We start from the raw sequence: 140,734 nt of genomic DNA, 5'->3' as shown, positions 1-140,734 counted from the left end.
ACTGTATAGTGTGTATACTTACAGTAGCAATGAACCGATTAATTGATTTGCTGATTAGTCGAAAAATGATCTGAAAAAATAATATAAATGATTTAGTATTTTTTCAAACAAAAATGGCAAATATTTCCATGTTCCCGCTGACTAAATGTGAAGATTTGCTGTTGTTTTGGGGTTTTGGCCTTTTGGTTAAACAAAACTATTTGAAGACGTCACCTTGGGCTTTAGGAAACTGTTTTCACTATTTTCTGACTTTTTATAGACTAAACGATGAATCAATTAATTTAGGAAATAATCACCAGATTCATGGAGAAACTAAGAAATATTCCTGATGAAATCTTAGAAATTAAATATTAATAACGCTTATTATGCCTTTTTATGACCAAAAACATTTTGACTAAGTACAGTCAGATGATAGATAGGCCATCTTGGGTGATTACTGATCAGGTAGGAATTATTGTTCAACCTAAAACACAATCAAATAATAAATAAAGGTATGTGTATATATATATACATATATGTCATTTAGGTTTTGTATACGCTTACAATCCTTAAATGGCGATTCAGTTTATTGTGATGGCATTATGGAATCTGCATACAGTCCTGTATACAGCTGCAATAACTGACCCAGTCCTCATTTTAACAGCTTCATTCATAATAACTGCACAGCGAAGCACATGACTAATCCTCCATATTTGCATACTTAAGATTGATGCATACTAATAGGTAGAACGACAAGCATGGCACTAGAACAAAGCCCATAGCTCAGGTAAATGTAATTCTATAATGTGTCTGCACAGACTGAGATTGATGAGTTCTGACAAATAAACAACGCAGTACCCTTTCAGTCTGATTTCCCCCCCAACTCCTTTTTTTCCATGGTTGCATGTTAAAGTTAAGCAATATCCATTTTCCAATTTCATAACCTGTCTTGGTCCTTTTTTCCACTTCTTTGTAAATCTGAGGCCAGGAAAGCACCTGATATCACTTCATTAAAACTTTTTTTTGCCACCTTGGTGTTCCTCCCTCCTTCTCCATTTCCACAAGTTGTTATACCTGTCCGTCTCCTTGTATGAGGGAGTCTGGGCTTCTCTTCCCCCCCAACCCCCCCACCCTCCTATTTTGGCATGTCTGTGCCAGGTATTTGTGCAAATTCCTCACACCCCGTGGGGATAGGTATGTCCCCCCCTTTCCACTCGTCCCCTCTCGTCTTTACTGCCTGTCTCTGTCTATCTTATGTACGCCAGCACATGTATGAAGCAGCCAATGTGGACTCCCCACCACCAACATGAGGCGTATAGCACACACATTTTACTGGCTAGTCACAACTAAATCATTTCCAAGTTGTTCAGCCTCTTGAAGCTGACAAACCACAGCTGTGGGTTCTACATCTGCTGGGCCAAAAACAACTCGGTGGATAACAGGCAACTGTAAGTTGCTTTTGATAACTACTGAAAGACCCGTTTATTCTATGATGTTGTCAGAGCTTAAAGTCAAGCCACTTATTAGATCTACCATTTAAACTTTTCTCTTGACATGGAAAAATGTTGATATAGGCGACTGTAAGGGATAATTAATTTCCTCTATAATTTAAACACCAAATCATCATATAAATCCTTTGCGGGGGTGTGAGACGCCTTGTGTTTGAACACGAGTCAATGCGGTATTGACATTGGGTCAGAGTTGAAGTGCATTAGTTATGGCGGTGCGTCATAAAATGACAGCAAATACCAATAATACGCTGGTTCAGTACGTTTGTCCGTCTGCCCTTCCCACAGAGAGTCCAAACACTGCAGAGTCATTTTCATCCTTACTGGAAAAAAGCTGTTCTACATTTACTGTATGCTTACATATTTTTTGGTTTCAAGCAGAAAACGAGATTGGCCCATGAAGACAGCTGTGTCAGAAACAATTTGACATAGCTGTTGATGGACTTTTCCTCAGTCTATTCTCTGTTATTATCAAGATTATCAAGATTAATGTAAGTGAGTATAGATTAAAGGATAAGTTCACATTTTTTCAAGTCTGTCTTAAAACAATAGTCAGGTGCCCAAATGGTCTTTTTAGTACAAATTTACCTTTTTTGTCTCAACGGACAGTGTTTTCCTGTTAAGCTGCAGTGGAAGAAACAAAAAAAGAGACTTTGGCACTAAGAACACAGCAACTTTGAAGGGTATTGATTTGATTAAGGAGGAGCACTGTGGATTTTGTTCCCACTTACATTGAAAGTACATCATGAATGGATCTTAATGGCCAGTATGAACAGGAAGAATGATTACAGCAAGAAAAACATTTTTCAATGTTGATTTGGGCACATGGCTGTTGTTTTAAGACAGACTTGAGAAATTGTGAACGTGTCCTTTAACAAATTATTATTGCTTAGTCATTTTCCATTGATGTTCTCATTGGTAATGCTCAGCCACTGTTCAGTATCACATTTTGTATCTGAATGTGTGAACAATACAAACACTATTTTGTTTTTAGTGGCTTTGATTGTGTAATAAAAATATTTCTAACTATAACTAACTGAAGTCAGTCATAATATAGGAAATCAAGACCCTCCTATAGTAAGTTTATCTTCTTCATCACATGCTTTTTTTATCCAGTAAGTCATCACATGAAAATGCACTGGCAGCAAAAGTAAAACCCATTCCTCTCTTTATGTTTTAAAACACCCAGATTTCATAAATCCATCGCAACAAATTGGTAGCTTTCAGACCTTAATGTAATGGCCATATCTTGTACAGCACCTGATTATTTGCCAAAATGTGATGTTACGATACCATCTATGGTCAGATTCTTGACTTTTATGGAAAGAAAGTCTATGCCGTGAGTTCACAATGAGATTTATGCCTGGCTCAAAGGTATTGAAACCATTAGAGAGTCATTGAACCATGATCAGACTTACTGTAAATCCCCCAAAACATGTGGCTCCAAAACATGCATTTAAAGCACACACTAATATTAACTTTATCTGTGTTTTAAATTCTAATACCATTACTCATCACCGCTGTGGGCCACATTATACTCAGAATGCTTTTTCAGTCATAATTCAAGCAACTAAAATGGTCTTACTGCAATTATCATGAAGTGAGTGTTTTTAGGATGAAACTTGTTCATGGATTCTCAAAGGTTTTGATGCCAAAATTGAACCAATTTCAACCACATATCTCATTTGTTGAGGCCAAAATAGACTGTTATAAATAACTTTCCTGTCATTATTTTTTGATGTAGGGTGAAATCTATGATGCTATATATTGTGTTATTGTTCTGCTTCCAATGAATAAAAAAAGATAAAACTTGAGTTCACTCAGTTGAGGTTCCCTGAACCCCAGTTCAGGGCAACACAACGTAATATTCATATTCAACAGTGTGCAGGATAAGCCCCCCTCACTCAGCATCCCACCCCCTTTCCACTCACTCACTCACACACACTCCTCTCCCGTTGACTCAGACACATCAAAGCTGGAGCTGAGGAGACACAGAGCAGAACCGGACGGGACATGAGAGTTCAGATCACAAAGTTTGCCGGTAGATTTTCACCATATACACTCTTGGCCACCAGTTCCTCCTGCTCAAGATAAAAAAACATCCTTATTTTGTGATTGAAGAGTTCAAAGGGATTCAAGATTTCAAGATGAGAAAAGGAGGGAGATTTCAAAATGGAAACTGAACTTCTTCACAAAAGAAATCCATGGAATATTATTTTTACAGCATCTTTTATAAGGTAAGATTAATAATTTTAAATATGGTTGATAAATGGCTGATAAATATTTTCAACGAGGCCTATGTGAATACTGTGTGGACAGGCCTACATATTAATTTGTGAATGGCCTCTTTATAGCATTGATTATGGCCCGAAAATAGGCTATTACACAATGAACTTTTTCCATTATCTGTGACCTTCCAATATCTTATCAAAATGATGAATTATGTTCATTATGGAATATTTAGCTTCTGTGTTTTATGCCTATTGAGAAAAATATGTAATTATTCATCTACTTTAAACTGCACAGACTACAAGCATTTGTATGAAAGGTTACAACTTAAAAGAAAATGATCCGAGTAGATCTAAATAATGTTCAATCTTGACCTGCAAGGATTTCAAGGTCCTGTCATGAATAGCTATGACGCAACTGTTATTTAAAGGGAGCCGGTAAACTCATGGAGGCGCGCAGCACTGCAGGGGTTTGGCTGCTCCTCCACAGTTCAACAGTAGCTCTTAACCCCGGTGCCACCTGGGTCACCATGTGTCATACAGGCCGTTCCTGTCAGGCACCCCGCGTCTGCTTTGATGTCGCTGCAGATTACATTTCTGCAGAAAATCATCAGTCTTTAGAGAAAGTATCACAACTGACAAAATGTAAAAAAAATGCTAATGTAAAATATCTATCTCCATCTCTGGAGGAGCAAACTGTGACTTGAGTTTCAGTTTATCTTTTAAAAATTAAAAACTTTAAGTCACGCATACATCAAAAACACACAACATAAACCCAGAAATATAAACTAAAACTTATATATAAGAATTTGTTTTTGCATGAACCAACTTCTAAGACATCTTGTAGGTCTTTGAGTGTCTCCCACTTAACCTAATTGTTGCCCAACTGTTGACCTACAGGCTTTCAAAGGTTTCAGTCCAGATTTACAACCTCAATTGGAGCCCTCCTACTCTGAAAATCCAATTATTTTACTAAAACCATGGCTGTCCCGCCTGGCTCCCCATGAAACTATAAAACTGTGAAGACTGAGCCAACCAGAACAGATTTCTGCTAAAACATAAACCATCATGGTTTTGCTGACATGTTCATTTCAACTACATGTTTATATGACTTTATTTATTTTAGGTGTCACTATTCAAAATATACATAAAATCACTTTGCAGAGACACAAATCAGTTTTGTTGTTCTTAACCCCTGAATGAAACAAATAAAATCACCAGAAACCAGAGAAATATAACAAATATAACATCACTGACAAATATCCTTTTGTTCTCCTCTCCATCTTTTTCTTCCTCCGCCTCCTTTTAATCTGTCTCATTTTACTTTGCATCTGTTTACTAAAACAGTTTGACATTTCAATACTAACAATCAAACCTTTTCTAAATTCTCATTATGGACCTCTCAGGTTCTTTGCCTCCTCCTTCCCAATACACCTCCTCTATTATCCCCAATTTCTCTGTGCCCTCCTCCTCTCCCTCCATTTCTCCATCACCCAGCCTGGCCTCCACAGCTCTGTTCTGCTCGCTCCTCTCTCTCCTCTCCTTGCTGGGCATCACTGGGAACCTGTACACTCTGGTCCTCCTCCTGAGGCGCAGGAGAAGTAGGAGAAGACATGGAGCGGGACTGACCTGCTGCCTAATGAGAGTACCTGTACCATCCTGCCTTGCCAACTCCTCCTCCCCTTCTTCCTCTCCCATCACCTCTTCCTCCTCTTCCTCCTCTCTTCACCTGCAGGTGCTGAGCCTCGCTCTTGCTGATCTGCTCTACCTTTTCACCGCTCCCTTCATTGTGTATGACAGTCTGGCGTCCGACTGGGCCTTTGGTGAGCTGGGCTGCCGCCTCCTCCTGAGCCTGGACCTCCTCACCATGCACGCCTCCATCTTCACTCTCACCGCCATGAGTCTGGACCGCTACCGGGCTGTGGCCCATCCCCTCCGCACCTCCTCCTCCAACTCCTCTGGCCTGCTGCGCGTGGGCCTGGCCTGGGGGCTGGCTGTGGCTCTTAGCCTGCCCATGATGATCACTCTCCACCTGGAGGACGGGGAGAACCAGGAGGGCCAGCTGTGTGTGCCTGCATGGGATGAGCAGAGCTCCAAGGCCTATCTGAGCGTGCTGTTCTGCACCAGCATTCTTGGTCCTGGGCTGGCCATTGGAGCTCTTTATGCTACTTTAGGCCGGCTTTACTGGGTTTCTCAGACTCAGTCTGCCTGGGCCACTGGGAGCAGTACTGCTTGCCCTCCTCGTGCTCCCAAACCTAAAGTCCTGCTGCTCATCCTGGGCATTGTCCTGGCCTTTTGGGCCTGCTTCCTCCCTTTCTGGATCTGGCAGCTGCTGCCTCTGTACCAGCCCGACATGCTGCGGACAGTACCAGTGGGGACACAGGTGACAGTGAACCGTATCCTCACGGGGCTGACATATGGAAACTCATGTGTGAATCCGTTCTTCTACACACTATTGACTGGGAAACATAGACGCAATCGGCAGACGCTGACATCAGCAAATCAGCTCTGCCGCAAGAGCAGTCCACTGCAGTAAAGTGGGTGTCTCTCTAACAGTTGAGACGATAATGTGAGTCTGTACATGTATGTTTTCTGGTATACACACATATGTGTGAAAAGTACTGTAAATGAATGCTTTATGATTTCCACAATAGGCACCAAAGACCATTGATGAAATGATAGCACTTTGTATAAAAGCTTGGTCAAAGGATAATATTTCCTATTAGGAGATTAAATAATAATATCTGGGTTTTAACTGAGTGCAAACTGACAATCTCTGTTAGATGTATTACTGAAATAATGCTTTATTTGCTAAATCTGTCCAACCATCATATAAAATAATATGTCTTTAATTGCTGTAGTAAGCAAGTTCTCACAAAATGATCTTTTTGTTTTAAATGTTTTCCTGATACTACATTAATGGCTCTGGTAAAGTAAAACATTTTTAAACAAGTGGTTACTAAAGTGATTACTTGTGTGATGCCATTAAACCCAAAACAACAGAGAGAGCCGGTTTATTTAGTAAAGTGAATTTTTGTCTCTAATAAATCCTGTACTATATAATATTAGGAAAGATGAGTTAATGCCATATGTTGTGCATGTACAAGCATTTCCAATAAAACCTTGATGCACTTCTGCTTGTTTTCAGAGAACAATCAAAGAAAATGTTTGTTTTTGAACAACTGGTTGTAACTGGTCTGGACCTCGTTGGGACATTTTTCTGAGACATTGTTTGTTGACATAATGAATTATGTTTGACTGGGTCAACAGTCTTTTGTTTGCTTCCCTTGAACCCTGACTTTTTTATAATCATAACCTGCATGTTGGGTTTGAAAATGTACTTATTATTACAGATCATGCAATGCTTTGCATGGCCTCAACTTGTGTTGACTGTAACTGATGTTTACAATAATGAATAATATGTAGCCTTAAATAAAGACTATGATTTCTGTTATTCACTGAGTCATTTTTATCTTTACCTTGAGAAAAATATGAGCATGTGTCTATTTTGGAACAGATTGCATGTTATGAAGAAGAAAAACCTGAGAAACAATAGTGGTGAAGTGGTGGAAAAGGCTGGAAAGCGGCAGGTAATAGGTGTGCTATGCAGAAAAAGAGACAATAATCCAAAACCTCGAAGTGGAGAGAAATCCTCATACTTTTGTTTGTGTGTCTGTGTCAGCACGTCTGCGACTCTCGAAGGTCTTTCCCGCTCTTGTGTGTACTCGCTGCCTGGTGTTTCTGTGTCTCCCTGTAGCAACTGCCCGTCTCTGTCTGTCTGACTCAAAGGCTGCACTGTACTGTATCGCAAACCCTGCTGCTCTTTGACGCAGATGAGCAAATATTGTTGTTTGACAGAAAGGAGAGGAGTAAGGATGGGCATGGGATGATGGGACAAAAGAGGCCGGAGAGGGACGGGGGAAGTATTGCATGAGTATGGTCAGAGACACGGTGAGTTATTTTTGGGGCGAGGCCTAGAGGTTTAAGATGCTGACCATGTGATAGGAACGTCTCTGGTTCAAGTCCAGCTGGGGCATTTTGATGCATGACATCTCCCATATCTCTCACCATAGTTCCTGTCCGCTCTATACTGTATACTATCTAAAAAAGACAAAAAGGGTGTAAGAAATATATATTTAAAAAGAAAAAGACACATAGTGGGGACATAAAGAGGACAGCACAAGGTTTGGAAAAACCAGAGAACATACAGGAAGTTAACCAAAATACAGTTGCAAGCCAAAAGCAAAAATCTGAATCACTGGATTTGTGTAATTGTTACAATAAGCATAATATTAAGTTACTTGAATTTCAAAATAGCTATTTACATTAGCTTATAAAATACCTGCATGTGTGCTGATGGATGTGACTTTCCCTTATAGTGTATCTGTATAGTGTATACTCCCTTAATTATATAAATAAAATTCACTCTGATGAATGTAGATTTATCAAATTTATCAAAAAGCATCTTTTATGTACATTTTCAGTTTAATGCACAGTGTAAACCTGAGAAAACTTTACACCTGCACAAAATGAATCAAATAGTTTATGTCACTGATGCAAAGAACTAGAGAAACTAAAGAAATGCCCAATGTTTTAATTTCCATTAAGGCAAAAATGACATTTAAATCTACAAGTTACAAACAATGATACTGTATTTGAGTGACACAGATCTCTATGAGATTTTGACAGGGAGCAGATAATGAAGTAGAAGCTTTAATCCTTTAAGTTTTTTATTTTATTTTGCTGTATGCTGAATGTCAAGAGCTTGTCAAGACATATCTGGGTAATGGTGTTTTTCTTTATCCACCCAAATCACACAGGACTATTAAGGTCTATTAACTGTGGTTAACTGTATTTGACTTGACATTCAATAACTTCTGTGAATGGAGTACATAATCCCCACGTAATTTCTTATTGGAGCAATTTCATGTTAAATGTTATTTTAAGTTTGGGTTTGGTTATTTGCACATAGAGTGCATTCAGTAAGAAATCCTGAGGGCTGCAGGAGAAGTCATGAAACTCTGCAGGGCTTTGCTGCATTGGTAATACCAACAGGTTGAAGAGACACATACCAAAAGCATTTGTCAAGGGAGCTCGTGAGTTTTCTCTGCACTGTGATGCCATTATTTCTAGGGCTGTAGGGCCCTTCTGTAGCCCATGCTGCCTACCATGTGTTTTCATTTACCTGGCCTGGCTACCTCTGAGCATAACGTTCCCACTGCAGTTATTATCTGTAGCCCTGTGCGGTCACACCGCAGGAGGCGCTTCTGTTGTGAAGTTAATGCAATATCCATTCACCTTTCGCAGACAACTGAGGCCCTCTCAGCACATTTGTCCATTTAAATGGAATCTTTTGCAGACAAAGAGCCAGCTGCTTATACATTTGAAATCATGAGCCCTCATATGAGACCTGGTGATTTTTGGACCCCTGGGTCATACCAAAATGACAGAAGACGGAGGGTGTAGCTTGTGTAAAGATGAAACTTATCCAAAAAAGACACTTATCAGCGGTATGCATATTAAAGCACAGAGAGCTTGTTGTTCAATTTTCTGAGTCTACAGAGTGGTCAGGTTTTGGGTGTCTGTGTATTCTAAAACTCAATATATCAGATGATTAAGTCCTCCCTCAAGTCTGTGGGGATGACTGAGTGTTTGATAAACTTCAAATACACAGTGTTTGGTCAACCCAACCAAATAGATGGAAAATATTGTCTCAGTTGGCAGGCTGGTCAATCTATAAACTTTGTGTTGTATGTGTTGGTAGTTGCCAGCCGACTCGCTCCAAACATAACTTTTGTCCTCCTGCGCAACAGAAGCTTTTGATTTCATCATGAGATAGCAGGCAATGTCCTAATCTTCTCTAGTCTGCTGGGAAAACAGAAGGATAAATATTTTCTTTTGCAAGAGCCATTCTGTTCTACCTGAGGATTTCATAAATCCAGCACATGTCCGTTTCCTGGAACCGCCAAGCATCTTTCCATCCCAGCACCCCTGGCCCCGCCTGTCAGACCCTCCTCTTGACCAGTGTTTGAGGCTGGTGCAGGTGCCCCTCCCCTGGGCAGCCCGCTCAGGAAAGCACCCCGCTGTGTAGACGAGACGAGGCCGCAGCCCGGGCCAAATTCACGCTGTGAGGCGTATAAGAGGCTCCCATTCTCTCCAGACATACACAAAAAAGATTCCCTTAGCAGTCCTCCTCCGCCTGCTCTCCTCTAAAATTCAATCTTCCCATCTGTTTTCCCTCTCTCAATCACTTTCTGTCCCCTGTACACTTTCTGCCTCGCCAACACTCTTGCTACTCTGCATGCTTATACCTTATAGAACGTTGATGTTTAGAGGTTTCACTGTACGTTTTTGCATTATAAATAACAAAAACTTTAAACTGTACTGAAATTATCATTAACTTATCATTAAATTAATAGCTTTCAACATCTGTGAGATCACAGCAGCTTATATCAAACAAATAAACTCAAGTTCACGATACCTGCACATGTAGTCAACACAGTATTTAAAAAACAACGGCTTGTAATTGCTGGTTTGACAGCAAACACTGAAATCTAGGCAGTCACAGTGTTTCTTTGTTTTACCTATGGTAACCCCACAGTGAGCGCCCTCCTCCCCATCACATCCCCTGACTTCACACCTCCCTGTCAGCCGCCAGGATCAGGCCAGATCCAGGCTTGTGTGCCTTGAAGGCCGGAGGTTATATCAACCGACATACGCATTACGGTTCGCACTTGGGTTCTTACTAGGAAAGACAGTAAATATGGCATGTCTGCCGCTTTCGCCTCTTCTCCCTCTCCCTGTGTTTCACCGATTCTCTGTTCTCTCTTCACCTCCTCCTCTTGCAGCACACTTCCCACAAACAGTCATCCCTGTCAACTCAGGCGTCAAAGCTCCCCTGACCTCTGACCCTCTGACACTACATTCATCTGAACCCCATGGTTCAGCACGCAGGGAGCTCATGGCCCTTCTCTGAGGAAGGACATTATGCATTTCCATGATACTGTTCAGTAACAGAACATAAGTCTGTAAAGGTATATAAATATTAATACTCTATTTTTTAATTATGATGGCTTCTCAAAGGACTTTTTGCTTGCTGTTTCAAAGTTGCATTTCAGACAAAGGTACAGAAGCTATGAGTGATTTCATCCAGTAGTGTCAGAATAAAAAGTTGAGTTTCAGGTATACTTAAGTTTTTAATAGCATTAAGTATAAACTGGGTAAGCCCAGCAGGTAAAAAAAAAAATAGCAGTAACTTCACTATCACTTATTTGAGAGTGAAGGTTGAAGAGCAAACACTTTGAAGTGTAACTCACAGTTAGAGTGCTGGAGTGCCATCTGCAGGTGAAATGGAAGAACAGCAACTATATATCATCATATTTGCAACCACACAATTACTTGCCCCTATAAGTAGATTACAGTTCAGGCATATTTGCCATCCATTTGTGTATCACATTCTTCCCTTTTTATTCCTCACAGCTGCTACACAGACAATAAAGGATAATGAGCTTATGTTTAAAAAATAATTAGTTTTCAATTCAATATGTAGCAAACATCCATTGTATTTATTAAAATTGCCAAACAGACCAACAACAAAGCAAGGGATGTTACCTGTATAGTCCAAATGATGATATTTATATGGATGTTTGGAGTTTAAAAATATGATTAATACAGTATATTAATTGTGACCAAGATATATGCAGAGCCAGGGACACTTTACAGTACTAAAATCAACTCATCAAAGGTCTCTGGTGGGCAAACTATGTAATGGTAACAACTCAAACGTACATTGGCATTTCTTCACTGCAATTTCTTGTTACTTATCAGCCAACTAGAGCTGCTCTCGATTAATTTGGTCTATAAATCATTATAAAACAATTCAAAATAACAATCACAATATCCTAGAGCACAAAGTAACATCATCCAATGTCTTGTTTTGTGCATAAAACTGTCTAAAACCCCAAATTATATATTCAAATATTGGGGAATTTTTGCTTGAAAAATTAATCGTTGCAGCTCTACAGCCGACATGTTTACCAGCTGCTCAGGCTGATAATTATATTCTGGCAGCCATATGTGTTCCTGTGTGGCAGCAGTGACTCTCGGCTATTCTCTTTCCCCTCACAGAAAGACAGAGTTGATAAACAACATCACAAATGCAAAAAGCTGTGTTCCACAAACTGAACATGGGAAGCTGAGACTGAGTACCTGTAGCCTCTTTCTTATGTAAACTAGTCATTTTTCTCTGCAGTGGCATTCATTTTGACTGTCCAAGCTTTCACAGAGTTTCCTGTGTGTGTGCTCTTCAAGGAAACTCTATTCCCTATATCTATTTACTTTATCATGTCTGTACAAAGTCAGTCTTTTGGGTCACTATTGTTCAACATGTACAAACATAAAGATTTTATCAGTTCACTTGAAGATTTTGTCAGCAGCAGCTAGTCACAGCTGTAAAATGGCTGCACTTGCTCCACGTGTCTCTGTTACGCAACACATGTTCTTCCTCTTGTCTTTCTTTGCAGCAGTTGAACGTCCAGCTTGGGTGGCTCAGTAACTGACCCATCCCAGTAACAGTGTCCCCAGAGGAGAGCACACCTCCTGAGGGCTCAGTACTATTGGACAAACTCTGTTGACCCAGTCAAGTCTTGTTTTGTACTGACAACCCAAAGATATTCAGTTTATTATTATAGAGGACTAAAGAAGCCAGAAAGTATTCACATTTGAAAAGCTGGAATCAGAGAATTTTGACTTCTTTCTTAAAAATTGACTCAAAATTATGACTCTATTATCAAAATAGTAAAAACAAAAATAGTAAAAATAGCCAATTAATTTATAGTTGTCAACTAATCGATGAATCGACTAATCATTGCAGCTCTAATCATGATATCTACTTTCAGAAAAAGTAAATTTGTTGCTCAGTGACAATGAAACGTGCAAAAGGTTCTGAGTAGCTTTTTGAAAAAGGGGAACTAATGGCAAAATGTGATCTTTACAACTTCAAAATGAGAGGAGAAAGTTTAAACTAGATTATTTTTAAAGGTGAAAAATGCAAAACTACAAAAAAACGGAAAAAAGTGAAGTTGATTGCAACTCTACTATCTGACTGTTCACTTCAAATAGCCCTGCAGTTCTCAAATCATATTACACAAATACTGAAAAGCACAGTTGAGCTTAATTAGAGTAACAGGATGAAATATAATTCATTACTTTCACATGTGAATTGGAAAGCAAAGTAAAAAATAACCAGTCTGATAAACAAAGCCAGTGTTGTGATTTGTGAAACTAACACCAAACCTTTAAATGCCAGCCAAATCCTCTTACGTCCCCATGACACGCCTCGATCCTAATCAAACTCAAGAAAGCAGAGTTTTGCGGCCTGTTTTCAACACCCAGGAACACCGCACAAAAGAAATTCAACTAGGGCGGCCGGTTGTTCAATCTGTTGATCCATGTCGCCCCCACACAGCGTTCTCACCTTCCACAGTAACCTGCACCTCCAGTCCATGTCTCTAAGTTCCCGGGTGGTCAGTAACTGAACACCTGTACCTGCTACAGTGACTCTCAGTAACCTTGTACATAAGAACAAACTGGGAGGAAGCCGGTATGATGCTCTGGTGTTTCTTCTTGTATAGGATGGAGGTTAGTCTCATCATCCTCCACTGACAACAAAGCCTGTATTAGACTTTAGGACCAAACAGAGTCGTTGGCACAGACCTTCATCACAATGAATACTGAAAACCTGAACCTCTGACAAACAACCAGGTTAAGACTGAAAGACTTAGGGGACTATTTAGTTTTTAATCCACTTGCAAAAGAAAAACAGGTTAAAAAAACAATTATAACCAGTATATATATATATATATATATATATATATATATATATATATATATATATATATAGTCAGTATAGCCAAATTTATCATTCTGGGACTTCATGTGATATGTTTGAAAGCTTCACAACAGCTGCTAAATGGACCTTGATGTGAGATTGTTTTATCAACCGATTTAGGTAGCACATCATGCATTCAAACATGAGAGACAGCTCAACTAAATCTCAGCTTGCATTAGTAATTTTTAACAGTGACACAAATGGAAAATCATTTTGTAAAGCACAAATCAAGGTACAAACAAAATCCTGAAACATGATTTAAACAGGTAAGAGAGGGACTTGTAATACAAGTATTTAGAAATACATTTTAAAAAGTAGAGATGTTCAAACCTACCTTGACTACTCTGAGAAGTCCTGGACTTTCTTTCACATGTCTCTTTGGTTAATGAAGCTAGACGTGCTGCAGCTCCAGGCTGGAAACTCTTGTGCCTCCTCAGGAGAAACTCACCTGGACAGGTGACAGGTGAGGCAGCAGCTCCACACCTGCACTTCTTTGAAACTTTACAGAAATCATGAGCTGGTATCTGACGCCCTCTAGTGGCTGTATTAACAACAAACAAAATTATTATTATTATTAACCGGAGGCAGAAACAGTTAACTACATAGAGTGAAGTTAATGCTGGCATACTGGGTTAATCTCCAGGCACAATGTGATGCACAACCTGGCAAGAGGGTTTTAACAGACTGCCGGGAACATAATGAGACATATTTCACAAGTTTTGGGTGGATTGGTGATGCAAAGGCAGAAAACATAGGATTAAGTTAATTTACAGTACAGCCCCACAATTTAAATTTCTTCCATTCCTCCCTCGTTATTCCCAATTTTAAAGTATAGAGCTCAATATACAGCAGGAATTGAAGGACAAGTCAGAGCAACTCCAGTATGATAGTCCAGAACTATTTTGATCAGCATTCTTTAGACTCAGTGTTTATATTCACAGATGTCTCCAAAGATCCTGATACAAGGTGTGCAGGTGCAGCAGTATATATCCAAGTGAGTGAGTCATATATTAAGAAAAGGGTATCAGACCATTTGTCAGTATATACAACAGAGCCACTGGCAATATTATTAGTCCTGCAGTGAACAGAGGAGAAGGAAATCAATAACACTGACAGCTTTTCAGCACTAACAAGCATAAGATCTGGCAGACTGTCATTTAGAAAAGATATTATCAATGAAATATTCATTATAATGTACAGGATGGAAATTAAGGGTATATCTATGTGCTTCCTTTGGGTTCCTGCTCATGCTGGCATGGAGGGAAATGAGCAGGTGGATATTCTGGCCAAACAAACGCCCAGAATTAAGCATGTAGACCTACAGGTTCCATTAAGCAAAGCTGAAGCTAAGACATTCATTAGGACATATGTACAATCAGTATGGCAGGAGTATTGGGATGATAATGAAACTGGAAGATATCAATATAAAATACAAAGATATGTTGGTGCTCGGAGGATGGTGGGCTGGAAACTAAGGGAAGAAAATGTCATCACTCAACTATACATTATATAATATAGACAAACATCCAACCGGAAAAACTCTAGATAAACCAGAAATTGTAGAAAATACAATATCAAGAGAAATCACCTTCCTCAGTCACTAAGGAAGGCAAAACACCGTGACGTTTCATTGTCAGGTCTCTTGGGGAAAACAGCCGGCAAGATATGCTGTGACATTATAAAGTTTTTGAAAGACACTGATTTAGCGAAAAGAATCTAGAGGTTTTTGTTTGTTTGTTTGTTTGTTTTAAATTGATGGCAGTAATGCACCTCTAAGCTTGTTTGCCAACTGCCAATAAACACTAAAGAAGAAGAAGAAGCGGAAGTGGTAAGCTACAGAGCTGTGGCTAACAGTACAACCTACTCAATAAGCTGGGTGCTAAACACTAGTGGAGGTTTCTCACGTTTGTTTTCGCATTGAGTGAAACGCCAGTTTGACAGGATATTGATGTCATATTGTGGAAGCCAAAACGGCGGGTAAGTGTTTCAAAACGGAAGGTTTATTTTTATATTTCCGTGGTGTTTGTAGATGCTTCCAGTTAGCTGGCTAACCTAGCTGCCGCTGCCAGTCGGCTCTTGCTAGTTAGCTCGTAGTTACATGTTATATAAGTTATAAAATACTGTTTGCTTATCACAAAGAATCCATATTGGTTTACAATGCACCTGTATTTGTATACATATGAATTATCACAGTATGCCAGAATATTTGGAGGAGCTAAGAAGTAGGACTTGTCAATAATATCCAACATCAACAACAGTGTAAATGGATGTCAACGTTACATTATCTGGTTAACGCCGGGTGTTTTTTTAGGGGTAACTTAGTAAAATTAACAAAATCAAATGTTAATTCACCCCCTTCCTTTTCCCAATTCAGCAGACTAAATCACGTCATTGTTGTCATGTGTTTTTTTTTTTTGTCGTCCAGCCGCCGCAGCAAATGGGACCAGCCGGGCCCGTGCTCCGGTGGGATGGGGGAGGCTGAAGCTGCACCCACCGGGGCTCTAGATGCTGCAGCTGCTGTGGCTGCCAAGATAAATGCCATGCTAGTGGCCAAGGGCAAGCTCAAACCCTCACAGATAGGCACCCCGGGACCCCCCGAGAAGGTAATGAGCAGCATTACAGAGCAATGTTACAGGCTGTTGTCTCTTATGAATTAATCTTTTAAAACCTAGACAGCTGTAAAGCGGGATAATCATACTATGTTATTAGAGGTGGGAAATGTGATGATAAGCACTGTGACACAATGTCAACTTGTTAACCCTCAGAGATTTGTCTGTACCGTTTATCAGAGCTGAAATGAGTGGTCAAGTAATTTTAAAGTTGATCAACAGAAAGATAATCAGCAACAATCTTATAAGCAATTTATTGTTTCTGTCATTTTTTGAGCGAAATAGAGGAAAAAGTGGCAAACATTTCCTCTCGCGTGTCAGCCTCTCAAATGTGAGGATTTGCTGTTTTTCTTTGTAATATATCATTTTGAACTGAATATATTTGGGTTTTGGACTGTTGAAGACATCATCTCATGCGCTGGGAAGTTGTAATGGGCATATTTTTCTATTTTATGACATTGCATACACTTAACAAAGTCAGCGTAAACAATAATGAATGTAATCATGAGTTGCAGCCCTTCCATTTATGTTATATTTATACTGTGGTAGCCATCTGTGTATTACAGTATATCTGGTTGTATTAGGGCTTTGTGGGCAATACTAATCAAAGAACAGACCTTAACAGGATTTATGTGCTATTGTGATGAAATATCACAATATATGCTGATATTGTTAAAGAAAATTACATGTACTGTGACAGAATATTGTAACATTGCCCATCCTTACTATACAGTATGAGAGTGCTAGATTTTACCTTGGGGCAGAGCTCCACAAATCATGTTACAACATCTGTTTAGTTGTAGAAAACTGTCTAGTTGGTATTTCTTTCTTTGGTTTACATTATAATGGGGTGTCAAACTGTCATTTTCAGTTGGTGTTAAACATTTCAGATAACAGTCTGGGACTATAGCTTTGTAGCAGTACGCAGAAAACATATTTCCACTTTTGTGTCATAGCGTTATGTCAAAGAGTTATAAGTTATGTTCCTCACTCTGTTCATGGCATACCTCTTTCTTTTGAGAATAACAAATTGTATGTTGTGGTGTTGATAAGTACTCATCTTGTCATCATTCTCATATGAGCAAGTATTGAGTACATTATACCATGATTGAAGTTGCTTCGTCCACAAGTTTTCCTCAAAAATTTCTTCAAAAATATTGTGAAAAAATTCTTCAAAGTGTGCCATCTGAAACAAACACATATACTATCTCTTGACTCTCTTTCCTCACTCAGCCTGTGAGTGTTGGGAAGCCTCCAGTGCCAACAAAGGCCAAAGATGACCTGGTGGTAGCCGAGGTTGAGATCAATGATGTCCCGATCACCTGTCGGAATCTCCTCACACGCGGACAAACGCAGGATGAGGTCAGCAGCAATATGGATAATCAGTTCTTACAGAATGAAGTTCATGAATCAGCTTGTGGATTAGTTATTGATGTGTACTGCACCTCTCTTGGTTTGTCTGCAGATCAGTAAAGTGAGCGGTGCTGCTGTTTCAACCAGAGGACGTTACATGACAGCAGAGGAGAAGGGCAAAGCGCTCCCAGGGTGACTCCTCTAACCTCTCATTTTCAATAGCTGATCATGAAAACCAGTGGACCTGCTGTTTAATAATATTTTGTTAACACAGTCTTTCTGCTCTTTCCACACAGGGATCGACCTCTGTATCTGCATGTACAAGGACAGACTCGAGAGCTTGTTGACAGTCAGTGCTTCCTCACACTTATCTTCAATTATTCATGAATTCATGTTCTCTCACAGATGATGACAGATGATGATTACAGACTGATGATTTTACTCCCTCGTTCTCCAGGAGCAGTCAACAGAATCAAGGAGATCATCACAAATGGTGTTGTGAAAGCTGCAACTGCCTCATCAACATCTTCATCCTTCTCCCCCAGTGGGGCTTCAGTCACAGTTTACCAGCAACACAACCCACCTCCACCCTCGCTGCCCCCCATGACCCACCACAAACCACACTTTCAGTCAGGGGTAAGACAGATCCCTTTTTGTCGTTTTACTTCTCACGAACTAAGATGATGCCAGTAAATAAAGCTGAGTATAGTTGGTGTAGGTAACTAATGTTTTTAACGTACCAAATATTTTAACGCTGACTGGCTGTCAGACTGTTAAGCCAGTCAAATACATTTTTAGATTAAGGGAAACTGAGGGTTGTTTTTCTACATAAGTGGCTGACAGAGCAGAAAAACGTAAAAGTCCCAGTCATTTACCAGTGAATATAACATTTTTGTACAACTAAGTATTACTTCTGCATAATAACAGTCTTAAGCACTTACTGTCAGAAAGTCAGAGTTGAGTGATAAATACTAAAAAAGTTGGATACCTTTTTAAAAGGATAATGAATAAGTTTCAGTTTGTGAACTGAATGTGATGGCTCTGATGTTGAAGCTATAGAACAAAACAACCTGGAAGATCTGCTTTTGATTGCATTACTGAGCAAGTGTAACTAGAACAAAATAAAGACAGTTTGATGTGATAGATAACTTAGTTTTAAGTTTCTGTAAGTTAGGAAAAGCACATCTATAAGTCAAAAAATCAATGCTACTACACTGCTACTGTAAAACAGATGTGATTTGTAGTAAATTGGCTAAAATATGCCCCCCCCCACAGGATTGGATATAGTTGTACTTATGCCCATATGTTGTCTTTCTGTCTCAGATGCACTATGTTCAAGATAAACTCTTTGTGGGCCTGGAGCACGCTATCCCGGGGTTTGTGGTCAAAGAGCGGGTTGAGGGCCCGGGCTGCTCGTACCTGCAGCACATCCAGGCTGAGACTGGGGCCAAAGTCTTCCTCAGAGGAAAAGGATCGGGCTGTTTGGAGCCCGCCTCTGGACGAGAGGCCTTTGAACCCATGTACATCTACATCAGGTGGGTGTTGCCCTATGAATTAAGAAAGACTTAGAACCTTTGCTAGGTAGGGATTACTCCCGTTAATGCAGTAATAGAGTCAGCCACAGTTAGTCTACAGTTATTTGCAGCCATGTGGACGCAATAGAACTAAATTTAGTCTTTTTCCTTTCCAGTCATCCTAAACCAGAAGGACTTGCAGCAGCAAAAACATTGTGTGAGAACCTTCTTCAGACAGTGAGTAATTTCCTGTTACTGTGAAATGATTTACCATAATACTTTGTCCAGGTCTGTACTTTTCCATTCCAACTACAATTGACATTCCTAAAGTACCTGGAGACATAATAAACTAGTGGCCACTGGAGATACAATTTACTTAAAAGCGATAGGGGATGACTAATCAGTTAAGTGTCACAAGCCTATACGCTTCAAAATGCACACTTTATCACTGTTGCTCACAGTGCGCGGCACCATTATTCCAACCTTACAAGAATTTGGCACAAGTCCAGTCGCTGAAAACAGCAGCACAGATGTAACTACTGTCGCATAAGCATGCCAACTTGACAATTGTAAGTTAATGTTATTTGTCATTTATTGATCAATTTTTAATCATTAATATCCCTAATGGCCACTACTGACATGTCCACATTCTCCAGTCCAAAACAAAAATTACTGTTATTGCGTCCAACTCCAAAGTCAGTGTCCAAACCAAAAAGAACAAAACATGCACCTCCTTGTGGTATGAATTGGATAATTGATTTTACAGATGTGCCATTGAGATAACACACATTAGTAGAGCTGCAACAATTACTAGTGGATTAATTGATGAGTTGTCAACTATTTTGATAATCGATTAATTGTTTTGAGTAATTTTTTAAGAAGCAAAAAGTCCAAATTCTCTGATTCCAGATTCTCAAATGTGAATATTGTTTGGTTTCTTTTGTCCTCTATGACAGTAAACTTAATATCTTTGGGATGTGGATTGTTGGTCGGGACAAAACAAGACTCTGAGAAACAGTGATCGACATTTTTCACCATTTTCTGATATTTTATGGACATTGAAACAACTAATTGATTTATTGAGAAAATAATCGACAGATTAATCAATGATGAAAATAATCGTTAGTTGCAGCCCTGCATATTAGCACATATCAGTTACAAAGCTGTGGATAGTTGTGCAAGTATTCCGTGTATTCTATACCACAATTTTACACAAGTTTGGGTGAAGAAAAAGGTTGCAGCTCCAAAGGAGTTTGTGCTTCTAATGGGGGGTGTTGAGGCATAAAATCATTTGTATTAGAACGTAAGTAAGTATACTTATGTTTATACAACATTTTTTCCATAATACTGACGTATGTTACAGTTTTGTTTCAGCTCTTATCTTAATATGACACACAGAGTTATTGTACACACAATATTACACAGTTCTCTGTTTTTGGTTTTGTTTTTGGTTCCTTGAACCACTATGACATCTTGTTTACGTGGTTCTCTTTCTCTAGGTACATGCAGAGTATTCTCGCTTCCTCAATCAAATGAGCACCATGATGCCAACGCAACAAGGTCCACTACAACTGGTTGACTTTATGTGGTTTCAATTTCTCACTTGATTGTTATAACATACTACTACTTTGCCTCAGCTAACAGTTATAATATTTCATGTCAAATATACCTGTTTCTAGAAATCACTGAGTGAGCCTGACGTGACGTGTCTCCCTCCTCTTCCTCCTCCAGGCTTTGCGCAACCTCCAGTGGTGAATGGGATGCCGCCGCAGCCTCCTTACTACCCCCCTGCTGGATACCAGCCAAGCTACCCCATGCCTGTACCCCCACCTCAGCCTCAGCCTGTACCTCCACCTTACACTGTCCCCCCTCCCATACCTCCTGCAGCACCCACAGGGGTTCTCCCTCAGTACCCACTCCCCCTGGCCCCTGCTCCGGCCCCCACCCCCAGTCCAGCTCCTGCACCTGTCCCTGCTCCTGCTCCTGCTCCTGTGCCACAGGTAGGGCTGAAATCTTCCATTTTGTATAATAAAGTATTTATTTGATAAGAAAATTAGATGTATAAAAAGTATTTGAATAATGCTTTAAAAAGTGAAACATTACAAAGGTAGGCCATATGGGTTCCTTATATTCATTAATATTCTTTTTTTATTGTTTCGGGGATGAAATCAGTACATTGGCAACTGTTAAAAAATGAATACCATATAGCACAAATTTCCCAAATTAATTATGAAACCTGACACATGCATATATATATATATGTCACGCAGACATGCAAAGCAGTTGATTCTTACTTTTTTTTTTTCTCTCTGCAGACTCTTCCTCCTGTGCCCTTTCCTCCATCAGCTGCAGTGCCGCCCAAAGCTCCACCACCTGCTGCCCCGGGCAACCCACCACAGAAAAGACGCTTCACAGAGGAGGTACCAGACGAGAGGGACAGCGGCCTACTTGGATACCAGGTGATCAACAACTTCTCCAGCTTTCTTTGTACAACCCTTTGTCATTTTCTACTGCTTTTGCATGTTTTTTTTTCTTTTCTCCACCTTACGTGTATTGTGTGTGTTTTGTGTTTTTTGTGCCTTGTATCTACGATTTTTCATCAGTGCAGTTTGTCAAGTCAGTCCAATCATAAGTAGTTTCTGTCTTTAGCTTCTCCTCTGCTTCACTTGCTGATTGATATACTAAAACCATTATATCCTTCCTTTCTTAAAATGTTTTATGTACATTTGTTGAGACAGCATGAACTGTTGTTTCCTGTTGTTAACTTATGTGCTTCTAGTGGTAATATGGAGTTTCAGAAAAAGGTATTTTTTTTTACGATAAGCTTAAAGTATCTTACATGGTGGCTGCGAAAAATTGTGGACATAGTCACAGATTTGTGGTAAGCTATAACTTAGAGTGACATATATATATATATATTTTTTTTTTAGTTAGTAATTAGTCATATAAAAGTGTCAGGACAGGGTTTAGTAGAGGATGTCTGCTAATCGCGCCTGTGTGTTTTTCTGCTCATAGCATGGACCCATTCATATGACTAATTTAGGTGCAGGCTTCCCTGTGGGCAGCCCCGAGACTACAGGACCCCCACCACCGAGTTCCTCTGGCCCGGCGAGTGAGAGGGACAGGTATAGAGAGTTGTTTGTTTAGTTTTTGTCTTATTAATCAGATAAACAATACTGTTCAATGGTCTATATGCATGTAAAAACTCAAACCATTTCTCTTTCTGTTTCTCCAGTCGGCAGCTAATGCCTCCACCCCTGTTGCCTGTGAATGGAGTGAGACCCAAGATGGAGGAGAGAAGGGCACCGCAAGGCCCCGTGGGTAAGGGCATTATCCTATGGATTGACAAATCCCTGCCCAAATCCAAATCCACAGTTCCTGACTGTGGACTGTGCCCCTGTAAGCTTAGCCTGGATCTATTCAGAGCCTTAATGTAGCACTGCAAAGAGTAAGATGTAAATCCTCTCTTGGGCCACTGGACTGTTTCTAAATTTTAGTCGTTTTACTCAAGACTTTTGATGAAGCCACTGTGTATGTTTTAAGGCAAGTAGTTGTCCCAAAATCTTATATTTTTTTAGGATTTTTTTAATCTGGCAGATTGGATAAAAGCAGCACCGCACACACTCAGCCTCACACCGGCCCTGATGCTTTTTATGATTCTTCCAGGATTCTGCTGCTGTGACTAGAAATCTCCAGATAGTGAGGTGGAGATATGACCCGACGTTTGTTCAGTCCTTTGACAAGTCGTCTAACCACCTTACCTTCCCGTTCTGATGACATCATCAGTCTGGACTGTCCTGTTTGTTTGCTTTCCTCACTAACGAGAATCTCTCCTGTTTTTGTGTTTTCTCTTTTTCTCTGTGTTTTTCTTCTCTTCCATGTATCTCTGGGGTGATGCCGGATACTGATTGGGGGTGGGGCACGACTCGTCCTGTGACGCTGTCCTGCCGCTCGATTGGACGGCCCTAATGCTGTCGCTCCCCACCAACCAATGGCTGCTTTCGAATGGCTGCCCCTCCTCTACTCTGCTGACATAAACCATAATTTAAATCTATTAACTATTTGTTTCTCCCAAAATGTGTTTGGATATAATTAACTTGCACCGTCTTATTTAAAACATGTTGCTGCTGTTGTTTTTTTTGTGTGTTTTTTCTCTCCCCGTCTTTCTCTCCCACGTTTCCAAATGTGCTACCTATCCGTTCTTTTTTTTTTTTTGGTTTGCTTCCCCCTCTTCCTGTTTCAGAGTCTACAGCGAAAAGAATGAAAACAGGTTTGGTGGCATACACCGGCGACTCCTCGGATGAAGAGGAAGACCACTCAACCTCCAAAGCCTCAGGGCCAGGTAACCCTGGGGCAGTTCCCCCCACATCCACCTCCTCAGGCTGGACACAAGGGTATCGCTGTCCACCTCCACCACCCCCTCGTGCTAAAACACAGCCACAGCAGAAGTCTATGCCTTTCTGGATGGCACCCTAAAACAGGAAAAATCTAAACTCCCTTAGTGCTTTGTGCCCAGTCTTACAGGACGTTCTCCCAAACTGAGCCTGTCTTTTTGTAGTACTCATCACATGGATCCTAACAGCACTGTGTTGTTCTCAGCATTATTTTAGTACTTGGGTCCGAATGGACTTACTAATGCTTTGGAAAACTCCTGTTTGTTTGTTTTTCTGTGCACACATTTATAGTTTGAAGATGAACATTAAAAAGACTGATACTTCAAACAACTCTGTGGATGTATAGCTGGTCAGATGAACGATAATCTGCCTCCTGTTTTATTTGGAATGAAATGAAAAACCCGCACCAGGAGAAGTGTTTGAATATAGTGTCTTTGTAAAAACAATATCACATGGCAATGATGTTGTACATCACCAATCAATTTTCATTTCCAAAATTTCCTACCTTCTCATCCCCTTTTCCTTTCCCTGTCCAAGTCAAACAAATCATCCTTTGCTATTCTGGTCTTTTTGTACAGATCATATTGGACTAATATGTAGTAAACCTATTAAATTTATTTCTTGCTTTTATGAAATAAATAAACTTAATTTATTGCACTGTGTGAGTTTCAAATTCATTGCATTATGTCTTTTCCTTATTAAGGTCTCTGCAAAAGGACCAAGACTGCCACTTAGCTGTTGACAGTTCTGTCCTCCAGAATAAACAGTAGATTAACTTGATCTCACTATATCTGCTGACTGTAGGTTTTGCAATAATAAAACTGGAAGAAACTTAAGTTTATGCAATACAACTTGAACTGTGCATTCTTAACAACAGAAATATTTTCACATTTAAAAACTATATTAAAAATAGTGTATAGCATGATGAGCTATAATAACACTGCTGTGACGCAACAAATCCTGAAATGGATTCTGTTTGGTGTCAGATCATCTCAAGCTCCGGCTCTCTTGGAGGGTTTTTCTGGTTATACTGAGAGATGCGGCCCTCCATGACTGGCCGGAAGTGGCGGATCAGCCCCTGTGGAAGAACAACAGTACTTGTTAAAATGTAAATTAGTACTTGTTTGAACTTTTTGATTCATTCAGTGTTTGATGTTACAGCTTTATGTGATGGTACGGGTCAGTAAGTCACCTGCACAGGCCAGGCAGCTCCGTCCCCGAGGGCACAAATAGTGTGTCCCTCTATCTGCTTGCTCAGCTCCCAGATCATGTCAATCTCTGAAACTGCTGCTTCTCCTCGAACAAATCTCCACATCATATTATCCATCCAGTCCACTCCTGAGGGAGTGAAAGAGAGAAGGGAAACAGAAAAGTACAAATACAGTATTACTTCTGCAGTTGCACAAAGAAGCAAAGGGTGAGGCGATGTGTTATTGAACACAATGTGACTTCATGTTTTACTCTGTGAAATATATTCTGCAGTTCCTTACCCTCTCTGCAGGGGGTGCACTGGCCACAGCTCTCATGTTTGTAAAACTCAACCAAACGAGCAATGGCTCGGATCACATCAGTCTGGAGGAAAAATACATTTCACTGAGTGTCTGTGAGGACTGAAGGTGAGGTGTATTTTGTAATTTACATTGTGAAGGGAATTGTTTACCGATTTATCCATGACTATGATGGCAGCTGTGCCCAAAGCAGTCTCTGCACGGACCAGGTCATCGAAATCCATCAAAACATCATCACACACGTGCCGCGGGATGATGGGAGTAGAGGACCCCCCTGGGATCACTCCTAATAGATTGTCCCAGCCGCCCCTCACTCCTCCTGCACCAATCACACGAGAGGGGAGAGGAAGTCATGTCAACATCTCGCAAAGTAAACCAACATCAACACAGAGGTGGACTGTAAACACACACACACCTGCGTGCCTCTCTATTAGCTCTCTCAGAGGGATTGACATCTCTTCCTCCACTGTGCACGGTGTGTTCACATGACCGGAGATGTTAAACAGCTTGGTTCCAGAGTTCCTCTCCCTCCCAAAGCCGGCGAACCAAGCTCCGCCTCGGCGACAGATCGCAGGCGCCACAGCAACAGTTTCCACATTGGAAACAGTCGTCGGGCATCCAAACACCCCTTAAAAGGAGAGGGATGCAAAGCACTGAATATAACAAGCTAAAAGACTGTAATTACAATACAACTCTAGTTTTTCAATTTCTTAAACCATAATTAATCCCTGTAGGAAACCGGATGCAGGAGATTGTGGAGCTTCTACCTCACCTATGTCTGCAGGGAATGGCGGCTTGAGTCGCGGTTTCCCTTGTTTGCCCTCAAGAGACTCGATAAGGGCCGTCTCTTCTCCGCAGATATAAGCTCCAGCTCCTCGCATCACAAACACATCAAAGTCGTATCCTGAGCCACAGGCGTTCTTCCCTATCAGCCCTGCTTTGTAGGCCTCGTTAATGGCCACCTGTTTGAAGAGAAGAAAAACAACTCACACACTGTCCCATAAAACACACTCTATCTACAGACAGGCAAGCTACTAATCTGTACATTTGTGTACCTGCAGATTTGATGACTCATTGTAAAACTCTCCTCTGATGTAGATGTATGCAGCACGGGCGCCCATGGCTCTTCCAGCCACCAGACAGCCCTCTATCAGCTTATGGGGGTCATGACGCATTATCTCTCTGTCTTTACACGTCCCCGGCTCCCCTTCATCAGCATTCACCACCAGGTACTTAGGCCTAAGACACAGGAGAGAAGGAGACACACAGTGCAGAGACACGTCAACAGAGAGTCATTACTGATGCGGACGTAGCTTAAATGTCTCTTGACAAATCAGACCTTGACAGTTTCTTTTCCTACCTGCCATCACTGGGTTTGTTCATGAAGCTCCACTTCATGCCGGTGGGGAAGCCTGCGCCCCCTCTGCCCCGGAGCCCTGAGATTTTCACCTCATTCAGGATCCAGTCTTGTCCCTTCAGTATAATCTCCTTAGTCTTATACCAGTCACCTCGTTTGACTGCTCCTTTGAGTCTTGAAGAGAGAGAGAGAGAAGAGAAGTATTTCTACAAAGATTCAGGTTATTAGAGACGGGTTAAACTTGTGCTATGTATGTTTTCACCTCCAGTCATGCCGGCCGTATAAGTTGGTGAATATCCGATCTTGGTCACTCAAAGGACCAAATGTGGTTTTTTTGAGCTTCTCCTGGTCACAGACAGGAAAAGAAAAAGACAGATGTGATTGATACAACAGATATGTGAGATAATATTACTACTAATGGAAGTATATGCATTAGAACTGCCATATCTATAGATTTTATTATTGATTCTTATTTATAATAATTATATGACATTTGAAAATTTAATCTCATATATAAATGTACATTTTAAAGAACTCTGCATATATTTAATGTTACATGTCATGCAAACTATCTGAATATTAGGGAACAAAATTTGTATAAAATACTTTGAATGTGTTTATATTTAGTTATATCAAATTTGGGTTTTCAAAGTTTTAAAATCAAATCACACTGACAAAGAACAGTGGATTTCAGTCAAAAAGAAATGAAAAAAAAACACAAAACAAAAAACAAAATTCAGCTTCCAAACACGACATTTGGCGAGTGGCAAAACTCATACAATTTATATACAACATATTTGGTAAAAACTTTAACAATATAGAATGAGTATGAATTGTAATAAATGGATTCTGCTATCAAAATGCAGTCAATTTGACAATACAATTCAAAGATCTAACTGTTAAAAATTTAGATAGATACTTAGAAAACTGCCTTCCTTGCTCTAAAAAATGGCTAATTGACATGGTTTCTTTTCCATACCTGGAAGAAATTCAGTATACTCTGTAAGTTTCTCCAGCTCAGGGGACCCTTTATTGAACATATTAGGAGGGAGAAGTGTCAACCTAGAACTAATTGTATCAGACTGTATTGTACTGTACTTTATTGTGCTTTGATTCACCCGGCTTTCATCTTGGGCCTTCCTTGACCTCACTTGGTCTTGACTCCATGGACTCTATTTCTGACCCTCAGTCCATTTGTGGACATTTCAGTCATCGTACAGATTGATGTGCATGTGTGTCGGGTGAATTGCCCTAATGAGGAACACTGAGCCTCAGTGGGTTTGGGTCTTTTTCAAACAAATGAAAGTCAATAAAACAACGGGTTAATAAAAGCCATGTGATCAAAATAACATGACTTCTCAAATCATCCTTCACCCACTGGAGCTGAGGCGTCCCACATTACAAAGTGTCCCACATTACAGCAATTCATCCTACTTTTTTGTGAGCTGGCAGTTTGTTTGATTTCGTTTTACTTTGACATATCTGTTTGTTCGTTTTTGTTGATTGTGGTGTAAAAAGGAAATTTTTCTCTTTTTTAATTAGTCATATAATATGCTGAAAAAAATAAAAGATCTATGCTGAATTGTCTCAAATAGCTAATCAAATAATGTCACCACAATAGAGATAATTGGCTGGTATTTTGTGTTAATTATCTCTATTGGATGGAAAACCCTGTAAAACCCTATAGCTGTTTGTAAAAATGCCTCTTGCATGCCTGTAGCAACACAGAAATGGACACGTAGGACACTATACAGAGATGCGTACTGCAGTTTGGATGCATTGTGGTTGCAGGCCTACCTGTGGCTGAGCTGCAGTGCTGTAGGTCAGACGTGGAGCGACCTGACGCGCCACAGCGGCCCGCAGCACCCGCAGAGGCAGCATCCTGCCGGAGGCCGAGGACGGACAGCAGCTACTCACTTCAAACTCTTCAAAGCTTTGTTCTCCAGAGTCTCCGTTTGACTTCTCATTCAATCAAACCAACTTCTCAAACCTCTGCTGTTAGAGGAGCTGCTGCGTCAGGCCTGCTGGTTAGGCCTAATTAAACTAAGAGGATTAACGAAATACGTCATATCCTATCCCAGCTGCCCGTGCGGCACTACAGGTACCCAACACACACGCACACGCACGCACACACGCACACACACCCAATTAAGGGGTCAGTATCATTGCAAAAAAGCACTTTAATTAAGGGACTTTGTGCATAATTTACAGGGTTATTGATGTAACAAGAGCCATTCATTTTGTCCAGAGTCCATTAAATGACCCTTGACTGATGTGCTCAATTTCACAATTTGTGTTTTTACTCATTAATTTTTTCCACAAGCCTTTTATCATACTCTTAAACTGAGAGAAATGCTTTAAATTAGGGACATTTTCATGGCAACCTCCTGTCTTCTAGAGATACATTAGAAAGTACCAGTGGTGGAAGAAGTACTCAGATCCTTTATTGAAGTAAAGGTACTAATACAGCAATGTAAAAATACTTCATTACAAGTAAAAGTCCTGCATTAAAAATCCTACTTAAGTAAAGGTACATAAGTATGAGCAGCAAAATGTAGTTGAAGTATTGCAGTAAAAGTAGTGGTTTGGTTCCTCTGACTGATATTATTATATATGACATCATTAGATTATTAATACTGAAGCATCAGTGTTAGAGCAGCATGTTACTGTTGTAGCTGCTGGAGGTGGAGCTAGTTTCAACTACTTTATATACAGTTAGCTAGTTTAGTCTAGTGGTTCCCAACCTAGGGGTCAGGCCCCTCCAAAGTTTTTGGACTTTTTCTCAAATGATTTTTGCTAAAATATTGGATCATTAGAACATTTATAGAAATGAAACCATGTGAGAAGTTTAGACGGGAAAATCTTTGGTGGAGCTGTTAACAACTCATAGACCTCTGAAATGTGACTCCGCCTACACACTGCCTTTTGTAAGACGTCAAAAGCCAAAAAGGTTGGAAACCACAGGTTTCATCTTTAACAATGTGTTGTATTTTAAAAGCAGGTTATATTATCCATTGTTTCAAATCTTCATCTGGAAAGTAACTAAAGCTGTCAAATAAATGTAGTGGAGTAGAAAGTACAATATTTCCCTCTGAAATGTAGTGGAGTGGAAGTATAAAGTAGCATCAAATGGAAATACTCAAGTAAAGTACAAGTACCCAAAAATTGTACTTGAGTACAGAATTTCCCACCACTGGAAATAATGTAGTCCATAAAACTAAAAAAACAATTAATCTCCTCCAAGAGAAATGTTTCACTCAGAACATATATTGTTCATAACTCTAATTACCAAATTTAGGAGTTATTTATTAATATTGTCTGTTGAAGCTATGCATTCATGTTCCAAAAAATGAATATCTGCTGATAGATCATCAAATTTTTCACCACTTAAATATGGATATTGGCATCAGCCTAAAAAATCCAGTATTGGTCGGGTTCTAGTTCAAGTCTTTAAATAGCTGTTTTTGTAAAATAAAATAAAATAAAATAAAATAAACCAATGACAGAAACACAGCAAACAGCAAGCTTAGATATCTTTATTTATTTTCTTTACATTAACTGAAACAAATGATGGGAAATGAATTCATATCTCTGAGAAGGTCCACTAAAAACTGAAAGACAAAAATGTATCCCTGATAGCGGGGTCTCTGCTCAGACCAGACCCCATGTCCCTTTACCGAAGCCAAGAAAACAAACAGCTCACATAGAAACGCACACTTCACAGCTGGCATTAGTTAACCCTCATTTATTCACAAAGCTCTGACTGGGAGCACCAACACCCTCCACATACAGGACCAACTGTCATACTGATATTCCAGTAGGACTGGTTCCTGTAAGACCAGTAGTTTACAATCATTGCTGTTATGTATATGCCTATTTTTACCCTCACGACAGGTTTCAATTTGATTTTCAAATGTAAAACGATATAATACAAAATCTCTTTAATATTTAAACTACTGGTCTTACATTAGCATGAAGAGTGTCAATCACCCTACAGCACCAAACAATTTCTTCCCATTTTATATTTTGTTTAATCACTTAGTGCATTGCTCAAGATTTCCTGAGAATAGTTGCAGCACAAAAAAAAATCTAAGGCAACTTCATCCCAATATATATTATATTTGAATATAACTGTACTAATATGCAAGAAGAAAATGAGTATTCATTGTATTCGGGTTTCAAAGAAGTATCGTCTATTTCAATCACAATCTTAAATGGTACCAAGTGAGTTAATGTACTAGATATTGAAGGTCAGACAAAAGGCTTGAAGCTCTCAAATCTCATAGTGCAAATAAACTGGGAATAAAAACTTTTTTTTTTTTAACTACACAACAAAGAGCGGATAGTGCACACAAGGCCAGACCGGCACGAATGCTACAGCAGGTTCTGACTCAAGAAAATTGGAAATTAAAAAGGAAAACTGCTGTCATTTAAAGCCATTCATGATTGCATTACAACCTGCCACAGGCCTTAATGTACTGGTCTCCTGGCTGAACAAGAAAAAGCCCGAAGAAACTTAAAAAGTATTTTGGTCGAAGATAGAAGACGATAAACTCAAAAGTTAATGGCCCCTTTAGACACAGTGGTGGCCGATCTATAAGAACTGCCATGCAATAACATGTGATACAGTACTATACATGTTGAATTAACATCCGAGAAGCATGCTGAAAGTCATTTTGCGTTCCAGCTACATCTGAGGTTTTAAACCCCTGACTTCTTCTTTGCTCTGTTCCCTTCTCTCTACCCCGGAGGGTGGAATGTGCCTGTGTTACTGCAGTACCTGACGGGGGGGTTAAATGTGCAAAGAATGCATTTGAGGAAGAATCGCCAAAAAGAAGACACGCAGCCCATAAAGGGTGTTTAGGTATATGGAGATGTTGAGCCACAATCTTATAAGACTTCTGAGGAACTGATAAAAACAAAACAAAAAAAAAAAAGTGATCTGTGTCCCACTCTGGATTTGATCTCGCAAAGAGTTTCAGCAGAAGAGCCATAATAAATAACAATAAATAAATAAATACAGAAAAAAAGGGGACAAGTCATCTCAATCATCTCCTCATCTTGCCCCCTTTCTAATTTTTTTTTTTTTAAACAAGGAATCCAAATGAGTGCATTGGAAGACTGAAATCCACAGTCTCTGGGAGAAAAAAAAAAAATTGTCTTCAACATAACAAACATCAACTCATTGATCCAGACTTTGTCTCTTTTGGTCAGGCGTTTAACACAGAGCTCTACGGCTCCGAAACACTCAAATATGGAAGCAGATTCTTTCTCATGGCTATCAAAACAGTTGGGAAGAAGCTTGGAAAGTTCTTCAAACCCAACATTGGCTACAATTCAGCTCTCTCCTCCCCGGTTAACTTAAGATTAAAAAAAAAAAAAAAAAGTTAAATTTAAATCTTTGGTATAAGCACCAAATCAAAGCGAAGACTCTATCTCTAACAAGAAAAGACACAAAGAACATTATTGCTTTCAATGCACAGAACCAGTTTGATTAATTAGATTGCATAACTGCATTTCCACTGATAACCACCAGAGGACAGTGGGCACACAAACTCGTTCTTGTGATCAAGGTGATATGACTTCTGAATTGCACCTGAATACATTATGTTATAACTAAAATATACCTCTCCAAATATTCCTGCATTTTGCAGCTCTGGATTTTTAGTTTGCATAGTGAAAAGCATCCAAGTAACCACAAACTCAAAACACGCATGTCCAGCTAGAAAAATAACATGAAATCAGAAGAAACAGCTCCAACCTAAAATACATAAAATGAAACAGCAAACGAGAAACAAAATTTAAAAGACAAATAAAATCAAATGCCAGAAGACAAACATTTAAAATATCTCAGAAAACCCGTTTTTTTCTTTTAATATCATTTAGTTGTTTTTTTTTTTAAGCGCTCTCTACATGGGAGCAGCAGGTCATTAGTCCAGCCACCTGAGTGAGATTTTTTTTTACTGTGGATGCTTTACCACACAGACACACACGCATACACACACGCTCTCTTTTCACTACTCCTCCTCCTCTGCCTCCTCTTCTCCGATTTCCTCTTCCACTTCGTCTACCCATCTGTCATGCCGCGCCGCCGGCGAGTGGGTTCCTCCGGGATCCTCTCCTTCCGTCTCTCTTCCCCCTCGCAGCTCCGGACCTCGTAGAAAGAGCCCAGGGTAGTTAGCCAACCTGGTGGAGCTGAATTGAGCCAGAGCCTGAAGGGCGAGAGACCGCTCCCTCTCGCTGTCCCCTTGAAACATCAGGTGGCTGGCGACGGACCCACTTCCACCATCCAGCACCGTGCGGGGGAGGAACGCTGAGGAGTGGGCCTGTACGGACAGAGACTCCAGAGGGTTGGACTGCTTGCTGCCGCCTCCATCGCCTCTCCCCTCATCTCCGAGCTCAGGCCCACGTCTGGGGCGGCGTGTGCGCAGCTCCAGGCAACTGTGTCCCTTGCGGTGACGCTGGAGATGGTCTTCTCGGGCGAAGGCCTTGTGGCAGAGTGGACACTCGAAGGGCCGTGCCCCACTGTGGAGGGACAGGTGGTTTTTGAGGTCGTATGAGTGGAGAAACCGGGCGGGACAGTGGGGGCAGGGGTAGGGGCGCTCGCCTGTGTGTTTCCTCATATGGATCTTCAACTTATCATTCCTAATAAAAAGAGAAGAGAAGATAAAAGATGAAGAGGCGGGGGGGGGAAGTAGGATAGGAGCAAAATATGATTAAAAGATTCAAGCAGGCTACAACACTATAAACCATTTTGTTGTGTAGATATTCTATGTAAGAAGTTTCTGTACCGTGTGAAACGAACTCCGCAAGCAGAGCACTGGAAGGGCTTCTCTCCAGTATGCGTCCTCATGTGTCGAGGCAGTTTTCCTGCTCCGTGGATGATCTTCTGACACACAGGGCACTGCTGGGGCGTCTGAGACTTCCTTTTCCTCCCACCTCCCGCTGCTGATGCTGCCGCTCCTCGCTCAGCTACAGAAGTAGGTACGGAGGTACTTTCCATCAGCATACCATCATCAAAGACCTCCATCTCATCGTCATCTGACAGCTTGTCATTGGAGGACGGGACAGGAGGTGGGTGGGCTATATGGGGGCGCTGATGCAGAAAATGTAGGAGCCCTCCGTTTAGTGTGGCCCCTCTTCCTGGCTCTCGGATCGCCCTGGGATCCCCGTTCTGCCCAGATTTGAGGCAGTGCTCCTCCTGCTCAGGGCTGGGAGGCTGGGTGGACGGCAGGGAGCGGAGGCTGTCAGAGGCAGGTGAAGGGTATGAGGCGGGGGAAGCGGGTGACGGGTTCAAAACCAAGGAGTTGATGTGATGTGACCCGCCTTTTTTCACCTTCTTTCTGTCCGTTTTTCTTCGAGATCCTTTCTCTACTCCCCTCTCTCCCTCCGCCATCCTCTCTGTCGCTGTGTGTTGGGCTCTCTGCTCCTCTGCTGTGTCCCCCTCTGCCTCCGCCGTCTCCCCAAGGATGTCTCTGCACGCGTCAGCCACACACTGGATGCCCAGAAGCTGAGCCCCTCGCAGCACATCTCTCATTCCAGAGCTGGGGATGGTCAGGGTGGCGGTGTAGGCGAACTCCAGCAGGGCGTCCAGGGCATCAGGTGCCACGCAGTCCAGCTGACACACGCTGAAACCTCCTCCGCCCTCGCCGCCCCCTTCCTCTGTCCCGAACAGCCGGCGGAAGTAGAGACTGACGGCAGCCATGACGGAGCGGTGAGTCGGGTAGTGTGCCCCGCGGGAGGTCAGAGTGAGGTCACACAGGAGCCCTGTCCTCCTCTGGTCATTGAGGTGGGACAAAAGCTCATTGCTGTGCTCCGGGAAGGGGATCCCAATCAGACCGTCCTCTCCTGGAGACATTGCCACCTGCATGACAGAGGGGGAAGATTAGATAAGTGGAGTTTACAGTATGGTACCTGAATTATGAAAAGTAATAATCCACTTGAGCTCTAAAAAAACATTAACCTCAAGATTTTATCTTTGCAGTTTCTAAGAACAAACGATAAACCTTCAGGTCTTCCAGAGTGTATATATATTTAAACGTCCCAAAAGTAAAGCTTCAGTAGCGTGACTTAGAGAAGGAGTTTTACTTCACGTGAGGGACAGTCTAAATCGGGCTTAGCAACCACTCTCCCCTCCCAACCCCCCCCAGTGCTTTCTCTCCAGATTACTAAATCAGGAGGTGGCGATTTTGTCCATTGAGACGGCGGCTGGGGCATCAGAGAAAGAATGCGATGGGCATGACAGAGGCAGCGGGAGAGGCAAAATATAAAAAGCAAGAAGAAGTAGAAATAATCATCACAGCAGGCGAGATTTAAAACGAAGTGATCAATAATGATGCGGAAAGGACGCAGGATTATGTAATGTAGGTGCTGTACCCAGCGGGCAGTAGGTTAATTCCCTTTATAGCATTAGCTGTTTGATTAAAATACCTGGAGAAGAAAGAGAGGGACTAGTGGAGGAGAAAGAAAGAAAAGCAAACGAGGAAGGAAGTGACAGACTAGAGTGGGTGAAAGGGGGGAGTACCAGTGAAAGAATGAGGAAGGAAAAAACAGCAAGAAAAAAATTAAAACCTTTATGAGGGTGGGAATAAATCTATATTACTCACAATTGTCCAGAAAACATTTACAGTACAGTCAGTTATTCGATTTTGTCTTTTTTGTTAACCAATGAAGCAAGTTTATTGACACAAAGTAACATGTCGTAATACAAGTCACATAAGGACAATAACTTTCTTTATTTCCCTTTGTGAGACGTAACGAGGCCTGTTGGTAATAAGACCCAACAACTCCCTTCTTTGGCTCCCTAAGCTCACACCTCACCTTGTCCACACTATACCAGCTCAACAATATCGCTCAAACACCTGAGCAGACCAGATTTTCCACAAACAACTCAACCTCCAGATTCCCCCTCCCTGCCCTTCATCTCCCTCCCATAGCAACTGGCAGCCCCCTGGCCATCCAATAACAGTGTTCACCCAGCCCAGAGGGCTCTGCACAACGACGGTACATCCACCTGACTAACCTGCTCCAAAACACACCCTATTAAACACACATGCACAGGCACAAGAGCACACACACACACACACATTATGTGCCAATCTGTGGCTCCCCCCACCCACCATTGTTAGATTTAACTTGTTACGTTATGATTTGAACGTCAGCCTGTTTTAAAACACATGCATGGAAAGATGAACTCCACCTACCATGAAAAACAGTAAAAGTAAAGCTAATTAAATAAATACTTTTAAAGAACTTGCCAACACCTTTGTGCAACTTGAACTTTTAGATCCTTCCAATCCGTCAAACCAATACCAAACCTCCCAAATGTTCCTTTTCTCATCCAAGCACAATCTCAGTCTATGATCCTACCTTCCCCGTCTTCATTGGCATGGGCACAGTCAGCTGGAGACGAGGCGGCATGTGTCTCACGGCATCCATCTTTTTGCTCTTTACAAATCTTCCCTCGCTTTCTTCCTCTCTCTTTGAAAACCACTTTCTTTTTTTTTCTTCTACCCTTAGATGTGCAACTTGAAGGTCTGATCTCTTTTGTCAGAAGTCGGGGTTAAGCGTTCATCCTTGGGGATGTCTACCTCTTACGCACATTCTGTCACTCACTCGCCTTCCTGTTGTATCAAAAGAGGGTGCATGGTGACGAAGACAGATTTAGAGATACCCCTCCCCCCCGGTCGCCTACGCGCCCCCTCTCTCCAAAACCCAACGGCCCATTTTCCGAACACTTTCCGATAAACACGACGTCTTCGTCGACCTCTCCCTGTTGAAACGGAGGCCGACAGGTAGACAGGTTGTAGTGTATCTAAGGTCATGGCAGGTCTGTGGATGTAGAATAAATAACCTCAAGGCTTCAGACCACACACATTAGTTGAACTGGTTTGGCAGGAAGGAAACCAGCTCATGCGACCAAAACACACCAGAAGTACCAATACTCAACGATTTCTTTAGTAACCTCAAAGAGTATCAAAGTTGAACAACCATGTAAGAACCAAAATCATATTGACATTGTGAGTCATATTATACCAAAGAACAAACATTCAGGTAGGTGCAATATGAGTTAAACCATATTACATTGTACCACAGAGACAAGCTGGTGCAAACAACTCTTCCTTTGAGACCTACTCAACCTCTCTGAGTGCTTGTGATAAAATAACTTCAACAACACTTATTTACTCTGATTTCTTTGAGCCAAAGCACTTTCATGTGAATTATCTCTTCGCTTGAGGCGGCAAAGACGGCGTGGTCTCGGGCGCATGCTGACACAGAAGAGGGAGGAAGTTAAGGAGCTTTAAGGAGATTTTTGCTTTGTCTTTGTCTCAGACATATTTTTTAATTGATAGTAAACTATTCTGATAGTGGATTAAACTTTTAAGTCATTTTTTAAGTAAAGATACCAAACATTCTCTGGTTGCAGCTTCACCAAAGTGAAGATTGGCTACTTTTCTTTTTAATATATCAATGTAAAGTAAATATCTTTGGGTTTCTAAGCATTGGTCAAACAAAATAAGACATGTGAAGACGTCTACTTGAGCTTTTAGAAAGTTGTGATGTTCTGACATTTTATAGCCAAATGATTAATTGAGAAAATAATCACTAGATTGTCAGTTACAGCCCTAAATCATACACAGATTTATACTAACGTGGGTTTATCATGGACGGGGGAAAAAAATCCCATTGGCAACCAACTTAGCCTTTGTAGGACAAAGTGTAAATGCATCTCTTGACCTTGTATGTGTGCAGTATGTCTCATTGTAAGTAAACATGATAACAGACCTGTGTGACATATTTAAGTATCACCATCCATGGTAGTCACTGTTTAAATGCATCCACAGGAAAAAACTGGATTGTTGCTAATAATTACTATGTGTATAAATACACAACATATGATGTTTTACTCAATTTCTGAAATCCCCCCCCAATAAGCGAAAAGTCATTACAACACAAAAACCAGACATCTCAAGAGTAAGGCAGCGCAGAATAGCGAGACACAAAGGGGTTTAAGGAGGAGCGCACATGAACTCACACTAAATTTCCGGCGCGGAGGAGAAAAAAAAAAAACATCATGGGTGGTTGGTGGTTCGAGCTTGTTATTTTAGGCATATTCCTTAGAACAGACACGTTCGGAAAATAATAAGATTGCAAAGAAGTTTCAATGATTCCCATCAATTTTCTGTCTGTCTGTCTGTGAGTCACTTAATACTGACACATCATGTCATCCACAACACCACACACACACACACAGAGTTCATATCCCCCCTTCTCCTTCCTTGTCACTTTGTTTCTCTTTTTTTTTTATTTTGCTGCCAGTCAAGGACGTGTCTGCATAAGTTGCTGAATCTTGCATCACATTGTAACTAATGGTAAAACAGCCCACAGTCAGATACCACAAACACATCTTGTCCTGCACACAAAATAATTCACAAGCTCATATTTAACTATTATCATAAAACATAATTACTGTCTGAAAGCATGTCATTCTAAGTTTATTCATGTTAATTGAGGCTAATTACCTTAAAGTCAAATAACTGATATGACTGTTTGCCTTTAGGTGTGTCATATAATGTCTTTCTTATTCTTGCCAAAACATTTAACCACAAAAAAAATGCTAACTCTCTAAAATCTGCCACCTTCTCACTTTTTAACGCATTGAATGCTACAGATGTTAAGATGTTATCCTTCCAACAATTGTCTCTTTCTCTTTTTTTCTTCTCACCTCCCACTCCTTGTGTCGACGGTGGACGTATTCACCTCCTCTGCAACTCTACGGTTTCCTCATCCCTTACTTTCATTATGTGCACTCTCTTCCTCTCTCTTAAAAATGAGGATTTATTCGTTACTTAAAAAAACACCCATAACATTTGGACATTTTAATCGTTTTGTTTTCATCTGTCACGGCCAACTATTAAAAACCTAGAGCTTCTTTGTACTTAAAGAAGTTTTGCAACCAGACCGACAAATAAACCAGCACAAGTCAAATGGGCTTTATTCTTAATGTTTTGAGTCGAATCCACCGTGGATTCGTTTTTACTGAAGAGGAAATGGAAACTTAAATTCACTGTCCACCAGCACGACTTAGTGCAACTCCTAAAAATGAGACGAGTTTGAGCAGAGGCCAGGAAAATGACAGCTGCAGGACTGACCAAACCTGCACACAAAGATTTATTCTTCAGTATAAAAGGTTATAGTATCCACCATCTATATCATGAAATCCTACGGCAAACGCTGTGTGTGTGTGTGTGTTAGTGTGTGCGTGTGTGTGTGATGACTGGAACTAGAACTGTTAGTATTATTTTTATGGCTCTTATTTTCCGTTAAAGTCTGTAAGTTTTCCCAGTCCACCTCAATTATATCAGGCTCCAGTGCTAAGGGGGAAAATATGACTTTATACTATTCACAGAAAACTGCGGCCGAGAGGGAGAAGGAGAAATGCTTTTATGAATTCTGATGTCAGATGTTTTCCAAAGTGCCTGTACGTGTGTGTGTTTGTGACTCTGTGTGTGTGTGTGTGTGTGTGTGTGTGTGTGTGTGTGTGTGTGTGTGTGTGTTGGTTAATGTGAGCAAGTATGCGTATGTTGTGACGGCACGTTTTCTCAGTATATGAGTAACAAGTAAGTGCTAGAATATTGATCATGCTTAGAGCTTAACAATACAAAGTTTACAATTAAAATAAAAAGTGAAAGGTAAAATTTATAAAGTAGACTTAAAATTTAGCAAAAGTTTCATATTTTAAATGTGTTTTCAGGCTCAAAATGTAATCAAATGCCTATTGTTTTTCTTATTTTCAAACATGATAGCAGCTCAGATAAATTAGAAAATATACTTACAGTAAAATGCTCACAAACAATGAATAGTCGAAACACACTCTCACATCGAAACAGACACACACACCCACCTACAAGTGCTTTCATTCAGATAAAACCCCTGTGCTTCAGAAGTTATTCCTAACCACACCATAACAAATCATGATGCTAAACAACCACTGCACCAAATAAAACAAACAACAAAACGGCCAAACAGATGGAAAGTAAGATTCAAGCTCATACCGTTTCTCCTCCACTCACTCGTCTTCCTCTCACCACTTTTCTTCTCTGTGTGATAAAGATTTTAAGGGTTAAAGAAAGACACTCTTTTTCACCCTCTTTACACTTCACTTATTTTGGGGGTAGTGAGTGGAGTGTGGTGCTGGGACACCTTCTCTGAGGAAGAGTAGGGGAGGAGGAAATGGGGGGGAAGAAAAGAGATGAGAGTATACACACACACACACACACATACACACACGTCTGCCAAACCAAAAGCTGCTTTCAGACTAGCAGAACACTCTCACAGGAGTATCTGACTGCAAAACCTTCACATTTAAGCAACGATTATTTTCCAAAATAACACATAAATACTGGCTACACACAAACTGACACATCCAGGTCTTCTAATAATACAGCATGTCTCTGCTGGATGGTTAAAACACAAGCTCCGCCTGCTCCGAGTCCCAACAGTTCCCCTCTGGACTGAACATTTGCATCCCACCAGGAGATATAAAAACAGACGCTGCCAGGTAGAATTTGAATCAGAATTTGAATTTGTCAAAGACAAGACTTGAGACAACACCATGATAATTAGAACGATTGCACCTTGCCGTGACTGGACTGAAGGAGATGGAAAAAAAAAAAAAAAGAAAAGTCCAATGAGCTAATGTTACTCAGCAAGAAGTTTATTCTGTCTTTTATTCGAGAAAGCCCCTGCGACCAAGCCCTCCTCTGTCCTTAATGTAACTGGGGCATTATGGTGTGTGTGCGTGTGTGAACGCATGCGCACAGTGTGGTCTTAGTTCCAAGAACACATTACATTATTCATTTGGTTGGCAGAGCGGAGGCCCTTATCCCCTCGCCCTCCCACACCACAACACTCCACAGTGAGCTACAACAGCAGCCAGTTTGCATGCCAGTCCTGAACACCAATGTGGATCTGCTGGAGGATTATCAGCTTATCAACACATGGGGCAAGACATTTGGGTGCACATACTGTATACCCTCTGTCCCGTAATATCCACTAACTACTGCTCTGAGCCGAATGTAAATAAAACTGTAGTATCTACATGTAGGAACACGGAAACACTGACAACAGCAGACATCACGGTATTTAAAAATTAACACGTTATTTAAATAATATTTTGTGGGCAAATATTAGGGGTTTCACATCCCTGCACACAAGAACATTTTAATATATTAGAAGTCACTTTACTCCACCAGAACAGTCAAATTATTGCAGAATAACATATTATTTTATTGTACTTAAGCATTTTACGACCAGGGTATGACAATTTAAAGTCCTACATGAAATCTAGTGTCATATACTAATCCAGTAGATTAATTATATTGTTAAATTACTGTGGTTTGTGTGGAACCCAACACACAGTCATTGTATAATTTTTGGGGGCTTTTATTTAACTTTTTTATTAGGTTGCATCCTGTCAACTTTGCTCACAAGGCTTCATGTTTGAAGTTTAACATTTTTTTGTATAGTCTTAAACTATTTCTTCTTTTATAGCCTTTTGATTCGTAAGAGTCATTATGTAAACACTCTGAAAGTGATGAGTCAATATAATACTAAAATTATTTCCCTAAGGGATGAAAAAATATACAAACGAGTGACAAATTAAAGGAAAAACCAACATAAAGTGTCTTAGTAAGGTGTTGAACCACCATGTGACGCCAGCACAGCTTCAGTGTGCCTTGGCATTGATTCTACAAGTCTCTGAACTCTTCTGGAGGGATGAACGCCATTGTTCCAAAAGATATTCCCTCATTTGGTGTTTTAATGATGGTGGTGGAGGGCACTGTCCAACATGTTGGTCCAAAATCTCCATTAGGAGTTGATATCTGGTGACTGCGGAGGCCATATGATGTGTGTCACATTTTCATACTCATCAAACCATTCAGTGACCCCTCATGCCCTGTGAATGGGGGCACTGTCATCCTGGAAGAGACCATTACCGTCAGGGTTGAAATGTTTCATCAAAGGAATAAAAGTGATCACTCAGAACAACTTTGTATTGATTTACAGTGACCCTTCCCTCTAAGAGGACAAGTGGACCCAAACCATGCCAGCAAAATGCCCCCCGAAGCATAAAAGAGCCGCCGGATCCCCTCACTGTAAGGGTCGAACATTCAGGCCTGTACCATTTTCTTGGTGAACGCCACACATGCACTCGCCCACTTGTCGAGAATGTGGTGGTGATGACTCATCTGACAATATCACTTTTTTCCACATCTCGGTACACCAGTGCCTATGTTTTTGCACCACTGAACTCTCAAATGTGCATTCATCTTTGTAATGAGGGGTTTATGCACTGCCACCCTACTATAATATCCCTTTCTGTGTAATTGTCAACGGACTGTTCTTGCTGACACAGTCTGATTACGTCCTGCGTTGACAGTCACCTGAGGAAGAGTTGCTCTTTTGTTTTATCCTTACACATCTCACTAATGCACAAACATCACAGTCATCAAATGTGAGCTGTCGACCACAGTTTCCGAACCTATTTACTGATGTCTTCCCCATAGATCTAAAAGCAGATGTCACTTTAGTCATTGTTCCTATTGAAACACTAGCCGGTTCAGCAGTCTTTGTGACTGAAGCTCTGTGCCCCAACAATAAACCCTCTTTTTCAAAGTCACCTAGATCTTTTCTTCTTGCCATCTTGATACAAAATCAGAATCAACTGCTCAGCGGTTTTTTATAAATGCAACAGAGCGTGATTGGATGTTAACTGTTTTATTGTACCATGCAGTGCATCTTTGTGGAAGCATCTGCATTCATTATGTTTCTCAACTCATTCAGGTTTTTCTTTTAATTTGTCACGTGTCTGTATTTTTGGCGTGTAATTTTTCTCAAATGAGTGTAATGTGTGACATTTCTCCCATGTTTGCCACAGTGAAAAGAGGAAAGCGCAGTGGCAGGAAAAGAAATCAATCTGAGGTTGGAAAGAGGAAAAGTCTGAGATTTGAGAAGAGACAACAAAAGGAACATGAGGGAGGTATGTTTTCTAAAAACACACATGTTCTTAGAAATCACACAAAAAAAAAGGAGGGTATGGGGGAGGAGAAACACATGAGAGTGAGTGAGTGAGTGAGTGAGTGAGTGGGTGTAGAGATACTCTGAAAGATAAAGAAGAGAAGAGGGTGGGTTAAGACAGGAAAATCTAGTCCCTGCCTCGAACAATCTGTGTTTGCGAGGAGACATGAAACAAGAGTAGAGAGAGTAAAGTTACAAGGGGGGGGGGAGAGGAGGAAGGGGGGAGACAGAAAAAGAGAAGGGAGAGGAGCCGTGACATGACAACTGGGAGCTAAACAGAGCGATCGAGCAAGAGGTGAACACATGCACGCAACTACAGGAAGTAGCAAAAGTCCTTGCAGGTGTGTGTGCGTGTGTGTGTGTGTGTGTGTGTGCAGATGTCTGAGGGAGAAATGTGGTAGCAGTCACCTCTATCATTAGCATCACTAAAAGGGAGTTTCACCCTAAGATGGAGAACACACACAGATGTGAGAAGGCATGCTGACAGAGTGGTTTCACACTTTACTCTCCCTCTCTTTTAGCTCCTTATCTGGTCAGCAGTTTCTACCCCCAACACTCCACGACTGTGAGTGTGTGTGTGAACAGCGGAGTGTCAAGGTGTGTGGGCGAATCTTATTCTGCACCTTGTGTTAATTAATATGCAAGAGAGAGACTTTTGGTTTTAATGATGTTTATGTGCATTTGATGAGCTCATTCCTGTTGATAATATTTTCCTTCTGAGAGTACGATTGCACAGCATGTGAAACACGTCATAAAAAAAAAAAACAAAACAACAAATGATAAATGAAGTATGATTATAGTCAAACATGCAGTAATTCATCAGCATGCTTGTTGTAACTCAGCGGGGGTGTTTTAACATGTCGGTCCGCGGTACAGTTCAGCGAGCTCTGTAGGTGTAATCGTGGCATATAACACTAAGCGTAGTGAGTCGGAACTTCAAAGTGACAGCATTACAACTTTCAACTGAGTGTTTACATGAGAATGAACAAAATTAATTAGTTTTTGTATTGAATTTTCTCAATTACATAATTTTTTACAAATTACGTTGAAGAATACTTACAGTGTTCCTTAGCAACTTGAAAGTCACTTTTCAGTCAACTTTCCATAAAGACCAAAACCAGAATCCTTAGAAAACTCTGCTAAGAAACAATTAATAGCGTTGTTTTTTCAATTTTTGACGTCACATCATCGTGTTTTTCAAATTTGATGAAGCTATGAACCCAAAAACAAAACGTTTGTTTTTTTTTTGTCTAACACTCACCAGACACAAAATTAAATATTTAACTGCACCTGCCCTTTAAAGTATTTTTTTGTGTGTCAGATGATATTAAATTGTATAATATGTTAATACACTCACTGGCCACTTCATTAGGTACACCTGTGCAATCTAATCCAACCCAATACAACATTGTCAGAAAGGTGATAATTCTACTTTATGTCTGTTATTGAGGACGTGGTGGGTGGTGGTGGTGCACTGGAGTGCATTATATTGAAAAATGTTCTTAATATTATGCCCACCCATACATGAGGGGGGCAAAATCAAAAACCACCCACTACAACCTCAATAATTATATATATATATATATATATATATGTGTGTGTGTGTGTGTGTGTATTATGAAAGTTGGAGGCAAAGACTAAATATCAATTATTTGTTTAAAGACTGTATGTATGAGATGAAATATTTTTCCTATTCTGACCTTATGTCATTTTTTACAGGTATTTTAATGTTTAATGTGTTTAAATGTTTTGTTTGAATTTTAAATAAAATATGATCAACATTTAATACATAATACATTAAACACTATCAATGGATTTTACACAGACATACCTGTGAACTGAGAAGAAAATAATAATAACTTCATTTGTATAGCACTTTTCATATAAAAATGCAGCTCAAAGGGCTTTACAACAAAAAAGTTCTCATTTTTTCAAAGCCGGTATATAAATGTCTGCACGAGTCTGTCTATAGACACAAAATAATTAAATCTACTTCAAGGACCCTACAATTAATGATACCTTTGTGAAACATTTAATATTACATTTGTGACACCGAGGCGCTGATTTAACTTACTTTTTTGAGGCCGTCTGCTTTTTTTTTTGCGCAACAAGGTTAATGCAGTGTAAGAACTACAACTTTACAAACTGCAGGTGCAAATTGACAGCAGAAATGAATCAGCATCTCAACCAAAATTTGAGGTTTCATGTGTGCATGTTTATGTGTACTCACGCATGCATGTCTGCAAATGTAGTTTGATAGATTTGTGTGTGGTTATGGGTAGATACTGGGAAGATAAACTTGTTTGTATGATGTTTATTATATTTTTTAAGGCGGGGTTGTGGGGTAAGTAGAAGGGTTATGGAGATGGGGGTTTGAGTAGGATGCTCTGGGGATTGGGCAAAAGAAATTATGTTTATTTACAATATGATGTATACTCTTTATCAGTATGTATTAACGTAGTGCGTTCAAGTATTAGCCTGTTGTGCATCTTCCTTTCATTACAAAATCACAAATGGATCACAAAATGTAGTCTATTCAATTAGAAAGTGAAAATATAGTGAAAAGCAAGACAGAGAAAAACAACAGAATCCATTTTTAGTCCATTTAAATCTTTTATTCTGCACATATCTGTGGACACGTGTTTATCAACGTTAACACGTTGTTACTATGCATGTTGTTGTTACTATGTGTGTGTGTGTGTGTGTATTACAAATGCATTTAGTTGCCACATCACTGGGAGGGTCTCAACAACTGCTGCTCTCTACACAAATGAGCTCCCATTTCAGTGGAAGATATTGCAAAAGCACTGGACACACACACACACACACACGCGTGCACGCGCACACACACAACATTGACAGACAGAGAAATGTCGCAAAACTAACTGATCCTGATCAGTTTCCTTTTCCTGTGCTCAGTAAAGATGGTCGACCACTAGTACAGATGAAGAGATAAATTAAAAACAAACTGAGACATAGAAAACAAGCATAAACAGCTCTGAGTGAGATAAAGCAAAAAAAATACTGATGACAACACTTACAGGTATGTAGGAGCAGGAAGGGAAAAAGACAACTAGAGGACATGAGTGAAAGACGTGTCACCTTCCTGACGAACATGTCAGTGATGCAGGGAGGGGAGGAGACTGTTTGTTTTTACTGTAACTACAATCCATGAATTATATCACAACTTCAGGGTAACTGCAGGGAGGGACTTGCGGTCCAGCTGACTGTATCAGCCACTGCTGTGGTGTCAGAAAAGTCAGGAACTGCGTAAAGGCAAAAACGACGACAGAGGAGAGGGTGAACTACCAGATAACATCTTTTCCTGATGGACGTCTCATAGAGAAAGCATGTTTTTCTCTTTCACAATCTGAATGATGGATGGTTGGTGAGCACATCTTGAGGGAGAAGGTGATTCAACTGATTCAAGAAATTTGTTTTTTTTATAAAGGAAGTTTGATTTCAAAATAAGATATCCAGCATAGGACACGTTATAAGTCCTTTCTGCAAAGATAATAATTCTTTTTTTTTTTTAATATTAACAAAAGTGATTTAACTTTTCCAAAGGGGATTATATGCAGCCTTTTGGAATAAAAGCCTCCATTTGCTGTTGGAGTTCCCCTTTGAACATCCTACATGAAAGGGGTCAGTTTCAGCAGCAATGACTCCCATGTCTGCTCATGTTTGGGTGTTTATTCTCACTTTCCCTGAAGTGTTGTCTCACTGTACCTATTTATGATAACCGCCCGCTCAGTGTGTACAGAAAAAATTGCACTGTTACCAGAAGAGCTGAATCACGGTCCCTCCTTCAGCCTGTTGCTTTTTCTCAGGCCCTTCTTTTACTTCTCCCCTGACTTTTTACAAGAAGAAGAAGAAGAAGAAGAGTCAAGGCCACCTGCCGATTGGTTGAGGCTGGGTGGCGTGGGCTGTGATGCTGGTGGTCGAGAGCGAGGGAGGGCTGTCAAATGCTACAGAAACTCATGACTGAAAAGAGGAAATGGCAGATACATAACTTCCTCTATTGACACAGATCGAGTGGGGGCAAGACTTAACTGTAATGCAGCAGACTGGATAAAGGCCACCATGTAGTCACCCCTGTAGCATTACTGCCTCAATGTGGAGAAACAACCGCCATATATGGTAAAAATACAGCTTTTGTCTAGGGTTCGAGGGCTTTAGTCACGGTTTATGCACATTTTTAAATGAGCATAAAACTAAGACTACGGCAGCAAAATAATTGCCATTACATCATGAAATATATTCTTTCTCGCATAGGATGACACACCAGTCTGGCTGCAGTTGTGTAATTTTTCCTTATGTTTTGGATGAAAAAAACAGACTAGGGAATATAGAGGTTTTCTCAGAGTAAAGGGGATGCAGGGGAGCAAAGTAGACAAACAAACGTGAGAAAAAAAAGAGTGAAACTCCTTCAAATATTGGGAGCAAAGAGGGAAATCTCTATCTCTTTCAAGTCCCATCAACCTTCCCCTGTTCTCTCTCTGTCTCTCTCTCTCTCCCCCACCTTCCGCCCACTCAGTCAGTTTAAGTGAAACTGAAAGACCCATGTATGAAATGGGGGAATTTATATGGGCTCACATGCCCTAATTAAAACATTTCCTGGAACTGCATGCATACATGTACATGTGCGTGCATGCATGTATGTGTTAGGAGTGTGTGTGTGTGTGTGTGTGTGTGTGTGTGTGTGTGTGTGTGTGTGTGTGTGTGTGTGTGTTCCTCGCCTGACCGACCACTCGATGTCACTTCCCCCTATCCACCAGTTCATGGACACATGGTAGTCACCAGTCATACTCTAGCAAAGCCATGATCACATGATTTGTCACACTGACTTGCCCACCAAACACACACACACACACACACACACACAATTCACTAACAAATTTGAACTTGACTCAAATGAAAAATTAGATCCTTAACTACATCAATAACTACAGTACTACCAAAAGTTTTTGATGTGCAAATTTGATTCAAAAAGTTGATTGAACATGACATTAGACTACATTCTGATACTGATACTTGTGTTCAGGTATTTGAATATACAGTTTAGCAGCAGAGAAATTTTTGTTTCCTCTAGCAATCGACAATTGTGACTTCCAAGATCAAAATGTTCTTTAGATCAGTTTGTGTACGATTTTTACTTTGGAGTACAGTGTTATCAGTATGTTGACAACATGTTGAAGGAAAAATATGAAACATCCTTTCATGGTTTGCTGTTGTCTGATGTGTGTGGTCCAGTTTTTAGACCTAAAGCTGGGAAATAAATTTGTTTTTTGAGCCTGGGTTTCTTCAGTGAAGCATTCATAACAATTTAAATTGCATTAAAAGCCTGAAAAAAGGCTTGAGGGTGTAAAAACACAACAGTATTATTCTTTATTCATTAATTTGTGAGGTTTCATTTAAGCCTTTTGTCTGCCTTAATGAAGTGCATCATTATTTACAGGTTTCAGAAACTTGCCTCCGGGTTAAAAAAAATAAAAAATAAAAAAAAATCACTTTTTAAAAATTTAACAATAACTAGGGCACAAAATTAGCTCCAGCCATCAGCCAAATGCTGGTAAAATATGCAATTGGCTGTTAGATTTGCTTCACTCACCAGCCAAAAAAACCAATGGTAAGGTATTGAGCTGTTGGTAAAATTCACTAGTCATTTGGCTGGTAGACAAAAAGGTAATTTTGCACCCTGACAATAACCATATTCCATACCGTATATTCATATTTTGCCTATTTGCATTTTAATACCAGGTTTTCAAATGAGCTAATGCCAATTAGCATAATGCTATTAGCCTGAAGCTGAAGAAGTTGTTAATGTTGCATCATAGAAAACTCTAGTAGTTACTTTATTCTGTTGTTAATAGGCTTCCTCATAAGCGGCGTTACTTTGTGATATTTATCTTGCACGACAAACTCTATAAATACCATAAACAAAAGAGTTTATTTTTGGCATCATTCCCGAACCATCTCTAAAAGCCAATTGCAGTTATAGAGTGTCTGCATCCGACACACCACAGAGGAGTTAACTTGCAGGTTGCCAATAAAATATTTAACTGCTTGACTACTTATTCAGCTCATATTTGTTTCCAAGGACAAGGAAGTTTTTAGTTAGCCCCTCCCCTTTAGCAAAGACCCCACCCACCCTTTATAACCATCAGCATTTAATGAGATTTGACCCCTGACAACAATGTGTTTGTGATGTAAACTGTGTGAAAGCAGCAAAAGTGAGACAGGCTGAATAAAACAGATTAGGCCGTTCTGGATGATTCGTATCAGGGAAATTAGTCAAGCATAATTGCAAGTATCTCATTTGTATTACTTAGAGACAGGGAGGGCTGAGCCTGACAAAACCATAACTTAAAATGATAACATTCTTTTGTCTCTCATTTAGGAATTTATTGCATTCATTTCACTCGTGACAATGTGTGTATGCAGCTCTGAATGTGGTGCTTTCAAGCTGAAATCTGTAATGCTTTTAATTAATCTGGTGTTATTAAATGCAGAGATATGGTGGGGTTTGTTGGTTCTGGTTGAAAACTGCAGATTGTAGATTTTTTTATTCATATTTGTGCCTGAAGGGGGTTTCCTTTAATGTAAGGGTAAATGTGTAGCTTTAAGATGACATTTTATTCGATGACGAACAGATAGAAAAAAAAAATTCCTATCACTCTTCTACCTGTCACACTGCATTTTTCTCAACCGTCACTCTGCTGTTTTGGCTCCTCACAGGCACTGAACAGAACCTGGTCCCTGTTTCCCAAAAGTATTACTAAAAGTATCAGTATGCTTCAAACAAAGTGCCTGCATCTGATTCCACCTACACCATTTTGACGGGGCAGCTTCCAAGAATTTCTGCATCTTTCTGAACAGCAGAATCCAACAGTTATGACCAGTTTATGCAGCAATTGGCCAAGTTTGAGGAGGTGAGAAAGTAAACAAGCTTTTTTTTTTTCCCTAGGACTGCAACTAACTATTATTTTCATTGTCAATTAAGCTGTTGATTATTTCCTCAATTAATCAACTAGTTGTTTGGTCTATAAAATATCAATCCATTAATTTCCAAATGCCCAAGATGACTTCAACAAATGACTTCTTTTGTCCTGAACAACAGTCCACAACTTAAAGATATTCAGTTTACTATCATAGAAACCAGAAAATATTCACATCTGAGAAGCTGGAATCAGATTTTTTTTTCTTTAAGAATGACTCCAAATTATTAATTGATTATCAAAATAGTTGGCAATTACTTTTATAGTTGCCAACTAATCGATTATTTGTTGCAGCTCTACATTTTCCAATTTTCAAACATGTCCATCTCTTTTCATGTGTCCAACTGAGTGCATCACAAAGGCTTTCAAGGAGAGACTTTCCCAAAAGTGTGCACCATCTCGTCTCTCTATGACGGCACATTTCTCATCCAATCTTTGAATGTGGCCACATTAGACATGTTCAGAACAAATTTTATACAAACTAGTTTATTTAAAGCATAAGATAATCTTTGCCCTGTTGTACGTCTATGGGCTAAGATCTTTTGAGAAAAGAAGTCCCTGATGTTTCCACTTGTAAAAATGGTTGACAGCATAAATTCAAATTAAAGAGAAGGACTGATGCTGAGATTAATGGTCTAATGTAACGTCTATAGTGTAAGATTCCTACCTCCAGTCCATAAACCCAGGAGAAGATGGGTGCCTGCTTTCTGTCTCTCTCTCTCTCGTCCCCCTCCTCTTTGGTTGTTTGCTCAGAGGTCAGCAGAGGTCATACACCTGAGGCAAAAAGGCAAGGAAGTGAAAAAAAAAACATTAAATTTGAGCATTATTCATCCGCTATGGGTTAATCAGCTATCAAGTGCATGAACAAAGATGGGAGACGTGATTAACAAACATTGAGTAATGACAGAGTGTTGACTAACTGAGACACATGTCTTTTTTTCTTTTTGTAAAATAGGTTAAAAGTTAGCAAGCATGCATGTGGATAAATACACACACACACCCACAAGCAATCATATGATGCATCAGAGGAGTGGAGTGGGGGGGTTCTTGTACCAGAACAGAAAAAAAAGAGACGCTGATAGAAACCAACCGCTTCCTACTTTGACTTCTTTAGAAAAGAAGTTCTTCAACAGTCAGTAGGGTTGGGAAAGCCCACACACACACACACACGCACACACACACACACACCCACACCTCTTTAAGCTGAAAATGATGAATATACCGTACAGAAGTGGTGTGTGGTGCGTGTACGCAACTCTATTATTTCCACAGCTCAATAAGAAACATACTAAAAATGTGTGTCCGTGTATAACTGCAGATTCAGATTAAAACATGCGATGATGAAGTGTCAGAAGGAAAGAGAGACATCAGTTACGAGAAGAAGGCCGGTAGAGAGCATGGCAGGATGGAGGTCATGTCAGGACAGCGGGAACGAGGGATGAAGCACAGATGTCTAATTATGTTGCTGAACAAAAGTTCGGGCAAACTGAGCTGGCATTAAGAATTTATTTCAAAACCCTGATGGCTCTTCCATGTGTGGAGAATTTTGAACCATCCCCTGTGCAAGAGAGACAGCATCTGAAAATGCCCACTCACATGACAGTGGATGTAACCCTGTGGCGCTCACGCACACAAGAGAGGGAACAAAACAGAAAGACAAAAGAGACTCGGGCTCTTTCTCCAAACTTTTCTCTCCTTCAGTCACAAGCTTTGCCCACAAACAGAGGCTGTAGACGATGCGTCAGCCTCCCAATCGAGCCAAAAAAACAAAAACAAAAAAGCCTCGACGACACCTGAGGCTGTAGAGGGAATAAGGCATTAACTACCTGCATGGACGGCTAAAGATTTAACCAAACAAGCTGTGCCCAACACAGGGAAACCAAACCCAAGCCAGTTGAGCTTGTTAGGCCGGTCTGGCAGAGGGGCGAGTCAGCAACACATCTACCTCTGTAATGACACACACACACACACACACACACACAAGCCCACTGGCATGAAAGCCCTCCCCACCCATGAAGGCAGGCAGAGAACTCTTAACCTAACATTACAGCCTGAGCACATCCTATTGTAATACAGGTTAGTGGCAGGATTAAAATAAAACACTGGGTGCGCCATGGGGAGAGGATGATGATGATGATGATGATGATAATGATGATGATGATGATTAACAGACCACTGAAGGGAGACCATTAAGGTGCAAGAGGCTAAATAGATCCAGTGAGCAGCAGAGAGGCAGGTGATGTGCGTGAGAGCAGGTTAGGTTTTGGATGTCAGCCGGTGTTCTCGGCTATAATTAGCAGCCGAGTCTCCAGAAATGTACCCGCCGACCCCGCTCTCTCTCTCTCTCTCTCTATCTCTCTCTATCTCTCCTCTCACCTGGACGCCGCGCACAGATGCACATATCAAACAGCACCTGAGACACCTGCTCCGCAAAAAAATACACCCACACACACGCGCAACACACACTGTATATTTCATTTAGTGCATTTAGAAAAAAAAAAGCCGAGCCGAAACGCCCTCTGGTTGTATTATAAGGGGAAATAAATGTCGACGGGAGTTACCGAATACCCGTGACGTGGATAGCTAGTCCTCCCGTGACCCCGATCAGAACCGGGAAGGAGGGAGGAGGGAGAGTTTGAGGCGAGCCGGCGCTGTCATGGCATACAGATATGTCACTTAAATTTCAATTGACTTACAGGTGTGCTACAATTTTTTTTCTGTCAAATCGACAGTAGACAGGTAGTGCTGTTACCTGGGTGCCGGTGTGTCACCTGTCCTGACTCGTCGCCTCCCACCTGACCGGCCTCCACACTTCCTGGATTATTCCGTCCCACCCTGCCTACTTCTTCTACTTCTTATTCGTCTTTTTTTTTATTTTCTTATTATCCTGTCGTCTCTTCCACTCCGCCGGGGGTCACCCGCTCCTGCCGTCCTCAGCTCGACACCCCGGTGAGGTTTTAATCTTCGACAATCGTGCGTTGGCGTTTCTCCTCGTTGGTCCCACTCTATCGGGCTGCTGCTGCCGTCTCCTCTCTCTGCAGACCGCCGGCTCTCTGGGCTGCTCTGACCCCCCTGTCTGCCTCTGCTGGCCCACTCCAACTCCCAGCTCCTCCTTTCTGAGAACCAGGAAGCGGCTTGCCCTACTTACACCCAGCCTCGGATTGGCTCTGGCAGGGCTGGAGAAGAGACCGCCGGGGTGGGCAGGGCACAGGGGAGGGAGGGAGGGGGAGGGAGAGCACGGAGGGGGTCCGGCTTCAGTGCGATAGGCTATCAGCGGTGTCTGTCCCGGTGGCGGAGGGAGGAGAGAGGTGGGCAGGTTTGGAGACCCCCCCACCCCCACCTCCCTCCCTCCGCCGCCCTGCTCCTCCCCCTCCCTCCTCCTCCTCCTCTTACCTGTGCGTTTGGGCATCACCGCGCATAGGTGGGTAGAGTTCAGCGGGTAGCGAAAGCGGATTGAAGGATATCTGCCTATTGCTTACCTGTCAGATATAAACGCATTTTCAGTCGAAATAGACTTAGTGCCCCCACCCCCACCCCCCACCCCCTCCTTCTCCTCCTCCTCCTCCTCCTCCTCCTCCTCATGACCCAGCAAAATTCCCTCAGGAGCCATCTGGAGGTGACCACGGATAGACAGATGCAGTTCAGGCACCCACACCAACACCTAAACAGGACAGGAGCCTGTGATCCGTGGCTGACTGATATTTCAAGTTAAACGGAACCTATTGTGATAAATGAAACTCTTAGAGAGGATGTGTCACATCCAGTGTGAGGGCAGCAAAGGGCAACACCACCAGGGACTTTTTTAAAAAATTACTTATTGATTTAGGTAAAAGAGAAAATATAAAGGAGAAACTGAAGTGCAAAACGCACGTCATGTATGAATATTTTTTCCAGAGATATAAGTTTTCTTTGACATAAGCAGACACTAAACAGAAGCTTCATTCCTCCTGCAAAAAAAAACATACTTGCAGCACCTAGGCATGTGCATCCTGTTTGAAGTGGTTATGGGTATGGGAATCACCTCGCTCTTTCAAAGATTGAGTATCATCCTCGTCTCGCTCTTGGATTGTGTGTGTGTTGGTGGGTTTTTTAAGTGAGGGTGCAGGAAGTCTATATATAGCTAATTTTGTGGTGAGCTCAGCCAGCCCACCTATTACCACCCCCCTAAACCTTAAATCTCTGCTTGTTCTGTGGCTGTGCCACCACACAGAAGCAGTTAAAATACATGTGCACCATATGTTCCACAACTGTAAATGCAACTATTTTCCCTGCATGTTTCGAAGCATCAGAACAAAAAAGGCAAACTTGTAGAAAAACCCTTTTGTCAGTTTGTTAGTTTCATAGGTGGAGACATAAGTTGGATGCATATTACTATGTAATGCAACACTGCAGTATATTGAGGAATAAAATACTCACAATTGTGAGTTGTTGTCCCCTGAAACTCCCTGCCAGTCCAGTTTGTTTCCAGCAGAGTAAAGACTTCCCTCTAAGTCTATTTCAGAGCCAGAATGACGGGCAGCAATTACAGTCCTGTTTATCCCCCTACCTCTGGTAATCCAGGCTGGTCTGCCATCATTAACCTTTTCCAAAGTCTCCTTGCTCCACATTGTCCTCTCTGCTCTTTACATTTAAATTCCCCAATCATTAATTAAATGATTAATGTCCTTTTCACTCAAGGAAAAGATACATACTTCAGCAATATTAATGGTGCAATTTTGTTCTTCTTCTTACTGTGTTGATCTGATTGTTAAAGTGTTATCTCCATCTAGTGGTCACTACACAGCAGTCCAGGATAGGCCTCTACTGCTAAACTATTACAGTTCTGCACTGTGAAAATGCACAAACATGAGTAAAAATAGAGCATGTTTACCTCCATGTGCTTGTCTTTCACAGCTTTCAGCCACAAAACTCTCCCTCAGTTACAATCACAACAGACTGGCAGGAAACCCTTAAACATTTACAACTACATGGTAATCATCCTCTTACTGACACACTGGGCTATTTAAACTGTGTGCAAATAATAATAAGTGTAAATCCAATATGTTAATGCCTCTTAACTCCAAGCGGTGAAAATAATTCTCTCTCTCCGCCCACATTGGCTGGAGGGCTGTTGAAAACCCCTTGGACATTAATGAGAGAGGAGAGGGAAAATAAATGTGTGTCAGGCAGAAAAGGTAAAGCGTTAGAGGAAGGGAAGGTGAAGCAGGTGTGTAAATGAGACTGTAATCCGCCCTCATGAAGGCGGATATTCCTTTACTTCAAGTCAAGAGTGGGAGAGATTTAAGTGTCCCCACATTCACGAGCTTAACCTTGGATACGAGTGTGGCTGCCCCCTGCTGAGAGGTACAGGATTAATGTTGCGGATCCAGGAGCAGCAGTAGCAGAGCTAGGACTTGGAGGCTGAGGAAAGACAGTTCGTTACCATTCAACACATAGCAGACAACACGAGAAGTTATTTTACTGCAGACTGCAGCGCTGTTGTTGAGTCACCAAACCTGGAGTCCCAAATCCTCAGAGATCATGTATGAGTCCAAATCCAAGTCACCAAGGTGACTTCCAAGTCGAGTCAACTGGTGCTCAGTAGTCTGATAATCCATCCAGCTAATCCATGCTAAGTAAAATGAAAATGTGCAAATTAAAGGATCAGTTCACTGAAATTACAAAAAAATATATATTTTCCCACTTACTGCAGTGCAGATAGTTTTGGTGTTACCATATTTTTAAGAGTTCTTCCACCACTGAATAAAGTTTTATTTGTGGTGCTCACAGCTACGTGTGCAACTAACAATTATTTTCATTACTGATTAAATTGACTATTATTGAATGGCTTGGTTGGTAAAATATGCAACCCCCCCCCCAAAAAAAAACCACAATGCAAAAAAAGGCAAATCACAATATCCTAGAGCAGTGGTTCCCAACCTTTTTGGCTTGTGACCCCTTAAAATAAAGCAACTTGTACACGGGACCCCTTGTCACAGGTTGTCTACCAGTTAGACGAAAGAGGACTTATTTTGTTCCATTTAATAACTTTTAGAGGCTTGAGGAGATAAAATACAATAATTCACAATACATAAAGCAAAAAATAGAGGAAAGTTGTTTTTTTTTTTCAAAAAAGTGTCAGAATTAGATTAATCCCCTTAGATTAATCCAGTGACCTCTTGTTGGGATCCCAACCTCAGGTTGGGAACCACTGTCCTAGAACATAAGGTGACGATTATCAAAATGCCAATTCATTTTCTAATCCACAAATCAATTAATTAAGCCTTGGATTTTGACAGCTTACAGGGGGGTCACAGTGGACTATTAAAAACCTACATGTGATGCACTGTAATAAATTGATGTAAAATTTCAGCCAAATTCTAACAGTGCACTGCTGTTCTTTCTAAATACGGCAAAATACTTTAAATTTTTGATGCTTTTTGGAGCCAAAACCAAGAACAGACACTAACAGTAGGCTACTGTAAGATTTGACAATATTTTCATTTTCACTACCAAAGTAATGGAGGGACAGAAGCCACATGCAACCATCAACATCATATAATCACTGTTTATCCTCCTTTGTGGAATCAAACCAAAAGGTCAGTAACATCTTACTCAGGAATACATTTGTGCATCTGGTTACCCAATTAGTGACTATGTTTAATTTTTGCTAACATTAAGCTGATATAATCCTAGCAAACACAAGAAAGCATTTTCAGGTTGTGTTCTTCAGTTGGAAGTTTGAATTACTGGTATTTTCACTGCTGCTTGCAAGTCTAGTTTAAAGATTATATGCGGATGGCTGTTTTCTCTTGAACCTCACATCAGTGAATGCTAACATTAGTCTGGCCTGGTTTACACCTACACCTTGTTTATCACACTTGCATTTCATAATGAATAATAGTCTTCTATCTAAAGCACATAACAATTGAAGTCTATTCAGATATGTAGCCAAGTTGATTAAGATATGTTGGCTGCTGAGCCTCAAAAGACAGAGTGATTATATTGGTTGTCTTAGCTCAACTCAAGTGTGTTTCTAAGCTGCAGGTTGCTGCAAAGATATTAAGTTTATTGCCAAGTTGTACTAAAACAGTGGACATAACATGTGATTTGTTATGTTATTTTTGTGATTAAAACTGAAAGAGGAACAGAGGCCAACTAGGGAAAGTAATTCCTAAGAAGATGAACAAGCTCACAGTGAATCCTCATCAAAACTTTTCTGAAGAACTTGATGTCACTTCATGAGGGGAAGTTTTGTGTTTAAAATATTTCTCTCCCATGCAGCTGTTTCATTTCTCTTTCTCTCACTGTGCTCGATTTTCATTCTTGTTTCTTTCTCGCTCAGTGAGCTGTGAGCCTTGAAGCCTGGATGTCGACCTACTGCCAATTATAACAGAGGACATGTGAAGACATTACACACTGTGTATCCTAAAATCTGTTTATTTGTGCTTTTATATTATCCTAAACAATAGTTTGCAAAGCAGTTGCTTTTTAGACTCATGACAAAGTTTTGCTGGCAGCTCAGGATATTATAATTAACAGATTTACATTGACCCCCTGTGAAAGGGCATGAACCTTGATAAGTACTTTTTTCAAACATACTTGAATATACTTGGCACATTTGAAAGCTTCTGAATAAATGTTCAGTTTCATGAAGCTGTCACTTGTCTCATCTTCATTTGTGCTTGATGTTAAGGGTTACGTGTTTTTAAATGTAAAACTGAGCTGATCTCATTACTGGACCATTAAGACCTGAAGACACATTGTTATTTACAGTATATGTGTGCAATTGAGAGTTGTTTTATTTATATGAATAAAAAGAAGTTTACTGTAACATTAACAGTAAGAAACTGTTCATGTAGATTACAATAGCAACGCTATAAAAATACAGTATATTTACAGTATATTACTGCAGGCCTAGCTAAGGTATGAAACTGTAAACCTCATATTCCACAGCAGAATAAATGACATAAAATGTACAGATAGTATCACTGAATAGTTAACTGTATAAATAAAATATGACAGAGTCAAATATTTAAAATTATTAAGAGACTTTCATTTGCTTTTCTGTCAAAATATTTTGAGGGCGGTTGGGACTGCCCTGTAGAAACTCATGTCTTAAGTATTTCTAAAAGCCTGGCTTTGGTTCTGTTTACACCACTGGAGAATATATTTAGAAAGAATTAATCAGCAGCGTGTCTTTCCAAAAACAATGTCACTGTTACTTTGGACAATCCACAGAAGCTGCAAACCTGCCAGAAGTTTTTATTGGTGCTGTTCTCTAGGAAAAAAAAAAATCCTAAATTTCCTTCCAAAAAAATTCTCAAGAAAACTGTTGACAATGGTTTCTGTGGCAAGAGATAAGTGAGAGTTTTTATTTCATTCTATGTATCTATATTTTATTTCACCACTATTATTTTATTTTACAAGTTTTGAAATTTGTGTGAACCAACCAGTTATTTCATTTAACTTTAAAGGCTTGTTTAGTGGTTGTAATGGTTTCGTGGGGATGGTTAGTTCTGGATTTAATTTTTAAATCTATAAGAAAAACAAACAACTTATTTGCAGCAACTGACATGAAACAGTTTCAAACTAAAACAAAAGCAACTACATTAAAATTTAAGTGTGTCAAGTCCATGTCCAGGTTATCGACATTCAAGTTTGAGAGGAATTACAAATCAATATTTGCTACATTATCAATACTGCTACTTTCATACTTCCTGCCACTCCAGTGGTTACTGTCACATCATTTTAAATATGCACATGTACACAGGACAGAAACTTATATGCAAGCACACAAATGAGCACATGCCTCCACACACTCAACAAGATGATATCTAAATCCGCTTTATTCTTACACCCAGATATACACCACCATCATCATCCTCATCATCATGACTGTTGTCCAGAACATCATCATCATCATCATCAAATCATCAAATCATAACCACAATCATTGTCGTAATTTTTAATGCCACACTCAAAATCATCATTTTGACATTATTAGCCTTTTTTTTTCTTTTCAAAAGCTAAAGCTGTGATAAATAAAAAATAAAACATTTGGTCCTTAAATATATAGTCTAGGCAACATGGTATCAGGGGTTAAGACAGAAATGTTACAGGCTTGTTGCTACCCACACAAAACATCAAACATCACTGGACATGGAGCTGAAACAGTGTCGGAGGGGCGACAGAACGACGACACCGCCAATTCAACATGAGGCTGATGGAAGCAGAGAGCAAAGTACCGGGGAAACCGAGAGAAAGGGACAGAGTGTGTGAGCGTCAGAGAAACAGTTAGCAACCAGAGCTGTGAAACCAGATGAAAGGCGGCAAGACAGACAGAGATGAAAGACAAAGAGGCAGAGGAGTGAGGAAGCATACAACAGACCCACAGAGAGGCACGTATTTACACGAAGCCGGTTGGAACAAAACCAAATGAGCCACAGTGCACAGCAGAGCAGTATTGTGTGTCACACACACGCACACACACACACACAAAAAAAACACGATTTACAGAAGTTGTCAGAGTGAACATGTAAGTTTAAAAGTTTGTCTTTGTTCAAAAACTAAACACCACACACCTGGGACAACAAAACTACCAGTGGACTGCTGCTAATTATTCAAATTCATATGAGTATCGACTTTACAGTGATTTTTAAACTCTATATCCTTATAATTATTATTATTATTATTCTGATGAGAAAATATTACACTTTGGTGAAGAATGGGAGACAAGAGGGTGTTGGAGCTGGAAACCAGAGAGTGTCTCTGCTCTATTGCCTGCATTTGAAACTGACACCAAAATAGACCTTCGTCCCAACAGCAGAAAGATTATTATTTTCTCACATTTATTATTATTATCTTCAAGGTCATTTCCCGTTACATGATGAGAAATGTTTCACATGTATTGCTGTTCTCATTGTCAAGAAAATGGAGACTTTTAACACATTTTTTTCTCACTCTTAGCTATTGCTTCCATCTCATTTACTGTATTCTGCATCATATTTCCACTTCAGCTCCCCTGCTTGCTCCAACAATCACTAACACAGATATGTATGTATACACTTGGATGTTTGTTTTTTTTTCAGCTTGCACCAGCCAGTCGACTGACCCAGAGAGTCTTTCTCCTCGATCGATGACATGGTTGAGAGTCACATGAACACCTGATGTTCTAAGACAATCACATCCTAGAGTGAATGCAAATAACATGTACTTGTCCACATGAGATTGGATGTCTGGTGCCAACTCTGACACAACTCTGTTTATCCATGGCTCAGCTAATCAGCACCGGCCACAACATAAGTCCAACATCCTACGACATTTTCTTCTTTTTTACATGTTGGCAGGCAGTTTATGTCTTAGTCCCTCTGAGTCTTTTCTGGCTAATGGCAGCTGGGGGTCCTTTTTCCCCCCTTTAGGGGAGGTGGTGTTAGCAGAGGCAGCAGCTGCCTGTGCTGACTGGGTGGGTGTAGCGGTGGATGCCGGAGAGGTCTTGGCAGGGGTAGAGGGTGCGTTGAGTTTTGAGGAGTGGGTAGGGGCAACTGTGGTGGTTGGCATTTGTTTTGGGGGGTGAGCAGATGCAGGAGAGACACTAGGAGAGGTGGTGGTGGTGGTGGTGGTGGTGGAGGTATGAGAGGAGGAGCTAGTGGAGCTGGGAGTTGGACATAGCGTTGTTGAGGCCAAAGTTGTCGCTGGAGTTGGTTTGGTGGAATGACCCGAGCCTGAAGAGGGGCTTGGAGTGAGGACGGGAGGGGTTTGCTTTACAGGATGAACTGAGAAAGTTACTTTGGTGGGACAGCTAGTGCTAGCAGGTGCTGGGGAAGGAGTTGAAGTTTGGGTTGGGGTTAGAGGCGAGACCTGTTTTGGGATCTGGCTCGAAGTGGGGACCCTAGACCCTGAGCTAAAGACAGGGGGCTGCAAAGGGCTTGGAGTCTGGGATTTACTCAGTGAGGGGACAGATGTAGTAGGGATGGGAGGGGGGGAAAGTGTAGGAGTGAGGGTGTGGATAGGAGTTGGGGTTTGGGAGATAACAGGTGAGAGGGTTTGCGTAGGAGTTTGGGAGGGGGTCGAAGTGCGGGTGCGTGTGGCCTGAGCCACAGTTGGAGAGGGAATTGGGGTTTGGGCAGGACTGGGGCCAGACAACGGAGAAGCAGAAGGAGGTGTGATGGACGCCTTGGCTCTGGGGCTCTGAGGATGTGGCGTTGAAGAGGTGACCAAGGAAGAAGGGGGAGAGGAGGAGGTAAGAGATGACCTGGGCGTGAATGTTTGAGGTAGCGGAACAGGGGTGGAAACAGAGGATGGAGGGGGTGTGGAGGAAGGAGAGGGAGAGGAAGAGCGGGGAGAGGGTGCAGCGATTGGTTTGGGGCGAGGAGTCGAAGAGAGCGACAGCGAGGTTGTTCCTGCTGAAGGAGGGGTGGAGCAGGGAGGAGGTGAGGAAGAGCGAGAGGGGGTCATTGGAACTGGTTTGGGGCGAGGTGTCTGGGAGAGTATGGGGGTAGGAGACGAGGGAGTGGGTGTAGGTGAAGGGGTGGCAGAGGAGAGTGGGGTCTGCTTCAGAGAGGAGGAAGAAACTGCAGAAGGCATGTGTGCAACTGTCGGTGTAGCTATAGAGGCAGTGTGGGGGGTAGATTGTGTGCACGTAGCTGTATTTGCAGAGACTGCCTGTGCTATAGTGGGCTGAATAGGAGCTGCGGCTTGTGCTTGTGTTTGTGTATTAAATGGTATATTTGTTAGCAGCTGCACCGGAGCGTTAGAGGTCAGCATACCAGCACTGCTTCCTCTGGCTAACTGCCCTGCCAGGAAGGGAGCCGCCAGCAGATTACCACCGGAGGCCTTCCGGTGGAGGGGCGGATGAGGCTGCACTCCCATCCAGGAGCGGTGAGGCAGAGTGGGCTGCGAGGCGGACAGCAGCCTGGCCTCCTGGGTGAGTCTGCCTAACGCTGGCAGACCCTGAGAGCTGTTTCCTCCATGACGTAATAGAGCTTCTTTTGCTCCCTGCTGGCTTGTTGCAGAAGTGTTGCCATCTGACAAGGCAGCAGTAACAGCAGGTGGGTTGGTGGTAGGTACCTTGTGGAGGGGTGGAGTTGGTGACCCACCACTTGTCGGGGTTCCAAGAGATCCACCAATCACTGCAGGATGATCAGCCTGGAGGCGGAGGCTGTAATGAACAGTTCTCCCTTGTTGGGCAGGAGTTGGGATAGATGAGGCTGCAGTGGGTGGAGTTTTGGCAATTGGTGGTGATGTCACCCCACCAGGTGGGCCCATGGCTGAGGGGGAGGCAGGAAATCCTCCTCTTGGGGACAAGCCACCCATCCCTCCCATTGCCATCATCCCGATGAGGGAGCTCACAGAGGGGCGAAGGGGCTGTAACACAGGAGCACGAGGAGGCGATAGAGGGAAAGAGGAGGAGGGTGAAGGAGAGACAAGAGGGGAGGGCAGGAAGAAAGCGCCTCCGAGTGCATGCTGCTGCAATTGCTGGAGCTGCTGCTGTTGTTGCTGTTGCTGGTGCATGAGGGCGATGGCTACATTACTGGTGGCAGCTGCAGTCTGCAGGGGGGCATGAACCAGCGGTGCCCAGATGACAGGGCGCGGCCTAGGAGACACTGTGCCGCTTCCTCCCATGACTCCGCTTCTTCCCGCTGCAGCGGCTGCAATGGCATCCTGCATGGCTGGCATGCTGTCGTGTTTGACAATCTGCTGCACCAGCATGCTGTCACAGGAGCCCAGACTACCTGCTGCAAGGCTACCCCCTGCCCCTGGTCCTCCTCCACCCCGACCTCCACCACGACCCATACTGCCACCCAGTGAACCGCCCTGGGATGACTTCCGCAGGAGCACAGAGTTCTTCCTGCCTGTAGAGGGGAAAGAGAAGGGAAACTATGACAAAAAAAATCCTCAAGGATTACTTTGTAGAAGCCAATGATGTCTGCTGAATACACAGCAGACAGATGGGGCTTTACCCTCAAGCTTTTTCTTTGCTGAGAAAATTGCGCATCTTTTATTTCAGCTTTTATTTCCCTGTTTTCAAAGATGAGCTCTTTCCTTTCAGCTGAGGACATGCCTGACAAAGTGCCTTAGAAAATTAGCAGATTTGGTTGGAGAATTGCAAATATTTGGCAAGGTGATTGTAGAATTAATGGACAATCAAGCCACTGCCCAAATAAGACAGTGAGAGATATGCCTTTGCAAATCAGAAATCTACACATTACCAATACGGTCCAATCGGTCAACAGCGACAGTTTCGAAGGCACGCCGCATCATCGGGTGTTCCTCCAACACCTCATTAAAGCTGTCCACACTGAGAGAGTACAGACGACAATATGTATCCGCACGGACACTGGCTGTCCTCCGTCCACGAGTCAATAAACAGATCTCTGAGTGTAGTAGGAGAGACAATGAAAAGAGAAAAAAGAGAATTGGTAAAGAACAGTAAGAAAGGCAGTGAGATAAATTAACCCTACAGTATATCCTTGTACACACACACGAATTGCCATCAGCCTTCATCTTAAACCTCTCAGCTAAGTACCCTCTTCCCAAATCATTTCTAGACAACTTCAACTTCATAAACCACTCTAGATATTCTCACCTCCAAAGTAAGACCCATCACTCAGCTTGGTTTCCTTGTTGCCACGGGTCAGCACACTGACTCGTCCATGTTGGATGAAGTACATCTTCCGTCCGACTGTGCCCTCACGGATGATAAAGTCTGAAGGCTGAAACACTTCAAAGCGAAGCTTGGTCAGCACGGCGGTCACAAAGTTGGGGTCAGCGTTGGCGAACAGTGGCATGTTAGCCACCAGGCTACGGCAGTTAAAGCTGACTATCTCCTAGACGCAGAACAAGAAGCCATAAAGAGAGAAGAGAAGAGATTTGCTGCAGGGAAAGAACACATCATATGTGGTTTGCATGTGTAAATGTGTTGGTGTTTGTGAATTTATTACCTCTTTAAGGGGTTCGCTGAGTTCTCCCAGTATGTTCTCCTCATCAAACATTTTCCCCTGGAAGCGGTGTTCATAGTACTCATGGATCTTTTGCCGGACGTCTGCAGGAAGCTTGTGGAACGACATGTACTGCTCCACCTGCTTGTACTGCAATAACACACAAACACACATGCACAGGTGACGGATCTGCAAAGAAACACAACACACTTTAAAAGGAAAAGAACATAAATGCTTTGGCTTTGATCTAAAAGTGTGCTGAAACATTTAGTTGATTAATTGACTGACAAGAAAATGTATTCACAACTATTGTGATAATTATAATATAATCAAACAAAAACCCAAAGGTATTCAATTTATGATCACATAAGAGACAGAAAAACATCCAATCATCACAAATGAGAAACTGGAATGGGGGAATGTTTGGCATTTTCTATGAAGACAGACTTCAGCAATTTTTTGATTATAAAAATAGTTGACCATTCATTTTCTGATGATTGACAAATTGATTAATCAACTAACTATTTCAGCTCTTCATCTTTGCATTTTGGACTGTTGGCTGGACAAAACAAGCAATTTAAAGATGTCACCTTAAGCTCTGGGAAACTGTGAAGAACATTTTTTACTATTTATGACATTTTATAGACTAAACAACTGATCAGTTAATTGAAGAAATAATCCACAGATTAAATGAATAATGAAAATAATCATTAGCAGCAGCCTTCGTCAGAAATCGATTGAATGAGTCAAGTTGAATGACTAAAGACTAAGCCATAAAGAGTACAGAGGGAGAAATCGATGGACAGAAGGAGAGTCATGTTTCACTTTTTCCTGGTACTGCCGTCGCGAGGAGTCCAGTGACTGGATGAGAGCGGTGGCATGGCCGATGAACATGGCGTAGCAGGTGGCGCCTACGATCATACTGAGCATGGTGAGCCACACATCAGTCATGCCTTCTGGAGCCTGGGCACCGTACCCAATACACAACATGTGGCTCATGGCTTTGAAGAGAGCATAGGAGTACTGCACGCCCCATGTGTCATTCTGTGAGTGGGAGAGACAGACAGAAGAGGAGAAAGAGGGTGACAGGGAAGTAAAAGAAGTTTCAAGTGTTAATTAACGAGGTGCTCCAATATTGAATTGTTCTTACATATAGGAGCTTTTTCCTCTCAGAGATTGTTTGCCACACCACTTCAGCTGACATGAGCAGATCAATTTAATTGCCAAAACCGACTCTGCTGCTTCAAAACAGATTATTTCTGTGATTATTTCATAATAAATATGTACAATATAACCACACAGACATTAAAAGGGAAGCCACCATACATTATTAATAAATAAGATAGGAACAGCCTCTATTTGTGTGCGCCTTCTGTTTTAGGTTGTGTGTGAGACCAATTACTAAGATGTTAATGGTCCAATGGATGAGGGGACTTTCTCAAGGGAAAATCCCAGCATCAGCCTGCTTAGCAACAGTCACCCAGGCAACCACTGAGACATGAGTCAGCTATTCATACAGCCGTGTATCTGTGTGCAGCCATCGGCGTGTATGTCCGTGTGACTGCACACACGTGACAAAATCTCCAGCAGATCCCTAGGCCTTCGACTGTTTGCATGCGTTGACACTTCCACCTCATCTCTGTTGAGGTTTTTAATTGGAGAATCTTTTTTTTTTTTTGGTGATAATGACAGTCAATTTTATTCCAACTGGACATGTTGCTGCATGAGCCAATTAAAGCAGATAAGGACCAAACAATGTCAAATCTGATAAACATCCTCATTCTGCACACACACAGATAACCGCAAACCAGGCCTTTCAGAATCTGAAATAAATATTGTGCACACTGTTCAAACATGCTGAGATATCACTTTGTGTGTTTTCATTTAATCCAAACTAAACATTGTGTCTTTTTTTGTTTATCATACAATAAACTCATTCACAGAAACATATTAAGAATAATACAGTCAAACACATGAACACACATGCATATATGCAGGCTGCTGGTTAGAGACTCACCACCATCAGGTTTTTAGAAACCCAACAGTCAGGAGGGAAGTCCTGCAGCATGGGGACGAGGAACTGGAGACAGCCGTCCCAGTGGCAAAGCAGCAGCATCATACCAATCAGATTCACAATCCTCACCATGGCACTGGCAAGGTCATAGGTCATGTGGAAGATCTGAGGAGGAGCAGAGGGGAAGAGGAGGGGAGACACATGGAAGGAAGAGGAGTAAACTGTACAGGGTTTCATTTCAAAGTTGTTCAAAATCCATTTTGGAAAGTAAAAAATTCAAAATATGGTAGTTATTCTACCCTAAAAATGCTATTTCATAAGAAAAGAGCTTGTGATGAGTCACACCTTAAATATTAAATGGGTTCTGAGCTACCTCTTTTACACAAACATCTCTTTCTCTTTGACTCTGCTCTCTGTTTTCCTGGTCTCTGTTTCTCACCTCCTCCCACTGGTGGATGTAACGGATGAGTCTGGAGAGGCGGAGCAGGCGCAGCAGGCTCAGGATTTTAGTAAAGCGGACGATGCGCAGCGCTCTGGCTGTCCTGTAGACCTCAGAGTCCAGACTGTCTACCATCAGGAAGATGTAGTCCACCGGGATGGACGACACAAAGTCCACGAGGAACCAGCTCTTCAGGTAGTTCTGGCGGATCGCCCTGAGTGAGAGGAGGATAAAGGACCAGTGACAGTCCTCATTTGGCAAACTAGCTTTGTGGATGTGTTTCCAACATTTGCCTGGCATAAAACACTTCTCATCAATATTCAGCAGGAACGGTGTTGGAACGTGAACTAAGCTCTGCCACTGGCTGCACATCACCTTTTCATATCTCACACATGGATTTGGTTGGGTACAAACCCAGCAGATGGCCAGAAGAGCACATTTAAATTTATGGCAACAGAGCTGCTGTATTGATATTCTAGACTGCACACAGACACACACACACACATAAACAATCCCAGCACCTTTCAGACATACGAGTAATACAGTTGTTTCTACTGACCTGGGGTCTAGCAATATCTCAGTGTTGTCTTCCTTGATGATGCCGGTCCGGAAGTTGAGAACCAAGTCGACCATGAAGAGAGTGTCCGAGACCACGTTGAAAATGATCCACGAGGGAGTGTTCTCGTCTCTAAAGAACGTGATGCCGACTGGCAGGATGATTAAGTTCCCCATCATCAACATTAACATCAACAGGTCCCAGTAGAATCTAGACAGAGAAAAACTTATTCAACTGTGTTCGACTGTATCTCTGTTAGTGTGAATATGTCTGTAGCGCCGTACTGAAAGTCTAAGACTGTTTACTTTAATTTTCCTATAATTCTTATGTTCTTAAATGTACATATTTGCTCATAGGCCTTTTCGACATAAGACGTACATGTATTTGACATAGACGGAAAACTACAGGTGTGAATAATAAAGTTACTACTAGAACTACTTTTTCACGGCAGACATTTTGACATGTCACTACAGGAAGAACACAGGTGATACTAATAAAGTTAACAATGGCTTGGTACCAGTTATTCCATTTATTAATTACATCTGTGTTCTTCATGCATGTCAAATGTCAATAACTGGAATTACTGGTTTACTGGAATGACTTACTGAGACACTTAATGGTACAAAGCCATCGTTAATGTCATAAGCATCGCCTGTGCTTTTCCTGCTATGTCAAGTCAAAATTTATGCAGTGAAAAGGTCAGTTTAAGCAAGTTTTTAGTTTGTAGTGTGTTCACACTGAAAAAAGTGCCAAAATGAAATATATTCAAACCAGACAGTATGCACACAAAATATCTCAGATTTTTGAGTGTGCTGCGGTGTGCTGTTGATGCATACTATTCTCCCACAATGCAATGCACAAAGGAAATGGAGAAGCTGAACAAAATGACATGCTGTAGCCGTATGTTTATTTGTGAAGTTTAATTGGCAGTAACACTCCAAAGTTGCAGTTGCAAATTGATGCATCACCTCCTGTTAGTATAAGATGGTTACATATGTTGATTTTTTGGTATTCTAACTGCTTAAACAGTAGACTATGCTGACTAGTATACACTGCATAGAAATAGTATGTAGTAGGCACTTGGGACACAACTAGTGTCACAGCCAGAACTGAGCCATCGTTAATGTTATTAGTAGCACCTGTGCTTTTTCTGCAAAATGTCAAAATGTGAAAAACACCTGCTGTTGTATTCAATACTTACTTTAGCTTTGGCAACCTACAAAAATAGAGCTTGTTTACTTGATTTTGAGAGAACAATATGTGAATATAGAGACTGCCTCCTCTAGTCTTTCTCTACTTCTGCCTGTACCATCCTGTCTTTCAGTTCTTCCTTCATATATATTCTTGGTTTAAATTTTTCCTGCATATAATTTCCCCATTTTTACATTCCCCTGAGTCAGAGAGTGAGTGTAAAAACTTGGGGATCATCCGAGACAGTAAGAAGTGCAAATTCCTCCCTTGCTTTTTTCCAAGTCATCCGAGAGTGATGCATATGAATGTTTCCCTCAAGACAGTTTCATCCTTTGCAAACACCTTGGCGACATAAAGTATACCTGTTATCTTTCATACAAGCCGGCCAGAAGTGAACAGAATTTAATTGAAAAAGAGAGACAGACGGACATGCAGGGACAGAGGGAGACAAATGATCAGTCACCTTGGGGAGCCTCATCAATCTGTATTTCATGCTGGAGGGTATTACTGGATTACTTAGCCCTCTCATGAAAATTCAGGGAAACAGTCATGTCGTTGGTATGGTGAAAGTGATTAAAGTATGACAGAAGGGACGATCCAATCATTTGGAGAAGACTTCTGTCATATCTCTGTCTCTTTCCTCCTGATTTCTTTATCAATCACCTTAACCCATAGCGATAACTTGCTTCCTCTTGCATCCTCTCTCTCCCTCCACTGTCTCTCTTTCTGTCAGAAAGTAAACTCAAGCTCTGTAGTCGATTGCTATTGAGCTCTAATTTAGTAACACAACCTCATGATGTGACGCTGCTACTAGACTGATGAAGATTAAGTATGAGTCATCACTTTGCCCCACACCACACACACACACACACACACACACACACACACACACACACACACACATACACACTTCTCCCTGACTTTGTCACTTATACTGACAGACGTATCACTTTATAATCACTGGCAATAAATACAGGGATTACTTACAGCAACACAGACGCGGCGATTCTGTAGCTGTTGTGACGGAGATGAGGATTTATTCCTGACCTTGAGGATGCACTTCGTTAACTTTGATTATAGGGAACAATTCTATAAATCACTTCATAAAACACTGTATGTTTATGTCTACCAGTGATATTTTATATATAAGAAAACCCAAAATCTTACTTTTTGGTGGTACGTTATGTTCTGATGAAAGGCGTGACCTGACAACGTTTCTTTTGGATATTTAATGCACTATATCCTCCAGGCAATGACTCCCATTTATCCTTTGTTAATATTATGGTTGTGTATGATAGCTTTCTCTGTATCTCTAAACACAAATACACACACACACCAGCATCATTATCATATTGATTGCATTGTGGCAATGTTCCCCTCTGTCTAATCAGACAACTTGCACCGATTTAAATGTTAATCTCTCTTCAATAATGTTTTAGTTTCTTGCGTAACATAATAGATGACACTTTACATGTCACTGCACATTAATCAGCCTCTGTTTACTGGATTTCGCTGTTCTCAGTGTGATGTGGCAGCTGACATGAGCCCAGAGTAACACCAAACAAGTGAGAACGACCACACAGACACGAAGATGTCAGATCCAAACTAAAAATGATGTGAGGCTAAAAATCTGACAAGGTGTGACTTCTGATCTCCTAACGGTGGAGTGACGTATACGTGGCTACATGCACGCGCACGTGTGTTTAGTCAAGTGCACACAAACACACACATAGGAATTGCAAATGCAATCAAAGCTGTTCTCCTCGACCTCATCAGTATTCCATCTTGAACATGAACAGGTGCTGGAAGAGAAGTGACCTGCATCTACCTGCTCAGCTGTTGTCAAACCAAACACTAATTCTACTGTAATTGAGGCCAAGTGTCTCCTGTGCGGCCTGTGATTGGTTCCCTGTTCGCAGTTGGCCAGATGTCAGTTCTGAGCAAGTTTCCACCCATCATCCTGCCACACAACAAGCACAACAGCAACCGGCTATTATATAATAATTCTCTGTTACTATACTCTATGTGCAATGCCACCAACCCTGTTTCAACACGACTCATCTTTGTTGACAGTCAAACTGTCTTTCTGTGTTTTTATCATATTTGTATGCCTCCCAATGTGCCAGTGCGTACTGTCTCTTCACCTCTTCTTCTTCTCGTTATGTATTCTTATAGGTGCAGCAGCGGCACATCTTTTCTTAATGAGGTGAAGGGCGTGTGAGCTTATCAGCAGACTCAATGATAACAGACCCACACACACACACACACAGACACACGCTCTTGTGTTGAAGGTCAATACCGGGACAAAAACACATAAAAGGGTTTTAGAAGTAATCTGCCTTTTCTTCTCTTGCTCCGGCCGCACAAAGTTCCTCTACAGACATCGCTCCAGACTACAGGTACTTAAATGAAAAGTTAGATGACTGAATTATGCATAATGCATACTCAACGTGCATAATTCAGAGTGTTCATCCATAATTGATCAAAATTCAATTGTAACTCTCCAATGGGATAGATGGGGCTTCTAAAATCTTTGGATAACTTGCAATGAATATCAATAAGCGCAGGAGGGACTGAGATTCATTCATCCACCCTTCCCTCCATTCCTCACTGACCTCATTCACCATGTCACCTGTGAGCAGACTCATAAGAGGCACTTGTGAGTTATCATCAAATTGACAGACAATACAAAAAGACTCAGTGTGTGTGTATGTGTGTGTGTGTGTGTGTGGCTGTTGAGACAAAAGTGGGCCAGGAGTCTTGGGGATCAAGTCATCAATTGTTGCTGCAGTCAGCCTGGAGATGCTGTCTCCCTCTGCTGTCCACCTGTACATTTTTATGAGTAAATTTATGCAAAGTCTCTTAAAGAATCACACAGTACCATGTCTGGGTACGCCTAGCATGTTAGTAAATACATATAAAAGTGTGCATGTGGGTGTATGCAATTGTGCAATTGTGTGTTTGAGAGATGCTGGCAGACATTCAGAAAACTGCCCTCACACACTCGCCTCCATTCAAGAAAATGGAAACTAGAGAAACATTTTTTTATGAGAATTCACCACCAGGTTCGTCTTCACTCCTTCACTCAAGGAAACCAAAGACTAATACCATTGATAGTCATTTTCACCTCAGGCCTTATTGATTCCCATGCTAAATGTTCAGTGTTCATCTCAGGTAGCAGAAAAATCTAAATCCTCACATGAAGTCACCAGCAGGGAGTGCTGTGCTGGGTTCATCCACTGTTCACATGCAAATATGCTTAACATTTTGCCTAATTGACATGGAAGGCATCTCTGGCTCCCTGATCAGCCAAACACCTCTTGGCTAAATTTGTCCTCCTAATTTGCATCTGCTCATGTCTGTCGCCCTCGAACTTTGATGCTATTTTCTTCTGGAACAATCAGGCTATGATTAGGATCTATAAGGAGTAATTTTTCTCTTACTATCTTACAACTGGGGACCTGCCATTACTGTGTGGTGTCTGAACTGGAGGACTGGTTACCTACACACTGCCCTTTACATAAACACCTCTCCCTCTGCTCCCAGGACTCTTCATCCACTCCGCTTTCTCATTCTGCCTTTTAACCTTTCATACATCCTCTGCTTCTGTTTCCTCTGGAGATTTAGTCTCCTATTGCCTTTCTATACACAACACTTGGGTCCCCAGTACAATATATTTAGCCTCCTGCATGTCCTTTTCCCCTCCCAGTTGTCCTCAACATTTCCCTAGTTAACAAGTGAAGAGGCTGCTAAATGTATGATCTGTTTCTGTTTCCTGCTCCTCCCTCCACTTAAATGTCTCATTAAGGAAGCACAATGTCAACTTACTCTGAGCCATATTTCCACCAAAAGTACATTATGCTGCACGCTGTGTGTGTGTGTGTGTGTGTGTGTGTGTGTGTGTGTGTGTGTGTGTGTGTGTGCATGTGTGTGTGTGTGTGTGTGTGTGTGTGTGTGTGTGTGTGTGTACCTGAAGTCACTGTAAGGGTGTATGATCCACGCCCCTGCTGATTTCAGTCTTTCCTGCTCCAGTGCAACAGCTTTGTGGGATCCGAACATGCGCAGGCTGAACTTGTTGACCCCTGGCTGAAGCATGGCTCCAAACTGTCTCTGGATGAAGGTGCTCTGGTTGGAGGTGCTGTAGTCCTCCCCGTCCAGCCCAATGCCAAACCCACCCAGTCCAGACTGGCCCACCAGCTCGGGGGTCCCTGCAGTTGTGTTGCAGGCCGTAGTGGTGGTGGTCTCTGGGCCAGTGGCCACCACCATCACTCCAGTCCCGGTGGAGGAGGTGGAGGCCAGGGCGGCGCGGGACGCGGCGAAGCCCACTGAGCGCGGCGGTGGATGGGCTGAGGAGGAGGAGGAGGGCGGAGGCGGCAGGGGCACCGGGGTAGTTGGCGTGCCTGCTGAGCGAAAGGGAAGGCCATCCCTAGTGGAGGAGCTCATGATGGAGAGGCGACGGCCGCGACCACCTGAAGAAGTGCTGTCTGCCCCGAAGGAGCCCCTTTCTCCTTCCAGTGAGGCCTGGGACAGCCTGTAGCCCGGGGAGGGCAGGCTGCCCTTACTGCGCCGCTTCGAGTCCCCCCCATTACGCCTGGGGAGGCTGTCACCCCCAGAGCCCCCGGTACTACCGGGGGTACCCACACCTCCAGCCACCCCATCCATCCCACCTCAGGGAGGAGGAGGAGGAGGAGGGTCAGGGGAGGGTGAATATAACCTATAACTACCTGAAAACTACTGTATAGTGTAGTCGACCTGTCCAGATTACATAGGTGAGAAAGTCAATGTCAATTTGAATGTTAAATTCAAGAAGCTAAAGAAAAGTGGTCTCTCTGTGTCTAGTCATTCTCTTGGAGCCAACAGCTCACACCTCCGCCCTCTCTCCGCCGATGTGGCCATCCTTACCTCAGTGCCCTTGGAAAAAAGCCCCATTCAGACATGAAATCCTTCAGCCTGCCAGTGTGACGCCAGCAGCTTCACTTTTTCTCTTTTCTTAACGTGTCTCGTTTGTCCTTACAGATGTTTCTGTACAATTCCTCCTTCCTCGTCCTTGAAACGTCGCTCTCCGCCCGAGGCCCTCCCTCTCCTCTCCACAGCCGCCCTCAACGCTCCGACGCCGGTCATATTGGCACCGGATTCCCGGTCTTTTGTAGATGACGGATCTCGCCGCTCATTGGCCGTTGGTGCCCTGTCTGTGTGCCTATGTCCAGGCTGATCACCCAGTTTTGCTATTTTCAACATATATCATTATGTAAGGAATGATTTGAGAGGTAAGCTAATCATCAGCGGATGAATGACAAGGACACTTGATCCGCTGTCAGGAGGGAGGGATGGGTTGTTAATGGACATAAGGGACGCATATAATAGGCGCACACGGGCGCTCACACTTCGAGGCGCACTGATTCATTGTGACACGCACAATGCCAGCAACCAGAAACACGCACACAGAAAAAAACAGACCGACAGGGACACACAAGACGGTGGAAACAAGTCCTACCCAAATCTAGCCCATGATTTCACGGAATCCGCGGCATGTTGTCATTTTCAGTATCCGAGCGGAAAAAACATACTCATCATGATGGAAGGCGCGCCGAAATGTTGCCTGCCCGTGACCGAAGCGCTCACGCAGCCAGAGCTGATACTACCGGCTCTACAATAGGGATGTTTTGTAAAACTGATGCCGGAATTAACTTGGTCAGGTGTTCAGAGTCTGACGCCCAAAATCGTGTGCTCTCTCATCAGCAGCCATGTATTCCCACTTCTGCCGACTTTCAATGACACTGTGTCCACAGACTACAGAGATACGGCGCTGTCCTTCTCCCTCTTACGGCACCGTGGGCACATACATTAGGCTCATTGAAACGGAGTAAGCTGCTCCGAGACAAAACGTGCACACGCCGCCTTAAAAAATGAAACAACTTGTTGAGCGTTTAAGGCGGCTGCTCCTCCGCAGACTGCTCAGAGCCGACGCAGACTCGCCTAAAGCTGAAATCCACTTCTCACTCTGACTCAACACTCAGAGGTCGAGCAGGCACATCCACAGAGGCGCGCAGCGCATGCAATTGAAATATTAAATAAATAAATGTGCATTTAAAGGTCTGGATCTAATCGGCCTGTTGCCATGGCATCCGCATCCCCATCATCAGTCCCCCAAGGCCGCATGCCCGGCCGGCGCAAGACGCACGCATCCCTCGCAGGTACAGGTTGCGCGTCATCCTCTCTCAGCGAGGGAGTGCGTGATGGAGAGAGCGATGATGAACCTTTATTTAAATTTCCAAACCCTTTTAATACAATGGTGAGAAGTTAGTGAGGAACGAACCTGAAGTAAAGCTCAAGTGTTTTATACCTCGGGAATAATTAAGAGAGCTGATATATGATGGTAGTAAGAGGCACGTTTCCTCTAAAATGCACCATTAGTATTTTGTCATCAGTTATGAACTAAGAGCTGAGTGGTGAATGGCATCAAGGTGTTTTAAAAATGACATCCAGTGGTGAAAAGTTACTAAATAGATTTACTCAAGTACTACACAGGTAACCTAGAATTTTGAGGTACTTTTAGTTAATATTATGTTACAAAAATCTACTCAGTTACATGTCAAAAGCTATTATTTAACAGCTATACCGCTACATTGCAGATTCAGATTAAGACTCAGTTTACAAAATATGATGCCATTTCATAGATTAATAACCAACCAACAGTTAAAAATAGCATCAGCTTCTACAAGCTACGTAGTTAAATTGCTGCTTATACTTTAATGAATGAATAATGAGCTTTTACCATTGATATCTTTGTACAGCAGGATCTTTATTTGTAACAAATAGTAGTAGGCTATTTGAGTGCTGCACAATATTACGACTCCACTGAGAGCTGCTGCTCTTTCTGCAGGACTTTTTAAAAAGGAGGCCGCATTTAGAAGTACATTCAACTCTCCAAGTGCTTTAAATGTGTTTGAAGGATAAATTGTCATTAAGCCAGCCACAAATATACTTACAGTAGCTAACATGCTCTATGGTTATTAGAGGCAGAAAAATAATTTGATAAACTGTAGGAGGAGGATTCAAGGCACATTATAGAGCTGGAAAGGATACTCTAAAGGAGGGAACCTGCAGAAGAAAAGACGAGGACGTCACATAGTCAAGACATGAGGAACAGAGATAATTAGTTTACATAAGGACAGTATGCAGATGTGGGCATCTGGGTCATCTCAGTGGACAAAAGGGTGTAGTCCAAATACTCGTCATCTCCACATTTCCCGGCACAGCTCATAATAGCCAAAGAACAGTCACAGAGATAAGCTTAGGACTATGAAGAAGAATGAAAGCCTTATCTCCAAATTTTATAAAGGCTACCAATAATGATATGCTTCAATGATGGCAGGAAGAGACAATGCTCATTTTCAATTCACTGTAACTCACACAAATAGCCTAAGAGAGAAGAAAAGAACAGACGGCACGGCTCAATTACTGAAGCTTCAATCCTGACATGTTAAAGTCAGTGGTTCAAGTTTTATTGGGAAGGAGTCATTGCTTTCAAAACATGTCAAATACAAATTCAAAATCCATGAGAACAGTTTTAGTGGCAAGTATTTCCTTACAACTACTGTTAGAAACTTGCTTATTTAAAGGGCGCGTTCTCAGGTTTTCATGACATTCGTATCATTTCAGATATTTCACTGATTAGCAGCAACGTTGGGTGTGAAGTTGTTTGAAGAATCAGAGGCTTTAACACTGGTGGGTCAGACAGATTTAGAGTCCAGTAGTATCAGGTTGTTACGGGACATTGACTGCCCTCATGATGTTAGTGTGACCACACCCAGGGATCCATCCTGTCACCACAATCACCATGTCGCCTGTCTTGAAGAATCCTCTTGCTTTCCCTGTAGAGGCGGAAAAGAAAGACTGTGTGAGCAATGCAGGAACATATTGTGTAAATAAGAAGAATAATGGTTGAATACATAAAAAGACAAACACCACACACACTGACCTATGTCCATGCCGAAGTTGACCCTGTTGTCGACATCATCGGCCCAGACGGGAGCAGGCAGAGGGTGGAAGAGGACAGGAAACACTCCTCGTAACAGCTGGGACTGTCGGGCCACCTGATGGAGAGAACACAGACAAATTCAGAGATGGTTAAGTAATACATTTGGGGTTTTTAATAAAGTGCTATGAATCTTTATTTTTCACCAAAAAAACCACACATTGTTAAATTGTTCAGTCAGGCTGTCTGCCCTTTAAACACATTCTGAATGCCCCAAATGACCCTCTGACCTTTCAGCTGATGCCACTGTCAGGCTAGTTTACCTCATACTGACATTTTGGTTCACCACATCTCAAAAACAAAAGTCCAGACTGCCTTTAAATTTGCAATTATTATTCAGTGTATCAATAATTTTGGTGAATGCCTGACCTTCCCTCCAGACTCACCAGCAGCACAAAATGTCCACTTACTGAATAAATAGAAACATGTTGAAATTATGATCAGAGAGGACCAACCATTTCTGCTGCTGAAAGGCACCACCCTCAGGCCAAAATCTAATCAAAATCTAGACAGCAGGTTACTCCCAAGAGGATAAACCCCTTTTAATTGTAATGACCACATGATCTTTCATCTAGTTTCACCAGGGAAACTTGTTTTTCTCTATTCAGAAAGTTCAAAATAATAATAATACATTTCATTATACAGGAGGCTTCAAAACATGTTTTGCACAAAAAATATTTATTTTTAGTTAAACTTGCATTAACTGATTTTTTTTTTCAAACAAGTTGCTTATTTACACATCCAGCGGTTTTGGAGCAACATTATCATTCATTTAGAGTCATGTTTCTATCCACCTGATGAATGTGAGTCCAATATTTACTCTCTTTTAGCTCTGTTTTTTTATCTCTACCAACTCCTGAGGGAAATATCTGACTCTTTAGCTGCTAAATGCTCCTCAGTGTTCACCAGCTATTCTACCGCTAACTGTGTCTGTTAGCCATTTAGTGCTCAGTGGGTTTTTAGAGCTTCTTCTCTAAAAACAGCTGCCTGCTGAGACTGAAAACAACACTATGAGAGCAGTGAGAGTAAACAGTAAAGTCCATCACTACGAGCAATGCCTTTGACGTTACACAATTGTTATTTGATACATAGTTATTATGAAAATGATCAATTATAGCCGTTTTAATGTTTAGGGACATTATTTTAGTAAGGTTTTGATAATGCTTTTGTTTTATTGGATTTAACAAGCTGGTTTAGATGATTCTATACGCTCAGTCTTTAATGCATATTATATGAATGACATGAAAGCCTTTTCTTAGAAATAACTATGAAACTATTTGAGAATGAGTGTGTCCACTCTTGGAAATATAAAGGCACTTTAGACACAAATGCTCACACTGAAGGTCATGTGTAACCCCTTTCAACAACGTATCTGAAATTTAAAAATAAATGTGTTTTATCCTGGCATCTCTACTCATTAAAATCTAACAAATGATTATAATGATTTCACTTTGGCCTTAGACGCTATAGGTGCTGTCATAAGAGGGGTTACAGAGTCAAGCAGCCTTCTTCAATGTTGGAAGTGTCCACACCAGGTCCAGATGTGCTGCTCTAAATTGGACCCTGACCTCAGACCTTCATGTAGCAGGGTTCCTATGCAGATTAACTCTACATGACTTTAAAATTATAGTTAATCATGACCTATTTTAAAACAATTTGCGACACACTTGTGGGCTGTGTACACATGTTTTAAAACAACTGTACCAGAACAAAGAGCTCTGTAGAAAGCTCCATAAAACAGAAATACACTTAAGTGAAATATTGCTCATAAATGTACTCAGTCAGTGAGACCAATCGCACATCTTTAGCGCTGTCACTATTAACAACGACAGCAGGCAATGAGAATAAATACAGACTGTCTTCAACCATTAAGTCATGTTTCAGGCAGCACAAACAAACTTCTGTTATTTAGTTTATAGGAGCAGAACGTACCTGAGGAGTTCTGGTGACTGCGATGATGGGACAGCGAGGTCGGTACCTGGACAGGAGATGTGCTGACCTGGAGAGATGTGGGAAAAAAAAGGAAGATGATGAATAGGAGTAAAATATATTATCATTGTTGGCACACAGGAACATAAGGTGTCTTAAAACCCCTGAAAGCATTACATATATAACATTAAATACTCATTAATAAACATGCAACAATCAAATTTTAAAGTTTGGGGGAATAAACATCCTCAGTAAAGAAAATCCCTTCTGTCCTCACATTTTAATTAAAATGTTGCTAAATCTTGATTTATGCACAGAGATGAATTAAATGAGTTTTGGCAGGAATTACAGTGTTCACTCCACTGCTCCTATTAAGAAGCTGATTGAGAAAAAATGTTTTCGGGGCCTTTGAGTAAGGCACTGGGCTACTCCAAACCTCCAGAGCAGTTTCCAAATTCTCTGGAACTCTACTGGAGGGATAAACATCGTTCTTCCGAAACATATTCCCTCATTTGGTGTTTTAATGTTGGTGGTGGAGAGTGCTGTCTAACACGTAGTCTCAATGGTGATATTACTTTGGTCACTGTTTCTGTTTCAACATGAGTCCACTAAGCGGTCTGTGTGACTGAGATCTAAAAGACAAACCCTCTTTTCTGTCACAGAGCATGAAAAGATGTTAAATGCTTAATTGTATCTTGCAGCACATCTGTATCGGAGCTCAATTATTCAGATTTTTCTTTTAATTCGTCAGCCATCTGTATTTGGCGACTATGTATGTGCACATGTGCAGAGTACAGAAATCAATCTTGTGCCCAGTAGGGGAGTTTATTTTCCAGCAAAGAGTCAGAATACACAAAACATAAGTGGAACACAATAAAATACTACAGTCAACAAAAAACTCTACGCCCGGAGATGTGAAAGCAGAGAAAAGTACTGCAGTATTTACTCTGTATGAATGATTTCCTCTAGGATAAAAAACTAACATCAGTTTCTTCAACCAGTAAAGAGGCTGTACATCTGCTGGAGGGAAGAAGAGAAACTCAAGAACTGTGAGAGGAATGTTTATTCAGGTCTAACAGGTCCAGAACATTTCCAAACTAATCTACCACCATCATCACTGATCGAATCAGTGGCTTTTAGTGTTGGAGCTCCTCACTGGTGACTAAAAGAACCGATGTCAGCTCAGCACAGTACATTACTTTGTGGTTACAAGCTTACTGAAAGACCACAAAAGCCACATAAACAATTATGATGTGATAACTCTGTTGCAAATAGGCGATTGCTGAGTCATTAACCTTATAAGCAGAGCTTGTATAGACTTCATTTCCGACTGGATCAGCAACAGACTGAATGTTGACTGAACTGAAGACATTCAACGATCTGGACGATCTCATGATTATTGTGAAATGCCAATGTTCAGTGCTAATGCAGAAGGTAGTGTGTCCTATATGTAGGAAGGCCGGAGATTATGTTACGACATGGAGGCTGGGGTATTGGGTGGGTGTGTAGCAAGTCTGACTGTTTTGCAGGAGACTGTAGTTTGTGCACCTTCGCAGACCTTCAATTAACATTCTGCTTTTTATTAACTGTATCCTTAATTTTTCCCTAATTTTAAGTGTTTTAATTGCCTAACCATACCTTAACCATAGTACAATTGCCATAACCATGATCTTTCGCCAACCTTAAAGGTATATAGTTCTACATTTTGGGAAATACTTTGGGAAATACACTTATTTACTATCTTGCTGAGAGTTGGATGAGCAGATTGATACCATTCTTAGTAGGCTAATAGTATCAATATTCTCCTCCAGCTCTCAGCAAGAAAGCGAAAAGGGTGAAAAATGTTGAATTATTCATTTAACAATACCGTAGTTGTCATGCACAGACATCAGGTTGGCATTTGATGTAATAAAAAAAAGATCTTCATTGAACATAATCTAGCATTTTGCAGAATCACTCAATACTAAAGGCCATGTCTGGTGACAGGGTTGGTATACACACCTGCCACTGGTAGTGAGGACTATGATGGCCCCAGCACAGCATTTGAAGGAGGACTCTACAGCTCCGATAGCAGTGACCTCTGTGGGGTCAGAGGATAGAGGAGTGAGGCGACGCAACTCCTCAAACAATTGCTGGTGGAAAATAGCCGCCTCTGCCTCCCTGCAGATCTGAGAGAGATGGAGACAGAGAGGGTGTGGAGCGGGGAGACAGAGGGAGAGAGAGTTATCAAAGGGCACAAAGTCAGATGTAACAGTAATGGACATCATAAAAACACAGAGACACACACACACCGAGTGCATCATTGCGACTGCCTCTAAAGGAAACAGTCCCTTGGCGGTCTCCCCGGATAACATTACACAGTCGGCTCCATCCAGCACAGCGTTGGCGACGTCACTGCTCTCCGCTCTGGTTGGCCGTGGGTGGGCCACCATGCTCTCCAGCATCTACAAACACACACACAAACACAATACATTAGCTTCACATTAGCCTTTTAAGCACAACCAAAATTTCCCTGCAAGGTACTATAAAGTGATTTGATCAATAAATCCATCAAAAATAATCCACTTTGTATCTTTGTGTGTCAGTTTTTGTCTGAGATGAGTGATGTAGGGCAGATGGGCTTCAGGGAGAGAGACAGGGAGGTAATGGCTTTGTGGATGGATGGACAGTAGTGGAGGAGAAAATAGAGATAATTTAGAGTGAGGCAGGCGAGTATGACTTTGTGAGATCGTTATTGGCATGCTGGAGTCTCTGTATTCTGAGTCAATAAGCAAGGCAGACAGTTGGAAAATGAGATAGCTTGCAGCGTTGCCTGAGAGACTGCATTTTTGTAGTAGTGAAGAAGCTGCAGCTAATGCTGATACGTGCGTGGGTGTTGTTTGGAGGATCAGGTCTCGAGTAGCAAACCGGCTATAATGCTGTCACTCTGAGTCAAGAGCTGCAGCATAAACAAGATATAGCACTGTGACTCAACATGGCTGCAGGAGTCTGCGTGCATGTGTGTGTAACCGGAGAGGGGTGTGAAAGAGAGGAAATGTGTGTGTCTTTGAGGATGAATTCATTGGACAAGTGTGTGATTGTGTGAGTATATTATGTGGGAAGTTTAATGTTAGGTTTTAATGTTCGTTTACTTGAACCCATTTGACATTTGACTGGCTAATACATCAGCTAGAGTCAAAAACTGCATATTTTATCATTTCTGTGTGTCTGTGTGTGTGTGTGTGTGCATGCGCCCCTGTCTGACCTGCGTGGCACAGATGACAGGCTTGCCGGCAGAGTTGCAGCGTCCAATCATCATCTTCTGGGCGATGAAGACTTTCTCCGCAGGGATCTCAATCCCCAGGTCGCCCCTGGCAACCATCACGCCATCGCTCTCAGCCAGGATCTCCTCAAAACTGACAGATAGATTAGGGAGGATGAGGAGTCAAGGGATTGAATGTTAGGGAGATGGATCTGCAAATGCTGAATCATGCGGACACAGTCAAAACGCATATGTGTGCAATGTAAACAGCAGGAAGATGAGGACACAGATTTCAGGGAAAAAACACAGCTGCAGGAGATTTTATGCTAAAATGTTGATACACCCCAACATTATTGTGTAAAATTTAATCTATATGATCCGATCTAAAAGAAAATCTCATTTAGATCAGAGGCGTAGTTAAACACTGTCAGCAGCAGCTAGCGTGCAGTGGGACAAAGGCAGAGATGAGTGATGGAGATGAGAGAGCTGTGACATAAATTGTGTCAGATATATTAAGTGGCAGCTATAACTCACACGTACAGCCACACAGATTGCTAATCAAAGATGTGTAAACTCCAGAGCTGACATATTGTATGTCTACCCATCACTGACAGCTGGCTGTCCACAGGAGGAGCAGATCGCCATCAGCGTTGAACTCATAAGTCCTGTCACCGCCTCATTATGAGAGACTCTGCTCGCTCCCTTTGGCTACTTCAGTGCTAAAAATAGTCATGCCTAAATGGTTTTAATTCAGAATTATTTTCATTGACTTACTTCTGAACCCCTTGCCGGCTTTCCACTTTGCTGATCACTTTGATATCTCGCCCATGCGCCCCCAGAGCTCGTCGCACATCCTTGACGTCCTGGGCCGAGCGAATGAAGCTGGCAAACACTATGTCTATGCCTTGGGCCACCCCAAACCTCAGGTCAGCCTCATCTCTCTCGCTGACCGCCTGCAGGCCAATCAGGTCACAGCCAGGCAGGTTGACACCTTTACGACTGCACAATACGCCCCCGGCCTCCACCACCGTATCCACCCAGTCAGAGCCTGCCGAGGAGGAAAGTAAAATAAAGTAGTTCAGTTCAGATAAGTAACAGCAGCCAAAGGATACATTGCTTTATGAAATCAACTTTATGTGTGATACCTATTTCTAGCACTTTGAGTCCAATGAGTCCATCATCAATGTAGATCTTGGCTCCCTTCTTCAGGACTTTGGGCAGGTGAGGATAGTCCACCCAGACAACTTTTCCGTCTGTCTTGTCTTTGTCACTCTCTGCTGTTACCACACGGACATGGCTGCCCTTTTCCAACTCCACCTCCTCCTCTACTGTCTACACACACATACAACACAAATCATCAGAGACAGACATGAAGAAGCAAAGAGCACTGGAGGGACAATTATTTACTTAAAGTAATTTTTTAAACTAGATATAAGCTTCAACAAGCAGGTGCGTTTAATGATACTTTTAGCTGAAAAGTCACATCAGAAGATTTGAGTCAGTGACCGTGATAACGTGACAGTCTTCAACAGTTCGAGGTTATGAGGACTGCTTTGGAGAAAACATTTATTGTATTTTGGGTTAATAAACGGCTGTTGATGTGCACTTGTTTTATGTGTAATTCTTACAGATAATTTAAAATGTCATCTGCTAAAACATGCATGAAATAGCATCCATGTACATATACACATTACAATTACTTGATAGGAATATGAAATTAAGATAAATTATACTATAAAAATCAAAGATTTACAATTATCTGTCACACATGTGTGATACCTTTATTTAATCTGACGATTAAGACATTAAACAGACTTTAGAAGACACACAACGAGCCAGAGTCAGTGTGCAGCTTACACGTCATGCAGAGCATTTTGTAAGCTAATCAAAGCATGAAAAGGTTTCCAACAGCTTGGAGTTATTTGTTCAGCAAAGCAGATGGCAACAATATTAACACAGAGGACAAGACAATAAGACGGCGATGACAAATTGCGCACACCAACAGTTGTTGTTTAGCCAAGAAGGGAAAGTAAACATCGGCTGATGTACTGTACAGAGCAGTCGGCATGTTTTCAGCACCAGTGGAAGCTCTTACACCTGACTGCATGTGACTGGATGATTAGACTGTTTGATAGATGAAGCATAAGATGTTTACTCCTTTCACTAATCCAGTGCGGATCTCCGGACCCTTCGTATCCAAGGCGATGGCAACCGGTCGATAGTACAAGGGGTCAGAGGTTATCGTCTCCACTGCCTCCCGGATGTTCTTGATGGTTTCACCGTGGTACTGACAGACACAGGGGGGGACAGACAGATAACCAATACATTACTGAGTAAAAAACCAAGACTTGATGTGTAAGTCATGGGAAACGGTACATAGACACGCACCTCATGTGAACCATGAGAAAAATTCAAACGAGCAATGTTCATCCCTCCTTTGACCATTTCCTGGAGTTTGGGGATGGATCGGGATGCAGGACCTGAGAGGAACCGGTGAGAGAGAAAGGACATTTTACATTAAGATTGAGCTTAAAGTTAAGTTAATCAATTGATAAGTTGATCAACAGAGAATTAACAATGCAAAAACGCTTGTTTTCTTTGTTTTCTTTGATAGTAAAATGAATCTCTCTGGGTTTTGGTCTGCTGCTAAGACAAAACCAACAATTTGAATATGTCTTGTATTTCCTGATATTGACAACATTTTATTGGCCAAGAAAAAAATCAACAATGAAAATGATTTGGCACTAAAGACAGTAACTTTGAAAGATATTGACTTGATTTGAATAATTTGGATGGCTGAAGCCTCATATTAGCTTCAAACTTCTAAATTTAAACATTTTTGTATGTAAGGAAGCTTGTGGATTTTGGCCCCCATCATCACCTAATATTTAAAGTGCATTATGAAGGGATCTCCTAAAGGCAAGTATAAGACGTGTGTCAATGTTCATTTGGGTAGCTGACTATTAATTGCAGGTAAATTAACAATATTGGTCTATCTATGAGGAATCAAAGCCAATCTGTAGCACCAGGGCTCAGGAAAACCTAAGAAGCACTTTATAAATTCAATTTCTTTTTAATTAGTTTGTCTTTTTCCTGGACAGAAGAAAAGCAGAGAGCCCTAAAGTGCCAGAGCCAAGAATCAAACCGTGCCAGCAGCACCCAAGAGCTGGCTGTCTAACAGACTGCCAGTGATGACATGCAACAGTTGCCAGAAAACAAACTTGAAACTGAGACAAACTCTGCGACCGGTTGTCTCACTCACCGATGGTGCAGATTATGCTGGTGTTGCGTGCTGTGATTGGCTCCTGGTCGATGTCCAGCAGACAGAGATGCTCCAGGAAGGTGTCGGCCATGCTGGCATCCAGCTGCTGGCGCTGGATGAAAGAGTCTGGCAGTGTCATCGCCTCTGAGTATCGCCTGATGCGAGCTGTGGCGACAGAGAAGTGTCAGTGGGATGAAGTCAGACATGAATTAACTCAGCTGCCAACTCCACCTGCGAATACAAATGAACCAAACACCTCAAACGGAGAAAAGGTGTCATTCCTGATTTGATGATGAACATGAACAACAACACTTCTGCTGAGTGAGGAGAGAGTGAGGAGCAGAGATAAAAAATGGCAGCTTGCTACCACAGATTTTGAAGGTGAAGTCACAGCAGAGGCGACATATGGAGTACATGCACACAAAGGCACAAAAACACACCACAGACACTGACCTGACCTTAACTACAGGGCAGAGGGGTCATGAAGATCTACATGCTGACATTTAGCTTTCATATAAGAGGTTAATATGAAAACAATACATTTCAGATCAGGAGATTCAATGACAAGCAACAAAAATGCATTTGCAAACAGGAAGGGCGGCTGATATTAAAGCTTTATAGAGGAAATATTAAAGAGCTGACATTTGAGACAAATGAAAAATGCAAGAGGACTCCACACTTGATATAGAGCTGGCTGTGTTTCTGACAACTGGAGGGAACACAATGATCTTTTTTCACATACAGTTTTTTATAATATTAAGGAAATTTTGTATAATAAATAGTATAATAAACTATTATCTCCTCCATTGGAGCAAGAATTAAGCTGAAGCTTATGTTTTACATTCTCAGAAGAGACACTCAAGCTGAAACAAGACTGATTTAGTTACATTTTTATTTTTTTGTCCAGTGTGTCAGTGTTGGAGCTATGTGTTCTCCGTCCCGAGGAGCTCAATGCCAACAGATTCTCCATGAGCAAATGACAAATGGATGTGAATGTGAACTAAAATTAGCACTGAACCCATGAACTTGCCTCTTCAACATCTGGCCAGGGCCAACAGATGAAACTGGCTCATCTACAGTTTCCTGGTGATTAATGAGCATTGTCCCTGTCAAATAAACTAATAAAAATCAATAAAAATTAACAACAGTTCTCATATCATGCCAATTTTTAAGTAGTATTTGTTTCCAGCATCCAGCAGACATGAAGCAATTATTATTTATGTCCAAGTGATCAATGTGAGTCCAATTTTCACAGCCATCAAAATTTGTCAAATCAAGTCGATATCTTTCAAAGTTTCTTTTTGTTCCAATTCTTCCACTGCAGCTAAACAGGTAAACAAGACACAAAAGGGAAATGTTTACTAAAAAGACTGTGACTGTGGAAGATATCCACTTTATTTGACAAACTCAGATTGCTCAGATTATCTTTTAAATAAACTTTTAAATAATTTTTTGCTCAAAACAAAGACTGTATATCTTCTAATGGTCAGTATGAACAGGAGGAATGATGACAGTAGCAAAGCCTGTTTCAATGTTCATTCGGGCACCTGACTGTTGTTTTAAGACAGACTTGAAAAATTGTGACCCTGTCATTTAAAGAGTAATTTAACACAAGGTTGAAAAACAATATTTTTCTGCCTTCTCTAGTGGAAAGTTTCAAGCCTGTTTCACCTCAGCAGGTGTGGTTGGGTGCGGTCAGAAATGTGCTGTTTGCACCTGTAACCACACCCAATAGTGATATCATTAGGTCCTGGAGTACACTTGTATATCACTGCAGCAAGGAGGTCACAAGGACAAGATTTTCAGGGTTTTTTTAAGTTACTCTTTAAAGACAATAAAACTCTCCGTAGAGTTCAGAGGACCTGCAGAACTGGGTGATAATTATTTGTGGTTTCGCCACTCTAAGTGACTCCTTCCACATTACAGGCAGTTATTTGATCAATTGTTATGATAGAAATATTGATACAAGCAGCTTTAAAGTACAATTATTCAGTTATTTGATAGTATTTTTGTCTAATATTAATAAAAATCATCTGCTGTTCACACTTCCAGTCAAATAATTTCTCCACAAACAAGCAAATTCCAGCTTACTTTGAAAAAAAATCACAGTGTCCCCTTGCACATCTTAAAATATTTAAATTACTCAAACTGGTATGACACCATAAGTAATTAACCCCAGTGATGATGACTCCACCTGTCACTAATACAATATTAAAACAGAAAGCAGTTAATGGAGCCCATATCTCTTATGCACAGGACTAACTGTGATACCTGGCTGTGGGCATTGAGCCAGTACAGTGGCATCCATTTTAAAAGATGTCATAGTCAGCCAAGCCTGCAATTTCTGCCACCACAGGGGAGGAGAGAGTCAAGACCAGGGAAGAGGAAGAGATGAGAGGCTGACAGACAAGGTCAACAAAACAACAGGAGTCAAGAGGTGAGGACGAAGGAGGGAGAGAGGTGGGCGCAGGGAGGAAGACTGTAGGTGAAGTGAAAAAAAAAACTATTATATGTGAAGTTTTTGTTGTTAATTTGTTATTTGTTACTCTGTCTGTCATACTGTTAAAGCCCTCTATCATGGTTTAATCATGTGCTACCAAATAAAGCCTTTGCAGTGAATGAATATGCAGGAACACAGAAGGACAAAGCTTAAGGAAACTCCCAGATGGAAACAATGACTGGAGATTTTTTGCAGGATAATGTGAACATGCATGACTCTGAATCCTCTGGATTTGGTAGCTGTTCATGTTTTCTCTCTCTCTTCATGTCTTTTTCTCATTCTCTCCACCTCCTTGTGACCCAGTTCTGCCGCACTGCTGCACACATCATTACGTGTCCCACTGAGATCGTCCTCTGACACATCCCAGAGTATACACATGGAAACACACACACACACACACACACACACACACACACACACACACACACACACTCACACATACAAATACCTGTTACTGGAAGGATGACTATAAATAAAGCTGACGTTAGGTCAAAGACACCAGTGTTGCAAAATACCAGTTATTGCACAGGCTTTATGACAGATAAGACAGGTAAACTAAAATGACCAGGAGTTACCTGTTTGCATTGGATCACATTCTAGCATGAACGCAGGTCAACATGTGCAAGTGTGCAATCAATCGATGAACCAAAGGTAAAAGGGCAGATTTGACTAAAGGTGCACTAAAGGCCAAAATCACCTGACAAATGTCACAATGGTACATTATCTGACCCGCAAGTTAAAAACAGGCAGCTGAGTAATGTATATGATGTAAATTTTTGATATTGTAGAACCACTGAACCACTGGAAAGTGGTCAATTATTAGCCCTTATACTGAAATACATGAAGCTCCTTTGTCCTTGCAGTTCAAATTAACTATTAATCCTGCTAAATCAATCACTAAAATACTCATCTTTGGATTCTTAACCATGTTGAAGTTGTATGAAAACCTGTTGAACTTTGCATCCACAATACAAAAGAAAGTACTCGATCAACTTACCCATTTTGACTAAACTTTCTCTCTTATTAAATCTTATTAAAAAACTAAATCCACTGTCCAGTTCTTCTGCCTCTTTCGGTTTACTTTCAGGTTTCTTGGATTTTTTTGTTGTAATTTTTTGTAATTTCCTCCTCTTCCTTTCTTCTCACCTCTACTCAGGTCGTGCACTTGTCATGCTGTTAGTCTAAAGTCACCAGGACAAGCCCAGCTCACTCTCTTTCAGTCATTTGACCCCCTGACCCCACTGCTTCCCCCTCCTCTCTCCACCCCGTCACACCATTTGGAGTCCACTACATGCAGCAGCATAGGTGGGCCAGCTTGACATGGGCCAAGATGATGCTAAAAATGGAAAAGCTTTATGTCAATACCCCGATAGTGACACTAAACTGTGGGGATGCAAAGTCCTTCCATCTATTTGCGGTATTTCTGCAGATTATGTAATCCTAACATGACCTTGACATGCAATGAAACTGAGCTGAAGACCATGAACTCAATATGTGAGCACGTAGATGTTTTAGTCATATATAGTTACCTCATCAAAGGAATCTACATGATGAACTAAAGCGCTATAAAGGCAAAGCAAGTGTCATGTTGAAGGAGGATAAACACTAGCTACAATTTGGCAACCCAAATGTTGTATTTATTATTGGCTTATAAAGCATAACCAAATTATTTATTAGCTTGTAAACCCCTTATAAAGAGTGATTTATTAGAAAGTGGTACACTTCAAAGTAAGGGAAAAAAAACCTTATTATAAAAGGAGTTTATTGCAGATTTAGCTTGAAGTCCTTGATATCAGAAAGTTTGGGAACCACTGATAAAAACTCAATGAATTACCAAATTGTTCTCCATATTTTGCATTCACCCACTGTAACGTGTTGCTGTTTTATTGGAAAACACATAAATCACGTCCAGTCTTAGAGAATGGCAGATGTTATAAAAGTGAGACTTTGATAAATAAGGTGACACTTGATGATGTGTTTTCCTCTCACTGACGCAGTTTATTCAAAGTTTCTTACAGGTCTCTACAAACAGGTTTGGTTGCACGTAGCTGCAGAGTTGTATCTATGCACACAGTCATGCGTGAAGCCAGCCTGACAGAGGGTGTAAATCGTTAGCCAAAGGACAAACAGACCTTTGTTCCTATCTATCCTGCAACCCTCTGCCCTGTTCAGCACATACCTAGTGTGATATAATAACCCTGCACATAATTACCAGACTGGAGTAAAGGTCTGTTACACATTGAAGCCAAAGTACAATAAAATGACATTCAACTTAAATTTGCAACACTTCAAACACACACAAGCCAAGTTGAAGTATTGGTATTTTAACACACCAAGCATTTAAAACCTGTGAGTTAGTTGCTTGTTTAAAGGTGAAAAAGTCTCATGAGTGCTCCACAGCTTGTCAGCAAACAAATGATTAAAAAGTAAAAGCAGAGGGATCAATATGTGGCAGGGAGCCAGAAATAAATAGCAGAAAAGCTTTCAGCTGAGACATACACAATCTATCGAATAAAACCCAACTATGTTACATAATCAGTACAAAAAAGCACTAAAATGTAGTGTGTGGACTATCTGGGCTTACACAGAACACAAACACAGAATAAAGAAAAGTTGTTTAGTTTGAATCTTTAGAAAGAAAATGACCAACCTGTTGGATGCTTGAAGCAGTCTGAGACTGAATGGTGAGGAGTGACAAGCGCGACAAATGCAAATGAATGGTTTGGTGCGAGTTTCAGCGCCATCTTGTGGACAACAGTGTCAATAATGCAGGCTTTGCCATAATGAAGATCAAGGCAACGGGAAAAGGGAATTATACTTTATTTTGTCAGTCAGTATTATGAATTCTTGCACTGAGTATCTTGAGATATTAGTTGAGTTTGTGGATTGACACGGGGTATGGGATTAAACACATACTTTCTTCTGTGTGTGTGTGTGTGTGTTTGTGTGTGTGCGTGTCAGAGCTTGCTGAATGTGATCCTTGGTGGAGTCTCAGGCTGGAGGATGATGGTGTATTTGGTTTTGATGTCTTCTGAGGATGGCACACTGAGATGGAAGCTCAGCAGGATCTAGAGAGAGAGAGAGAGAGAGAGAGAGGGAGGGGGGATAAAGGGACGCAGGGGAGAGGAGGTGATGGAGGCGTGAAGGCAGAAGGGAAGAGAAGGAGCAGAACACATGTCATGCTACTCAGCAGACGGAGGTTAAAAGATAGGTTCGAGTTTTTTCAAGCCTGTCTTACTACAATACTGACATGCTATTATGTACATAAAAATAGGTCTTTTCTCTATAATAATTCCTCCTCTCCATACGCACTGTGAAGCTATTGTCTCTGAGCATGACTACACAGTAAGAAATGGGGGGGGCTAAAAGCCACAGCCCTCGTTCTGTGCCAAGTTCAACTAATATGACGCAATAGTCTCTGTTAGCTAAATTGAGTCAGTACCTTCTAAAGTTAGAGCCTGTTTAGAACCAAATTCCCTCTTTGTTTCTGCGGACTTACGTTCCTCACTGAGCTGTGGTGGAGGGATACATTCTGCAAGTGGCACGTAAACAAGTGGCAACAACCACAGCATGAAATTGAAGCCAATGTGGAAGTCCCTTAAAGTGCAATACCACTGAAGGTCACTAGATGCTGTCTCCAAAAAGTCCCTGGTTCCAACTCAAAAAGTGTCAACTTCTCTCATGAAATACTAACTCAGTTCATTTTTTCAATGGGTCATTATGGTCTTAATCTCTAAATTCAGGCTCTCCAATGGGTGTGCTGGTGATCATTTTGGAAGTTATCGCTCCGTTAATAAGGTAAAAGACAAATAGTAGCTTTGATGTCTGCTTTTTGGACACTGACCGACAGTTTGCTCTCCAGCTCCGGGAGACGCTCTGAGTCGGACTATTGTCACAATATTTCGGTAAGTTTAATGTAACTTGATAACAATACCTGCCCTGTTCGTTAGCTAAGCTTAGCACAGGTCTGCACTGCTCAGTGTTTCCAGTAAGTTAGCTTTAGCTTCGGTCCACTGTGTGTTTCCAGAGCGTGAAAGGAGACACTTTGCACTCTTTATTTGGATGGTCCTGGCTCCAAGTGGAAAAGATGACTAAGAACCAACTCTGGGCTTCAAACTGGCTCCAATGCAAAGCAATGGGTGACGTCAAGCCTTGCTAGTTTAATCTTTATATACAGTCCATGCGCGTAAGTCTGTTGACGTTATCCAGCTTTTACTACTCAAGACGTGCTACTTGAAGTTTTTTTTTTTTTTTTTTGCTGATTTGATAGCTGGAGTAGTTTTAGCAGCAGTGTTTTTGGACACTAATATTTTGGTAACAACCTGCTCAAACTCTTTGAGTCCAGACCACCTCCACTTGTTCCTGCCTTTGCACCTGACATGGAATAGGCTATGGTTTGCCTCTGTGGTTATCTGGTGTGGTCTGAAAGAAACAAGCGATGGGAAAAATGCGTTCCAGAGATTTTCTTTGAGAGATACTGAAAGAAATCCCGAGTTGTGGCTAATAGCTGTCAAAATTGCGATGCCTCGGTAGAAGAGGGGCTGCAAAAAAATGTCACCAGTTGAGCTCAAGCATCAATAAATACAAAGTATGTGGTTCACTCTGTAAAATGTGACTAAAAAGCCAGTTCCGGCAGTAAATCCACACGTGACTATTAGAATGTATCCCTCCCCCAAAAGCTTGGCAAGGAAAAAGGGAATTTTGTGCTAAACAAGTTGCAACTTGCAACTGGAACATAACAACTTGATTTAGCTAAGATAAACTACTGAAGCATCATATTATCATAACCTTAACTTTGGAATGAGGGCTGTGGATTTTGGCCCCCATTTCATACAGTGTCGTCACGTTTTGAGAGAAAAGCTTCAGGGTCAGTATGAAGAGTACAAATTGGTACAGCAATCAAGAGCCATTTCCATGTACATAATAGCACGTCAGTATTGTACTTTGACAGGCTTGAAAAAATCCGAAACCTGTCAAAACTTCTCTTGTCAGTCTTTCCTTTCTTATAACTCAATCACATCCTTTCTCTCCGACCCTATTATCATCTTTCCTCACTCGTTCCTCTTTCTGCTGTCACTCACATGCATGAGGAAGAGCTGCATCTCATTCTCAGCAATCCTCCTCCCGATACACTGCCTCGCTCCGAACCCAAACGCTAGAGAGCGAAACGCTGACCCTTCTCCTTTCTGGTCCTCTTCTCTTCTGCTGTGCCAGCGGCCAGGGTCAAAGCGCTGTGGATCCTCAAACACCTCCACGCTCCTCCCCAGGGGGTAAAGACAGGCCTGGACTATCGTCTGAGGAGAGACACACTGAAGTCAGCTATAGCACTGAATGTTTTTGTGTGCAGATATGAGTTCATGTGAGAATTTGGAAGAGAATAAGGCAGGGAGTCACACTGTGATCACTCACCCCGGCAGGTATGTGGTAATTCTGAAGAACGATATCTCTGTTTGGACACCGCTGCACTGTGATTCCCACTGGGTATAACCTGACACACAACAATAGTGAAAAACACTCACACTAACACATTCATAGATGTTAAATTTGACTTCTCACTCAATTCTCAACACAAACTCACAACAGACTCCCAGACAGCTGTTCCCTTGCTCTTGATCTGAGGGAGACATTTGTTTTTTTGCCTCTTACATCCATCACCTTTTCTAATGACTGTTTTGGTGACACAGGGGATTTTTGGCTTCAGGTTAAAAGACAGTTGCATGTACAGTATGTATGGCTTGCAGATTTCATTAAAAGAGAGCCTACACAAAGACTTTGGCTTCTTTGGAGAACAGAATAGTTTGGATGGTTAGGAGTGTGTGCTTCGTGGATCTGCAGATGCAAGCCTGGATTACATACAGGTCAACACCTCCAAATGCCCCAGGTTCACTATGTGTCAGTTTTTAGTAATTAGATTAATTACATTTTTTTGGGGGGGGGGGGGATTGCAACACTAAAAGTACAACATCAGCTGAATCCTGCATTGCTACACAATCTTTAGGCCCTATCTTGTTGTGTCAAAATTTACTTTTGAAATCTTGATTATTTGAAGCATGAACATTCATTCCTGACCTTGGAAATAGTAGTTTGACAAAACATACCCAACTCAAGGTCCACTTGCATACTTTTTCCAGAGCCTTCGACCATATCTAATGGCCTTCATCAACGGACGATGTGTACTAACTGGAAATGTGTTGGTATGGGAGCTAAGTTGTTATGTCAATCTTGCCCAGATGTAATGTCTTGAAAGGCTATGGATGAAATCACAATCACGACTGAGCTCACATCACAACTAATAACTGAGCATGATGAAGGCCTTGTGATATGGTTAAAAGGTCAGGGAAAAAAATACAACCTCTACAGAACAAACTTAAGTCAACATGGATGAGAAGTCCTAAAAGTGCTATGGATGAAATCGCAACCATCTACAAAACAACTGAGCAAATTCCATCTGCTGATGGAGACCATATGATGCGGTCGAAAGTCCTGGAAAAAGCTAGTAAGTTGACCTTGAGTTATAATTTTTTTTGTCAAATTTAATATTTTGCTGTGCTTACATGGTGCATGTTGCTAAATAAAGTTGTGTCTAATAAAATTACAACCTACAGAAAACATTTCTTAAGAGTGTCCATGTCTGAAGATACAGAAAACCCGCAGCCATGTAGTGCTGATTTTAAGGAAACTGTCATCCATAGCACAACGTGTGTTGTGTAGTTGATGGGAACTTGGAGGCGACAGGGGTAAACACAATGCAGAGATGGTGAAGTGAAGTGTATGTGGGTTTTCGACTGGGCCCCACAAACAGGTTGATCAGGCCATGCGCAGATTGATCTGTCTTGTGCTTTGTGTACCTCAGAATCTCCTTGATTGTGCCTTTCAGTAGTGGCGCCCCCTGCAGGGCTTTGTGAGGGTCACCACCAGCCTGTGCCCATGATGCCCTCACCTGCTGCCTCACACTCTCCTGCACCTCGGGGTTGCGGCCTAGCTCAAACAGAGCAAACTGCAGGGGCACTGCTGTCTGCAGAGAGGATGGGATGAGAGGTGACACTGAATCAGTTAGTGTGAGGTATAAAGACGCAGGCTAAAAAAGACACAAACACACACACGCGCACGCGCGCGCGCGCACCGTGTCGACTCCTCCAGCCATCAGCTCAGTGATGTTAGCTTTGATGAGGTCCAAAGATAGCTGCCCTTTCTCCATGAGTTGGCCCAGAACGCCAGGGTACTGGCCTCCAGCTGCCCCATCCTCAGACCCTCGACCCTGGGAGGATGACAGGCGCTGGTACCCCCTCTGGATCCTTGCCTCAGCTGGAAGACCAGGACAGAATGACAGAGGCAAGTGTGATAGGAAAAGTGGAAGGAAGGAACACATTGTAAATGCTTACAGAGAGTAAGATGAACCAGAAATATAGACCAAATTATTCTTATTCTATCCCATGAAGCTCATCCTACCGTGGCTGAAGATGTGGTCCCATGCAGTGGCATGCTGTGTCCACAGGGGAGCGCCGATGCGCAGCAGCAGGCGAGGGGGCAGGTAGAGAAGAGGAGTGGTGGTTGCCAGCATTCTCTCCACGGCCCAGATGAACTTCTGAGACTCCAGGGAGGGAGACGAGGAGAAGAGGCCCATACGCTCCCCGTAGAGCACGTGGCCGCTAGCTACAGGCGGGGGAGGGAAGGTTGAGGGGTAGGGGATGCGTAGGTGGATGAGTGTTAGAGATAACTGAGATGTTTCAAGGTGAACAAATTTAAACCAACTTGAAAAAAAGGACAAAGCTAAAACAAGAAGGCTGTTTTAGAAAATAAAGGCTTGACTGATTACTGAACTTATAGATTGACAATTTTTAAAACATCCTGACTCATATTTTCATGTTTTAAAATTAAGCTATGAAGGATTACTTGGCCCTCCACGAGTTGAACTGTGCTTTGTGAGTTTATGAATCTCCTGCAGAAACTGAATACACTTTAAGAACCCCAAAAAGAAAAACTAGAAAAATAAATTTCTTTCTGTGAGAGCAGAAATCCAACCCAAGACACAGAACAAATCTGGTTTCTGAGTGCATACAGTGTCTCAGAGGAACCGTCTCTCCTCCACCCAACGTCGATCTCTATTAGACAAGCTCGTGTTATATTAACAACACATCAGCGACTGGAATAGAGTTTGTTGCTGGTCTATTCCTACCCCAGCTTAGCACCTAGCTTCGTGTGCTGTGGTCCATTAAGAGCAGGCCAGCATGACTCAACATAATCACTCTCTCTCCCTCTCTCTCTCTCTCTCTCTCTCTCTCTCTCTCTCTCTCATACACACACACACAGATGCATAAAAGTGTACAGCACACTGAGTCACACAAGCATTCACACTTGTGAATGTGGCACGTTGCAGATAAGAACATGAAAGGATCAGACCTGGTGAAAGAATGCCGGAGCTTTCATGATCTTTGTTGGTGTTTCTATTTTTAAAGGTGCATGTTATCCTTGACCAGCTACATCTGTAATATGTTAACAACAGATATGCCCGAGGTTAAAATGAGGTTTGGTTTCCATGAGGTGAGAATATTTTTAAATGAAAACAGAGGGAGAGAGAGGGAAAGCAGTGAGCAGGGGGAGAGGGTTTTTTTTTTTTTTTTTGAATTTTGAAAAGGTGACGTTCCTGCAGATTGTATAATTCTACTGACGTGAGAGGCTGTCGCAGCCTACGTCAGCGTTTGTGACTCAACCCAAAGAGCCGACAGTTTGGCTGAATGAAAGCCTGTCAAAAAAGAGAGGTGACATTAGCTCAAGGTCAATCCCTGCTGGATAAAATGGAGACGTGAGAGTTAGGAAGTAGAATCTTCCCATCGGATACCCATCCTTCTTGAAGGTTTGATACCTTTAACACCTGTCTACACTTAACTTACTTTCCTTGGATAGAAATAGAGCCAGAATTCTAAGTAACAAAGTCACACATAAATACACACATAAAGAAACCAGAGGCCACAAATCACTGGAAATGATGACCTCTGACCTTCCAGTGCGAAGCGGAAGAGGTCAGGACTTGGATCGATGGTCAAACTGCGTCTCCCCTCCTCTCCTCTCCCTTCCCTCTCCACTCTGTCCCGCAGCATGCGAGAAAAATCCCTCGACACCTCATCAAGAAGGGGTAGAAAGCGCTTTACGGCTGCACTCATCATCACCTCCTTGTTGAGCAGCAGACGGTCGGCTCGCCACTCCTCACCGTTCCTGCAAAGAAAAGATTTTGGAGCGAGGCATTTAAGAAGCTGCTGAGCTTCAAATCAACCCTGCTCAGTCATTGTGAAGCAAAGAAAAGGGATTGGAAGGAGAATACCTTTTTTGAAGCAGATGTGCTGTTCTTTAACTGAAATATTATGCATATAAAGGTATAAATGTTTTGAAAGCTATATAAATACCAGTAGTGCTTTTTAAAGATGAAACAGTTACTTGGTTACATATGGTAAAAGCATCCTGATTGAGACCATTTTCTGCAGTCCATGCCCACTTAATTTATACTCCCAAATGTGTTTTTTCTTTGAAGGAGAAGAAATTCAAAGCAGAACTTTGCTTCTGACCTTGTTGGGATTAAAACTAACTAATTAAAACCTAACTTTTGCCTTTTGTTGCAAACATAGTTGCATAAAGCACTCCAACAAACATTTGCTTCAGTGAGAGCTGAATCATTGACTTTTTGAAAGCTCTCAAAGAACTTATGTGTAGGATTTAAAATGTTCTGTTTGGCTCCCTCCCTGCGGTGGTGTCAAAAGAGGCATTTTTTTCCCCTCCACTCAAAAATGTGTTTTTCTTCTTGTTCCTGCAGTTTGATGTTTGAGCTTCATTTTACATTCATCTGCTGAAAGTGGAAAGTTTCTCTGTGTTCACTGACATCACGACTAGTTTGGAAGCTAATCCTGATCCAATTGTCAACTTACACGAGTGTGATGTGGAAACTCGGAGCTTCCCAGTGCACTGAGAATGTATTTTTCAGTGAAGTAGGAGACATCTTCCTGTACAGCAGTACAATTTTTGTAATGAAATATATTTGCATATTCATAGATTCTGGATGTTTTAACAAGGGACAAGAATGTCATTTTGAGAATTTCTAACTAGACAACTGAACTTTTAAATGGAAAAACCATATCAGACCCAAATTATTATTCAAAGAAGCGAATCTCCATGTCTGGAGGGGATCTTTAAATTTATTTTTAATTTAACCAGATACGTCCCACTGAGGTCAGAAAACTCTTGCAAGGGAGACGATGCCAGGACACCAGCATAAAAAGTTTTAAACAGGACACTACAACATCAGGCAGATAATGACACAAATAGGAAAAATACTTATAAAAACATAATAACTTAATGTTATTAAGCTTAAAATAAGCTGAGAACAGAGAATTTTATGAATAAATAACAATGTTAAGAAGGCTAAAATGAGCTTAAAAAAACAGACTGTAAGAAGTTTTGTGAATTTCTGTGTGCAAATCAGGATTTTATGACAGTTGTGGGGGTTGTTTGCTCATCCTTACAGGCCACTGTCAATGAAATCTGACCAAAGCACGCCTACGCAGTCATGATGAAGCAGTTTTTGAGTGTTAAACACTTGTTCAGCAACACCTACGGATGTTTTTATTTTCAAACTTCAAACTTTGAGCTTTGCTTATTTAGTGATGAAGGCATGCCAAGTTTACAGAAGGTTTTTAAAAGCTACAGTATAAAGAATAAGTCTGAACACTTTCCACGTGTATACAGGTGCGGTACTGACTTGAGGAAGATGCCCTTGCTGTGCTGCCGTATCTCTCGGTGTGTGGCCCAGGGCTGCAGGATCATCCGCCGGGGATGGAGGCCCTCTGAGCGGTACAGCTCACTGATGTCAGATGGCAATATGATATTCACATTGCTTAGGCCGCCCACATGCTCCCTTCACACACACAAACACATACATAATCAAAAACATTTATAACTGCTGAACATGCATATTTAAAAACATTGATGTCACAACACTTTCGCTCTTCATTCTTGTGTCTACGCCTATTCCCAATATGCATCCTTGTATCTTTTTAAACATTTAGGCTCATGACACCATTCCTCTATCTTCCTGCTACCTGTAGATGGGGCCGAGAGTGTTGAAGGTATTCTCCATGTGCTTGTGGAGCAGCCGGAAACGATCTTCTCTCCAGAACTTCACCAGGTTGACCCAGCCGTTCCTCCCTGTGTGAGGGATCTCCTCAAAGCTCCGTACCCGTCCATCCACACCCTTCTTTCTAACACCTGTACCCTCTTTTCTCCCTTCCACCTTCCCATCTACCACTGTTCTTGCTGCAGTCATACAAAGAGCCCTTTGTGATGCGACACCACACAGCATATTTCTGGACCTACAGGTGCCCTGCACTCTGACACACACGGTCCCTTGGATGGACATGCTCCTCATGGTCCAAACAACTGTGTGTCTGTCAGTTTCATCCGGAGCTTGTTGTCGTTCTCTCTGCAGGACTGATTATTTCCCTCCTCCATTCCCAGCCCAATATCCTTGAAAGTGCTCTGTCACTCTAATGAACTGACAGGAGGTGATGAATTATGGATCTGAAGGTGCAGAGTTCAAGAGAATCACAACAGAGCCAAAATGTCAGGTTGAACCAAAACACACACACATTGCGTAAAATATCAAAAAGACAGAGTGAGTCCAGCTGGCCAAAGACGTCTTTATTACAAGTTTTACTTGCAGCTATTTCACAAAAAAACAAAAATCAAATTTTTGGCCTTTTCTTTATGTTGTATAAAAAGCATTAGACTAGTTACACACCAATTTACACAAGAAACTAACAGCTTAACAACATTTGGCTCATGTACTGTACACACAGGTGATAAATTATTTACAAAGAAACAGCTAAACAATTTTCTCAGTTAATCATAAATATATATATATATATAAAAAATATTGTTTGTTATTTCATTACTCATGTGAATGTGTTGCCCTGAGGTTCCTTACTTGTGTATAGATCACCCAGTTGGATCTATATCATTTAAATAATTGAGTCAGCTCTGTAAACAGAGACTAGTAGCTACAGTACTTTCTATTAGAGCTGCAACTAACAATTATTTTCATTAATCTATTTTCTTGATTAATCGATTAATCATTTTCCCAGAGTCAAAGGTGATATCTGTTTCACCTCTCTTTCAGCATGCCTGATAAAGAAGAGCATTAAATCATCATATTTGAGAGACTGAAACCAGCAGTTTTTGGGAATTTTTTCTTAAAACTTTACTAAAACGATTAATCGACTGTCAAAATAGCTGCCAATAAATTTTCTGTCCATCAACGAATCGATTAATCGACTAATCGTTGCAGCTCTACTATCTATCATAATATACAACAGTGTCTTAGTGAAGCATCACCATAACAAGCTTCCCTATGTTCAGCTTGTAGCAACAGATTGTGCAACATGTAATACTGTAATACAGTTATTAAAATGTAATACAACAGTAATCTACATGGGATGGAAATATGCTTTCACAGAAAATGTAAAAACCTTAAATTAATTACATGAACAAAAGTGTTTGATATGTTTTTAAATGACTGAATTAAATACAGTCTGTGGAAATACCTCGTTATTTACCTAATTGCATCATCAAGTTCAATATAAAAAATATAACTCCACTTGTGAAGTAACTTTCATTGACTGGTGGTTAATAAACTTATTATCTGTGAAGTTGGTACATTAACAAGTTTGATCACATTACAACTTAACTTAAATGATCTTTTCAGTTCATTTTAAACAAATTATTCAATTATCTGGTATTTAAACATTATTATTGCTACACAAAAGACAAAAAATAAGCATAAAACAAAAGTCTGAAGGACATGGTTTAATTGTCACAACAGCAATTATTGAACTAAAGTCTCTATATTGATTTCCAATGCACAGTCTGTGTGTGAGCAGCAATCATTTACAGTATAAGGGTGTTTCCCTGCTGTTCTCCTGCAGTTCTTTTTTAAACTAACCCATTCAGAAGGCGGCATACTAATCGGCCCTGTGATCATATATTGATCACATGACTTTACAAGAGTGCCCTCTAGCCAGTGTGGGAGTGGGCGTCTTGCTGTGTTTCCTTCCTGTGAGCGCCGCTGTGTTGAAGTTGAGGCCTTGAAAAGCTTGCAGCAGGTTGAAGCCGTCGTCCTTGGTCTTGTTTTCAGGGTGAATGATCTTTGACAGCTCGCGGGGGAGCGACACTTTGCCTCCAACAGACCTCAGGTGGTTTGAGTCCGTGGAGTTCTTAATTATGCAAAAACAGGAAGAAGCAGAAGATTAAAAGGCTGAACATATAACACAAAAAAACAACATAATTTTTTCAGTTGATATATTATTGCTCATGTAAATATGCATATTAATAAACTTACATACATGGAGCACAAACAGGAATAGACTTATAAAAATGTGATTGTTTTATTTTAGAAAATGTCAAAATACAAGAGATTTCTTGAAAAAGGAGAGCATACCATGAAGGCTGCACAATGCTCTAAATAGGTTATCTTATCACAGTAATAGAAAGTATTTATAAGTTCCTGCTGATCTGCTTTGGGGCCTGCATCAAAATGCGCATGTTGATAGAAAATTATGCTAATTTCTGAAAGAACTATATAAATTATGATCTTCGTACACAAATGCAGTGGAATTATAGTAACAAAAAGAGGAACTTTGGCACTAAAAAGACTGTAACGTTGAAAGATATCTACTTGATTTGATTCATTTGGACAGCTGAAGCTTCATATTAGCTTCAGATAAACTTTTAAATACATTTTTGCACAGAAGGAGGCTTGTGGATTTTGTCCCCCATCACTTACATTGTAAGTGCATTATGAAGGGATCTTCTAATGGCCTGTATGAACAGGAGGAATGATTATGGCAAGAAAATTCAATTTCAATGTTCATTTGGGCACCCGGCTGTTGTTTTAAGACAGACTTGAAAAACTGTGAACCCATCCTTTAAAGGATCAAGTAGCATTATTTATCGTCTGCAGGACAGTTAAGAGTTGGTATTTGTATGTTTAATTTGGTTAAAATCAGTACAGAAACCATGGAAATTTATTTTCAAATAGGCCATGCATACAAGAATCTGGCAACCAGTTAAGTAAAGAATACCATGAAACAAATGAATAGCTTTTTCATGGTCATTCAAATATGTTAAATTTGAAATTTGCAGAAAAATGTTCTGCAACAAAAATTAAAATAGTGGAAAATCTGTGTATTTGCAAATGGACATGGCTATATTAATGCTGTAGATATATGTTGGACCATTGCCTAACTCTAATTTCACTGAAATCTCTTGAGTAGTTTTTTGAGATATCCCACTAACTAACACAAGTGCTCACACAGACCTCAGACAGACGATATTTTCTCCTGAAGTGAGATCTCATAGCTGCTCTCTCTGCATTCTTCTGAGCATTCATCGCTTCCCGCAGCTTTCTGTAAACACAGCAAGCAAATATAAATACACCTGACACACTGCAGGCAAAATTCAATTAATGTAATATCTCTGTCACACATGCTGTCACGCTACAGGTGACTTCAATTAACTGGATTCATTTTCGCTTCCTGCTCTAATGAAAGCAAACTGGAGCAGATGAGAAGATTACAAAATGTCATATTTAAAGCATGTGTTGATTTCATTGAGCTTTTGCTTCACATGTGAAAAATTGATCTTTTCATCCTCTGCATCTGGTTAAAACTTTATTTCACATGCAAAGAGACTTTTTCCTGTTTCCTCCTAGGAATTATAAAAATCCACATGCTGTGTTTCTATGAAGGGTGTCCACTTGCCTCTCCTTCTCCAAGTCTGCCTGGTAGGAGCGAATCACTGATGCGTCTTTGGTGTGTGCAGATTGGAGAGGAGGGGTCCTCTTCAACCTGTTGCATCCTCCTCTTCCTCCCCCACCTCTGCCCCGATGGTTCCTGCGTTTGGCACACAACCTCCTCTCCTTCACCCCCGTCACACAGGCGGTCAGCTTCCTGACAGGCCTCCTCAGCGACTTTTTTACTCTCACAACTGACTCCATGATGAGCTCTAAGGACAGAAGTAAACGCCCGCACTCCTACTTTTTTGACAGATGATGGGTTAATATGTGATGGTTTTCTCCCTCGCTCATGTTGTGTTGCTCTGACAGGACAAACTCAGGACACACGCAGACTCAGGTCCTGTGGCGGCAATAACTCAGCTTGAGGCCTGTCAAGGACAAGGACAGCAGTCAGACGAGGCTCAGACACGCAGTCTTAGTAAGCACATACTGCTTCATCCACACCTGCTTAACCCTTACATATTGCTTGCGTCAAATTTGACCCATTTTTACATTTGAGAGCAGTAAAAAAACATCCTGAACACTGTGTCCTTTTAGCCTGATAAGTTAATTTTATGACTTTTACCAAGTTACACAGAAATATTTCAACTTTAATTTATTTTTATGCAGCTGATACAAAATTTTGTACATAAATGGGTGCTCTGGTTTAAAAGTGACTTAAAAAATTAGCATTCAAAAATGGTAATGCTTTATTTACATTCAAAGGACTCATTATGGCTGTTTTAGGTAACATATGACCATGATGCAGTATGATTATGACTGTTTTTTCTTCCTAAACACATAGTGTAAAGAATACGCTCTCTCTGCTCTCTGAAAGCTTAATAAAGGGTTAATCACCCATTTATTTATGACTGATGATATATTTATGAGTGAAAAATAGATTTGTTGAGAAATTTGATATAGAGGCTCAAGGATACTGTAGAGGGCCAGAATATGAACCGTATATGAGGGTTAAAAAGGTTGCATAAACAGATAAAGTGTTTGTCCTCTACATTGATACCCACAGAGAAAAAGGAAGTAACGAGAGAAAGGTGGAAACCACACAAGCATAAAAAATGAGAAAATGTCACACTCAAACATTTTGGACAGCATATTTTTCAGATCATTGGTCACAATTCATCTATACACAAAATTAACTGGGAGATGTTTTAGCGTTGTTTTCCAGTGAGGAATTTTCTTACCCATGCAGGTGGCCACAGTTGGCAGAAGGCTCACAGCGTAAAATCCAAATAAAGCTCCAGCCAGATGGCCTCCAGACAATCCCACAACGTTTCAGAATAAACCAGAGAAAACAAGAGGAAACAACAAGACTCTCCACAACATGATGTCTTGCGTGCTCCTTTGTCCCGACCGTTCGTTCTTCTGAGGATTCACTCAAAGTTTCAGTCTTTGATTCTTCTGTTTTCCCTCCTCCAGACTCTCTCCACTCTTCACCAACCCCAACTCTCCGATACAGATTATGACTTAAAGGACTTAATGAGGAGAATCTCGTTAGCTGTGGCAGGGAATGCACCCAATGACTCACGTGTTTGTGATGAGGATTTAGACACTAGCTGATGTCATGCTGAGTGACACACGCATGCATAACACAGGCCTGACATCAGCATTGTTCCTATGTTCAGTCTTGTTTGTGCACATATAATGCTGCATTATTTGCATTTTGTTGTATTTATTTAGGAGCAGCAGAGTGTTAGAGAACAGTGGGTATAAAGGTGACAAAGGAAGTAGCAGGTGCATGGTATTCAAAGTCGGCCAAGTGGGCTTTGAGGAAGCCATGCAGCTGGATTTTTCAGAACACCTTACAAGACCATAAGCAGTGGAGATGAAGAGATGAGCACAGATGTGGAAAGAGGAAATGAAACAAAGAGACAACTGTCACTGTCCCGAGACAGCAGTGTTTGTGTTGTTGGGAGATAAAAGATTGTTAATAACTGGACAAAAAAGAGAACTGTTAAAGAAAAGGGTTTTTTTCCCCGTCACTTACATTGAAAGTGCATTATGAAGGGATCTTCTAATGCAGTGGTTCCCAACCTGGGGGTCAGGACCCTCACAAAGGGTCACTGGATTAAACAAAGGAGTTGTGAGATGATAGAACAGGATAGGATACAGAAAAAAACATATTTTGGACTCACAAAACTTTGATTTTCTTTTAAGCTTTCTTCTAATTTTTGCTTTATTTCTTGTGGATTTCTGTATTTTACCTCATGAAGCATCTAAAAGTGTAATCAAAACAAATCTTCTGTCTAGAGCTGCAAGGTTAGTTGATTCATCTATTATTCCATTGAATAAGATTAATTAGCAACTATTTTGATAATTGAGTAATAATTTTACTCATTTTTGAGCAAAAATGAAAAAAAAAACTGGTTTCAGCTTCTCAAATGTGATGATTTATTGCTTTCCTTTGTTGAACATGATAAACTGAATATTTTTGGGTGTTGGACTGTTGACAAAATCAGACATTTGAGAATGTAATCTTGGACTGTGGGGAACTTTAGTGGATATTTTTCACTATTTTCTGACATTTTATGGACAAAACAATTAACTGATGAATCAAGACAATAATCTAAACTGGCAGACAACGCAACATGTGACGAGGGGTCCCAGGTAGACTTCGCTTTATTTTAAGGGGTCACAGGCCAAAAATGTTGGCAACCACTGTTCTAATGTGTATGAACAGGAAGAATGATTACAACAAGAAAATCATGTGTCAATATTCATCTGACTGTTGTTTAAGGACAGACTTGAAAAATTGTAAACCTGTCCCTTAAAGAGGAGGTGACAGAGTGAAGTAACCCTCACCACTAACAACAACAACTCCCTCAGCAAACAAAAACAATGTCAATGCTGTGGTTTGGTGAAAGATTCACAGTGTTCAGCTGCAACAGTGTCACTCCAGAAGTGCTCATTAAATCTCTTAAGGATGTTTCCTGCAGTCTGAATTGTGAACCCCATGAATGATCAGATAACTGTGACAAAGACCTCAGTCCTCAAAGTCCTCAGAATCTGCTGCAGCATTCCTCCTGACTTCATCTTGGCACATTTCAATGTTTGAATGTCTTTGAATGACTCTCTATGGTGACCTTTGGGCTCTACAGCCTACTCTAATGCCCTATTTGGCTTTGACAGCACACACACACTGACATTCAGGCCTTCACACCACTTTACTGAACCCATTTAAAATCCCTTGTAACCTCCTATTCTGTCCCCTCTACTGTCCGGTACCTCGGTTTCTGACAGGTGAGGATGGTTTAATGCTTTAACAAGATCACCACGAGAGGCCACACCTCCCTGAGCTCATGTTCAGTGACAGATCGGGGATCAGTTTACTGCCCGAAGTGCAGGAGTGTACCGCTTAAAGGAGAAAGGCTGAAGTGATCGTGTGTCAGCAGTTCTTCACAGACACATAACTGAATCTACATCGGAAATATCTCTGTTTATTACATGACGCAAACCTGGCTTTTTGTGAAGAAACTGCACAAAACAAGAAATTAACAACAAAAATCGTTCACTTTGTCAAATGTACAGAGCGGAGTTCAGGTTTGTGTGTGAACCAGAGCTTCCGTGCAAGCCCAACAAAAAGAGCCACTTAAGGGATTCTCAGGAGGATCAGTGTTCAAAACGTGACATACAGTCAATGACACCCATGCATTAACACACACACGCACACACACACGCACACGCATGTTCTCATGCATGAACTCATAAGGGGCGTGCCTTCATTGGTAAGCACAAACAAAAGGTAAGCTGCATATAACACACACACACACACACGCACACAAATACAACAGTCAGAGATGGTGCAAGGTCACAGTCCAGTGAGGATTTCAGCATAAAAAGGACAACTGATGTTAGAGTGTTAAAGTTACCACGACACAACATGTGAGTACATGCAATCACACACGTGCTTACTGTGTGAGTATTACACAGCAACACACACACAGAAACACACACACATACAGGCACTGTGGACCACAACAGTGTACCACTAACAGGTACAAGCCATCAATAAAAATATTCTAGGTACCGTAAAAAATACATGACGGCAAATTCTGCTTAGCGAGGTGACAGAAGCTACATGCATATACATATTAATTTAATACTAAAAATACTAAATATACATCTCATCATAACAAATTAGCATAATGGCCTCAATACATATAAACAGTAGAAGTGATTGTTTTGAATAAAGTCAGTGTTGCCATCAAGGGATTAACTTCTTTGATATGTGAACATAAAATCTTTGAATATTTTGTATATTTATTTAAATTTTTACACCAGATTCCTCAAACATGAACGTTCACTCAGGCACACACAGCTAACTAGATAGAAACAGAAAGACTTTTTGTTATGATGATTTCAAATAAATAAAATTTCCTTCATTATAAATTAAATATAAATTGCTGGTCATATTATATCATACTCACATTTCCTTTTGTACACAATACTATCTAAATCTAGTCTGTACTAATTACACTCATGCATCATACTCTGGGTGATTCAGGTGTTTCTTTTTACACTGAATAACAAATCAGTGAATCTGGAAAATCAAGACTTACTATATTCATCTGTATTTTTACCTTGCAGAGAGCAGTACCTAAACTAGGAACACTACAACACTCGTGACTGAAGTGCAAAATGTATTATTGAGGATAGTTTTGGCATTGACATGGCCTTGGGGTTCCAAGGCTCCTTAAACATGCAAACAACTGTGTGTTAAAATCAACAAAGTCTCGTTAAACAACTCTTCAAGCCCTATTCAATGATGACCCCGACCACCTGGTTGCCTTGGTTGTTTGGACCCCAGGATACATGCTTTCAGATGCGGTTGTTGTGATGATTTCAAATAAACCAAAAGTCTTTTCCATTCAGGATCCTAATGAAAAATCTATTTCACCTGACCCATAATTTAATGTTATTTCTATTTAATATGCTATTAGTTGTTCTATTAGTTTCCAGTCGTTCTTTTTATTCTCAATCATAATTTGTTACCTCAAGTCTCAACATTTAAATACAGTAAAATTAATTTAACACATACCACAGTAATTGTTGGCGATAATTTTAAGCATAGTTGAAAATACCTGTTGATGTAATATTTAATGTATATACTGTATAGTGGAAAATCATATGTAACATGTTGGAATTTTTAGTTTTTTAAAATGGGTAAATGACACATTTATGTTATTAAGGCAGGAGTATAAAAAGCATTTATAGCAGTTAAATAAGTTCTGTATGGAGAAACAAGAAGTAAATTGCCTCAAGTTTACGCACATCCACTCACACAGACACTGACTGACTTTCCTTCAACAACTGTCTCCATACACGCATAGAGAGAGAAGAAGAGAGATATCTCTTTAGTTTAATATTAGCTTCATTCATTCACATTAACAGCCTAAAATTACTTTTAGCATAGCCAGGGAAGAAGACTATAAACAAACCTTCACTGATACTTCACTAATACATACATGTTATTACAGACAACCACCCACACAAACACACACATACACACTTTAGAAGTAAGGTCTCATTCAGTGAGACACACTGACGCTCAGCCTCTTCTCGGATGTGCCAAGGCTGAAGAGGAGAGCTAGCGAGCGCACACACTCGTTCAGCCTTGTGACCGTGCTCTCTGCTGAGCTACACTCAATCAAGATGCCAGAGGAGGGCTGAGAGTCAATGGCAGCACTATGTGAGGAGTGTGTGTGATCGTTATTTGGGTGATGAGCTGAGAGTCCTCAATCAAAACACGAGAACAGAAGAACTGAATTTATTAAACGACTAAAAAGAGTCACTCCATACAAAACGTTACAAAAAAACATCAGTTTCACCTTATAAAGTGACTAAGAGCATAAACTAAAAAGATACTTTTCAAAGGATCATTTAGCTTTTGCATTAAAATTGATCCTCTAAATTTTAGAGATACAGTGTAAAAGTATTTTTGTTATTTTTTAGCATTATTGAGTTTTTTTGAACAGACTTGATCTATTGGTATGTGAGGGTCTGGCTTCAAAGGACAATACCGGTGGTTTTGCATATTTTAGCCCATTTACCACAAATCACATATATTTACATTACAAGAAAACCATTTTGCAAATGATACTGCTGTTATGTTGTGGTTTCTATTAATTTATTAAATCTATTAGCAGATTCTTGAAACAAAGTCACGTCTGCATCATTCATCATTAAGATGAATCATGAATTACATAATTCTTATAAGTTTTAAGGGTCTCTTAACTGATTTGCATATCATATAAAAATACATGGAAATTCTATCATATATCAATAAGTGGGAAATCTAAAAAATACAATATGCATTCGCACATGAGGTGGAGTCGTTCATGAACAAACAATTTTCTGACAGTTTTTGTTTTTTCACATGAGAGATTTCTTTCTGGGCAGTTTTGTCTGTGTGCTTCTTACTGGCTTGAATCAGGATTTTACCACATTTGAATCAAAATTTGACGTCAGTTCTTTTTTATTTTGTCCTGGCTGTCAATCAAATCTGATCAAACCACACACACTCAGTCCTGAGAATGTTTTTTTGGGGGGGGGGGGTGCCTTGCTTTACTTTTTTGTTGCTTATTTACTTTTTATGGGCTTTAAATACACATGATTTGTAGTTAGGGGCTTAAACATAGTAAACACTGTGTTATGGTGCGGAAAAGGTCAATGGGTTGTTCAGGGTCATCTGCTCATATCACTGCTGTTCCTCCAGAGTTGATTCTTTCCTGGGTGATGGAGAGGCAGGAAGAAGGGATGGCGAAGAGCAGAGGAAAGGGAGATGCGTTTTGAGGGCTCATACTCCAGCATCCTCTCCAAGAGATTAAAAAACTGGTGGTGCTCTGTCGCTTGTGACAACAAGTACTTCTGAAAAACACAGATTAAGAGAGACACATGTTGTGTAAAGGAGTAGACGCACTTAGCTTGTGTTTAAATGTTTGCATCTGTTTCAGCTCACCCTTAAAGGCTTGCATTTGGCTTTCACATAGCGTCCGGACTTGGAGCACTCGTTCCAGTTGAGACGCCCACAGTGGAAATATTTCTGCTTTCTGTGAGAAACATGTTTTGTTGGATAAAGTGTGTTTTCATGTCTGTGAGTAAGAGTGTACAGGCTTGTGTTGTGTTTACCTGCTCCTTTGAATCATCCTCCGAGGAATTGGTCCCTGTATTCTCTCCATCATAGCAAGATGCTCCTTATTGTCATGAGTCTACAAGTCAACACAAGGGAACGCACAAGTGAAGGGCATGTCAGCAAAATCAAGATCATCCTACTTTCAACATGCTGTAATTGTACCAGTATAAACACACATGTGACCTGGTACATTGTGAACCCTTCGTAATATTCAAACAGGATGCAGCCGATACTCCACACATCACAAGGGTGACTCCAACCCAGCTCTGCGGGAGAGGTAAGAGGAACCAAAGCTTCAACACCAACTGAACAAGACTGACAGCTCCTGGGCTAGTCTAAACAAACGTTTCTTACCCAGTATGACCTCTGGGGCTCGGTAGTGACGTGTAGAGATGATGGTAGAGTGGTGTTCATGGTCAAAGGTGGCGCTGCCAAAGTCAACAAGCCGAACTGTTGTGTCATTTAGTCTCCTCTCATTGCACTTCTGAAGGAGGACATACGTAGCAATTAAAAGGTCAAAACCTAACTAATCAAACTTTACCAAATCATTTAATGGATAATTCAAGTTTATTGCTATTTGGTCCTTATTTCTAGCCACACTAGCAGCATGGTTCTAGGGATAGCAGTGTCTGTCCGTCCATTGATCCACCACTTTGGTCCAGACTGAAGTATCAACAAAGGTGGATACAACAAAGGTTTTCAGCTGGACACAAACTGGGTACGTTGCAGTTGGTTGGCACAAAGCTATGATGCCTCAAGATAAATTGTAGGCTACCTGTACCTGTGGTGAGGCCCCAGCTATCCGTGTAGCACCATCATCAGTCAAAACTTTAAACAGTCCAGTATTTTTCTTTTTGACCAAATACCTGCAAAACCTCAGCTGTAATTTGTGTTTAGTGCTAATTAATAAATGTTTTCATGCTAAACTGAGATGGTGACAGTGGTAAACACCATATCTGCTAAACATCTGAATGTTAGCATTGACATTGTGAGCATGTTTGCATTCTGACATTCAAATTCAACTAGCTAGCTAGCTGTTCTCTCTTGTAGATTTGGCCATCATTTCTATCAGCTATGATAGAAATTATACTTCCTAAAGTAGTGGCCGAGATCAAGGAACATGGCAACATAACTAAAATGAAGTATGAAAGGGCAAGAAACATCCAGATTCACATAGATTATTGGTGATAAAAGTAAATCTGTCACACACAATACAATAAGTACAATAGGTCAAAGTTGAACCAAGAAGTTTGTCTGCAAAATGTAAACATGTATGAGTACCATTTGCCTTCATTTATTTTTTAAGTTTGGCTAACCTTGGAGTTTGTTTAAAACTCCTCATGTTTCTTTCCCTGTCTGTCCTCTCTTTTTTTTTTTTAGCAATGTTGTTGCATTCTCAGATCTCAGCAATTACACAATTCTATAATTACCAACAGGAATGATAGCCAAAAGTACAAAAATAGGACCCAAGTTGAAAAAAACCCCAAAACAAAGCATTTCTTCCCCCTAAAAAGATTATTTGTTTTTTAAAAATCCTTTCAAAGATGCCAGACTGAGGTCAACAAACAAAACGCAGTTTTCTGGGATAAATATGTATCTATAGAGGGACTGCATGTGGGTGGTTCACAGGTTCTGCTGATACAAATATGCATCCAACTGAGCAACCACAAAGCAATCTCCCTTTTTTCTGTCTGCATTAATCCCTGCTTATTTAACATCCAGATTCTCTTTCACCCAAAGGTGTTTTGACTTCATGCCTGCAGTTGTTTCTAACCTTCTCAGTGTTGTATATGAAAGAGTAGTCTGAGTTGACGAAGAGGATGTTCTCTGGCTTCAGGTCGGTGTGCGTCAGCTTGTTGTCATGGAGAACTGCAGTGGAGACAGAGGGAGGGGGAGAGGAGAGAAAGTAGATGTTTAGATTTATCAGGAGCTAGTGAGCCAACGCCCTCATCTGGCTGAGTTTTCTGTTGGTTAAACAGTTGGATATGCTGCTAGATTTGTGGGGGAAAGCTAATAGTTGCATGGGTGGTTGTCTGTACTCGTATGCAAGTTTTGACAGAGGGATGGCCCTAACCATAACCCTAGGATTGCAGGATTGATTATCATATAGGCCTAGTCTAATCCTTGACATTATAATTTTGATTTAATAGAACAGCTATTAGGCTAAATGCATATTTTGTGTAAGCCTATTCTTTTACTGAATGTGGACATTAAGCATTCTAATAATGCTATTTTTTCAAAACACACCATAGTTTTTACAGTATAAACTTTACTTTGAAATATGTAACTGTAGCAGCTGAGCGTGGTGCGGTCAGTGCAGATTAATTTCCTCAATCACATTATCTGCTCCACTCCCAGGTTACACCAAACATCTATAGTAAAAACTATATCTGTAGTCATGTCTCCCCTAAAATATTTTGTTACAGAGGTGGCTTGGTCTGGGGGTGTATTTCAACAGCACAGACATGACTGAATGATCATAGAAATATTATAGGAATATTATAGAAATACTACAGGCAGCAGTGTGTCTCTATAAACTTCCGCTCTTCCATGACCACATGTTGCTACTTGACACTTTGATCATAAGGTGACACTACTCTATAGAGTATATTGGCTACAATATAGTATAGAATCGAGTATTTATAGTATATAGTTTGGAGAATGTTATAGATCCAAGACAAAACTGACAGAAGGGTGAGACTATAGGGAAAAAGGTGCATTTACAAATCCGTCTGCTAATTCAGCACCACGGACAGTGCCATGGATTTATCAATACACAGCACAGTTAGGCTACTGATATTTCAGAGCCATGGTTGGGGCCATAGATTCTAACTTGCACAAACCTTAGTCAGATAATAATAATAACCGTTATTTATACGGCACTTTTCAAAATGAAGATACAAAGTGCTTTACAAGGTTGAACCAGGATTAAAATATTTCAGGAGTGAGGCAAATAAAATAAAGCAATTGCCAAGAATAAAAATAAAAAAGAAGAAAAAAGACAACAGTAACAATAAAACAGGTAAGATATGTTGTAAATAAAAATGGCGTGCAAAAATTAATAAAACGCCTTGAAAGATACATTTTAAGAAGTGATTTAAAAGATGTCACCAATCCTGCAAGACTCAGATTCTCGGGCAGGGAGTTTGAGAGCTGAGGGGCCCTGACTGCAAAAGCCCGGTCACCTTTAGTCTTGAGTCGGGACTTAGGAACAGCCAGCAGAGCCCTGCCCAAAGATCTGAGGCTGCGCTCTGGCTCATAGGAGAGCAGCAATTCAGCAAAGTAGCTGAGAGCTGAAATCAGTTCTAAAAGTTACTGGTAACCAGTGAAGAGAGGCTAAAACTGGGCTGATGTGATCTTAATCAATAGTGGAAGTAAGTGTGGGTGATAAACAAAAGAAAGTAATGGTCACAACCCTTAACTGTGTTTCTCTTTAACTTTAATTTGTTATGGGAGTTTAAATCAAGGACACTTATGTCATCTTCAGTTTTCAGTCACCCTTTAAATATCTGGTTTGTTTGCTATGACATCAGTGGGACAGTGGTGGATAATCTGCTTACTGCCGTCATTGACATTCAAGTACTGGAGAAAAAGCAAGGTGGTATAGTTAAGTGTGATACAGGACTCACATCTGACAGCGTGGCAGATCTGGAAGGCCATGTGTCGGATGTGGTTAATGGGATAAGGCAAGAAGTTGTTTGCTTTCAGAAAGTCAAAGGTGCTGAGAGACAGCAGCTCAAAGGAGATGCACACATGGCCGTAGTAGTTAAACCAGTCGAGCATCTGAACACAGTGACTGATGGGGAGAAAAAAGGGGTAAGAAACAGAGATTAAATGTATGAGACAGAAAAAACAGAAACTTTACCCTGAAAATAACCAAAATAACAAACTACTCACTGTTTATTGTTTGGATCTTTCTCACTGATCTTCTTCAGCACATTGATTTCCTGTTTGGCTGCTTCTCTGTACTTCTCAATATTCTTAATGATCTTCAGCGCCGTTCGGTTTCCACCTCTGTATGTTAAAATACTGCATTTAAATTAAATAATAAACGCTACACGTGATGCATATTGCAACTTTCACTATTACATGAAAAACTTTACCTTCTGTGGTCCAAACAGTGAACAACCTTCCCAAAAGTCCCCTCACCTAAAGTGTCGAGTATCTCATCTGTAAAACAGATTGAGGTGAAACAGGATGTTGATGCCGGAGCAGTTCTATGAAGGCTGATTGCTCTTTCAACTGAACTGATACCTACATCTGTCCTCGAGGACGTCCCCATTTCTGTAGATCAGGTGTCCATTCTCAGTGTCTCTCTGAGTGTCGCCTGCGGGCTCACCGCTGCCCCGCTGAAAACAGTCAACCACAGAGGGAGGAAAAGGGGGAAAAAATCAGGGCTGGGATCAACCTGCATATGTCCCTTTCTTCACTGAGTAATATCTAACCCTTAGGCCTTAAAGGTCAAAGGTCACCAGCTGGACTTACCCCTGGCTAAGACTGATACATTATGTGTTTACATGTGAATAAATGCAAAAATCTGAACCTGTATCCCACTTGAGAGTGTTCAATTTCACCTATAAAACTCCACTCTGTCTCTGCAGCCATGATAGAAGAATTCCTTAAGAGTGCGAGCTTATACATTATGGTTGACCTGGGCTCGTTCAAAAGGAGGTTAATAAGAAATGTCAAATGACTTCTGGCCTCTTTGGAGGAGCAGAGGCTCTATTTCCATCCACATTCTGAGACTGTTATTAATATCAGAAGCCCAGCATGTGCTGAGGAGACACTTACTGCAGGACGGGGGTGACAAAATAGACCGCGCACAAAACCAAACACCGACATATATAAACATGCACAGTCTGCATGTGATTTGTTGTTAGGACATTGTGGAGCTTGAAGTCTAAATTTTTTTTTTAAAATGTATTGCAACCACATAATATAGATGATTTAAGGTAAAATGTCAACCATGATGGAGAGGTGACATATTTATTAGTAGAAAGATATAGAGGTAGGAACACGCAGAATGCATGCACAGGAAAAGGAGATACTCACAGACAAGCAGAAGCAAATACAGTCCAGAAAACCCTTATACAGAGAATATAGCTGTGTCTTTCCCATTATGCAGAAGTGCAGAGCCTCTCAGAGTGGAGACGTGCTTGAGTAGAAGAGGATGGAGGGAGGTTGTAGCAGGTGGAGAGAGGTAGTAAAGCAGAGACATAAAACTACCAGGAGTTGAAGAGAAAAAGCACAGAGGACGGGACAATACAACATTAAAGCAATAGCACAGAGAAACAAGAAGACATGGACTTGTGACAAAGTAAAAAATAGCCCGCGGTGTTGTCAGCGGAAACCAAAAGCAAAGGAGGAACACAACGAGTAGAAAGTGACACAGTCTGACCACAAAAACCAACAGAAGAAAAAAAAAAGCTTTTGAAGAACAAAGAAAACACCAGAGAAAGTGTACAAGACAGCTGAGGTACAAGACAGAAACAGAAAGTGACAGACAGAAATGAGACGCAGAGACAGGAGGAAGAGGACAGTTAGAGAGACAGAGAGAGTGAGCTGAGACAGATGCTAATAATAAACTTTGGTCACAGCCCCCTGAGAAAGTCTCGAGAGTAGAATCAAGATGTGGTCAGGGGGACTAAAGGAGGGCGAAGAGTCGGAGGAGGAGGAGGGGAGAGAGATCCAGTTTCACTCAACTTACTTACTCTCCTCCTTGCACCTCCTTAACCCCTGCAATATGTTTTGCCACACCTGTCCTCCACTGCATAGCACAGATACTTTTCAATATACAGTGCATGCTTTCTTTACAGAAATAACTGACAGAGATCATCATAAAATGTTTATTTTGTAGTTCTTTAAAAGGGACACATCACTGTCTCTTTCAGCACAGAAAAACATGAAGTGAGGTCATTAAAAGTATGAAAAAATATAACAATAAAAACTGTTAAAATATTTATCTGAAATGCCATATAGTTGATACAACATATCATAAATGGACCGATGATGTAAAACCATGCTTTTGGAAATTTTATGGCATATAAACATCAGGTAAAACGTTTTAAAATCTTATTAAATTATTAAATTTTAAACATGTCAACAAGACAACAGCAAATCTTATGAACCACTATTTCATTTGTGTGACACTGTTTGAAACAACCAAATAATCCTCTTTCAGGCTGAACAGTAATGTTTGTTTTGGTGGTTTATGGGGACCTGAGTGACTGAGTTCATGTCACTAAGTCAGATGCACCTCTTCATCGTTCGGTCCAGGTAATATCAAGATGTCCCCATAAGGCATGTCCTGCTCCACACGCACCTTCCTGGCTGATAAAATCTCTACACACACACACACACACACACACACACACAAAAGACACACATACATAGAACATTTTAAAAGCCATACACTTAAAATCAAACAAACTGACAGTTGAGTTTGGTGGCATGAAAAATAAGCTCATATTAAAATTGGGTAAATTATCTTTTTTTTTGAAATTGTATTATTTTTCTATGAACTGTTGTACATTATCCTCCAGTGTGTTGTCCAAGTCCAAGTGTTGCAGACACCAACAATATCACTCATCTTCTTCCCACCTCCCTCCCATTATTAAAGCTTCCACTAGTGACACCATTTGGTACTTTCAAAGCCCTGACTCAGACTTTTTTTCTAAACTGAAAGTCAGATCTCATAACTCACCAACCACATATTGATTAAAGAGTTTCCTTTGGCGCTGATGCTGCAACATGACCACAATTTCAACACACGAGTAATGGGAAGATTTGATGATTACTGAAATTGATGCCCTCACCCAGAAGCTTGTGAAAAATGTTGCTGACAGCTCTGCGGTCGGCGTCTGGCGGCAGAAGAGACTGAAACAGCACAGGTGCTACTTCGTGCTCAGCCAACACCGGCATCAACCTAGAGACACACACGAGTAATGTATTCCTGTTTGCGCACCAAAACAAATGCAAAGATCACATAAAACAAACTCTTGAGTTTCTAATATTTCAGGTAAAATGCAGACTTGCACTGTCATTACCCCGGAGACTCTGCTAACATTCTCCCCTGCATGTCCTCCATCACCTCTGGGATGTCCTGCAGTGTGGATCTGGAGACAGTGGACCTGCCAACACACACACACACACACACACGTGCTTGTAAACATGACCACACTCATATAGTCACTCTATATATCTTTATTTATTACTTACCCTTCTCTCTCTGATGTGTATATGGGGGAAATCTCTCGAGACCCCTCCCTTTGGTCGGAGCCTTCCAGTATCAATGAATCATGGCCTTGACAAACACACACACACTCTGGTTCAGCAGACGTTTGAAGACACTGCGTTCACTTATATTCATTCTCTGGAGGCTTGCCCTAACCCTTAACCAAAAGTGACACATGCCTAACCCCCACCCCTGACCTGAGCCGCCCTCCCGTGAAGGAACCAACCACTTAAACTCATGCTGAACGCACGTACAGCACAAACACTTTGAGGACAACAATTTCACCCCTCAGGTAAACACAAACAAGCTGCCCCCAGCCAACTGATTTAAATCCAAAATGTGGCATGAGTTGTGAAATTTTTGATGTATCGGTGAAATCTTGTGTTTTTTTTACCTGAAATACCAAACATCTCTGATTCTGCCAAGTCTCTAGGGACCTGTATTCACACACAGACACAGATAGTTATTCATCTTGTGACATTTCCTGTCCTCCCCTGGTACAAAATGTCTCCACAAATATTCCCAAACCAAACACCCTTCCCCACCTCCTTGGGGCTGAGCTCATGTCTCTCCTCTCTTTCAGCCATCTCAGCCATCTCAACCATCTCACGCTCTCTTTCCTTCTCAGAGTCTGTGGACTCGGGCCCTCTCTCCCCGACCTGCAGGTCCAAGCCAGAGAGAGGCGTGACAGTCGCAGCCTGTCTCCATAGAAACTGCACCTCTTCAGGCAAGACTGCAGGGGGGAAAAAATAGATTTGTGGTTTATTTTTAAAAAGGTTACTCAAGTCACGTCCTTGAAAATAGCAGCAGGTGCGGATGAGTATGAGAAGTCGGGGGAAAAAGAAGAATTGAAATGACATGTGTTTCACTTTACATCAATGAATTATTACAATTACTTAGAGGCACCGGCATCAATAAAAATAATGAGATTAGCCGCGTCTTTTCATTCACATTTAACATTTGGTGCCACTGGGTTTGATCTCACAGGAATCTGCTGGATTGATTTATAGCATAAGACAAAAACTGATTTATGGCACAAAACAGGAAACCTGCTGTTCATGTTTGTGGGAATGATGATTGTAATTTAGAGCAACATTAGAGTGAAATGTAGATTATCTTAAGGATGTTTATTGTAATCATGGACATAATTAAAGGAATGGTAACTATATACCCTACACTGCATAGTTTAAAATCAAATTTTTGTGCTTTTATAGGAACAACATAAGACTTTATATATTATCTGTAGCTGTTTAGCTTGGAGGAGTGATAAGAAAGGAAAGAGTCAAATGATGTATTACTGCTGTCCCAGTTTTGTGGTGGTGTTTAAATGGACCGAGTTGCACTGATAAAGCTGTCCTCGTACTTCTATTTTTACCTAAAATGTTTTATAATGTATTTAATGGTTAATAGTAAATGACTGCACTTATATAGTGCTTTTCTATTCTTATCGACCACTCAAAGCGCTCTACAATACATGCCAACATTCACCCATTCACACACGTTCATACACTGAACCTGCTCATCAGCGATACGGCGCTTCCTGTCCAAAGCGCCCCACAATGTTTCTATGCTCACCCACACACACACACACACACTCACATACTCACACACTCACACACCGATGGCGCAGCTACTGGGAGCATTTTGGGTTTCACTATCTTGACCAAAGACACTTCAGCATGCGGACTGGAGGAGCCGGGGATATAGTCCTAGCATGGAATGAAGGTCAATCCTCTCAACCACGGTTATACTTGTTTATGGTAATTATATAACGTAATCACGATTGATTTGACGATATTACACACGTGCTGATTTCAAAATTCTTCTACCAGTCTGATAATTAATACTTCTACACAAATAAATATGAGTTTGGACTTTAAAGATGTGTTTGTTCTTTACTTCAGCCTAACATGTACAGTTACTAATCTAAGATATGTGATATGTGAGCCTCAGCACACCCACTGCCCCCTCCCCACGCAGGTGTTTTCACTTAAGTTGCCTGATTAAAGCCCTTCTTTGACAGCTTGGCTGACATTTCCCTGACGCTCCTATTAGCTTTACTGCACCTGTTATCTTAGGCCCTTTTCACAGTAGACATTTGGACTTATTAGTTGTTTTTAATAACATTAACGATGGCTCCGTTCTATTTAAGTGTCCCAGTGAGTCATGACCGTGTGACAGCGAGCCAGCATGCATGACATCAGGATCCTGAAACTTAAGGAGCTAAATAGAATTCAGCGATCCTTAATTTTATTATTTACATATTTACATATATTACATATGCTTTACCTGCTGTGACATGTCAAAATGTCTTCTATGAAAAAGATCTGTTGTTATTAGTACATAAGCAGTGTCTGAAATCACACTATTCACATATTCACTACTCCCTAGATAATAGACGCTCAATAGTTTAGTCAATAGCGGGCCGTAAAGTGAGATTTTAGACACTTACTAATTATCATCATTTTGCATCATCACTGTAAGTTGTGGAGTCACAAAATGTTCATTACAAGTGTAAAATGTGGCAAATTACGTTGTGGGATTGTTAGCATTGTGGAATTTTTGAGGGCACGATAAAGTAGATAAATTTACACACAATTCAGACAGATAAATGACCAATATAGGGTCTATAAAGTAAATAAGGAGAGTTTGGTGACATTACATAATTCTCAGCTCCACCCAGCTTCAACCTGACTATATCAGCCAGAGTAACTGATAACCTTTAGCTGGTGTTTTATTGAGCATTATTGTATTTTTTACAGGTCTTTTACTGACAGGTGCAGGGGTTGCTGAGGAGCTCAGCGGCGGGGAGCCTCCTGTGAGAAGACGGCAGAGGGAAGAGGGGACGCGTGGTCTCAGTCAGAGGGTTGTCGATCTGCTGCTGCAGCACCTCCTGGGAGAGCTGCGTCTCTGGGTCGAAGAAGATCAGCTGCTTCTTTCTCCTCCGCCTCCTCATCTTCACCTCTGGGGGAGGCACATCCTGGGAACGGCAGGGATGAGTAAGTAAATTTACCAAGAACTTTCCTCCAGTCTGTCAAATGTATTCTGAATACCATTTTGTGATGAGACCCCTCTCGTAAAGGGTTTATGAGTTGTAGCTAAAGGTTTAATTAATGGTTAACAAAGACAACGTAAAACCTACCAAGTTCAAAGCACGAAAAAAATCTCCTGTGTTAGTTTAAGAAAACTAAATAAAAGGAACAATCTAACTGATTTGGGTGTGTGACCCCTATTTTGTACTTTTTATTTTATTATTTATAAATTAAATCTTGAATCTTTTAATGATGGATAGTACATTATTTACTCTGACACTTATTATTAAAGTGAGAGAATTTGATATTGAGCATATTAAATTCTTCTTTTTTTTTTGCATTTCACAGCTTCCTTCCTTTCGCCACTGTTCTCCATGGAGTAAATGATTTATTAATGCTTTATAGATCACTTATAAGTGTTTATCCTCCTCCAGCACGACACTTGCTTTGTTTTTTCAAGTCAAGTCAAATTTATTCATATAGCACATTTCATATGACAGGCGTAAACTCAATGTGCTTTTCAAAAAGCTCTTTTAAACATAAAGAAAGCCCAAGAAAGCAACTGGACCAAAATTCATTTTTAAACAACTTCACATTTACAAAAGCAGATTAGATGGATTTTTGTAAAAAACCTTTTATTAATCATTTATTAGCATTTATAACTGTAAATATGGCAGCTTAGTAGAAAGTGAGAAGCTACAGACTCTTTATTAAGGTGACTTTAATTTCCCTGCGATGCATGTGTCGTCTGGGAGAGGATGAACACCAGAAAAAGGGATTTATCTCAACCCAGCACCCCATAAACTACAATTATTAATGACTTATAGCTTCTTTATAAAACATTAGTAAAAATGATTAACATTAAAGCCATTAGTTACAACTTTAACCCCTTTATAAAGGATACTTTAATAGAAGATTGTCCCCTTTACAGATTTTTTATTGGCTCTAATGGAGGATGTGATTATCTGGTTGTTGTTGTTGTTGTTGTTGTTATTTGCTGTAACCATTCAGCTACCAAAGGAGCCTCCTGAAGTTTGTCTCTTAGACACAAAAGCCGGCACCTCTAACTCCAGACTTCTTTTTACGCGTTCCTTTGCTACAGATGGTGGCGAGGGGAGAGCGGGCATGGAGACAGGGGTCAGCTGGTCTGTGGGGAGTCCGGGCTTCTCCACGGACGAGCCTGGCTCTTCCTGAGGCAACACAATGGCTTCTTCACTGGAGAGAGCAGTAGGCTGTAACCTGACACAGTTAGAAACACACAGTCAGGGTGGATCAGCGTGCGTTCGAACTGATGCGTCCACATGCATGAGTCTGAATGATTTACTCGATAGTGGATCCTGTCGGCTCTCCCTCTCTCCCTTCCCTCTCCGTCTCTTGCTCTGCTCGCGTCACTTCTTCTCTTGCTGTCTCTAAATCTCCTGTTAGAAAAAGGTTAAAAAGAAGAAAAAACGATGATGATCTCTTCTAATTTCCTTTCTCCTTAAAACCCCTTTTGTCTAATAGAAGAAATGGGGCCTTAGTTTTCCCACTCACCCTCTGGGAAGTGATCCGTTTGGGCCAACAGGAAGTCGATAGTATCTGGATGATGATCAGCGAGCTCCACACCTTCAAACTAGCATCGAGAAGAGGAAAGAGAGGACAGAAAGATGGATGGAATTGAAGACAAACGTGTCTTTATATGTGATTCTTTTGACAGCCGTACCTCTGCAGCCGGGATAGCGACTTGCTCTGTCTCTCTCAGGGTGATGCTGTCTGGAGATGCGGTTATGCCTGGCAAACAAAAAAGAAAGTATGAATGACATTAATAACAAGGCTCAATAGTATTTTAACAGCTACACAAGCTGCTGAAGCCAGCAGGCGAGGATACGGCTCATCAAGCAACAATTAAAGTGTTCTCTTCTGCTGAGTGAAATCCAGCTACACAACACTTCCCGACACCGCGGCATCAGCCTCGGCCAATTAGGAGGGTGTTGTCGAAGGCAGTCGGCTCTGCGCTGTCTCCGCTCTGACCTGACCCAACCTGTTTCTCTCCGCTCTGTGCTGCTCCATATTTCTGCCTGGATTAGCACAATCGGAGCTCTGTCTTTCTCAGTGACCTGTTGGCATTTCTGCACGTATCACTGCACACAGCCTGACATACAGTACGTCTCCGGACACGCTGTGATTAGGCTGTGTGTTATTGTAAAGCCGCACAGCTGACTTTTTAATTATATGTGATAATCACATAATGTGGATGGCCGGCATTCTGCATATTTTCTTTCACTGGAATGTAAATTCTTTCATTTGCATTTCAAACATCATCAGGCTGTGTTCAACACGGTAAGACGTCTGTATCAGCATCAAGTACGCACAAAGTTAATCAACACATATTCAAACTCCATCATGTAAAAGTACTGTGAACAAATAGCCAACTGTGGAATGTAACTAAGTACATTTACTCAAATATTGTACAATTTTGAGGTACTTGTACTTGACTTAAGTGTTTCTATTTTATGCTAGGAGGAAATGCTAGGATATAATGTACTTTTTACTACACTACATTTATTTAGGAGCTTTAGTTACTTTTCAGATAAAGACTTTCCATGTAATACATATCATGAGCTTAAAAAATATGATGCACTGTTATAGAAAAAAACTACCAAACAGTATAGAAATGAGCTCCTATGTCGCTTACATGTAAATGCATCAGTAAAAATAGTCAAATAATGTCTGTATATCATAAATACAACAATCTGAATAAAGCCAATTTTGCATGAGTACTTTTGATACTTTATGTACATTTTGTTGGTAATACTTCTTACTTAAGTAAAATGCAGAATGCAGAACTTTTACTTGTAATAGAGTATTTTTATACTGTAGTATTGCTACTTTTACTTAAGTAAAAGATCTCAACACTTCTTCCACCACTGCAAATAACGTAACACTTGAAGTTATTGCACAGATTCATGTTTACTGTATTTGACATGTTTGCCAGCAAAACAAATGAAAGAATAATTTAATCTTCAGCTTCTAACAATGAGACAGATCAGCTTGTCACAAACAAACATTTACAAACTATCATAGAGCTAACGGACAAATGAACACATTCTGAATAACAATCCACTACACATGTAACCGTATAACACTGTGGTCTGACCATTTCTGTTGATCTCAATCAGTTTTACTTGAAACATTATAACAGGTAGATGTTTATTAACTGCTCCTGCTTTCTGCAGCTGTGATGCTTCAGACGTAATGATCAGCTGGATGTGCATTTCCTTTACTTATTAAAGTCTCCTTATTATACTTGTATTATATTATTGTGTCTTTAGTTCAAGATATGTCATATTTCTCAAGTGATGTAATAATCTAACTTTTATTTTCAAGCCCGTTTGAATGACATTTTATTCAATTTAGTCATTTTTCTGACAGTTAATCATGTAACTGAGTCACCGTTTCAAGAATTTCTTTTCTATTTTTGCATTCAGAGTACATCTTGTTTTCTGCTGCTGCAATGACCCACTGCCCTGAAGAGATCATTATTTTGATGCCATCACATGAAGTCATCCTACCGCTCTCTAGTGCTGCAGCAGCAGCAGCAGCAGCCGCAGCGGTCGGAGCAGTCGGTTCAGAGAGTTCAGCAGAGGTTTCTCTCAGATATTCCTGCCCCATCTGAGAGACAAAGAACAGCCAGAAGACACTTATTTGTTATGCGAATGATTAATAGTCAGCGCCCAGCTTCATCTGATAATGTTAAAAACCACAAACCAAGCCAGAACTCTTGGTGCAGTCAAGGACTCAGACCTGAATTTCAACAGCCACATTACAGAAAAGTCAGCCTACTATCACCTTGAGAATATATCAAGGATTAAAGGATTTATGTCTCAGCAGGATTTGGAAAAACTTTTCCATGCATTTATCTTCAGTAAACTCGACTACTGTAACAGTGTTTTTAAAGGTCTCCTTAAAAAAATCGATCAGACAGCTGCAGTTGATTCAGAACGCTGCTGCTCGAGTCCTCACTAAGACCAAGAAAGTGGATCACATCACTCCAGTTCACAGATCTTTACACCGGCTTCCTGTCTGTCGAAAAAATGATTACTGTTGGTTTATAAAGCACTGAGTGGTTCAGGGCCAATTTCTGACTTTCTGCTACGTTATGAAGCATCCAGACCTCTCAGGTCGTCTGGGACACGTCTGCTTTCTGTCCCCAGAGTCAAAAATAAACATGAAGAAGCAGCACTCAGTTTTTATGCTCCACATATCTGGAACAAACTCCCAGAAAACTGCAGGTCTGCTGCAATGCTCAGTAAATCAAGGCTGAAGACTTTTCTGTACTTTGCTGCTGCCTTTTTTTAAATCAAATCTGAGGCTTTTGATTAATATCTTATACTGCTGTTTTATCTGTCTTATTCTATTTTAACTTTCACTTTTATTTCCAATTTAACACTTTTTAATTGTATTTAAATGTCTTTTTATATTGTCTTGTGTTGCTTTTACATTCTAAATATGCCTCGTCTTATTTCATTTCATTACATTTAGATAAGCACTGCTTCTTATGATTTATATCTTTACCTTCATCTACAGACTTCTGCTATGTGTTCATTTCCTTACATGGTTATTTGGGTACCTGTATCAGTGTAGTGGGACTGGGCACGGCGCCCTGCATGGACATCACTCCGAATAAGGGGTCTGGAGCTCCTTCTGCCTCTTCCAGGAGACACAGAGCATCCGGGAAGAGCAGAGCTTGTCTGAGAGACAACAAGCAACAAGTAGCAGGTGTTATTTTCTGTTTGGAAATGCAGGCAAACGTGAATGAGGAGCACCTGGACTCACCTGCTGTGATCATCTATATCAATTTTCTGGGAGGTCCTCTGTTTCAACAGCTGGCCAATAATGGACTGAAGTTCCTCTGGAAGGACACAAAAGGTCGACCCCCCTCTGATGTTAGATAACACAGAGGAACAGCGCACCTGTCTCAGCAAGTCTCTCTCTCCTCTGACCTGTTCATGATTTCTTACCCAGGAGAATAGCACACTGTCGGTGGTACACAACAATGACGCCATACTGGAGCTGGGAGGAGAGGTAGAGGGAGAAGCGAGGTCGCGGGAGACCAGGCGCAGGCGGTGGGACCTGCTCCAGCACGTAGTTCATGATGTCATCACTGTACGGGCATTTGTTTTATATTAACGTGGACTGCTCACAGTTCAGCCAGTTGTGAAGTAAATATGTGAAAATGACTTAAATAACTCCTCACCAGGTGCTTTTAACGTTGACTTTGAGGAAATCCCGGCGAGGAACTCTGATGCCTTTTGTAGCAACCAGCCTGAAATGGTTAAAAACACAATCTAGTTTGGTGTTTTTTATTCGTCAGGATAAAAACAAAAAGAGAAAGGGGGGATTAAATAAACTACAATCTCTCAGACTAAACTGGCAATTATAACTGTTTGCTAATTACTGTTTACTGTAAGTTATGGTGGCTTGTAACTCGCTGTTTTACAACTGGAGACAATAAGCTTTCTAACTGAGCAGAGATCCAACAGAAAAATAAACCACATGGATGTAAAAATGCTCTCATAATAATGCAACATTTTTTGTTTATGTTTTGTTTACGAACAGGCCATTTGAGGTTGTTTTTTTTACACGTCTTATAATTCTGGTTATGACCCTCCAATGATTGACAATTGAAAACAGTCACAGTGATCTTACAGTCTGTTGGTATATTTCATTACTCATACCGGCTTCCAAACGGGTTGCACACAGTCTTGAAAATGTTATTAACAAGCACTGAAGTACACTTTTTGACTTTTATCACTGTGTTCACACTGTTCAACACTGATACATTTGCTAATGTCTCTCTAAAAAGCTGTTTCATGATTCTGATCTCTAATAATCTAGTAGTTTATTCTTCACATTGTAGTAACTTTTCATCATTTGTGCTTTAAATCACTACACTGACTAAAAAGAGCCAAATATAGAAAAAAATAACTTCTGAAACATTGCTTTGATAAACTTACTTGGTGAAAGTTTAACTCATCTCAAAATATTTAATCCGTCCTTCAATGAGCAATTTGATGAAAAGCGAGTTTGCAAACAAAAGTACACATATACAGTATACGGTACGACCCTGTGCAATATCACTAAAATGTTAAATGATTCAAAATTGTATCATCTTACAATAATTGTAGTATTTTTAGAGTGAAGTGTAGGATATTTGATCTTATTTGTAATTAAAAGCAAACAGGTTAGATAGACTTAACTGAAAAAAAAGGCCTCAAAGTACAAAATCAATGTAACAAAAATGATTAAACTTGTGACTTCCAATTAAGATGAATTGCCTGAACAAAGTTATAAAAAAAAAAACCTGTGAACACCACAACTTTCTCAGTTTTGACCTGGGTTGTGTCTAATGCTACATGGCTCCACATGTTGAGGAATTGAATGAACAAGTAAAAAAAACAGATGTTGAGACTGCATGAAGATGGAGAAGGTACAAGACCATCAGTCGGCTACTGAACAGAAGCCAAAACACAGTTGCAGCAGTGGTTAGGAGATACAGAGACTGGTATCATCCCTGCCCAGGAGGTTCGACTCTGCCATCAAAAATAAAGACGACACACAAAATACTAAAAAGTAATGGAGTCTCACTAATGAAGGGTGTGCTGACTTTTGTTGCTATCCGTTCTTAAATATGGATCCTTCACTATAGTTAAATTAGTCAAACTTATTTTTCAAATGGTTTCAGTCTTCTTGGCAATTGTCTAAAAACAAAGAAATTGTATTAATGGACAGGATTTGTAATTACTTAACATTTTAGTGATATTGACCAGAGGTGTATTCAATTCTGTTTTATACTGTACAATTAATTTACACACATAAAGATAAGCAAAAAATACAAATGAGCCGATCTGTCACTGGCCAACAATGTCCAAAACCACAAAGGCACATATTATGTAAAAGGTGAGTGTAAGTGCTTCTATCAGTCCATTCACAAGTTTAAACATTGATCAAAGAAACACATCAAGTCATAAAGTGTCTTCACTTTAATGTCACATGTGCACCAAGGCTTATGTGCCTTTTTTTTTTTTGTCTTCACGTAACCTTTGACCTTCACCTCATCTTCAAAGCTGTTGTCTTTTGTCAGCAGCACTTCAAACACTCAGACTTGATGTTTTGGTTACTGTTTACATTAACAGATGTGTGTGAACTTTCCCACTGATCCACCTGTTCTCTGTGCACCAAAATGGCGGAGAACCTGAGTTTAATCTGCAGAAAACATTCAATATATTAAAGATTTACAAAGGAAAAAAAATGTGCGTCGGTTGTACAAGCTGAACATTTTTTCCAAAAGGAACAAAATCTCTAAAATATACACTGCACCTTACAACCCCACCGGATATTAAGTTGTTTAACGGCTTTATTTAATACCAGGGATAATTACAGGGCATGAAATTGAACTGTTTACTGATCCTGAATGTATATTTAAGGGTTGTATGCACACAAAGAGATGATTTAGGTGTTAATATGAATTTTAATGTCTGTATAGTTTTCCAAAAAAGTGAAGTTTCTTGGAGGAAGTCTCAGAAAAAGCTCGAATAGCAGTTTTCACGAATTCATCATTTTCACGGTGCCAGTGGCGAATTAAAACTCTAATTAATCTACAAAATGGTCACTGTAGAGTCGCTCCACTGTGATAAGTCGAAGTAAAATAGAGAAAGATTTTTAACTCACCAGATTGTAGAAAAACATCCCGTGTGACGCTTCAACACTGCGGGGTAATAAAACATTTTCAGCAAATCTTTCAGTAAATCAGTAGAAACGCGACAGTTTCTGTTTCAGTGTGATGGAGGCTGAGATGAAGTCTGAGCCGCTTTGATGGTTGTGATATTTATGTTTTAGCTGGACAATGATTGGTCAATCCCAGTTAGCAAATGAAAATTTAATTCTCCCGTTAGCTCCATGCAAGAAACCAAGAAGCTAGAAATCAATTTAAATAATTTAATTTTTGCATCTGCTGACCAATTAGAGCTCAAGATAATAATATCGAAGTAATTTTCAAGCTGTAAATCACTTCGGAGACAAATGAGAACTTTAAACAGCGACGGCATGTCTCATAAAACATCTGGATTAGGATAATCTAAATCTAAATGGTGACACTGGTGACATTCAACAGGAAATATCCTGTCAGTACGTTGGTGAAAATTGTTCATACATTAATAATGTATTTGTGAGTGTGTATATTTTCCATACACGGTTGTTATTTTAGTCTTTTCCATAAAAATTAAACTTTTTCACCTCGAAGTTGTACCATATTTGTCTTTTTTTAAGGCCTACAGTATACAAAAGAGAACATACTGGAGCTATGGTTCATTAAAGAAAATGAATTTTTTTATTCAGATGTAAAGAAACACATGGATAAAATGAGACAAATCAGGAAACACATTCATATAAAATAACGGCAACAAAATAGCTGTAACAAAATTCACTGATCAACTTAAAAAAAACAACAACATAAACACAAAATTACAGTGTTGAAGGTTTTTTTTTGTTTTGTTTTGTTTTGTTTTTTTTTAAAAGGTGCAGTGTGCAGAATTTAGTGGCATCTAGTGGAACGGACTTTTCAGAAATATGCAATATAATATTCTTATGTTTTAATTAGTGTATAATCACCTGAAAATAAGAATTGTTCTGTTTTTGTTACCTCAGAATGAGCCCTTTATATCTACATAGGGAGCAGATCCCCTTCCACGGAGGCCGCCATGTTGCACCGCCATGTTTCTGTTTCTGTTACAGTAGCCCAGAATGGACAAACCAAACACTGGCTCTAGAGAGGGCCTTTCACATTTTTCACGAGTTTTGCAGCCACTGTAGGTTCTCCTACACGCTTGGAAGGGGAGAGTGAGGGGACGGGTATTCAGTTGGTTGCAAACGACAACCTCACTGCCAGACGCCACTAAATCCTACACACTACACCTTTAAGTTTCCTATAGATTAAGTAGACGGAGTGAAGTCCAACAGATCACAGCAGTCTTCCTCTGCACTCAGTGGATCCACAGCAGCAGAGCAGCACTTTGCCCTCCACACTGCCCACCTCGTAGTTGTAGTCCCAGGTGAGCTCTGTGCCGGCCCGGATCCGCCTGTACAAGGACACAAGCAGGCAGGTCAGAGCAGGATAAGACTTTAACACTACATACATACAAATAACAAGATAGTGTGCATTAATTAGTATATTAATGTTTTTCTTCTTCTGTTTATCAGATTATTTGGTTTTGTGAATCAGCAAATGGCTCTTTGTCTGAGGACATTTCTACTGATGGAGACTGTTTATATTAATACAAACCTCTAAAACAGTAGATAAAACGCCAGATGTATAAAACCCACTAGAGAGCATAAAGATGACACAGGACTGCCCCCTATGGCTGTGTTCAGACAGACAACAGCTCTGTGTGAAAAAACACCTCGACCATGTTCATTTTAAAGAGGCCGCTGCTTTGATGCATAAAGGTTGCAAATACAGAAGGCGACGGCCAAAAATACGCAGTCCTGCAAAAAGTTTGACCCGGCTCAAGGCTTGCTCAGTGCTGAAGAGTCAAATACATAAAGAAAAGCCCCTGCACACTGTCCTGCTTACTGCTGGAATATTTATTAGTTCACAACATATCAGTCTGTTCAACTTTCATCAGCTGTGACAGACAGAATAGACAGGACAGTGTGTGGGAGTTTCTCATTGTTTTCAAATTGCACTTTCCTCTGATGCACCTGACGCATATTCAGTTGTTCAGAGATTTGCCAATCAAATACACAATATCAAACACTACTGGTAGCGTCAGTGCCCTAATTCAACTATTCACCTGGCGATCACTGAAACAATTGATAAACAGTTACAGTGATAACTTTCCAGAGTTCAGAGTTGTAAATCCTCCTCCCATAGCATTATAAATCTATGTGCAGTGTTTTGGCATCTAATAAGCCTTCAAACTCATGGATCTGTTACTGACTCACATCTCATTGTCTCTCTCTTGAATAAACACCAAAGGAGCCTCTTGCCTTTTGTAAAATTTTTGGTCTGAACACCCACTAAAGCCTAAAATCTTTCCTCTTGTGGCTCCTGAGTTTGACAAAAACATTACAGTTTCTGTCACAAACATAAGATTCGTTGCAAACTCACTTGCTGGCAAAGAATGCCACCCAGGGGAACCGCAAGTCATGTGTGTCCACAAACACGTTCTGGACGAAAAGGTTAGGACTACAGCTGTGCTGTAATAAAGAGAGGAGACAGAGATGACATTGTAAGAAAAAAATACACAGGAAGGGAATTTAAGTGACTTTAAAGCTTTTTTTTTTTAAATAACAGACTTACATTAAGGTAACGTCCAAGGTTGCCTTCCAACTTGGCATCAATAATGTAGCAGGACTCCTCGCCATCAAAGAACTGACGGGTGTTTTTGGGAGCGTTGTCTCCACCTGCTCCGGTCTGTCCCTGCTGCCCTGATTTTCCTCCCTGACCCCCCTGCCCTCCCCCGCCTCCAGGCTGACCTGTTTTTACCATCATGCCATGACTGTTCTTCAGAGCGATGCCGCGTGTGGATTTCACTGCTACCTGCTTTTTAGTCACACCTGAGCCAGAGCGAGCAAGAAAGACAGGAATGAAAAGTGAAAACAGTTAAAAGCATGTGGTCATGAAGTATGTTCACATTTCTCCCTCTTACCCTGGGGGACTTTCTCTTTCTCCTTGTTGTCTTCAGATCCGGAGCTGATGGTCTGAACATCGTCACTGTCAGAGAGCGTCATCACATCCTGCTTCTTCCCTGTCGTCTCTGACTTCACATGACTAAAAGAAACAAAACAAAATTATTAAAATCATCAACAGCAGGTATTAGGATTGATCACTGAGTTTGCTAATTATTGTTAAATCCACAAAATGAGCAATTCCAACACACCTCTTGCTGTCTCCAGATTCCTGTGATGGAAAACAGAAAAGGAAGCTGATGAGCATGTTGATTTTAAATCTTTCTAAAAATGATTTATTTATTATACTATCATTTTAAAAAATATTTGTGAAACCCTGTGATATATCCCTTACATTTAAAACACAGAGCTCGCTCTTATGAAACATTATTCTTGCTTCTAGCTTCTCTTTACTCACCTTCTTCAGTCCCTGGCTGGTGAGCCATGAGGCCACTTTGCTCTTCCCCGTCTCCTCTGGCATGGACGGTGGCTTTTCATCATCAGTTCCTCTGGCCGACGCACTCAATCCATCTTTACTATCTTGACTCCCTGGGGCAGGAAGTAGAGAAGTGTGTGAAAAGACAAAAAATTATCTTCCAAACTGACCTCTGGACACTGAAAATGAATATTGAGAAAACACTGTCACTGTTTTAAAGGCAGTCAATGGCGAACAGCTTAAACATTTCTACATAATAGGGCAGGTGTGTCTGAGAAAGATAAAGTGCAATGTCAAGGTATGCCCTTCAGCTCTAAAATGTAACCTAAAAGACACAAAGTTGGACACTCTGGCATTCATACTCACATTCACAAGTGGCTTTTATTCAGCATTGATGGATCACATATACTGGTATTAATCACTAACTAACACACATCTAACACTACGACTACAACTAAGTCATATGTGGATACTATAGATCTTTCCTGCTCTTTGAGTAGGTCATAACTCCATAGTGTAAATTTACTATAGTTGTTTCTGTCCACTCTGTACATACTATTTTCTTTCTTCCTTTTTTCCCTGTTTAAGGGTTTCTTTTGGGAGTTTTCCCTTATCTGAACTGGGAGTCTAAAAGTAGAGGGTGTCAAAATCTACACAGATTGTAAATCCCTTTTTGGCAAATTTGAGATTTTAGGCTATATAAATAAAATTGACTTGACTATAGGTCCTTCTAAACTCCTTTAAATAAAAACAGTGAACACTGACTGTCTCTTCCTATCAATAAAGTCATCAAGTGCTTGTTAGACAGTTTTATAGCTGCTACCCCATGAAAATATGGGTGGCTGCCTCTAAACTTTCTGAAACTGTCAATCTGACAGTCACATCCACTTCATGCAGTGATTGGCCAGATGTGTGAACGTAAGAAAGTCAGAGGAGTCTGATCTCTCTCAAGCCCTCGCTCTTTTTTCAATTTTTACCCAACTATTTGTCACGTGTCCAAAAAAGTTCAACACTGTGAATTCCTTCCAGGAGATACTATGTGAAAATGCGCACTGTTATCCCCATATTTAAACTATTATCACATCTCTATGACAGCAGGCTTTTCACCCCGCCTTCGAGTTTGGCCGTTCAGATAATATTGCCTTCTGACGTGGTCACGTTATTAAGAACTAGTCCGTTTTGAGCATACCCCCAGTCATTATTGCTCCTAAAGATGCCACCTGCTCACCTTCCTTGTTGCCTTTAACCTGACCACGTGTGGTGTAACTCCTCCACACGGAGCTGGAGCTGTAATAGTTATCCTTCACAAACGTGTCGTCTGAACTGTCACTTTCATCTTCACTCTTAGAGTCTTTGTCGTCATCGTCATTGCTGTCCCCTGATGAGCTTGGGCTTTGAGCTGTGAAAGGAAAAAAAAAAACAAAAAAAACGGTGAACCATCATATAGAGAATGAGCAGGAATAATGTAAGCTAGAATAAAGGCAACAAACACTGCTGCAAATCTAACCAGGACTATTAAGGACTGCTTTAATCTCTCACCACTGGACTTGGACTCACCCTTCTTGGGTGGTCGGCCCACAGGGTTAGATGATACTAAGGCGGAAGGTTGGATTTTTATCCTGGTCATGTCCACACCACTCCCCTCGCTGTCCGAACAGTGAGCCTCGCTCTCATAACCCTCCTTGAAGTTCTCCACACTCTCTATATGGTCCAGGTTAGCAAAATATTCATCGCCCATCTCTAGGCCTTCTTTGTCAGCAAAGTCGTCTGTCAAGATTTTACCTGGTTAAGTGGGAGGAAAACAGGGAAAGGAACTAGTTAGCTTGCAATCAAGTCACCTGCAGTAGCAATGTAATGTATAAACTGATAAAGATGTCTAAATGTGTGCCTGATTTCATCACCCATGCACTTGTAAAACCATGAAGTCCCCTTCCTCACCAGCGTAGATGCATACAAAAGAGCCCTTGGCCACGTCATCTAGGCAGCGGATGCCCCAGCCTTTGTTCTGGGTCTTGAAGAGCTGGAGACGCACCTGCAGGCCGTGCTGCACCAGCTTATTGGTGCACATCTGAGAACATTTGCAGCGCTTATTACATTCGTAGATCCTGAATGAGAGTGGGAGAGAGGGCAGAGAGAAGGAGAGATAACGGCCTCTGAGACAAGACAGTCAAATTAGCTGTTTTATTCAACAGTAATTATCTTCTTATGAGGTTATGAGGGGTGACAGCGAGTTAGTTTTTCTGTAGAGTACACCTCAAGTGGGAAGTGTTTTGGTGTGGGATGTGTGTACATATGTCTGACCCTGTGGGCAGGCACTCCTCTAATCGTTTGTGCAAATATCCTGCGTTTGGGTTGATCTGTGCCCCCGGTGTACAACCCGTTGCCTGAAGGGTCAGCTGGTGGCAAGAGCATTTGGACCTGTAATTAAGACACAAAGAGGTTAAAGCACAAAGACATACTTCAGAATATTAACAATAATATGAAAAAAATGATTTTACTAACTTGTCTCGGCAGCCGTCAGTGCACTCACACCCAACCAGGAAGTCTGGACTGGTGTTGATGAATACCCCATCTTCAGGAATACGCTCTTTACCTTTAAGAGCAGAGAAGAAAATCTATCAGTTTCTCTGCAATCACTTACTGGAATGACTTTTGAAAGTAGGAAGGTGCAACTAAAGGCAGGTCATCGTTCTTTATAGATTCATATTATTACTTTTTTTACACAGAAACACCTGCAGGTGAAGTGGGAAGCTGAAGGCTCGTAAAACTCAAAAGCAAGATAAACAAATAACACTAATTATAAAACCAATTAAACAGGGATTGAGGAACAATTAGGAAGTCAAATTGGAACAAATGGATACTACAGCTTTTTTTCTCATTCACGCTCTTCAATAATCAACATTGTTACTGGGAGGTAACTGGGTTCACTATAAGCATATACTGCATGTATTTATCTACTCACTAGAGAACAGATTAATGTCGGCATCAAACTACACAATATCAGTCCGATGATGGCCTGACCTGTTAGACATGGGGCACTGGGAATGTAAACAGTGTAAGACAATGACGTAGCATCTAGAAAACCTCATTATGTATCAATAAAAAGACAAATGTGTCTACTTTTTTGCCCTCTCTCGCCTAGTTTGACAACTTCTGACATTTTCTGGGGCATAGACCATTCTTCCATACACGACTATTAACATGGCAAAAAGAAGAGTGACAATCTCAAAAAGCAGAAATATCACGGAGATTGATCATGGCATACGCCTAAATGGATCTCTTCTTTATTATCATCTTAATGTTATCCTTACTGTAGGCTACTTTAGGAGGCGGGGTGGAATCAATTTCATTGACGCAGGAAAGTGGGATGTCCTCCTTTCCCCGAGTGATGTCTGGAATATAATAGAAGGGCCTCTGTGGCTGGAAGGGCCGGTCCACAAGCACGTAGGGGTCTAGACAGAACATTTCTAAGAATATAAAGTCACAGCGTGTCTGGAAGAGGTAGTGCTGGATCTCTGACATGTTACGCAGGCAAAGCCCGCAAGGAGCCTTGTAGATCACATGGAAGGTCATCTGAGGGGCGAAAAGACAAGTGAAGAGATGTTATAAGAAAATCAAATAAAAGCAAGAAATCTATCTATTTTATGGTTAGGGAGAAACAAAATTATTTCTCTCCTCCCCCTATTGTTCACCTTGCGGTTGACTTTGCGTCGTCCCGTCATGCGTCTAAAATCGTACAGTAAAGGTGTGAGGAGGGGGTTCTTTCCTCGGTGCATGTCTGATTTTGCTGGTCGGACACGATTCAGACAAGCGGGTTGACACGTGTGTGCCAGGTAAAAGATGCGGTCTGTTGGGGCACGGTATGAGGGCTGATGTGGGATGGTGGCCATAGCGTGGGCCACAGGAGGAGGCGGGGTAGGAGCCAGAGAGGGCAACTGTCTCTGAAACGGCTGTGTGAAAGTGACGGTTGCACTATTTGGGGTATTTAAAATTCTTGCACTGTGGATTGATAAAAAAAAGAAAAAGAGAAAAAAGAGAGAGAAAAGTTACAATTTCCTTCTTTCTAATGTGATTGTGCTCTGTGTTATCTTGTGTCCAAACGTGCTGTCCAAATAACAACTTATTAGGTCAAACAGTAAGGCAGACTCACCCAGGCAGGTTGCTGGGACTGGAGGAAAGAGACTGCATGACTTTGGAGGCATGAGTGCCTCCCACTCCAGGGACAAATGGAGAAGTACTCTTCTTTGCCATCTGATGTTTATTGCTTAAAGACCACAAGGAGAGAAAAGGACATTCAGTCAACATCATAAGTCTCAAAAACTGGTTAAATCTGCAAGATTTAATGAAGTTAAACCTCAGTAAATCTGATTATCTAATTTCTTTCAACATCGTAATAAACAAATAAATGTAGAAACTACAGTTGGGCGATGTCTACTGCCATATTGGCATATGACGATGATAAGATCCTGATCTTACCTTGGTTGATTTTGTGCTTGAAATTGTAATATCAGAAAAATTAAATTCTTCCTCAGCTTCAGCTGAATACACCTTTAAGCAAGATGCCTTTAGTTGGATCAGCTAGATGTTGAGTAAGGATCACTCACTCGATACGTGGAGGCTGTGGAGGCTGCAGAGTTTGAGAAGGTTGCAGAGTTTGTGGCGACTGTGTAGTTTGTGGAGGCCGTGCAGGCTGAGCGGTTTGTTGGAGCTGTGGAGGCTGTGGCGGCTGTTGAGGTTGTGGTGTCTGTATAGGCTGGCCGGATGGGGTCTGCTGTGATGTGACAGGAGAGGCTCCAACATGTCCATCACTGGTGTACTGAACTACTGGGCCTTTACTCCTCAGTGCACCTTGAGATTGGAATTGAGAAGTTAAATTAGTGAATTTTTAAATTAATGCAGTGACAGTCTAACAGTGACATGGTGAAAACAGTACTGTGTGTACATATATGTTACCCATGTTAGGCCGTGTCCTCTGCTGGCCAGCGAGCTTCTTCTCCTGGGTGTTGGCGGTGGTCATCTTCAGGTTGAACATTGGCTCCAACCTGGTGGAGCCTCTATAGATCCACTCACTCCTCTTATCATCCTGATCAACACCAAACACAACAAGGAAGTTACTTTCTGTCATCTGCTGTTCAAGTCAACAACTATTCATAACTTTTTTTTTTGACTAAATTAATGAGGATGCTTTTAACAGAGAGCTGTCAAACCAGATGAACGTGAATATTTTTTAATCTCAATTCTGATGCAGACGTACCAAAAAGAGGATCTTGACCAAGCTGCTGTCCACTTCCTCCACTTTGCTCTTCCACCAGGTTCCCTCCCACTCTGTTTTGATGATCTGGCCGAGTTTTAGGAGCACCATAGGTCTGCTAGGATAGGCAGTGATGTACTCCTCGATGAAGTCTCGACATGACGCATCCTCTATGTCCTCCCAAGTATGCTTTACTGTGAAAACAAGAATAATCTCACTCTTATTGATCAGTGAAATGAATCAGCTCTTTTTCTAATCTAAAATTAACATAGGAAGCATTTAAACAAATAATTCTAAAACTGGATTATCAGTAGAATTTACTGGATCTTACAGATTACAAGAGAGGAGGGGAAGACAAAAAAATGGGCTCTTACGTGGTCGACATACAGGGTAGAGCTCAGGTAGTGTCACATATGAGGCATAGCCATCATCGAAGAAGATCAGAAACCTGAGACACACACAAGGAGGACATTAACCAAGGAACAGCAGGAGTCAGCATATCCCCACCTTTAGTTTTATTACTCTTTGTCCTCCCACCTCATTCGGTTCTTGTTGTTGGGCATCTCTGCTACTATTCCAGCATAGAGCCACACCAGGTTACCATCCTTGTACTTGGCGACTACACGGGCCCCGACATAAAGACTCTCCAGTGTGGGGTTATAGTCGAAAGCCACGTGATTTCCAGAGAGCAGACTTTTGCCTTTATCAAACTTTACTTTATACTTGTAGATACCGTTTCCTGAATATGGGCAGAGGATGTGCAGTATTAACGACAAAGCAGAGCAGGAAGCATAAAATAAATATGTTAAATAATGATAAAAAATTATGAAGCTACAGGAAACATAAAACCTTGAATGTTTAACATCACTTTAAAAGAAATAAATGTTGTGGTAACACACCGACAGGATTAATGGCAACAAGGGTGCCTCTGTGCCAGATCTTGGTACGTTTCTTTCCCAGAATGCTCATCCCGACTCTGAGCTCATCCTCTTTCATTTTCGGGTTCGGCTGGGTCATCGACTGAGATGGAACCTGGGATACAAACACTGCTGGTACTGAAGCGTGAACACCTAGAGGAAAGATGGGCAACACATGCACTTTTAGTATCAAATTTACCATATTTTCACACAGGTAAAGAGTGAGTGTGTGTGTGCTCACCTGACTGGGCTGGAGGTTGTGCTGGAGATCTGAGCAGCGGTGCACCTGGTGAAGTCTTACTGACCATTTGGACCAATTTTTGTACCTGCTGGGAGGTTTTCTGTAGAGCTGTGGATGTCTCTTTTAGCTGTCATGATATATAAACAGAACATCATCATCTGCATACACAGGAACAGTGCATAAGTCCTGTCGTCCCCCTCAGGCAAAATATCTTGGATGCTAAAAAACTAGATTTTGACAAAGTTTAAGGAAATGATGTGTGTCAATGGTCTACTTCGGTATTCTCAAAATATTTGTGAACATTATATGATTAATGGCTCAATTGTCACATTTTTACAACTGTGCTATGTGGTCAATTTTGTGTTATCACAGTTACATCCCTTCTTTCTTTCACTACACCACTGGTTTATTGTTCATTCTATTTATTTGTTTATCTATCTCTATGCACTTCTTCTACTGTTTGGACTGTATGGTTAGATACTAAACTGTATTTTGTGCATTATGTGCAATGAAAATAAAGCTGAATCCAAGCTAATCTAAACATTTGTTTGTCTTTATGATGCATATTGTAATATCTCAAAGCAAACTTTGGGTATATGATCCAAGATAGGTGCTACTAGCAAAAGGTAAAACAACAGTGTTTTCAGAGACTGCATAATTCATGGTAGACAATCTCTTTTTTAGTTTCTGTATTTTAGATACTGGCAGTAATATTGTCAAAAAAAAGATCTAAGCCAAGCTCAGAGAGCATTTTAGTAGAACACAACAACAATAATACATCTAAACTCCCTTAAATCAAACAACCCACTACAACATTAAGTGGTAAAGTTACGCTGTAGAAATGCAGAATGATATAATGAAAATCTGTTGCTCTCACCGCTGGATCTTTGACAGGAGTGACAGTCTTCTTGGGAGGAACCACTGAAACATTGTGAAGAAGAGAAACAGGTCACTAATAACTTGACTGTTTTCATTTCACAGCAACATTAAAATGTTCTCATAAGAAAGGAGTATAACTTACAACAACCGACAGCAATGACATCATCGTCGTCGTCGTCATCTATCTCAATGACCTCGGAGGACAGCACCCCTCCAACGCCCCCTTCATCCTCTGAGCTGCTCTCCCGATAGACAAGGCCGTTCCTATGGTAGGTTGCCTTCACGAGCTTCTCGCACTCCAATATGGACCTGAGGAAGAGGAGAGAGGAAAGATCTCAGCCTGTAATCCGGTCCAGTGGATCAATATCAAGTTGATGCTGACTTTATTAAGTGGATCGGTTATCTCCCATAATGTGACAGATCCCATTAAATACAGTTTCTTCATCAATGTATAAAATTGAGTTTGCACTACATCGATTCAGTCACAGCAGGTCTTTAGTGCCACAGCAATCCGCCTCAGGTTACCTTCTATAAAAATGATTGCAATCAGTTCCACACAATAGAAAACAGCACTAGCACTGGACTGGTCCTTTGTATAGACTGATAACCTGAGTTGAAGTGTGAAATCAGTATCAGGAGAGGGAAAAGTTAGATCGGTGTATCGCTGTTGTACTACACATCCCTCTGCCACACATTACACCCACAATTAGAGCTGCAACGATTCGTATAATTACTTTTGCCTGCAGTACTATTTTGAGCCTCATCTTAAGCATTTCATCGTACAGATGACGTGTTATTCTGCACAAATTACAAAGTTGAACTCGAATTTGTAATCATGTGTAGTGCTAGCAGAGCCACATGTGTTGAATGCTGTGTGCAGTAAATGCTCAGCTCCATGTGTTTGTTGGAAAACCTGTGTCAGCTTGTTACAGTGTTTATTTTGGCTGACATTTATAACGCTCATCGGAGAAATGTTGATCTGCTCCTCCACTCCGTCAACATTGTATCATGCACAGGCTGCTTCCAATAAACAGCTGGCTTCCACGCAACAATCAAAAACTACCATCTGTGCTGTAGACTTCTCCGAAGTTCACTGGAAGTGCCATCAAATAATACACAGCAGGTTTTGAACACTGTTATGTATTGATTTGATACATCAGGCATGTATGTGTGTGTGAACATTCACAAATAGGTGGCACAATAAAAAGTTGCAACATTATCCATGCTAACAATCAGTAAGATGTAATAAAATCATCAAAACTCAAATATAAGATTGTGGGCTTATTCTTCACTAAGGTGCAATACATTAGATAAAACACACCCATAAATAAGAAACAGACTTTGGTTACTAATACAGGACCGGATGCCTTTTGTATTTACTTACTGGTTGGCGTCAGTTAGGAGAGTCTCTGTCATTGCCTCCTCCTCCTCTTTCTGCTCTACCCATTCCTTCAGCTGTGTCAGCTGAGCCTTTTTCCTCTGCACAATCTCACTCTTCTCCACGGCCTCTTCAATCCACTTCTTCAGCTCGTCCAGAGAAATGCCCAGTTCTTCCTCCAGACTGGAGTCCCAGCCCTCCACCTCCATTCTGAGGAGAGAAAAGGGAAAACATGAACATAATTTTAAATATCTATGCATAATTCTTATAAACAATGTTGTATGACGACAAATGTCAGATAAAAAGACTGATGATGTCAAACACCAATTTTGCACAGCAGGGCATTTGTCAGTTTTAAAATTAAATATTTTATCAGTCCCACATTTATTGCCAATATTTGGCATTTTATTTATTTATTTATTGTTCCTGCCAGCATGTCACTTAATGCAACAGTCACATGAGCGACAGAGTAAACGTATAACAATCATTTTTTTAAAAACACATAATGGAAAATACTCATTTTCGTTTAGCAAATCAATAAATGATTTGATCTTAAATTGATCATTGAGCCTCCACAACTCAGAGAGTATGAGTACCAAACATTCACTGGATAAAGATCCTTAACTGTGAGTATTGGCTTGTTTTCCTCTTTCCTGTTATTGTAAATAAATTATCATTGGCAAGTGAGAGTGTTCACCACACTTATAAATAGATGAATAAGCACATAAATAAACAGTCTTTATTATTGGAATTTGTATCAACTAATCAACCAATCACATAATCAACAATTCATTAAAAAAATATTTTAATAAATACATAATGAGAATACATTTGCAACATTGTGATATGTTTTAGAGCTGCAACAACTAGTTGATTAATCGCCAACTATTTTGACTGTTGTTTTAAGACAGACATGAAAAATTGTGAACCTGTCCTTTATGATCATAATAATGACTCACATCATATTGCTCAACCCTAGTTGTGACCCTGCTGAGAAGGCTGACCTGTTATGCATGTGCATGGCTGCAAAGACCCATAAGAAATGCAAGTTAATATCTGTCGGTTTTGGTATCAGCTCCTCGAATAAACAATAAACATTAGTGCATCCTTCATCATATGTCAACTTGATTCAACTGCACGTTTTTTCGGGAAGCCAAGTGATTTCTGATTCCACCTGAATCAGAAAGCACTACATTCAAAAGCATTAATAATGCATGCAAACTCCACAGTAGATAGTCTGCACCTACTGTGGAGTTGGGCTGCAGTTAACCTTTGGACAGGGGGGCAAATGTGTGTGAACCTCTGAATCCCTCTTCTCAGTATGTTGATGTTTGCTTTGTTTACGAACCACTCACACAGCAGCTGATGGAAATCACTGTCCCGACTAAATAAGCAGTTGCAAGAATATAAGAAGCTGGCTCAACACAGCTATTGGCGGGTTCATATATAACCATTAATTCATGTAAATATAAATATAATGAAGCTGCCAGTTTGAATTGGAGTGTTACTGGTTAGCACAACAAGGGGTACCGTGAAAGCCAAAATCACGTGAAGTTATCTGGATATTATCCTGTATCCGTCTCAGCTGATAGAGTACCAGCTAACCCGAGCCACAATAACTCCACTGACACTTTAAAACAAGGCACTGACCAAAAGATGACTATCTGAGGCTTCATGCAAGTGAGAGTGGGCTAGCTCGTTAGCCTAGCATTAGCATGCACAATGTCTCATCTACAGTCTGACTGATGCAGGTGGCTGGAAAACAAACCGCACTGTGCTCTCCAGTGTTGCTCTAAAAGAGGCGTCAGACGGTGCAAATAAAACTTCACAAAGCGAAAGCACCCAACACTCACCCCTCGCTGCTTTCCATCCTCTGTGCTCGTAAATATACCGTTAGCCAGCTAAAGCTACCTGCTAGCTACATTTAGAAGTGCATGCTTGCTTTGCTTCCCGGGGTATTCGAAGTGGGCGGTGTTATCTGCGCTGGTAGGGCCCGTGAGACGGAAACCCCGCACACCCATGCCCGGCTAGTATCTAGATGATAACCCTAGAACCGCAGAAGATCTCGCGAGAGTAGTCATTTTAACCCAAACCATGATCTTTTTGTAACCCTAACCAAGTGTTTTTTTCGTGCATAAACCTAACCAGACCTTAATCTCAGGGTTATCACATCATAAAACATAATTAG

The 140,734-nt window shown here is 40.9% G+C and overlaps 11 protein-coding genes and 1 long non-coding RNA gene across 19 annotated transcripts; 3 read left to right on the top strand and 9 right to left on the bottom strand.

Moving 5' to 3' along the window:
- Positions 1–3,266: 3,266 nt before the first annotated feature.
- uts2r3 (urotensin-2 receptor 3) lies at positions 3,267–7,205 on the top strand. The gene is made up of 2 exons (XM_044360345.1): positions 3,267–3,724; positions 5,063–7,205. Exon 2 carries the CDS (start codon positions 5,109–5,111, stop codon positions 6,249–6,251), a length of 1,143 nt encoding a protein of 380 aa, XP_044216280.1. The 5' UTR covers positions 3,267–3,724; positions 5,063–5,108; the 3' UTR covers positions 6,252–7,205.
- An 8,207-nt stretch (positions 7,206–15,412) lies between these two features.
- Positions 15,413–24,127, top strand: khdc4 (KH domain containing 4, pre-mRNA splicing factor). 3 transcript variants are annotated; one of them, XR_006404404.1, is made up of 14 exons: positions 15,413–15,581; positions 16,030–16,207; positions 17,447–17,575; positions 17,679–17,758; positions 17,863–17,915; positions 18,024–18,202; positions 18,890–19,101; positions 19,257–19,317; positions 20,580–20,640; positions 20,812–21,080; positions 21,396–21,539; positions 22,124–22,205; positions 22,316–22,401; positions 23,324–23,358. XR_006404404.1 is itself a non-coding variant. In XM_044358335.1 (14 exons), exons 1-14 carry the CDS (start codon positions 15,553–15,555, stop codon positions 23,554–23,556), a joined length of 1,824 nt encoding a protein of 607 aa, XP_044214270.1. In that variant the 5' UTR covers positions 15,414–15,552; the 3' UTR covers positions 23,557–24,127. The 3 variants fall into 3 exon arrangements, 2 of the variants coding, with proteins under 2 accessions (XP_044214271.1, XP_044214270.1); XM_044358335.1 differs by having other exon boundaries at positions 15,414–15,581; positions 22,096–22,205; positions 23,324–24,127; XM_044358336.1 differs by lacking the exon at positions 23,324–23,358 and having other exon boundaries at positions 22,316–22,418.
- Positions 23,891–28,365, bottom strand: LOC122986873 (NADH dehydrogenase [ubiquinone] flavoprotein 1, mitochondrial-like). The gene is made up of 10 exons (XM_044358339.1): positions 28,137–28,365; positions 26,602–26,684; positions 26,343–26,513; positions 26,038–26,221; positions 25,755–25,944; positions 25,398–25,610; positions 25,135–25,301; positions 24,965–25,046; positions 24,667–24,812; positions 23,891–24,552 (listed from the first exon to the last, which is right to left on the bottom strand). The coding sequence occupies exons 1-10, from the start codon at positions 28,218–28,220 to the stop codon at positions 24,457–24,459; spliced, it is 1,416 nt and encodes a 471-aa protein (XP_044214274.1). The 5' UTR covers positions 28,221–28,365; the 3' UTR covers positions 23,891–24,456.
- LOC122986875 lies at positions 28,361–43,381 on the top strand. The gene is made up of 3 exons (XR_006404405.1): positions 28,361–28,440; positions 42,280–42,381; positions 42,941–43,381. It is a non-coding gene; the product is annotated as an uncharacterized LOC122986875 (long non-coding RNA).
- On the bottom strand, positions 29,860–52,596 carry zbtb7b (zinc finger and BTB domain containing 7B). 2 transcript variants are annotated; one of them, XM_044358338.1, is made up of 4 exons: positions 52,170–52,596; positions 50,085–50,191; positions 33,131–34,203; positions 29,860–32,984 (listed from the first exon to the last, which is right to left on the bottom strand). In XM_044358338.1, exons 3-4 carry the CDS (start codon positions 34,195–34,197, stop codon positions 32,357–32,359), a joined length of 1,695 nt encoding a protein of 564 aa, XP_044214273.1. In that variant the 5' UTR covers positions 34,198–34,203; positions 50,085–50,191; positions 52,170–52,596; the 3' UTR covers positions 29,860–32,356. The 2 variants fall into 2 exon arrangements, with proteins under 2 accessions (XP_044214273.1, XP_044214272.1); XM_044358337.1 differs by lacking the exons at positions 50,085–50,191; positions 52,170–52,596 and adding an exon at positions 35,709–36,004.
- Positions 52,597–58,227: 5,631 nt separating this feature from the next.
- Positions 58,228–74,636, bottom strand: LOC122986941 (potassium/sodium hyperpolarization-activated cyclic nucleotide-gated channel 2). The gene is made up of 9 exons (XM_044358482.1): positions 71,507–74,636; positions 66,349–66,555; positions 65,790–66,003; positions 65,354–65,515; positions 64,162–64,380; positions 63,340–63,486; positions 62,985–63,225; positions 62,608–62,772; positions 58,228–62,250 (listed from the first exon to the last, which is right to left on the bottom strand). Exons 1-9 carry the CDS (start codon positions 72,196–72,198, stop codon positions 59,732–59,734), a joined length of 4,566 nt encoding a protein of 1,521 aa, XP_044214417.1. The 5' UTR covers positions 72,199–74,636; the 3' UTR covers positions 58,228–59,731.
- Positions 74,637–74,998: 362 nt separating this feature from the next.
- On the bottom strand, positions 74,999–89,250 carry pklr (pyruvate kinase L/R). Of its 2 annotated transcripts, none has more exons than XM_044358483.1 (12): positions 89,157–89,250; positions 84,007–84,171; positions 83,133–83,224; positions 82,900–83,031; positions 81,890–82,076; positions 81,519–81,792; positions 80,748–80,898; positions 79,795–79,947; positions 79,505–79,671; positions 77,507–77,573; positions 75,518–75,632; positions 74,999–75,410 (listed from the first exon to the last, which is right to left on the bottom strand). In XM_044358483.1, the coding sequence occupies exons 1-12, from the start codon at positions 89,248–89,250 to the stop codon at positions 75,304–75,306; spliced, it is 1,704 nt and encodes a 567-aa protein (XP_044214418.1). In that variant the 3' UTR covers positions 74,999–75,303. The 2 variants fall into 2 exon arrangements, with proteins under 2 accessions (XP_044214418.1, XP_044214419.1); XM_044358484.1 differs by lacking the exon at positions 89,157–89,250 and adding an exon at positions 87,504–87,728.
- A 59-nt stretch (positions 89,251–89,309) lies between these two features.
- LOC122986943 (cytochrome P450 11B, mitochondrial) lies at positions 89,310–98,081 on the bottom strand. The gene is made up of 9 exons (XM_044358485.1): positions 97,594–98,081; positions 97,254–97,409; positions 95,505–95,719; positions 93,956–94,159; positions 93,630–93,811; positions 93,355–93,521; positions 91,916–91,994; positions 91,588–91,800; positions 89,310–89,574 (listed from the first exon to the last, which is right to left on the bottom strand). Exons 1-9 carry the CDS (start codon positions 97,917–97,919, stop codon positions 89,464–89,466), a joined length of 1,653 nt encoding a protein of 550 aa, XP_044214420.1. The 5' UTR covers positions 97,920–98,081; the 3' UTR covers positions 89,310–89,463.
- A 95-nt stretch (positions 98,082–98,176) lies between these two features.
- LOC122986945 (complexin-3-like) lies at positions 98,177–101,543 on the bottom strand. The gene is made up of 3 exons (XM_044358486.1): positions 101,308–101,543; positions 100,866–100,953; positions 98,177–99,762 (listed from the first exon to the last, which is right to left on the bottom strand). Exons 1-3 carry the CDS (start codon positions 101,541–101,543, stop codon positions 99,538–99,540), a joined length of 549 nt encoding a protein of 182 aa, XP_044214421.1. The 3' UTR covers positions 98,177–99,537.
- A 5,697-nt stretch (positions 101,544–107,240) lies between these two features.
- clk2b (CDC-like kinase 2b) lies at positions 107,241–114,076 on the bottom strand. 2 transcript variants are annotated; one of them, XM_044360261.1, is made up of 11 exons: positions 113,524–114,076; positions 112,730–112,820; positions 112,575–112,641; positions 112,369–112,500; positions 112,101–112,267; positions 110,246–110,340; positions 108,826–108,955; positions 108,655–108,737; positions 108,468–108,547; positions 108,298–108,388; positions 107,241–108,206 (listed from the first exon to the last, which is right to left on the bottom strand). In XM_044360261.1, the coding sequence occupies exons 1-11, from the start codon at positions 113,587–113,589 to the stop codon at positions 108,024–108,026; spliced, it is 1,185 nt and encodes a 394-aa protein (XP_044216196.1). In that variant the 5' UTR covers positions 113,590–114,076; the 3' UTR covers positions 107,241–108,023. The 2 variants fall into 2 exon arrangements, with proteins under 2 accessions (XP_044216196.1, XP_044216198.1); XM_044360263.1 differs by having other exon boundaries at positions 112,369–112,485; positions 113,524–114,074.
- Positions 114,077–114,330: 254 nt separating this feature from the next.
- LOC122988099 (meiotic recombination protein REC8 homolog) lies at positions 114,331–126,929 on the bottom strand. The gene is made up of 17 exons (XM_044360260.1): positions 126,448–126,929; positions 123,974–124,042; positions 123,738–123,880; positions 123,553–123,628; positions 123,347–123,467; positions 122,289–122,388; positions 120,440–120,507; positions 120,271–120,349; positions 120,062–120,155; positions 119,799–119,976; positions 118,481–118,685; positions 116,251–116,438; positions 116,100–116,142; positions 115,690–115,774; positions 115,518–115,601; positions 115,287–115,396; positions 114,331–114,813 (listed from the first exon to the last, which is right to left on the bottom strand). The coding sequence occupies exons 1-17, from the start codon at positions 126,501–126,503 to the stop codon at positions 114,713–114,715; spliced, it is 1,800 nt and encodes a 599-aa protein (XP_044216195.1). The 5' UTR covers positions 126,504–126,929; the 3' UTR covers positions 114,331–114,712.
- A 148-nt stretch (positions 126,930–127,077) lies between these two features.
- setdb1b (SET domain bifurcated histone lysine methyltransferase 1b) lies at positions 127,078–140,530 on the bottom strand. Of its 3 annotated transcripts, none has more exons than XM_044359710.1 (25): positions 140,400–140,530; positions 138,553–138,756; positions 137,311–137,477; positions 137,167–137,210; positions 136,290–136,416; positions 136,031–136,201; positions 135,669–135,870; positions 135,506–135,579; positions 135,135–135,325; positions 134,834–134,963; positions 134,485–134,728; positions 134,031–134,144; positions 133,573–133,879; positions 133,192–133,453; positions 132,383–132,473; positions 132,182–132,298; positions 131,819–131,985; positions 131,420–131,662; positions 131,109–131,279; positions 129,863–129,993; positions 129,657–129,676; positions 129,426–129,547; positions 129,077–129,333; positions 128,885–128,973; positions 127,078–127,853 (listed from the first exon to the last, which is right to left on the bottom strand). In XM_044359710.1, the coding sequence occupies exons 1-25, from the start codon at positions 140,414–140,416 to the stop codon at positions 127,736–127,738; spliced, it is 3,780 nt and encodes a 1,259-aa protein (XP_044215645.1). In that variant the 5' UTR covers positions 140,417–140,530; the 3' UTR covers positions 127,078–127,735. The 3 variants fall into 3 exon arrangements, with proteins under 3 accessions (XP_044215645.1, XP_044215647.1, XP_044215646.1); XM_044359712.1 differs by having other exon boundaries at positions 131,438–131,662; XM_044359711.1 differs by lacking the exon at positions 140,400–140,530 and adding an exon at positions 139,551–139,582.
- Positions 140,531–140,734: the final 204 nt, after the last annotated feature.

This window comes from Thunnus albacares, chromosome 8, assembly GCF_914725855.1.
Source record: "Thunnus albacares chromosome 8, fThuAlb1.1, whole genome shotgun sequence".
Classification (NCBI taxonomy): domain Eukaryota; kingdom Metazoa; phylum Chordata; class Actinopteri; order Scombriformes; family Scombridae; genus Thunnus; species Thunnus albacares.
The sequence above is the reverse complement of the archived record's forward strand: the minus strand, read 5'-3'. Positions and strand labels throughout refer to the sequence as shown.

Coding starts and splice junctions, on each gene's coding strand:
- uts2r3 (XM_044360345.1), top strand. CDS start 5,109: ATGGACCTCTCAGGTTCTTTGCCTCCTCCTTCCCAATACACCTCCTCT.
- khdc4 (XM_044358335.1), top strand. CDS start 15,553: ATGTCATATTGTGGAAGCCAAAACGGCGG. Junction 18,203..18,889: donor AACCACACTTTCAGTCAGGG/GTAAGACAGATC, acceptor TTTCTGTCTCAG/ATGCACTATGTTCAAGATAA. Junction 19,102..19,256: donor CCCATGTACATCTACATCAG/GTGGGTGTTGCC, acceptor TTTCCTTTCCAG/TCATCCTAAACCAGAAGGAC.
- LOC122986873 (XM_044358339.1), bottom strand. CDS start 28,220: ATGCTGCCTCTGCGGGTGCTGCGGGCCGCTGTGGCGCGTCAGGTCGCT. Junction 25,611..25,754: donor GCCATTCCCTGCAGACATAG/GTGAGGTAGAAG, acceptor TCTCCTTTTAAG/GGGTGTTTGGATGCCCGACG. Junction 25,302..25,397: donor GCTAATAGAGAGGCACGCAG/GTGTGTGTGTGT, acceptor TGATTGGTGCAG/GAGGAGTGAGGGGCGGCTGG.
- zbtb7b (XM_044358337.1), bottom strand. CDS start 35,777: ATGGATGCCGTGAGACACATGCCGCCTCGTCTCCAGCTGACTGTGCCC. Junction 34,204..35,708: donor TGCCAATGAAGACGGGGAAG/GTAGGATCATAG, acceptor TCTGTCATGCAG/GTGGCAATGTCTCCAGGAGA. Junction 32,985..33,130: donor TGCGGAGTTCGTTTCACACG/GTACAGAAACTT, acceptor TCTTTTTATTAG/GAATGATAAGTTGAAGATCC.
- LOC122986941 (XM_044358482.1), bottom strand. CDS start 72,198: ATGGATGGGGTGGCTGGAGGTGTGGGTACCCCCGGTAGTACCGGGGGC. Junction 66,556..71,506: donor CACCCTTACAGTGACTTCAG/GTACACACACAC, acceptor TTCTCTGTCTAG/ATTCTACTGGGACCTGTTGA. Junction 64,381..65,353: donor TTTCTAAAAACCTGATGGTG/GTGAGTCTCTAA, acceptor TCCCACTCACAG/AATGACACATGGGGCGTGCA.
- pklr (XM_044358483.1), bottom strand. CDS start 89,250: ATGGCGCTGAAACTCGCACCAAACCATTCATTTGCATTTGTCGCGCTT. Junction 83,225..84,006: donor CAGCATAATCTGCACCATCG/GTGAGTGAGACA, acceptor GGTTCCTCTCAG/GTCCTGCATCCCGATCCATC. Junction 75,633..77,506: donor CAGTCACCAGAACTCCTCAG/GTACGTTCTGCT, acceptor TCTCTCCATCAG/GTGGCCCGACAGTCCCAGCT.
- LOC122986943 (XM_044358485.1), bottom strand. CDS start 97,919: ATGAGGAGCATGTCCATCCAAGGGACCGTGTGTGTCAGAGTGCAGGGC. Junction 97,410..97,593: donor ACTCTCGGCCCCATCTACAG/GTAGCAGGAAGA, acceptor GTGTGTGTGAAG/GGAGCATGTGGGCGGCCTAA. Junction 93,812..93,955: donor GGACCACATCTTCAGCCACG/GTAGGATGAGCT, acceptor CTGGTCTTCCAG/CTGAGGCAAGGATCCAGAGG.
- LOC122986945 (XM_044358486.1), bottom strand. CDS start 101,543: ATGGAGTCAGTTGTGAGAGTAAAAAAGTCGCTGAGGAGGCCTGTCAGG. Junction 100,954..101,307: donor GCAGACTTGGAGAAGGAGAG/GCAAGTGGACAC, acceptor CTGTGTTTACAG/AAAGCTGCGGGAAGCGATGA. Junction 99,763..100,865: donor GAAAATATCGTCTGTCTGAG/GTCTGTGTGAGC, acceptor TGCATAATTAAG/AACTCCACGGACTCAAACCA.
- clk2b (XM_044360261.1), bottom strand. CDS start 113,589: ATGGGAAAGACACAGCTATATTCTCTGTATAAGGGTTTTCTGGACTGT. Junction 112,821..113,523: donor GTATTTGCTTCTGCTTGTCT/GTGAGTATCTCC, acceptor GACTGTTTTCAG/CGGGGCAGCGGTGAGCCCGC. Junction 112,268..112,368: donor AAAGATCCAAACAATAAACA/GTGAGTAGTTTG, acceptor TCTCCCCATCAG/TCACTGTGTTCAGATGCTCG.
- LOC122988099 (XM_044360260.1), bottom strand. CDS start 126,503: ATGTTTTATTACCCCGCAGTGTTGAAGCGTCACACGGGATGTTTTTCT. Junction 120,508..122,288: donor TGCTGCAGCACTAGAGAGCG/GTAGGATGACTT, acceptor TTTGTTTGCCAG/GCATAACCGCATCTCCAGAC. Junction 120,156..120,270: donor AACGGATCACTTCCCAGAGG/GTGAGTGGGAAA, acceptor TTTTTCTAACAG/GAGATTTAGAGACAGCAAGA.
- setdb1b (XM_044359710.1), bottom strand. Junction 131,280..131,419: donor GGGTGAGTCCAAGTCCAGTG/GTGAGAGATTAA, acceptor TTCCTTTCACAG/CTCAAAGCCCAAGCTCATCA. Junction 129,548..129,656: donor GAATCTGGAGACAGCAAGAG/GTGTGTTGGAAT, acceptor TGTTTCTTTTAG/TCATGTGAAGTCAGAGACGA.